The sequence below is a fragment of the Jaculus jaculus genome, chromosome 1 (genome assembly GCF_020740685.1).
Source record: "Jaculus jaculus isolate mJacJac1 chromosome 1, mJacJac1.mat.Y.cur, whole genome shotgun sequence".
Lineage (NCBI taxonomy): Eukaryota > Metazoa > Chordata > Mammalia > Rodentia > Dipodidae > Jaculus > Jaculus jaculus.
Window position 1 is genome coordinate 72,177,551 of NC_059102.1, and position 144,179 is coordinate 72,321,729.

At 40.8% G+C, this 144,179-nt stretch overlaps 1 protein-coding gene and 1 pseudogene across 7 annotated transcripts; one reads left to right on the forward strand and one right to left on the reverse strand.

Annotated features, from left to right (window-relative positions):
- Positions 1-5,359: 5,359 nt before the first annotated feature.
- Tle1 (TLE family member 1, transcriptional corepressor) lies at positions 5,360-113,920 on the reverse strand. 7 transcript variants are annotated; one of them, XM_004653078.2, is made up of 20 exons: positions 113,754-113,920; positions 112,925-113,025; positions 111,502-111,565; positions 111,349-111,393; positions 81,738-81,800; positions 80,231-80,305; positions 67,374-67,578; positions 66,592-66,608; positions 48,262-48,378; positions 43,991-44,044; positions 43,085-43,237; positions 41,253-41,397; positions 40,062-40,246; positions 38,516-38,592; positions 17,277-17,526; positions 14,277-14,524; positions 10,911-11,058; positions 8,438-8,588; positions 7,692-7,768; positions 5,360-7,542 (listed from the first exon to the last, which is right to left on the reverse strand). In XM_004653078.2, the coding sequence occupies exons 1-20, from the start codon at positions 113,775-113,777 to the stop codon at positions 7,435-7,437; spliced, it is 2,307 nt and encodes a 768-aa protein (XP_004653135.1). In that variant the 5' UTR covers positions 113,778-113,920; the 3' UTR covers positions 5,360-7,434. The 7 variants fall into 7 exon arrangements, with proteins under 7 accessions (XP_004653135.1, XP_004653132.1, XP_045008038.1 ...); XM_004653075.2 differs by having other exon boundaries at positions 40,062-40,249; XM_045152103.1 differs by having other exon boundaries at positions 80,201-80,305.
- An 18,907-nt stretch (positions 113,921-132,827) lies between these two features.
- On the forward strand, positions 132,828-133,909 carry LOC101598946 (annotated as a pseudogene).
- Positions 133,910-144,179: the final 10,270 nt, after the last annotated feature.

Below are 144,179 nucleotides of genomic sequence, written 5' to 3' on the forward strand. Positions count from 1 at the left end.
CATGTATTATAGGTGACTGCCACACTTGGCCAGTATTTTAGTGGATACTGGGGATTCCAAAGCCAGTCTTTATGCACTTTGTCCACTAAATCATCTCCTCAGCCCTCATCTATCGTTCTTTTTCACACAAATGCCTTTAACCTTTGAGCTATCTCCTCAGCCCCTATTGTTTTTTAAAAAAATATTTTATTTATGATAGAGAGAGAGAGAGAGGGAAGGAGAGAGGGAGGGAAAGAGAGAATGGACACACCAGGGCTTTGAGTGGTGCAAACAAACTCTGGATGCAGGAGCCACCTTGTGCATCTGGCTTTAAGTGGGTACTGGGCATCAAACCTGGATCTGTAGGCTTTCCAGGTAAGCACCTTAACTGCTGAACCATCGTTTCAGCCCCTTAGTGTTCTTTTTAAAAATATTTTAATTTATTTATTTTTAAGCAGAGAGCTAGACATGGGGTGGGGGAGAGCTAGGACTTCTTGCCACTGCAAATGAACTCTAAATACATGCAACACTTTGTACATCCAGCTTTAGATGAGAATTATGGAATCAAACCTGGGCCATTAAGCTTTACAAGCACCTGCTTTTAATCATTGACCCATCTTACCAGCCTCCTATTGTTCTTTATTTTTTTAAATATTTATTTATTTATTTGCAAAAAGAGAAAGAAAGAATGACAGAGAGAATGGGTACCTCTAGCAGATCAAACAAACTCCACATGCATGCACCATTTTGTCTGGCTTTATGTGGGTAGCAGGGAATTGAACTGGGGTCCTTAGGCTTCACAGGCAAGAGTCAACCAGCCCCTCCTATTGTTCCTTATATCCTACTGTGAAGCATAGTCAACCATTACCACTACCTTAACATCCTATTCCATGGACCACAACCATTATCTTTACATTCTATCCTATTTCTGGGCCCTGAGCTGGCCTACAGTGACCACTAGAACCTATTATTATTCTTTATGTTGTTTTAAGGGGCCCACTGTCAGTCTCCCCAGGAGCTAAACTGTTATCTTACAGAAACATAACCTTTATAGTAGGTCTGTATCAGCATTTCTCCAAGAGTAGTCCTTAGACCAGCACCTTCTAGACCACATGGTAACATGCTTTAAAATGCAAATCCTGCGTGGTGGTAGTGGCGCATGCCTTTAATCCCAGAGGCAGAGGTTCAAGGCCATCCTGAGACTACAGAGTTAATACCAGGTCAGCCTGGACCAGAGTGAGACCCTACTGCGAAAAACAAAAACAAAACAAAACAAACAAACAAAAAAAGCAAATCCCTAAGTCCCACCCAGATCCATCTACAGAAACAGCCACTTTGAGATGGGGCCTTAAAAGGTGAATTCTCAGTAGTACTCCAAAGCATTCTGATATAGACTAAAGTCTGACAAGTTCAATAGAAACCATGTCCTCATATTTAACTATAAACATTTAACTGTTCATAAAAGTGGTAGGATAAAACATGTTGGCAAAGAATCCTTGAATATCTTGCTAAAATTTTCTAGGGCAGAATATGACCCTTATATAAATCTCTTGTTCAAGAGAAACAGAAACAGTAATCTGATGGTTTCAGACATCACTGATAAATACCCAAGGGTGAACCACAGCAGAGTGGATGGTTGAAGTGGCAGGAACCACAACACAACATGGAAGTCTACATGATGAAATAAAGACTGATTGCACTCTCTTCTCTGTTAGAAGGCACTGTGGGCATTACAGTTACCAGGATTTCTTTCTGGCTTCCCTGGTCCTTATGATCTCTGTCAAAAAAAATTCAGTGGAAACTTGTAGAAAACAGTATAGAAGACATGCATGGTTTACTACAGAGTAATATGAAACACACCCAAGGATGAGTGGACAATGGCCAAAGAGTACACTGTACTGATCTACATTGTGAGGCAAAATTTATATCATTTAAGGTTTTTTTTTTTTTTTTTTTAAGTTTGCTTTTGGTTTTTCAAGATAGGGTTTTACTCCAGCTCAGGTTGACCTGGAATTCACTATGTAGTCTCATGGTGGCCTCGAACTCATGGCAATACTCCTACCTCTGCCTTTCGAGTGCTGGGATTAAAGGTGTACGCCACCATGTCCGGCTTTGGGACAGCTTTGCTGAGGGTTGTTAACCTGTCCAAATGATTGGCTGTCTGGATTAACTCTTAAAGGAAGGGATGATGGTATGTCTCTATTCTTTACCTGAAGTCCTCAGATACATTAGTAATCCTGGAGTTTTATATTTTCCAAGATAAGAATGCCTAGGGACTGGAGAGATGGCTTAGGCATTAAGGCTCTTTTCTGTGAAGCCTGAGGATCCAGATTCAGTTTTGCAGTACTAGCTAGGCATGTGCTCCATGCCTTTAGTTTCAGTACTTAGGAGGCAAAGGTAGGAGAATAGCTGTGAGTTTGAGGCCACTCTGAAACTACATAGTGAGTTCCAGGTCAGCTTTGGCTAGAGTGAGATGCTACCTCACCAAAAAAAAAAAAAAAAAAAAAATTCTACTCAGTTCTCCAGTACCCATGTAAGCACAATGTGACACACATGACTGGCATTTATTTGCAGTAGCTGGAGGCCCTGGTGTACCCATTCTATCTCTATCTGCTCCCCTCTCACTCTAACAAATAACAAAGCCCAGCTCCTCTACCTTTCTTCCTCTTGTCTTATCTACAGCTATCCTTTCATATGGTATTTTAAGTAAGGAGGGCAAAGGTGTGTCTAACCTCCCTTCTTTAACAAAGCATTTCAAATCCCCTTTCTTAAAGTTAGTATTAGAAGAAACACAAAGGTGTGCATGGAACTTATTATGAAGGAGAGGTTCATCCTCGATGACTATCAAGCTGTTAATTTCAAACTAGCTCTACAACATAATCATAAGGGAAAATACATTTAAAAATTTATATGATATTTAAAAATATACATATAGCCTGGACGTGGTGGCCCACTTTGATCCCAGCACTCAGGAGGCAGAGGGAAGAGGATCGCCATGAGTTGGAGGCCACTAATTCCAGGTCAGTCTGGGCCAGAGTAATACCCTACCTCAAAAAAAAAAAAAAATAAAATAAAATAAAAAACACCACACATACACCATAGTTCAGATCAGCCTTGAACTTGTCACCATCTAGTGTATAGGAATTCCAAGTGAGCACACGTGCAATGATTAATATCATTTTGGAATACTCTTCAGCTACATGCTACCATGGCATCTAAAGAGTTAACCTCTAAAATATCCCACATGTAGCCACCAAGAGGTATCTGTTCTAGTGCTTTACAAATCACAGAAACCATTGATTACCATACCAACTTAATATCAAAGTAGGCATGGAAAAAAGTATTATAAACCAATCTCATGGAGACTTCTGATGGCTTTAACTGATTCTACAGCATAACTACATGGTAGGAACCTATACATAAGATAAGAAAACAAATTGGGAGTAGTTAAAATAAAACAAGATTAAACATATGGAGGACTTGATATCAGATAAAAATGGGAAAAAAATTTTCATAGATAACCAATCGATGGGCACAAACTTGTCTATGTACTTACAGTACTGCACAGAGCTCAAGGAAACAGCCCAACATGAATACTCAGACGAAGACATAATCTGAAGAACAAGAAAAACAAACAACAACAACAAAACCTATCACAGCTAACTATTTTGAGGTTCAAAAGAACACCAAGTAGAACCTGAACTTAGTTCTATGACCTCTGTGGCCATGGGGACACAATCCATGAGCCTTGGTTAGTTAAGTAGCAATGACAACCATTTCCTGGTATTTTTATGAGTGAAACTGCCTGGCATGGCTCTTGGCACATGGAAGCTATTAATGTTTACTTGAATTCGAATTGCTGAACTCTATTTGTAATCCATCTTGAAGGCATGCATGTAGCTTACTGGGTATGAACAGTAACAAAATCCCTATGTGCTAGGGTAAAGAAGTGTGTAACAACCTAATTGGAAGAAATCCTTTTGCCATTTGTGTTCCACTGGTGAGACAGGCCATCCTGCCAATATACCCACTTATCATCCCCTAGATGTTGAAGGTAAGCACAAGGAATTTTATTCCTGTTACACACATGGGAGACCAGGCCTGGGCTGTTTTCCTAAAATTCAAACTCCCATCCAGATCCCCTACTCTATACTATGAAGACATAGCAAGACAGAATCATCTCCATCACTTTTTTGGCCTGATATACCATGTGATTTGGTCTCAGCTAATGGACTAGAATGGAATAAATTCTATGCATATGCATAAATGCATATCCATTGCCCTGGACTTCTACTCCTTCCCCACTGCAACCTGGAAGTGACCTAGCAAGCCCTGAGTTAACACTGCTGGCCTGAGCTCCAGGGATGAGGTGTTCTTTAACAACTGTATTGTTGGGTGTCTGTCATGGTAATTGAACCTTTATCCTAATATTAAAACAGGAAGACAGAGGAGAACACAGAAGAGGTACACACCACACTAATGAACTATTAGAGCCTGCAGCACACAAACCTTCAATAGAAGTTAGAGATGAAAAAGAAATAGGCTTTAGTAATTAGATTACCATCCATCTGATGAGAAATGGAATATTTAAAAAACTTTGTAAACAGGTTTTTTTGTTTTTTCTTGGTCAAAAAGCAAACCAAAGTAATGTTTTAAAGATCTAAAAAGGATTGATGAGGGCTAGAGAGATGGCTTAGCAGTTAAGGCATTTGCCTGCAAAGCTTAAGGACCCATGTTGTACTCTCCAGGCCCCACATAAGCCACATGCACAAGGTGACACAAGTGTGCAAGGTTGCACATACACACAAGGTGGCACATGTGTCTGGAGTTCGATTACAGTGGCTGGAGGCACCGGCATGCTAATTCTTTCTCTCTCATCAAATGAATAAATAAAAAAAAATTTTTAAATGGTTTTAGGGTCTAGAGGGATGGCTTAGTGGTTAAGGAATTTGCCTGCAAAGCCATAGGACCCAGGTTTGATTCCCCAGGACCCATGTAAGCCAGATGCACAAGGTGACACATGTGTTAGGAGTTCATTTGCAATGGCTGGGGGTCCTGATGTCCCCATCCCCCCCCCACTGCTGTCTGTCAAATAAATAAATAAATAAAATATTTTAAAAGGTTTGATAAGAAACAAAAAATATTGAGAAAAACTGCTAACACACTGAATTATATAAAAACAAAAGCTTTAAAATTTCCTTAAGTGATGTTTTTAAGTGGCTAGGAAAATTGGCTTAAATTTACCACCCATTCTTTCCTTATAACAATAAGTAACAGGTATATAAAGAATAAGTCATACAGCTTCTTCAAATGGAAACATGCCTGGTAACATATTAAAAGCCCAGGGTTACATATTTCATTTAATCAAACTAGTATAAGCTTGTCGAAGAAAAAAGACAAAATTTTAATGAGAGCTTGCAATGGTGGGGGCTGCAAAGATAGCATTCATGAGAAGAGTGGGGAAAGGAGTACTGGGGTAAGCAAATGAACATAATAAATCAAGCGTTAATGAAGACAAAAATTATGTGACTTTCCACCTCACTCCTATAAGGAAGTGACCTCTATAACTTCCTGGGCATCATAAATTCTAACACAAAAGCCAAGTCATCTACATTTCCTAAAACACATAAGTTGTGAAGAAAAAGAAAACACATTTGAAAACTGGACTTTCCTAGAAAAAAAGAGATTCCCTCTTCCAGTGATTTATCAGGAATGGATTATCAGCTTTAACTTGTGATCCTGAAGAAAAAAAATCATCACTTTATATTTTCTCTCCTATGTGGAATTTCGATTTAACTACACACAGGCACATACATATATGTGACAGAAAGCAGGGGGCAAGATTTGGGGGGGTGGTATGAAGAAAGCGGAGGGCAGGAGAAAATACCAAATGAGGCAAATATAAGCAAAGTACAATCTGTATGTATGAAAATGGGTTTCGTTATTTTGTATGCTAATGAAATAAATAAACAACAAAAGAAAAAAATTGGGCATAGTGGCGCACACTTGTAATCATAGCACTTGAGAGAGTAAGGCAGAAGGACTGCAACAAGGAGTTTGAGTTCAATCTGGGCTACTTACGAGATTTCTGGGCCACTCTGTGCTATGGAGTTAAACCCCATTTCTAAAAATGAAACAAAATAGAAACAATAGCAATTTGTGATCTTTAATCACAAAACTCTCATAATAAAGGATGCGTCCTGAAATAATCTTAGCTTCCTAAATTAAAACTGTCATTTATAAACTTTACTTATAATTCTTAGTCTTGAGTTTCTGATAACTCAGAAGTACTCAATAGGTATAGTTTTAATACAGCAGATATCCATGGCCAAATGTATTTGTTAAATAAGAAGTACATATAAAAATATCTCCAGTGGGGAGATGGTTCCGTGGATAAAATGTTTGCTGTGCAAGCATAAAAACCTAAGTTTGAAATACCAACAACCATGTAAAAGCTTGGCATGGTGATGTATGCCTGTGATCCCAGGAGAAAGAGGCAGGCAGATACCTCAGGCTTGCTGGCTAGCCAGCCTAGCAGAACTGGTGAGCTCCAGGTTCAGGGAAAGACAGTCTCAAAAATTGAAGTGGAGCCGGGCGTGGTGGCGCACGCCTTTAATCCCAGCACTAGGGAGGCAGAGGTAGGAGGATCGCCATGAATTCGAGGCCACCCTGTGACTACAGAGTGAATTCAAGGTCAGCCTGGACTAGAGTGAGACCCTACCTGGAAACGCCCCCACCCCCCAAAAAATCAAAGTGGATAGTGATTGAAGAACACACCCAACATTGACCTCTGGCTTCCATGTGTACCCACACATGTCTATACATATACAAAACCACATATGCACACCACATACATATTTACATGCCAATGTTTTTTTAAAAAGTTATTTCCACCAATGTGTGTTTGGACTTTACTTATAAACCCCAACCCATAATCCCAAAGCTCTGATAGAACAATCCAGAAGGAGAGCCACTTCCTGGTACTAAAGGCTTTACTGTAATAAACCAGATGTATTTACAATTTATACAAATGTTTAACTCCCAACAAAAATACAAAAAAAAAATATTTCACAAGATGTAAAACCAGGAAACAAGTTCATTGGAGACACCACTGCTCTACGAAGGATGCAACGCTGGGTGAACCGCAAGGGAAAGACGGTAAGCTCACACTTGGGCACGGAGTGAACGACAAAGCCACTAGGAGCTGACTCCATTCCTCACTCATACCGCTGGTGCCTCTGTCCATGATCATGGTGCTCCATTTGGTCTTGGTGGGTAGACAGATGACTGTTTGCTTGTTGCTTCCTCTTTGGAGAAACCAAGTAGTTCGGTGTCAAGGTTTGAAAACAGGTTTCTTCAGGTTTTTCTTTTAAAGTTACAACTTCTCTATTTCTACAAATTCAAACATTTTGGCCCAATTCAACTATAAATGTTAAACCAAATCACATGATGTTTTCAGTAGATGACTTCATAAACTGTAGCCTTTTTGTCTCCTGAGCCAGTGACTATGTATTTATCATCCACAGAGATGTCACAGCTAAGCACTGATGAGGACTCTTTGGACTGTAAGAGAAAACAATAGGCACAGAGTACTTAATGTGGAACAAGAGTACACAGGGACCCTGCTCTCTCTCAGGCACCTTTGCTTCTGGTTTCATGGGCAACATCTTGGGTATATCAAATTGCTATGCTAGGTAAGAACACTTTCATACCTGGAATATGCTGGCTCCATATGGGGTCCGCCACGCATTGAGGAGGTTGTCTTTTCCAGTACTTACAAACCACTTACCTAGAATTAGCAAAGGCATTTGTAGTTTGAGCAAGGTTAAAATTCCTTCTGTATTTTTACCAACTTGAACTTAAATCAGACAATCATTGTTAATGCATGAACTACAAGGCCCATCTGGACTCTCTGGTGATCCAGAGTGTAATCAAAGAGGCTGTGACTCCTGTGAGTCACTGGATACATGACTGAGAATTACAGGTGAGTTTAGTCAGTCTCCTTATAAAGTGAACAAATATGTGACCATCTACAATGCATAAAGACCTTCTTTACATGAACTGATCCCTACAAATCTAGGTATTGCTAAGTATCCCCCTTTCTGACCTTGGCTCCTCATCTAGCCACTGCATGGTGACTTCTACTGTTCTTGTCCCAGTCTTCTAAAAATTCTCATCTTCCCCTCTTCAGAGTGGCAAAATTTTTTTCCTACCCCACAAAAAGTAAATACATGTCCAAACCTTCTATTAGGCAATTTCATTGCATGCTGACTTTTGTCAAATTAGCAAAACAAGCTCAAACAGACATTACTATGCTCTGGGGACATAAGAAAACAACAGAATAATTACATCCAGCTGCTTGGATAAAAACCTTTTTTCCAGATACGATCACTGTATTTTTAAAAGTATTTTTCATTTAGGTCATCAACAGCTTCCTGTTTTCTTTCAGTTAACTCACCACAATAAGCAAATTTTAGGGACAGCACACAGCTCTCATGGAGATGCAGCTGGTACTTGTCAGGTTTGTTTACATGCAGGACTTCCACATTGCTGCTCTCCATGCCCACAGCCAGCCACTCCCCTGTTGGGCAGTATCCCAGAGAGAAGATCTGTCAGGAGAAGAACAAGACCACTGATGATATTGCTTAATAAATTAAGGAAGTAAAAAGGCAGTAAGAATGGATGGGGCAATGGCAGGAATAGGGTAAAATCAGACAAATCCAGACTGAAAATGTGTACACGGCAACAGCCCTGCCCAGAAACTTCAGCAAACAATTGTGAGAATGATCACTTCCATATATGTCAGGAAACTAAAGAACTATTAGTGTATGTGTGTGTGTGTGTGTGTGTGTGTGTGTGTGTGTGAGAGAGAGAGAGGGGGGGGGGGACATGCGGGAATGCAACTGCTGTGGTATGGCATAGTTGTGGAGGTTAGAGGAACACCTCATTTGAGGCAGGGTTGGCTTCTCTCTCTTCATCTTGTTCTGATGTTGATATTTTGCCCTGCTATTGTTCTCTTGTTTCTGCCACCAATCTTGTCATGTCATGTGGAAATATTACAGAAGCCTGACATGACTTCTGATACTATATCTGGAGTCTGAGGAGGACTGACCTTGGACACTCAGGCTTGAGTGGTAAGCTCTTTGTCATCTGCTCAACCCAGAAATTATTTTTAAAATATTTTTATTTATTATTTATTTTCAAGGGGAGAGAGAGAAACAAAGAAAGAAAAAGAAGTGGGTACCAGGAATAGATGGTAAGACCCTATTGCTGAAGACTCCACATACTTGGGCTGCAAGGCCACAGACAAATCCTGCTGAAACTGAGCTGATAACCTCCTCCATGTAGACCAGCTGACAGAAAGCTGGAAGAAGCCATTCTGCATGCAGTTCAATGGGAGAACGAGAAATCACCAGTGAAAATACTCAACAGTGAACACTGCAAGCCTTATTTTTGGCCAGCCAGGTCAAATGAGCCAATGGGTGCAATAGTGGCATGTCTGTCATGGTGGAACCCAACTGCCCTCGAATAGGACTAGAGGCCTGCTCCATGGGAGGGAATATATCCCTGATACTGAAAACTTAAAACAGGGGTAGTCATGAGCCCTGAGGGTGTAACATCTGCTGCTTTCTGGCTAAATGTATATAGTATGCTTATCAAACTGCTCTGTAAGCACTTCTCTTAATGTTCATACCCTTCTATTAATGCTACTTTCACTTTTGGTAGAGAATCTTCTCTTTTCAGATAGCAGTGACCTTGGGATGACTCAGAAGGCATCATGGTGCTGGAAAGAGGTGACAGGAGTGCTCAGTACTGCAATATCTCTATCCCACCTTCCAAGGCTCAGGATCTATTGTGGAAGAGGTGGCGGAAAGAATGTAAGAGCCAAAGGAAAGGTAAGATTCCTTACAACATGCTCCCCCCCAGACACAAAATGGCCTGGATATCCATGACCTCACAGTGCCTACACAAGACCATCATAATAGGAGGAAAAGATCATGATATCAAAATAAAAGAGAGACTGATTGAGAGGGGGAGGGGATATGATGGAGAATTGAGTATAAAGGGGAAAGTAGGAGGAAGGGAGAGCATTACCATGGGATATTGTTTGTAATCATGGAAGTTGTTAAAAAAAAATTGTAAAGAGAAAAGAAAGAAAAAGAAGTAGGCAGACTAGGGCCTCCAGTCACTACAACCAAAGTCCAGATGCATGTATCAGTCTGAGCATTTGGCTTTACATGGGTCCTAGGGAACTGAAGTCAGGCCTTGTAAACAAGGCCTTTAACTACTGAGCCATCTCTGTAGTCCCACACACATTGTTTGTCAAAGGAGTCCTTAAAGTTTAGAGATACCTAAAATACTTATGCATGAAAGACATAACATTCATCATGTGTAGTGCTCCACTGTGAAGTACTCTAGTGCTTGGGGCAGGGCTGGTAAAACAGATGAAGCTGACTGGGCAGTGATTAACTGGGCCAGTTGGGAAATGTATAGGTATAATTCTCTTTACTTCAAGATAGGCTTGTACATTTTTTGACATTCATGTACATTTGAGAATTTCTGTAAGTTTAAGGGAAGTAAAAATAACATCCTATAGATTTTATAAATGACAAAGACTTATGAAGAAAATCCATAAGATATTTAATAGGCAACTAAAATTTATTAGTATATATAGTTGTTTTCTGTTTTGCCTTATTGAGCAGTTATTTTATTGCAAAAAAAGATAAGTACATGTTCATACACACACATCTTAAATGTTATTACACACACACACGTTTTAAATGCTATCACAGGCATTCATACACAGATTTTAAATGTTATTACACACACATCCATGCACATATTTAGTGTTATTCTAAATTCAGCAGTAAGCTAATCCTGCTGTGGGAGATGACACTAGAGCCATCATAGACTCTGTAGCAGGCAATCACCTGTGAGGTGAAGTCATGCTGTTGCAGCTGCCGCCCTTCGCGCAGGTCCCAGGACCTGACTGTGTTGTCTAAACCACCCGTCCAGAGCTTGGTGCCATCATTAGAAATGTCAATACAGCTGGCTCCATCTGTGTGGCCCTGGAATTGCCTGATAAAACAAACCAGATTGAATAATGATTTCCTGCCAGAACTCAAGGTAAACACTGTTGTGTTGTTAGTTTTGGGATCGCTGTGTATCATCTCATCAGTGTCTGCTGCTGAGCTCCATCCACCTAACCTCCCCAGGAGAACAGGAAATAGCACCTGTAAATTCGTTTTTGTGATCAAGGCCTAAAAGAAACAGAATGTCATTGAAGGTTGCTACCTAGAAGTCAAACATGCTACCAGAGCTTCCCTGACAAATTAACGTGGTAAAACTCCTCCCAGGCAGGCTAGGAACAATGTTTAAATGCTGAAAAATAATGAAGTTAAACACACAAAATCCAAGTGGTTTACTTAAGGAAAGATAAAGCCCTGAGCTTCAATGGCCAAGGCTTGAATCCACAAGAAAGAAGATAAATTACAAAGGACAGAAGTGTTCTCATTCCAAGAGGAATCAATCGGCGATGCCCTTCATGTCAACACAGAATGAGCTCACCTGTTTACTCAGCCTTGCTTTCTGAGTCAGAAATGACCCTGCATTGGGAAATGTGGACTCCTGATGACCAAGGGTCAGGCAGGGCCCTGACCTCAGAGATGTCAGGTAGAGCCAAAGCTGAGGGCTGAGGCTGACCTTGACACTCTGCCAGACCCTACACCCAGCTACACATAGGGTTTTCTTTACAGAAGACCCTCCTGTAGTAGGATTCAAAGAATATCATCCAAAACACTCAAGTGTCAGAGCCTTCAAAAGCCCATGTACTATCCAAGATAGTAGGTGTGTTTGGTGGTAAAGGCGGCAACATGACCACCGAGAGGCTGGGGTTTGCTAGAGACTGTCACAAACTTGACTGTTCATGAGTGTAGAATTCATGTTCAGAACTCAGCAAGGCTCAACTAAGAACTACTCAGCAATTTCAATGCCTAAAAGAAAGTTTGGGAGTCTTTCTTCCTTTAGGATCCTCCACACCTTCTTCCCACAGAGCTCAAACCTTTTAAGTTTAGCTTAAAACTTAAAAGTGAAAGAGAAGGAAAATTAGCACTGTTGCCTTGAGTTCTGAGCCTTCACTTCAAAAACATATAAGCTGGGCTGGAGAGATGGCTTAGCGGTTAAGCACTTGCCTGCGAAGCCTAAGGACCCCAGCTCCAGGCTTGATTCCCCAGGACCCACGTTAGCCAGATGCACAAGGGGGCGCACGCGTCTGGAGTTCGTTTGCAGTGGCTAGAAGCCCTGGCGCGCCCATTCTCTTTCTCTGCCTCTTTCTCTCTCTGTCTCTCTCAAATAACAAACAAACAAAATTTTAAAAAAACAAATAATCTATCCTAAAGGTCCCTAATTTAGATTCTGTCTCAGTTAGTCCTGTCTTCTTGTCTTTTCTCACTGTGGCCACGCATGTAGATACCAAGAGTGACAACAGGCTTCTCTAGGAGCACTCATGGTTAAACAAGTCCCTGTAACCTTTACTTCTTTACTTCAAACAAATCTAATGCCCTCTTCCCTTTACTGACTTTATTGCCCCCTCTTTAATACTTCAGTTCTTCAGTCAAGCATCTTTTCTTGCTATATGATAGCACTGGATGGGTGGTCCTGTAGCCTCCCTCCCCACCTTCCATGAACATCTGTGTTGCTGCCAGGAGGCAGAGTCCATGACTGTTCCGAATGTGCTGTGTCACTGGAGATACAGGCACGGTCCTACAGTGCAACCACTAGTCAAAACTACAAAAGTTCTGTAAAGCACGGGCTCTTATACCTGATATATATACTCCAGGGAGATGGCCCAAAGTGGGTGGGCACAGACTTAGAGAGCAGAATGCCTGGACTCTGATCCCAATGTACGCATGTCTGAGTATGTGACAGGAGCAAGTAACTTCTTTGTGTCTCAGACTCCTTACCTATGAAGAGAATAGCAGCACAGAAAGCCTTGAACTTGCAATACTCTTGCTGCTACCTCCTAAATGCTGGAATTTCCTCCCACACTTGACTTAAGTGCTTACCACATATATGTTATTTAAAAAAGTTATTTAATTGAGAGCAGGAAGGAAGGGGGGAAAAGGGAGACAAAGAGAGAGAGAGGGGGGGGGAGAGGGAGAGAAAGATAGAAAGAAAGAAAGAAAGAAAGAAAGAAAGAAAGAAAGAAAGAAAGAAAGAAAGAAAGAAAGAAAGGAAGGAAGGAGGGAGAGAGGGAGGGAGGGAAGGAAAGAAAGAGATACAGAATGTGTGTAGGTGTACTAAGGCCTCCTGCCACTGAAAACAAACTCCAGACACATGCACCACTTTGTACATATGGCTCATACTGGGGAATCAAACAAGTCTGTCCCTAGAAGCTAGCATTTTTTTTTTTTTTAATCATATGGGCTCTCTTCCAGCCCAAGTGCTTATTTATTAAATTACTTCTCTATAACATTTATGGCATGAGCACTGCATGAGGTCACAGCAGTTGTTAAGGGCAGAAGGACAGGTTCAAGGAAGCAAGGCAGAGGCCCACGTGTACCCACATGCAATGATCCCTCAGCAAATTTCTTAGTTAGCTATTGGGAAACAAAGATATTTTAAATCATGTGTGGTTACAATTCATAGAAACTCATTTCTAATGTCCTTTAGTCATTTAGTATCAGTAGTCTTCTGTTCACATAAACAAGGCTCTAGCCAGACTGAAAACATCTAGAATTGAGGCCATTTGAACTGCCATGTAATTCACCTATGTCACCCCTTAGAAAGCCAGGTCAAGCATCTGAATTTAGGCCTAAAAGTAGGAAGAGAGCTGGAGGGATGGCTCTGAGGTTAAAGTGCCTGCTGGCAAAGCTAAAGGACCCAAATTTGATTGCCCAGTACCCACATACAGCCAGATGCACAAAGTGGCAAATATATCAGGAATTCCTTTGCAGTGGCTGGAGGCCCTGGCATGCCCATTCTGACTATCTCTCTCTCTTTTTGCTTGCAAATAAATAAAAACATGCGAAGAACTATGAAAAATAGTTTTAACAAAATTTCAACATGAAGAAGGTAAGGTTGTGGTGACAATGGTTCATAGCAAGACTGTACACCTCATCTCCCAGATAACCACAGTTGTCTTGTATTCCCAGAAGGAGTTCCACACCTGATAAACAGTAAGTTCTTAATGGATGGTTTGGGAGTCTGGCAGCAGACTCAAAACCAAAAGTGACAAGAAGCCTTTCTCAAAGTGTGGCAATTCAAGGAAATCTCTCAAGAAATGGCCCTGTACTCACCTCACCAGGGTCTGGTTGTGCAGGTCCCATACGGCAATGTTTCCATCACTGCAGCATGAGAAGCAGACCTTGGAGTCAGGACTGATGGCCAGGGCGTAGCAGGCGGGGGCTGAGGAAGTCAGCTCCGCCTTGATGCGAGGGGTGGGAGCAGCCAGGTCCCAGATGGACAGAGTACTTGCTTCCCCTCCCACTATGAGAGTACAACCATCAGGTAGCAATTTACAGGAACGGATATAGTTATCTCTATTCTGTAAAATAAACAGAATTCAACTATTATGATATATTACCAATAGGTAACAGTGCCTACCATGAACTGCTGCCCTGGTCTGGACTTCAGAGCAGCAGCTCATGGACACTCTGCCCTAGAGGCACGATTAATGTTCAGCTGTAATTATATTTTTTCAAACTAGTAAGTAAAACAAACTCACAAGACTAAGCCCTGCATAGAAATTTAGGTGAAAAATCTCAACTTCTAGCTATAAACACATATGAAAGCATACAGGTAAAAGGCAAGTGTGGGTGTATTCATTTGTAAGGAACCACATTGGAATGTCAATTGTAAGTCCTTTGGTTTCTTCCCTCTCCATTATTTATATTATTATATGGACACTGCAAACACACCAGGTATGATTTGGTTTTCATTGCTCATAACATGGCCCAGTGTATTGTGTTTTCACTAATCAGGAGTCTCAACTAAGGATTTCACAGAGCTAAAACTTGCTCAGCCTTTAGTATGGCTGCTGTCCTCTCTACAAACTCTCATTGCAAAGGCCAAAGAAATTGAAAAAGGGAGGTGTCTCTCCCTCCATCAAAAGCAACATAGATAGAAAGTGGGAGAGAGCAAGACCTATTATGAGCCACCTTTGAATAAAATAATAACTCTTTCTACTCATGCTCCAACACATACCTCTCTGAAAGGGGCCTGTAAAAAATTAGAGAAATTTTCAAGTATGTAACTTCAAAGAAATGTATTTCTACAGAAGACTGGACTACCCTGGAGTGTCATTTTCACTCAAGCAACTTTATTTATTGTTTATTCATTCATCCATTTAATTTTGAGATGAGGTCTCAATGTATATTCAAGTTTGGCCTCAAACTAGCAATGTTCCTTCTCTTGCCTTTCTAGTGCTGGTATTACAAGTGTGTACAACCATGTCACACCTTATTTTTAAGTTATTTGGTCTAAAACACACACATATACACACACACTCAAAATACTAACCACTACCTATCCCCCAACCCAAAACTGTGCATCTAAAAGTACTGTCCACCTTGACTTTGGGAAAAGTCCGTCTGGGATCTTTACACCTTCTGCTCTTGTAACTTCTTGAAACTGTAAGCTGGAAATAAACCCTTTCTTTTCATAAGCTATTTCTAATCAGGTATTTTATTGTAGCAATAAGAAAGCAACTGCTATAAAAATTGGTACCACAAGCGGGGTCACTACTGTGACCATGTAGTTCATGGTCTTTTGAAACTGGTTTGAAGGTACAATATGAAAGGATTTGAAATTTTGGTTCAGTGAAGCCTTGCTGTGGCAGAGCTTAATGGATGACTGGGGAGAGTTTGAAAGACTGAAATGCAAGGGCTGGAGGGATGGCTTAGTGGTTACGGTATTTGTCTGCAAAGCCAAAGGACCTCAGTTCGATCCCACAGTACCCACATAAGCTGGATGCACAAGGTAGTTCATGCATTTGGAGTTCATTTGCAGTGACTGGAAGCCCTGGCACACCCATTCTCTCTCTCTCTCCCTCTTTCAAATAAATCAATAAAAATAAAATATTGAAAATAAAGACTAAAATACAACCAGAAGTGTGGACTGTGGGGGCTTGACCTATGCACTTTTAGAAGGGAAAAGGGAATATATTAGGAACTGGTCTAGAGGCTATGTCCAAGTCCTGAGAACTCGAGGAATGTTAAATTTACAAGTAGTGGAAAGGTGTTTGATGGCAGAAAATACAGAATGAAAGGATATAAAAAAGATAAAAGTTTGGCACAGGAAGAAAAGTGAACCCAGCTTCAGGTCCCAGGCACAGAGACATCAACTCTTCCAGTTACATTTGTTTAAGCAATTCCCACAACTGAGGATGGACCAGGTGCTCTGAATTTCATTACAAGTCATAGATGCTGGAGATGGAGGCTTTGATGTTTGCCCTGCTGTTCCCAATCATTCACTGGTTTAATTTTTCCTTGCTATACCTCAATTTCTCCATTTGGGAATGGGAATGTTTACTCTGTGCCATTATGTGTAGGAAGTAAGTATCTAGCTAACCTATAAGCTGATTTTATATGATTCACAGTTAAGAGACTGCCTTGGGTCTCAGATGAGATGGGACTTTGAACAGTGTTAGGACTAGTAAACACTATGAAGAATTTTAAAGTTAGACATTGCATTTTGTATCATGAAATGGCCAAGAGTCTATAGGGGCCAGGGATGGAATGTGGCAGTCTGAATACAAAACGTACCCCACAGACTGACATGTTTATGAATGAGACTCACATTTGGTTGCTAACTAGTGGGAGCTTTGGAAGTGGAAAAGGTATGTCACTGGGGCAGATCACAAGGTTCAACCCCATTGGGCATTCATAGCAAGCTTATACCCCCTGCTTCTGCCCAACTGTCTGCTCTTATGCTTTCCACACCATGATGAAATGTCTTCAGACTGTAATCTAGAAATGAAACCTTTCCTTCCATAAGCTGTTTCTGGTCAGGTATTTTGTGCCAGCTATAATGCCTATTTCTATTTTCTTTTACTGCATGAAATACCTCCTTATATAATACATGTCTGGATAGTGAAACATTATATAAATTTTCTGAAAATAAATCCATCAACAATTAGATTTAACCACTGTAGTAGCAGTAACTAAATTTGGCTCATTTTAGGGAAAAGAATAACACAGCAAATACATGAAGCTTTCATTTGCTCCTACTGGAAATGAAGGCTAGGCCCACAGAGCAAGCAAGAAATGACCCTCATGTACTAGTCCCTGCTCACTGACCAGACAGTCCAGCTGAGAGACGGGGCTCTTGTTGCCAGGGTGGCTGATGTCCCAGACCTTGACGCAGCCCTTGCCTCCTGTGTACACGTGCCTCGTGGGGTTGCTGATGGTCACTGCACACACCACTTCCCCGTGGTTGAGAGTGTTGATCTGCCGAGCATGTCGGGGAATTCCAGGTCCAATGAGGGCATCCGGGGGAAAGGGGACAGGTTGCATCTGGCCGTCTGCAGTAACATGGAAGGAATATGCACTTTGGGAGAGAAGAGAAAAAAACATATGAAAAAGGGATCATTCATGATCTCAACTCTGCCCTAGAAGATGATAAAAGGTTGTTACCTTGAGGTGGTTTCCCTTATGAAATCAATATCGGTGCAAATATTTACTGATGGAAAGATATAAGATCTATACTTAACCTACTATTTTAGCAACAAATCTCATCTAGATGAAACTATTATTAGTATTTTAAACCTGTGCTTACGTATTTTGTATGAGCATTCTCTCAAAACCCATTATAAAACAAAACAATGTGCTTCTAAATTAAATAACATGCCTCTTTTTATTTATGTTATGGTTCTAGTTCCTTGGTGTGAAAAATGCATCAATAAACATGGATGTGTAAAATCTCTGTGGTACAATAGAGTCCTTTGGGTATGTGCCCAGAAATGGTATGGCTGGATCATATTCCAATTTTTGGAGTATCCGCCATAATGATTACTGGTTTCTATGGTGGCTGTACCTCTTGCACCCCCACCAATAATGAAAAGGGTTCTTTTGTCCTCACATCCTCACCAGCATCTATATTCTTGATAATAGTCATTTTTTTTGGGGGGGGGAGGAGCAAGGATTTTTATTATCAATTCAAGAGATATAACAAATAATTTTTGACAATTCTACCCACCAGTAATTTTTTTTTAAATTTTTATTTATTTATTTGAGAGCGACAGACACAGAGAGAAAGACAGATAGAGGGAGAGAGAGAGAATGGGTGCACCAGGGCTTCCAGCCACTGCAAACGAACTCCAGACGCGTGCGCCCCCTAGTGCATCTGGCTAACGTGGGTCCTGGGGAATTCAGCCTCGAACTGGGTCCTTAGGCTTCACAGGCAAGCGCTTAACCGCTAAGCCATCTCTCCAGACCCCCACCAGTAATTTTTAAAAAATATTTTATTTTTATTTACTTATATGACAGAGAAAGAGGGACACACAGAGAGAGAATGGGCACACTAGGGCCTCCAGCCACTGCAAATGAACTCCAGATGTGTGTGCCTCTTGTGCATCTGGCTAAGATGGGTCCTGGGGAATTGAACCGGGGTACTTTGGCTTTGCAGGCAAATGCCTTAACCACTATGCCATCCCTCCAGCCTGACACCAGTCAATTTTAATTTGCATTTCCCTAATGGCCAAGTATGTTAACAATTAAAAAAAAATACTTATTGGTAATTTATGCATTTTCTTTTGAAAATTGTTCATTTCGTTAGACTAATTTATGCATGGCAATATTTTTCCTGCTGTTTAAGTTTTACAGTTCATTATATACTGTACATTAGTTCCCTCTATCTGAAATATAGTTGGCAAAGATGCTCTCCCAGTCTTAGGTGATCTGTTTGCTGCTGTTTTCCTTGTTGTGCAGAAACTTTTTCATATCATATAGTCTCATTTGTTAATTCTTAGAGCTACTTCCTATATTATTGCAGTACTGTTTAGTATTCCCTATGTTTATCTCTAGCAGACTCAGCACTTCTGCTTTTCAGTCAAGGTTTTTGATCCACTTCAAATTGACTTTTGGGGCTGGAGAGATGGCTTAGCGGTTAAGCACTTGCTGTGAAGCCTAAGGACTCTGGTTCGAGGCTTGATTCCCCAGGACCCACGTTAGCCAGATTTGCAAGGGGGCGCATGCGTCTGGAGTTTGTTTGCAGTGGCTGGAGGCCCTGGTGCACCCATTCTCCCTTTCTCCGACTCTTTCTCTCTCTATCACTCTCAACAAAATAAATAAAAATTAACAAATTTTAAATTGAATTTTGTTCCAGAGACATAAGCATCTAATTTCATTCTTCTGCATGTGGATCTCCAGTTTTGTCAGTACTATTTGTTGATTAGACTACCTTTATTAGAGTATGTTTTTGACAACTTTGTTAAAAACTGGATAGCCATAGTTTTGTGGGATTATTTCCAGGTACTGTATTGTGGTTTTCTGGCCTACATGCCTTTTCTTCTTTTTCTTTATCTTTCTCTTTTCTCTCCTTTCCTCTTCTTTTTTTTTTCTTCTAGTGGGGTCTTGCTCTAGCCCAGGGTGGACTGGAATTTACTATGTTGTCTCAGGTTGGCCTCCAACTTACAGCTTCCATAAATTGTTTCTGGTCAGGTGTTTTGTCCCAGCAATGAGAAAGTAACTGCTACAATGCCTATTTGTATCTTCTTGTATTACATGAAATGCTTCCTTATTATACACATCTGCACAGTGAGCCATTATAAAAATTCTCCAAATTTTTTTTTAAATATTTTTTATTTATTTATTATTTGAGAGCGACAGACACAGAGAGAAAGACAGATAGAGGGGGAGAGAGAGAATGGGCGCGCCAGGGCTTCCAGCCTCTGCAAACGGACTCCAGACGCGTGCGCCCCCTTGTGCATCTGGCTAACGTGGGCCCTGGGGATCCGAGCCTCGAACCGCAGTCCTTAGGCTTCACAGGCAAGCGCTTAACCGCTAAGCCATCTCTCCAGCCCTCTCCAAATTTTTATAGTGCTCCGCCTACCTCTGCCTTCTGAGTGTTGGGATTAAAGGACCCATGCCCACCTAGCATGCCTGTTTGTGTGCCAGTACCAACCTGTCTTTGTCATTATGACTCTGTGGTCTAATCTGAAGTTAGGTAATCTCAGAAAGTGGTTTGTCTACGAGTGCTTTGGCTATTTGTGCTTTGTGTTTATGCAGTTTTGGATCTTTTCTCCAGTTTTGTTAGTTCTGTTAAGAATAGCAGTAGAATTTTGATGGGGATTGCACTGACTCTATGGATTGCTTTTGGTCATGTAATCATCTTCACAATATTAATTCTGCCACTCCTGGAGCATAAAAGCTCTTTCCATCATTTATTGTCTTCTTAATTTCTTTTTTCATTATCTTAAACTTTTTCATTGTAGATACCTTCCAGCTCCTTGGTCAGGTTTATCCTTGGGTATTTCATTTTATTTATTTCTGTGCTATTATAAAGGGGATGTTTTCCCTATTTCTTTCTTAGAAAATTAGTTATTTTATATATGAAAACTACTGCCAGATCCTGTGCTCAGAAGGGGTTGCACACAGAGTGAGTAGGCTAGAGCTCCTGGTTCCTTCCCCATCTCCCAGTTCCCTGATCCCAGTATCCCCTGCTGCTGGCTTGGGGCTGTCTGGACCTGGAGGGCATGCTGCTAAAGCAGGCCTGTAGCTCTTCCTGATTAACTAACCCATTGATTCCTAACTCCTGAATCCCCTGCTCAGGAGAGTGCACAGAGTAAGTAGACCACAGCTCCCAGTTCCCCAGGTAACTACGATGTATTTGCATTCTCCACAGTCTGAACAACCATGGTTATAACCCCATCGTACACCAATCTGGTTCACATTTAAAACAACATTCTGTAGTCATGATGGTGCACACCTTTAATCCGAGCACTTGGGAGGCAGAGGCAGAAGTATCACTGTGAATTTGAGGCCATATTGCAACTACAGAGTGAATTCCAGGTCACCCTGGGCTAGAATGTGAGACCCTACCTTGAAAAATAAACAAACAGAAAGATCCTACAAGGACAAATACTTGCTTCCTCTCCAATAAAATAAGACATTTAGCCCAAGATGGATAGACCACAATGCAAACAAACCAAAGAAAGCAGGATTCATTCCAGGGATGCAGGGATGATTCAACATATGGAAATCTGTCAGCATAATACACCAAATAAATAAACTAAGTAATATAAACCACATGATCAATTCAATAGATGGAGAGAAGGCCTCTGACAAAATCCAACATCACTTCATGATCAAAACACTGGAGAGAATGGGCATGGACAGTTTATATCTCAACACAATAAAAGCTAAATATAAAGCACCTAAAGCCCAAATAATACTTAATGGGAAAGACTCGAGAAGTTTCCACTGTGATGGGGAACAAGACAGGGGTGTCCACTCTCACCACTGCTCTTCAACATAGTACTAGAAGTACTAGCCCAAGAAACAAGTCAGGAGAAAAATATAAATGGGATACAAATTAGAAGGAAAGATGTCAAATTAGCACTATTTGCATATGACATGATCCTATATGTAAGTTACCTGAAAGTCTCCATCTCAAAACTTCTAAAGGTGATTAATTTCCTCATTAAAGTGGCAGGATACAAAATCAACACACAAAAATGAGTAGTCTTTCTTCATGCAAAGAAAAAATATACAAAGAAAGAAATCAGTGAGACTGTTCCATTTTCAATTGCCACACACACAAAAAAATCAAATACCTTACAATAACACTAACCAAAGATGTGATGAAATATATATAATGAAAATATAAAAAACACTCAAGAAAGAAATACAGGAGGACTTGAGAAGATGGAAAAGACTTCCCATGCTCCTGGATAGGTAGAATTAATATTGTGAAATGGCAATTCTACCAAAAGCAATATACAGATTTAATGCGATACCAATAAAAATTCCAGCATTATTCACAGAAATAGAAAAAAATGATCTCAAAATTCATATGAAATGACAGCAGACCTCAGATATCCAAATATAACCTCAGCAAAAGAAACACCTCTGGAGGTATCACCATACGTGATCTAAAGCTATACTACAAAGCCACAGTAACAAAAACAGCATAGTACTGGCATAGAAACAGAAATATAAATCAACATAAGAGAACTGAAGACCTGGAACTTAGGGCAAGTAGGTACAGCTACTTGATCTTTGACAAAGATATCAATAACATAGACTGGAGAAAAGACAGCATTTTCAACGTGCTAGACAAAGTGGATAACCATATGTAGAAAAATGAAATTAGACCCACACACACACAAAAAAAATCAACTCCAAATGGATTAAAGACCTCAATATAAGACCTGAAGCTCTTCATCTACTGGAAGACAAAATAGGATGAACTCTCCATGATACTGGAGTTGGGAAGGACTTCCTGTAAAATAACTCAGTAGGCCAGGAAATTGGGATCTCATGAAGCTAAACATTTTTTGCACAGGCAAATATACCATAAGCAAAGCCAATAGATTGCTCACAGAATGGGAGAAAATACACCACGGACAGAGGCCTAATATCCAGAATCTAGAAAGAACCCAAAAAACTAAACAATAAAGAAAATCAAACAACTCCCTGAAAAAATGGGTAGAGAACTGAATAGTGAGTTCTCAGAGGAAAAAATAAATTGGCTAACACACAGTTAAGAAAATGTTCAACATCTCTAACCATCAGTAAAATGCAAATTAAAACAACTATGAGATTCAGCCTTACTCCTGTCAGGATGGCAATCATGGGGAAAAAAAAAAAAAAACGATAACAAATGTTGGTGAGGATGTAGGGAAAGAGGAATACTCATTCACTGTTGGTGGAGATGCAAACTTATATAACCAATATGGAAATAAATATGGAGATTCCTCAAAAAGATGAATATAGTACTACCAACAGGCCCAGTTATTCCCTTACTGGGCATTTATCCTAAATGTTCCATACTTCAATACAGAGATATTTGCTCAACCATGTTTATAGTTGCTCAATTCATAATAGGTAAGAACTGGAATCAACACAGATGCCCATAAACTGGACAAAGTTGTGGTACATGTACACAATGTAATTCTACTCAGCAGTAAGAAGAAACAATACAATGAAATTTGCAGGAAAATGGATGGGCTTAGAATGGATCAAAATCAGTGAACACACACAATCACAGAAAGACAAACACTACATGTTCTTACTCATCTGTGGTTCCTAACCTGGATTGGCTTGAAATGCTGGCATACTGGTTAGGCAACTTGAGGCCCAGACAATAGGGATGGAAGGATTTTTTTGAGGGGGAGAGGAGGGTTGGGGAATAAACACAAAAGTAAACCCAAAATGAACTGGTACCATGGAAACCTTCCTCCTTGAAAGGAGATAAAAGATACAACCTTCAACAGGAGTAGAAGGGAAGCACATGAAAAGAAGGGCCTTGGAGAGGGTAGGATGAAGCCAAAGATTCAAAAACTTTGGCTCTGACCTGTAACTCAACACTACCAGAAATAGGTGCTACCCACATAGAGCTGTTGATGAGAGACCTATGTGGTCTCCAGAGCAAGACAGGCTTCTGTCAAAGTACTTGATTACCTGCCTGAGGTAAAAGGTAAAACCCTACTGCTGAAAGTAGCATATGCTGCCTACACAGAACAGGGAGAGATCTGGCTAGGATTCGGAAGACAGCCAGTTCCCAGTTAGCCCGTATAATGCCAGAAAGTGCTACATGAACAACTGGGGGAAAGTGGCCAACAATAGCATGAACAAGCAGAGGTCTCAGCTACTCAGAAAACACAGACTGACAAGAAGTACAAACCAGTGCAATGGTGACACACAACCTTGGTAACTAACGGCTTTCTGATTGGCTAAAAGATCTGCTCAGTGGAAAGAAACTCAAATCTGGAACTGGGAACCAAGTCTAAATCCTATGTAGGCAAAGATTATACTCTCCAATGTCAGGCTCCCACTAGTCTTTGGCTAAAAGAGGGGCTACATCCATCTAACTCTCCCCAGATTAATAAAGCTTTTCCAATTTAACCAATGTTCATTTTACCCTCTGTCGGAGAATCTGTTTTTCTTTTTCAGAAGGTAGCTAGATCCAAGGAGATAAACCACCCCTCACTTCTCAGTCAAGACCCAGGTGAAACCACAGAGGAAGTGGGGAGATGAGCCAGAGTGCTACTTCCATGGTGAGCCTGACGATCAGCACGAGGGTTAAGGAGACAGATGCTGAGGATACTTACCATATACAAAGCAGAAATCCAGAGGCTCCTAAGAGCTCTTTACTGAAGTAGACTTGAAACATACCTACCAAAGGCTCAGAGAATTTTGTGGAAGAGGGGGCAGAAAGATTGTAAGATTCACCAGTTGGGATGTCAAGTCCAGAGGCACTATCCAAGAAGTGACTGCTCCCACAACGCATAACCTACAATCCTATGAGGAATACCAGTAACCCCACCTGTGGAATGGGAGCAGGGAGAGGGAAAAGACAGTCCCAACACATGATGTTTCCATGCAAAATATGTTCTTAATAATAATAAAAAAGTGAAAGAAATAGAAAAGTACTGGCTTTTCATAAGATTTATATCTTGCAACTTCATTGAAAGTATCTTAGACACTTTAGACATTCCTCAGGGGCTTTGTATAAAATCATGGTATCAGTGAATAGGGATAATTTAACTTCTTTTTTTCTTATTTTTACCCTTTTACATCACTCTCCTGTTTTACTGCTCTACTTAAGACTTCAAGAATTATATTGAAAATGAGTGAAAAGAATATGGACCTTGCCCCAATCTAGAGTTTGAAGGAAATCTTAATTTTTCCCCATTTAGTATAATGTTGGCTACACTAGGAAAAAAATAAAAATCCTGGAGAAATTAGATGAGTTTACCACAGCATAATAAATGTACTTTTAAAATACAAGAGTTTAAGTTTTGGATTCAAATACTCCTTTTGAATAATAATGAAAAAATAAGATCAAAGTGCTTTATAACAGGAATCTCCTCAACAATTTCCCATAACTACCTCAACCCCAATTTATCAGAGACAAAATATCCAGTTTTTAAAAGACTTGTCTTCAAATCTTTGCCTTATACAGGGGCACCTAGATACTGGCCAATGAGAGGCAGGCAGAAGCTGTTGTATAACACTTTGAAGTTAATTTTCTCCACATAACAGAATTGTACACATTTCGCAGGTGGCTGCAGAAAGAATATAGTGCTGCTCTTACTGCTAGCCAAAGAACTCTATGGAGATGGAGGTAGAATCCCAAGGAGACCCAAAACTCATCAAAGTAGAAAATAAGAGGCTACCAAGAACTCAGAATTAAAGGCAATTTCTATTATGCTCTCCAAAGCTCAGGGAACATTGCAGAAGAGGAGGTGTAAGAGCCACGGGGTGCACAAGTGTCCTACTTTGAGGTACTGTCCTTCTGACATCAACTGATTGGTGCATGCAGGATCCTATCATAGTTACTTATACCACAACAAGTCCAGAGCTCTGAGCCCATCAACATCTTGACATGGAAAACAGAAAAGGACAAAAGGAAGGAGGCAACAAAGCAGAGGGTCCTCAGGAGGATAAGTGACATGTGTGTTTCTGCATGTCCTGCATGTGTGGGTACATGTGCACACATGTGGATGTGCAACATGAGCATGTGTGGGTGCATGTGCTCACAAATGGATATGTAAGATGAGCATGTGTGTGTTAGCATGTGCTGCATGTGTGGGTGCATGTGCTCACACGTGGATATGTAATATAAGCGTGTGTGTTCGCATGCCCTGCATATATGGGTGCATCTGCTCACAAGTGGATATGTAATATGAGCATGTGTGTTCAAATGTCCTGCATATGGGCGTCCATGTGCACATATGTGGATACCACAGGTTGACATCTGGTGTCTTCCTTGATCACTCTCCAATTTATTTACTGAGGCAGGGTCTCTTACTTGAGCCTAGGGCTGACCTATTAGCCTAGTCTACTCTGTTAGCTTACACTGGAGGATCTGCCTGGGATTGTATGCAGTACATCACACATATTCTACATTTACATGGATACTGGGCAGCTGAATTCTCATCCTCACACTTGTGTAGCAAGCATTTTATCCACTGAGTCATTTCTTCAGCCTCATGCTCATGCTTGAACTAACAGGGTCCTTTGTGTTCTTAGCAATACATAAACATGTATGCATATTACAAATGCATGAAAAGGGACTCAAACTACACAGTATGGGGGAGTCTCTGGACTTTCAATCCAAATAGTAGTTTGCTATGCTTAAAGACAAGACCACTGAAGCACAGATGTTTCTATCAGTTCCTGTGTATAAGAATTCTAGATTTGAAATAACAGATAGGAAAAATCCAGTAGGAAGTTAGGTGACCCAAATATTGGGCACCATGACCTAAAGTGACAAAGGAGTATCTAGGGTGTTGAAGAAATGATTACCCTATTTCCATAAAATAATACTAGGTTGCTCAACTATAAGAACAGTAGTTTAGGGGCTGGAGAGATGGCTTAGCGGTTAAGTGCTTGCCTGTGAAGCCTAAGGACACCGGTTCGAGGCTCGGTTCCCCAGGTCCCACCTTAGCCAGATGCACAAGGGGGCGCATGCATCTGGAGTTTGTTTGCAGAGGCTAGAAGCCCTGACACGCCCATTCTCTCTCTCCCTCTATCTGTCTTTCTTTCTGTGTCTGTCACTCTCAAATAAATAAATAAATTTTAAAAAATAAAAAAATTTTAAAAAAAGAACAGTAGTTTAGGTGGGGAGGCAAACTGCCTCTCAAAGCCCTCTTGCAATGGCACAAGAAGAAAGGACTTCATCTCATCATTCAACGTGGGTGCCTCCAGAAGAGGCAAATTTTCCATCAGGTGCCCTTCTAGCAATTTTAGAATTCCTGCAGTAAGATAACTTACCTTGCTTCAACTAAGACCTGCTTATTATAGAGATAAATGTTCCAGATTAAAATAGATGTACGAGATGCACGTGGGAGAGCTATATGTTAGCGTTTGGGAGAACCCATCTCCCTATTGTGCTTTTCCTACAATTACACAGGAGATCCAAAAGCATCACACCAGAGCAATTTAACACAGACTCACAGTGCAGTGAGCTGCAGCCAGAGCTGAGAACACACATCAGTCTTGAGGGAAACCCATATTGATGCTAAGACATCAGTCCCTGGGGGGCCTCAGAGGAACCAGATGCTGCCCACCACACTGGAGAGCCACACCAAATGAATAAACCAGAAAACCCAAGAGCTGTGAAGTCTCCTCTAGGAACCCACAGGGAAGAAAAACAAGAGGATCACTTGAGGCCATTTGGAATTGCTTACTCACCCACAAAAATAATGGGAACTTCAGCACCCCATCATGACAATGATAAAGATCCCAAAGGGAGCTTATCTTGTCCACTGGTTGAGGAAGGCAGAATATTAACACCCAAGAAGGGGAATTTATAAACAGATAATGAGGACAACTGTTCCATCTTCTCCACAGATACATTTCAGGTAAGATACCGGAAACAACTGAGAGCACAGAACTCTATGCACCATGCAGTTGCCCCATTCAAACACACAAACAACAACAACAAAAACACATTTATGGTAAAGCTTAACTTAAACATGACATGGACCATAACAACTGATCTGATGGTGGAGATGACATAATTCGAAGACTGAGGGGACAGATGCAGAAGCATCCTGTGTTTGAGGCCAGTTTGGGTTTTATAGTAAGGCTGTGCTGGGGCAGTAGTGTACAAAGAGGGGATGCAGTGGACAAGGGACTGATTCATCTCCCACATGAAATGGACCAGGAGAGTGAGATTTAATTCTGCTACTTAGAATTGTATATAATTTAGATGTATTGTTTATTAATGGAATTAAAAAAAATTTTTTGTTCTTATTTTTGTTTGTTTATTTGAGAGCAATAGACAGAGAGAGAAAGAGGCAGATAGAGAGAGAGGGAGAATGGGTGCGCCAGGGCCTCCAGCCACTGCAAACGAACTCCAAACGCATGTGCCCCCTTGTGCATCTGGCTAATGTGGGTCCTGGGGAATTGAGCCTCGAACCAGGGTCCTTAGGCTTCACAGGCAAACGCTTAACTGCTAAGCCATCTCTCCAGCCCATTTAACGGAATTTTTAATTTAGCATTTTCAGATTGCACTTGATCAAGGTAAATGAAAGTGTGGGTAAGGGGGAATATTTATAAGTATTCTTCAAACCTACATTCAAGATGAGTCAAAACAAAAGAATGTACATGGTCTAACTGTACTTACACAAGATCAATGACAGGTAGACTTCATCCATCAGGGCAGTAGTTATTCTTGGTGGCTAAAGGGAGTATAGGAGCTCTTTTAGAGTGAATGATCTACTCTGATCTTAATTCAAGGGCTGTTGATAGAAATCAGTGCCCTTGATGAGAAGCGAATGAGTACATACACATGATGTATGTACTATTTTGTTCATGTTCCACACCTCTATTTTTAAAACTTACATAATTTATTCAAAAAAGAAAGTCTCAGCTAGGTGTGGTGGCACATGCCTTTAATCCCAGCACTTGGGAGGCAGAGGCAAGAGGACCGCCTTGAGTTCAAGGCTACTCTGAGACTACATAGTGAATTCAAGTCAGCCTGGGATAGAGTAAGACCCTACAAGAAAGAAAGAAAGAGAGAGAGAGAGAGAGAGAGAGAGAGAGAGAGAGAGAGAGAGAGAGAGAGAGAGAGAGGGAGAGAGAGAGAAAGAAAGAAAGAAAGAAAGAAAGAAAGAAGGAAGGAAGGAAGGAAGGAAGGAAGGAAGGAAGGAAGGAAGGAAGGAAGGAAGGAAGGGAATGGAAAGGAAGGAAGGAAGGAAAGAAGGAAGGAAAGGAAGGAAGGAAGGAAGGAAGGAAGGGAATGGAAAGGAAGGAAGGAAGGAAGGAAGGAAGGGAATGGAAAGGAAGGAAGGAAGGAAAGAAGGAAGGAAAGGAAGGAAGGAAGGAAGGAAGGAAGAAACAAAGAAACAAAGAAACAAAGAAAGGAAGAAAGGAAGAAAGAAAGAAAGTCTCCTAACCAACTAATCCATTAAATTAGGTCCACAATGTGATTGAGAGCCCAGACTTTGGTATTAGATGGATCTCAGACACAACTTGGCTTGCCAGCTGCACCAAATGTGCTGGACCTGTTTCCTCATCCACATGACGGCAATAATAATGAAGTAAGAGCTACCTTCTACTAAAGCATTAGGTCATTGTGAGGATTAAGAGAGAAACCTAAAAAACACAGCATGCACACTGCAGCGGGACTTCAGAAAAGAGTTTTACTGATAAACCACCACAAATCCAACAGCTAGTGAGGCACCACTAAATTAGGGCCCTTATTCCACTAATGGGTAAGTGTGAGTATCAAAGGATGTGGAAAAGGAGGAAGATGCAAGTGGAAACAATCAGGCAAACAAGAAATGACAGAGGAGGTATGGAAAATCACAGATCACAAGAGGCAAGCATAGGTGACATGTCCCTTGGCAGACTTAAAACAGACATCAACACAAAAAAGGACACTATTCTCTGATGGTAAATCATGAGGCAGAAGTTGAGAATTCCCGGACTCCCTGTGAGGGAGCATCAGGCTTGACTAAGGCGATCACATCTAGAGATCTTTGCCTGTAAGCCCAGACACAAAGCCTTCTGATCTGACAACTAGATACTTTGTTTCTAATTCTAAAGTCAGGTAGCAGCACTGGAGAACCAAGAAGAAACCTTACTGGATTCCACATATATTTAAAAGCAAATAAAAATAAACACCAGTTTAGATAAAGGGACTTAAAATTTACTGGGTACATTATGGAGGTGAAGGGCTAAAAGAAAAGCATCCCCTATGGAGACTTTCCAGAAGAAGGAACAAGATTGCATTTTTAGCAAGCAGATTGTTTTCCTGAGCATACTGGCCCCTGTTACTATAACTGCTGTGTCTTGTGGTCAAAAGAAAGCAGGTGTTCAAGGGGCAATTGGTTAGCTGGAAATGGATCGAACTACAGTGGCAGAATCCAGTAAACAGTAATGAATACACAGAGACCCAGAGATGAGGGCTGTGTCCAAGTCCCTGATGCCAAGGACACGGCACTGCTGATGTGGAAGTTTTTGCTATATGAACAGGCATCACAAATTCAATCATGTTAAAAACCTTCACCCAGTCTTCAAGCTCTTTCTTTAGGGATCCTGAGGCCATTTACAATCTAAGTGCCAACTATTCCCACTTCATGGGATCCTACACCTATACCTACATGACCGCAGGCCAGTTCCTTAAATGCCATGCACAGTCACATCTCCAAATCCTATATAACTGTTCCCTCTGCCTGGAGCAGCATCCCCTCCTATCCTCCAACCCCGTATCTATCATTCCTGTTCTAGATAGGAAGATTCCTCTTCAGGTTTCTGCTTCTCCTATGAATTTCTACTATAGAATCTATCACACTGGACATTTTTGTCCTTATAAATGTAGAATTCTGCATGGAAAAGTGGAATGCCTTTGCCAGCCTTCAGGGATCTAGAAGTTAATCCGTAAATCAGTACAAGTTATGGACTACTGCCTATCATAAACTGAGTCATGAAAAACACTACTGATAAGGAAAATAGGCTGAAACAAGGAGGTAGGCAGCCATCCTCTTACCACCTGGGTCACAACATCCAATTTCTCTGGACTATTATCTAGCACATGCGGTGGAGATGGCTCTCTTATACCCTGGAAATATAATCTGCCACAATAATTGAAACAACCAGTCTAATAATTTTTCCTCGTGTCAGATATATCCAGTGGATACTGGGCCCCTCACTGCAACGTAGGACAGAAGAAACTACAGTGCCGCCTACACCCAGGACTTGGAGAGCACAGCCCATGTAGTAAAGTACAAGCAGAGAGGTTATTCCCCATTGAGATGTGGGGATCTTATTTCTCCACAGTCAGGTGCTTTTATACCTGACAAACTCTAGACTATGAATAGGACTTTTGAGGTCTAGAATACACAAAGCTACAGTGGAAAGGACTCCCAAGAGAAGTCACAACAATTCTACCCAACCTGGTTTCCCTAAGAAGGTAACAGAGTCCCTTATAATTTAGAGATGAAAGAAAGTAATCCAGGAGAAACTACCCAGGTTCTAGATGCATAGGCAATATTCAAGTACAGAGTAAATCAAGTACAAATGAACTTCCTAAGTTTTGCCTTAGTGATCACAACAGTATCCCTCACAGGAAGAATGTAGGACCTACCATAATAGAAGCACCTACATTAAACACAAGTCACCATGATCAATGTGCTTCAAATACAGACTTCAGAGACAAGAAATCTGGAGGCAGGAGGCTGGGGGCTAGGGACAACTGGCTACTAAAAAGGATGAGAAGAACAATAAATAAATAAATAAATAAATAAGATGAGAAGATACAATTTGTACAATTTATGATTTTGGAGATTACTCTTAGCTTAAAAACCAATGAAAGTAGAAGAACTGGGGGTGGAGTAGTGGTATAGAAGTATAAGAATATCAGAGCATTATTTGAAGATTTTAGAGCATAAAATGGGTCCTTAGGGATATAATAACCCAGCTAATGGGGGGGAAATCTGCCAATACAAGAAAATTTATTTTGAGAAATCTTCAATGTCTGTATTAGTCACTTTTTTTTTTTTTTTTGGTCATAACAGAATACCCCACAGATGCAACTCACAGGAAGAGAGCTTGATTTTGGCTCACAGCTTTGGAGGACATAGTCCATCACAGCAGGGAAGCACAGTGACTAGAATGGCTTGTTTCATGGACAGTAGCTTGTGACATAACTTGTTAACATGTTGGCAGAACAGTAAGCAGAAACCTTGGGCTAGAACCGGAGATGGATGTAACCTTTAACAACTCTGCTACCCCCCAAGACCCACTTCTGCTAATTAGGACACAGTTTTCAAAAGTTCTACAATCTCCCTAAATTACACCATCATCTGGAGAGCGAGTGCTGAAAACATTAACCTTTGGGCAAAAACTCATATTTAAATTCTAACCAGGCCTACATATCTAACTCATATCTCAAAAAAGCCTCTATCTACTTTACGCAAGCTTGTTTGTTTTAAGTTTGGCATCCTGTCATCCTCCCAAATAGTAATATGCATATCAGGGTACAATCCTTAACTCATTTGGAAGGTGGCAGGTATACAGCACTGAAGTGCTATAATAGATTGTAAGTAGAGGACTTCAAGCATTACGATAGGAGACTAGTTAGTTGAATATATTATTTCTTTCTTTGTTCTTAATAGGACACTTGCAAAAATAACATGAAAAAAATTTACTAGCAGTGGAAATAAGAATGTGAAGGTTCTCCAGGCAAAGTGAGCATTAAAAGTCCAAGTGCTAAGGGGCTGAAGGATGGTATAGCAGTTAAGGTGTTTGCCTGCAAAGCCAAAAGGCCCAGTTTCAATTCCCCAGGACCCAGTTTAGCCAGATGCACAAGGGGCCATATGTGTCTGGAGTTCATTTGCAGTGATTGGACGCCCTGGTGCGCCTACTCTCTCTCTCTGTCAAATAAATAAACAAGAGTCCAAGTTCTAGGATCCACTTTCATCAATCAAACATTTCCAGACCTCTAGATGTGCAAGGACAGGAACAAAGCTGCTCTGCAAAATCAAGACAGACACTAAGAGATTCCTGGAGGATGCCCAAGGCAGCTATTTTGAAAGCTGAGTTTAGAAATCCTAGCACAGAAAACACTTCTATAGACAAACAAGATTGAGAAATACAGGGAATTACATTTATACCTTATAAACTGAAAATCATCTCTGAAAAGGCAAAGGGGAGAGGTTTTGGGACATTCATATTAAGCTAATTGAACAATACTAATTAAATATAGTCATGAGGGTATGGAAATAAAGTTAGGATTTTCTCTTATAAATCAATTTCACTTTATTCCGAAGTGTAAAAATCATGAATCTCTCCTTCATGAAGGAAGAATCTCAGGGTATTGTAGAATCCTGAGCTCATTTTACTCTTACTCAAAGCAATAAACATTTGTTTACTCTGTATCTCTGCAAATATGACAATTTCTGGCACTTTACTTCCACTGGGAAGAAGTAGATAGAAACATGACTTGTACACATGACTCTAATCCAAGGTCAAGGTGTATGTCATAAGATGTAACAAGGTACTACCTAAGAGACATCATGTGCAGAAAGGCATGCAGAAAGACTTGTGAATTAAACAGCAAGTGAGGTGGCATCTAATGGGCTGAAAATATTTTAACAGTGTTAAAATATCTTCCAAAGTCTTGGCAGCCCCTAGCTTTTGGTACTATGGGGAGATGGTGGAATCTTTAGAGGTGGAGCCTAATGGAAGGAAGTGAGGACACTAGGGTTGTGTCCTTGAAAGGGGTACGGAGCCCCTCACTGGCATCTTTGCTTCCTGCTGGCCATAAGGTAAGCAGCATGCTCTACCACATGGTACTACCCATGATGTGCTGTCTCAACCACAGGCCCACACCAACAGATCCAAGTATGCGAAGACTATACCCTCTCAAACTGGGAGTCAAATGAAACCTTCCTCTTGATAATCTCAAGTATTTTGTGACAGCAATGGAAAGCTGAGTAACACAGCCAGGAAAAGGTAAAGACTAGTGAGAAGAAAGGTACACACCAATTAGAATGAGATGGAGGTTATCCTATCTGGTCAGAACAAGATGCAAAGAAGACAGGACATGAGGCTGGAAAAAACAGTCTAGTAATATCTGTGAGGTGTCTGTTGACCATCACACATCACATCAGCTTCTATTCAACACAGAAGCTCTCTGTGCAAGAAACAGATGAATGGTTTATGGTAAGAATAATCTGATGGCCATCTGACCAAGATAAGAACAAAGATTAACCTCATCTAAGTCCTTAGTGACAGATGGGGGGTTATGAAAAAGCAAAAGATTTGGACAAAGAATAAGTCTCAGTTAAAAAAAAAAAAAAGCAGGTTAAGTAAGTTCCTAAGGCTACATTTTGGGCCTAGATGTCAGAGAGAAAAGACTCATCTTTAACAAAGAAAAAAAAAATTAGGAGATGCTAGAGTGAGCAGGAGATAGGGAGGGAAAATGAACAGACTGGTTGGAAAGCTATAGGAAATCTTAGGTAGGTTACTATAACACCAGAAATAAGTATGAAATGGTGCAGTGCTAGGTCCCATTCTGATAAAAGCAGGCCTTTGGGCTGTTATGCACTCTGGACCCTGTACCTAAAGATTCACTTCCTAAGTGTGCTCATGTAGCTCTAAAACCTCTTCCTTAGAGGAATTCCTTCTTGACCCTCCCCAATTACATCAGAACCTCAGCACTACCTTTTGCTTTTTGGAGATAGGGTCTCACTCTGCAGTCCAGGCTAGTCTGGAACTCATTATATAGCATAGGCTCTCCTCAAATTCATGGCAATCCTTTCTCAGCCTCTTAAGTGCTTTTACAGCTAGTCACTCCCATGCCTAACTGAGCCCCCACCTTATGCTTCATACAAGTGTCCTTCTCTACTGTAATTCTACATATTGTGATCTGTACTCCCTGCTTTGGCTAACTCATGTATACACACAATTTCAAAACAACATAAATGGCATCTTCCTTTAATTTATCTGAGGTCGGTTTAATTGCTAAGCCTATGTGGGAACTCTAAGAAGCCAGAGAAGAAATGTTTCTTCACACCAATTCCCTGAGGTGTGAGCTTCTATCTGAATGCCAACTAGCAAGGCAGGTCAGGCAGTAGGTCTCAACAAAATTTTTGAAAGATGTATGGGAGGGAGATGACAGTGCTTAGAACTTGGTGAGCAGAGGACATTGCAACTTAAAATCATACCTCACAAGACAAAGGAAATTCAGGCTGAAGAAAGCAATGTGGCTTCTGAACATCTGAAGAGGCATCAAGAGGATGTTAGATTAGCAGTATCTGGTGGCTTGAGGCATTAGGAATGACAAGGACTGAAGAGTTAAAATCTGGGGAGATGCTCAGCTCAAGGGCTATAGGAGTTTTCACACTGTAATGAACCCTGTCCTAGGCATGTAGAGGCTATTGTAGCTGACTTGAAGGGCACAGAAACATTCATATTATCAGGTCCCTCTAGCCAACCTGAACATGGTTCAACTCCGGTGGCATCACAAGTCTCTCATCCTCACTCTGTGCATGAACTAGGTTGTCCCTACCTCAGAGCCCTGGAAGACCTATTCCTTCCTGTGTTTTGGCTTCATATATACCTCATTCCAAAGAGGTCTTTCCATCTTAATTTTATCTATTTGCCTATCAACCACTGCTCTACCTTCATAGCATTTGTATTACAAGTTTAACTCCTCCCAGAACATGTTTTTGTTGTTGTTGTTTTGGTTTTTTTTTTGAGGTAGAGTCTCGCTCTAGCCCAGACTCACCTGGAATTCACTATGTAGTCTCAGGCTAGCCTCAATCATGATCACAACACCAGGCCCCTAAAGCAGAGAAGACAGGGAAAGGCCTTGTGTCTGGAACATACTGAAGGATGGTGCACAAAGCTTCATACAGAGGTTATACAGCAATTAAAGCCATGAATAACCATCCTACCTCCAGCTGCCCTACCCACTTTCAACTTCTCATCCTCAGAGAATTGTTTGCATAACTTTACACCTTGTGCATGCTACCCAGTGCAAGTGCCTTTAGCCACTGAGCCATCTCCCCAGCCCCAATTATGATTCTCTTTAGAAAGAGCAGTGACCACTCATATCCAGAGACCAGTGGCCATTCTGACCAGACAAGAAAAGCACCCTGATACACTGAGTTGTACACCTTGCTACTGTGTTTCTATGTACATGCTAATTGTAGCTTACAGCACTGTTATTTTATTATGAAACAAGGTTGCTGTGATGGTAAATACCTATTGCCAACTTAATTAGATCAGGAAATAAGTAAGAGACCTCTTGAGCAGATCTCTGAGGGTATTTCTAGGAAGGATTAACTGAGGGGAAGGGAGAGATCTCCAAGAACTCAGCCTTTTTGGTGACAGCCTATATATAACAGGTTCTAAGGAAAAAGCAGGCCTTTTGCCTGGCTGCCCTAGCAACATTCTGATGAGTATATCTACCCTGTTGCTACCCTCCTTAGTAGAACTTTGAAAAACAGTTTTTTCAGCCTTCCAATATAGACCCAGGATAAGCAGCTTTCCAGGAATTCCCCAGGCCTTCAGTGAAAGATTGAGACTACTGAGGTATCCAGCCCTGTGAATTGAGAAGCTACCAGGTTCTCAGACTAGCTAATGTACAGACAACCATAGTTGGCCTGCCAAGCACATATTGGTTAAGTATATCTAATAAATCCTCTGATTCTGTTCTTCTAGAGAACCTTGCCTATTATGTGTCAGGCTAACCTCAAAATTGTGAGGTACTTGCCTCTGTCTGCTAAGTGCTGCGATGATGACAGGCATGTACTATCAAGCCTGGTGCTTACACAGCTTTGAACACAAAGAACAACCAGGTACTCCAAGGCAAGGAAAGACTAAGAGGCTCTGATTCGCATATCATTATCTTCTGTTTCAAATCAGGCATGTGCATACACACCTGTATGTGACAGTTAAGGAAAAACGTCCACATTAAGCATGCCCTGAACCCCCCAGTCTTCTACACCAGCACTGAAAATTATTGCTTTCCTACTACTGCTACCTGTCCATCACATTGACCTCAAAATGGGGTCTTAACTACTGAATGTAGCAGACAGCTTCAGGTGAACTGAGATGAACTTCCAGACCAGGCAGTTATGGAGGAAGGGATTTATTGAAGCTTACAGACCCAGGGGAAGTTCCATAATGGCAGAGGAAGCTGGCCTGCCTTCACAGGATCAAACAGAGAGCACAAGTCTAAAGGTCAAAAGACAGAGCACACTTCAGGAACTCCAGCTAGGTACACTTTGCCTATCTTTAGACTGAAATCTGAAACCCACCACCACACCCTAAGATCCACCCTGTGATACTGCCTCCAGCCAGGTGGCTGCACATGCAAACTACAAACAATAAAGATCTAAATATATTGGGGGCCATCTATTCAAACCACCACACTGAATCAAACCACCACAGTGAACAAGCCCACACAGTTCTGACTTTGGATGATACTTTTCCTAAGCCAATTCTAGAGTTTCTTGCCTCATAATTACCAAAGATTCCTCACCTGGTACTACTATTCCTTAGGGTAATATTCCTCACTTTATCTATTCTCTACTGCAATTTATCCAGACGGAGCAGTGGGTCCAAGAAACACCCAAGCCCATAGTATATAGGTAATCAACTGGAAACGACCTACCAGCTGTGTGAGCATTTAGCATGATTGACCTTTACTTCTAGGCTTGTTCTATACTGTACCTATAGATACTGCCTTAAATTCTTAACCCTTCTACCAATTCCTAATGTAGATAAAAGCCTCATTTCACTATTAATCAATTACCATGAAGTAGATATTGTCATCATGAATAGCAGCTAATAGAGAGCTACCATCCTATAAAGCATGAGGTGGACTCGTTAAGGAGTGCATTTTTCCTCCTGTTAGCATCTTATGTGAAACAAGATCCCAGTCAGAAGCACACTAGGATGACTGGTAACACAGCACAATGTGATATGTTAAGAGAAGCACAGATAAAAGGCCAAGCAACAACCAAAGACAAGGGAGTGACAAAGATTAATGGAAATCTTGAGGCATGTAACTTTAAGAACCTCTCATTTTAAAGTGAACATTTCACAAGGCCTTCTTGCTCTTTCTACAACAAAAGACGACAAGAGCATTTGTGGAAGTAAACAGATTCTCACATTTCAATTTTGCTTTGTATTAAATGAGAAATTTGTCAATTCTTTAAAACCATACTTCTTATAAATAACACATGGAAAGCAAGTGACATTTTAGAATAACTGAGGTTTTTTTTTTCACATTCTGAATGGTCTTGTATCCTTTAATTATTAGCTCTTGCTTCCCCATAAAGCCATTTTTCTTTTTATAGGTATAACCTCACAGATCAAGGCTCAGGTCAAAATTGAAATTGGTGGCTTGGTGGTCAATCTGCAATGCTGACATCCCATAAGGTCTAACTATCAAATAACTCGTTTCCACCAAAACAGGGAAAGGGTTGCACTGCCTTGGGTAAGGAGATAACACATTCCAAGCCTTTAAGATTTCAAGAGTTCTGACAGCTTACTGCCCACAGTAGAGCACTAGCAAAAATTCTCTCGCAGCTGCCCTAAAATCAAACGTCAAGTCAGAGCAGCTTTCTTCAGAAAGGTCAAGCAGAGAGGGCCAACTACCTCCAGCTCTTTCCTCCTATTTCAGCCTCATCTCACCAACAGCTCAGCTCCAAAAATAACAACACATGAGCTCACCCACAGGGAGAAGCCAGAGGCATGACACCTACAAGGTACCTATTTATAGAAAAGCGCTAACACTCCTCAGAAGTCGCCTTGGAAACGCCCAAGCCTATTCTCCCTTGGGAATTCCAGCCTGTTGAGAACACCACCTTTGAAACCAACCAAAACCAAGGCACAGATGTACTTACGGTTTTCCCCCAGGGATTCCTGCCAGATTTGGGGGAATGGAAGGTACTCTCATGTGGGGAGGAGGGTCAAAACCAACCTGAAAATAAAAATAAAGTGCAGTAGACTCAGTTTATGCAAGGAAGGCATTTTGTGGACATTAACTTCCTATTAAAAATTTGTCTATCCTTGATACAAGTGAGTATATATACAAGTGAGCATAGCATGAGTAAAAGTGGCTAGCATGTACCAAAGAAAAACGTACAAGCTGGCAAGTCAAAGAACCACCTCTAAACACTACAAAATAAACTTCCTTTTTAAGGAACTGGAGAAGAAGGTATAATCTCTTTGAGTATCAAGAACCAGCTTTCCAGGGAACAAAACTTCTCATAGATAGTGGAGGGCCTGCCTCATCCCAGCAAGTACAGGGAGTGGCACACAGACCAGATGCAGCCCTATGGAAGCTGTGAGCTAGCTCATTCTCTTCTTCCTTCTGGGTTGTCCTGGCATTTTGGGGTACTATATAACATCCTGAGACTCCATACTCAAGAGCTAATAGCACCTCTCTGAGCTGATATAATAAAACATGTGTCTAGTGGCCACACATCTATTGTTATATGCCACTTGTCAGGATCAGTGGGTAAAGACTCATATGAGGGGTCCATATTTTGTGCACCATAATGACAGAATAATTGTCCCTTGCCATTCAAGGAGACATGGGTACTTTTCTATGCATGGTATCTTATTCACTTCTCTGGCATGCTCAAGGGTGACACAAATTCACCCTTCAATGTAATTTTGTGTTTGTTTTGTTTGAAGCAGGGTTTCACTCTAGCCCAGGATGGCCTAGAACTTGTTCTGTAACACAAGACGGCCTCAAAATCATTGTAATCTGCCTACTTCTAGTTTTTTATCTTAGTCAAAAACTGGGTCCCTTGTATGGTAGCAAAAGGCCCAGTAAGAAGACATGGAAAAACTGGCCCTATGGTTTCATAATCTGCCCATGTGATACACAAATCACTTCTTATACATAGGATTTAAAGAAAAAGGTACAGAAAAAGAAGGCCATGGTTTCTCAAATATTTTTTCCTCAGATTTAAAGAAAAGAAAAAAAAAATCTTAAAAATCAAGAAAAGGTTTCTGTAAAGCCACTGGAATCACTTCATTGTCTTCAAATTAAGTCTTTGCTTGGTGGGAGAAAACCAGATGTTCCTGGACCACTAACCACTTTCTTTCATCTAGAGAAATAGTAAAACCAAAGGCATTTGGCTCTAATGTACTGAACCTGCCTACTGATGGAAAGAAAGTTAAGTGTGTGGCTGGAACAGTGGACATCTTTGGTCTTTGTTTCTGCAGTTTATGGTTGCTGACAGCTCCATTTGAAGGGCAGTGAGGCCATGCACACTGAGGTCTATGCCCCAGTGTCCATCATTCCAGATGGTATACCCCAAGGCTCCCTCACTCTAGCCCTACATCTTGGGGCTCTGCCCCTTCAGGCACATGCACCCCAAGATCTGAACACCTTGGGCAATGGGCACATCCTGCAGCATACCAAAGCCCATAACCTACCATTGGGGAGCGCCCATAGGCTACAACAGCAGCAGCAGCGGCAGCACTCATCTGTGGAGACATGCTGTGCAGACCAGCATAGGCAGTGCCTGGGCTAGTCAATTCACCGTTCATGCCCGCATGGGGCACCATCCCAAAGGGGGCAGGGTATGGGCCAGGCACTGCTAGGGGTGTCCTCAGGCCAGCTGCTGCAAGAAAACACATGCCACCCATGACTTGACTATCAAGTCAAATCTGACCCACAAAGTCAAATCTAACCAATGATTCTTGTCATTGGAGATGGTGAGGAGGCGAAGACTTCCAGGGAAGAAGGGATCATCACCAATTTATACATAACATCTATTCCTCTCCAGAGCTGAATTCTTTTCTGGGATAGAAAGCACAGCTCCTCACTTCCTCACTGGCAAATATAGCAATAGTAGGAAGCTGAGGGATTAATCAACTTCTTCACAAGCAATTCATAAAGAGCAAACCAACGCATAGATACTGTATGTTTACCTGAATTAAAGTCAAAAGGTTTTCTTTGATAAAATTGATAATTTTTCCTTCAGTCTGAACTGTCCATTCTCTGACGCCAATTACAAATGAAAGCCAAATCCTAGGTTCATGTAAACTAGAGCAGGGTTTTAGATATCCTGATGCCTAGTTTCCTTTGGACACGGATTGTAACATTTTAGTTTGTCAAGTGACAAATATCACATTGAAAGTTATGAGTAACCTCATGGGCTGGAGTATTAATGAAACTGCCCCAACTTCTTCTGAAGGAGGGCCTACTGATTCCTGAAAGATGTATCAACAGGCAACTATGGGCAAGGTCACACTGTAACTGAAAAACCAGCTATTTTGGCAACATTAGGGAAATCAGACAGACAATGACAGTTTGGTTAAGATATTATGTTTGGAATAATTAAACAATAATTAAAAGATTATGTTTGGAAACTTCAATTACTAAAATCCCTAGGAATTGGATTATTTAAAAAGAAAAAAGGAAAGAAAAGCTGAATATAAACAGTTGGAGAAAAAACAGTGCAGCTGCTAAAACCCAAACATCAGGGTTTTGCCATGCCTTTTTCAGAGATAGGAAGGAGGTCACTATGTTGCAATCATGGGGAAATTGTGTCACAAGATTAACACAACACATTGAGCTGGAGATGGGAGAAATAAAACACAGCATAACAGGGGATGCTGTACCTGCTTGGTTGACAAGGGGTTCCATGGCTGGAGGCTTGCCAAGGCCTGGACGGAGGCCTGGAGTAGCACTGGTGCCCGGTGTTGGCATGTCACTACGAGGTGTTGGTGTGCTGGATTTCAGAACAGGCGTGCTGGCTTTTTCATGCTAGTATCATTAAACAAATTAAATGAGTATTACTTTTAATCCAAGCCATATTACACAATTTATCACAATAGCAGCTGGGACACTGGGCACCTTCTCCTTCTTCCCCAGCCAATTTTCTTAAATCCACACAATGTTGACAGCATTAACTTGTGAGCGAGAATGTTGACCTTTCGTCTTCCTGCCAGATTAAAACTTGAGCTGGAGACACGGAACATGATCGCACTTCTTCCTCCACAGATTTTATTTTAGAAAGAATTTTATATCAGGCTTATGGACTTTGGCTTAGTGCCAAATTAGAATGATAACCAAACACAAAATTATTCCTAGTCATTTAGAAATGCATACCTGGATACTGAGTAAGACCCTTATCCCAGCATGGCCTGTGCAGCCCAGAGATTGAGACTGGCAGGGAGACAGCAGGGGGCATCAATTATTTCAGAAACAAACCAGTACTTTAGATGCAGCAACTCAAGAACCACCCTTGCCAATATTCTTGAGAGACATGCCTAGAAAGAATACCCTGCATAGGTAAACATGGCTACTCATGTGGCTGTCTAGCCAGTGAGAACCCTCCAGTGCAGATGGAAGACTTAACACCTAACAGAGACCTTTACAACTTGAGGTATCAACAAGGTTACACAAGGGCATCTTCTTTTGCCTTACAAGTCTGCTAGAATACAGCACAGCCCAAGAAGCAAGATAATACAGAAATGAGCATAACCCAGAAACCCCAACTTTTTCTGGCCTGGGACTTAGTGGACTGAGGAGTTTCAGCCAACTACTCAGTCTTTGCTATCCATAGGTGAAAGGAGAAGTGAAGAAAATCTTGGGGTCACCATGTAAAGATTAACTTCAAGGTAGTTAGGGGGTTATTTCCCATAAAAGTGAAGAAATTAGATACAATTCAAACTGTTTTTTCTCTCTTCTCCCATTCTCTCTCTCTGAGACATTGTCTAACGATGTAAGAGCCTCCTGTCTCAGCTTCCCAAGTACTGGAGTTACAATTGTATTGTAACATACTCACTATAGTTTTCTCAGTGAATAAATGCCCACATGAAAGGATTGTGATGCACCCACACCACCAGTCCCAGGCCTCCTGTGAATCCGCAGTGCTGAAGCACATCTGTGACATGCTCAGTCATGACCACTCAGTCTACTAAATAAATGCCAGCTTAGTAGATCAACATGTCTTAAGACCTAACAGAAGACAATTATTTGCTTATAGGCAAGTTTCACAGAACATATCTGAGGACAGAAATAACAGCCCACTTTAATCATTTCCCAAGAGAAATGTATGTTAGAGAAACATAAACAATGAATGGGGCACAGGGAGTTTCACTTTTTAATGTTAAAACACACACCCAGGGGCTAGAGAGATGGCTTAGCAGTTAAGGCGCTTGTCTGCAAAGCCAAAGGACCTTGGTTCGGTTCTCCAGTAACCACGTAAGTCAGATGCACAAGGTGGCACATGCAACTAGAGTTTGTTTGCAGTGGCTGGAAGCCCTGGCACGCCCATTCTCATTCTCTCTCTCTCTCTCTCGCTCTCTGCCTCTTTCCCTCTCTCAAATGAATAAATAAAATATTAAAAAAAAAAAACACCCAAAAACCTAGCTTACACACTTCAGTGTCATATGGTCAACAAAGAAAAAAAGCACTGCTAGCCAGCAAAGGTCAATTATTTACCTACCAAGCTCAGTTCTTTGGATTTCAGTGATGAGGAGCTTCCTGAGGAGGCCGTGGATGCTGGGCTGCCTGAAGCATCTTTCTTCAGCAGGCGGTTTTTGTCAATCCCATTTTCTCGGGGTGAGTGGGCAGGACTTGCATGTGGAGAAGAAGGGTCCTCAACAAACATAATGAAAGGTTTTTGTTTTAGCTCATAATGGACAGTCTTTTCCATACTCTCTAAATTAAAGTATAATACTCAGAATCTTTTAGACTGGGAATGGGAAGTGTTATACTTAAGGTCACTAAAGTGAGCGAGACAGCATTTGTTATATACCCAGAAACATACTAAAAAAGGAAACAATCATATTGCTCCTGGTGTCCAAGTACTTCCCCTAGCCTGGAAACCAACTTAGAATCAAAAGTGAATTGGGAATTTTCAAACAAGGCTGCCTGTGAGAATGTTAGAAAAATACTCTTCATGCTGGAGAGATGGTTTAGCAGTTACGGCACTTGCCTGTGAAGCCTAAAGACCCAGATTCAATTCTCCAGGTTCCACGTAAAGTCAGATACCATGGTGGCGCATGTGTCTGGAGTTCATTTGCAGTGGCTGGAAGCCCTGGCATGCCCATTTTCTCTATCTCTCTCTCTCTCTCTCTCTCTCTCTCTCAAATAAATAAATAAATAAAAATAAATTTTAAAAAAATTTAAGGAAAAAAATACTCCTCAAATCAGTTGCATCCCCAGCCTAGAAATTTTGTTGAGTAATTATGGTTTGAGTAAGATAGTCTAATTGCCTCATCCATAAAAAATCATTAAGTTCTTGATATAAAAAGGTATAAAAAGACAGAACTGCAGCTCTACTTCATTCATTCATAATTCGATTTTTCTTACATTATTCAAGATAAACTTTGAAAAAATCCGCAGTTACCTCATTAGACACATCCACAACTAAATTGTCATCACTTTTGTCACCATCACTGTCCTGGAAAAAAAGAAATTTTAATTCTTTAGTAAAGGTCAAGAATGGACTTTGGACAGTTAAATTTCTTTCTGTAGCTTTTGGTAGTAAGAAACCTAATTAGACAACTACTCAAGTCATGCAATGTGGGCTTCCTTCCAGACTGCCAGCCCTTGCAATTAGCCTGAAGTTATGCAAAATTCCAGACAGGAATTCTGCTGCAATAGGAAGCCAGCTATACAATCTCCATTTGCTTATAGGAAGAGTGTAAATTGAGAAAACCTAGGACATTGTAGGGGGTTAATAAATGTTTGCAATAGCTAAATCTATTTTGTATTCTAAAATCTGCATATCCTTATGTCAGAATCCTTTTCCCATTTGATTTCAAAGTACACAAAATCATTGACAATATCACTGGCTTTGTATGTATCACCTAAGCACATTCTAACAGTCAATCTGGCACTCACAGACATTTCATAGAGGCAAATTTACTCAAACCATTTTCCCATGGCACTAGTTATAGCAGAAAATAAACCTCTTGGACCTGGGAGATGGCTTAGTTCGTAAAGTACTTGCAAAAAGGCCTGAGTTTGATCCCTAGTACTCACATTAATGCTAGGCATGACAGCATGCACACAAAATTCCAGCTCTGAGAAGGCAGAGAGGCAGATATCTGAGGCTTGCTAGGCAGCTTGTTTAGCCTAATAGGCTCCAGGTCAATGGAAGACCCTGTCTTAAAGGAGATAAATGGTGGCTCCCCTTGTTGTCTTCTGACCAGCATGCAGTTTTGTACACAAATACATATGCATGCCAAAGGGAAAAAAAAAGAATAAACTTCCTGGGGCTGAAGATGTGGCAGAGGGAATAACATGTACCATGCACAAAGCCCTAGGCTTAGTTCCCAGCACCACACAAAACTGGGTCTGATGGTGCATGCCTGTAATCTGGGTTCTCATGAGGTGGAGGCAGAAGGATCATAAGTTCATGGTCATCCTGGATACATGAAGTTTTGAGACCAGTATGGGCTGAGACCCCATCTCAAACAAAATACAAATCAAAAACAACAAAAACTATCAGAAAAACAAACAACAAAAAAGTCTCCAGCCTAAATTATTTTTGGAGCGAGGGAAGGCAAGCAGGCAGCAGTATTTGTAGGTTATTACCATCCTACAAAATAGCCTTATTGTCTCTTTGCAGATCAGAGGAATACCCAAGTTTCAAAACATTCAGGAAAACCGCTGTATTTAAGATGCAGTCATTCTTACAGTAAAGTTTAAGACTGAAAAACAAGGAAATCTATTTTCTTAGTCAAAAGCTTTATGCATAGCTTTTACTATAGTGAAAAGTATTGAGTATATGGGAGAAGTAGGAACACTCACTGGACTCCAGTAGCTACAGGAAATAGACCTCAATTTATGATCTAAGTAGCTACAAAATTATACAAAACAACATTTGAGAATATTAGTGCATACATTATCCTCAATAGCCTTCTGCAGGCCCATATCCCATGCTGTAAACTTTACCTTTATTTCTAAATATAGGTCTTAAATAATTTGTATTTCTTTTTCCACCTATATTCTTACATATTTGACTACATTTCAGAGACATGGGTTACTCTTATCAATCATATGTTACAAGATAGGCCATAATCACTGTTATAAAACAGCAGGCTTTTCACTGTAACAACCAAACAAGAAGCCAGGGTAATCCAAAAATATAATTTACTGAAATGCTTTCATGAAAAAAAAAAGGTAAAATCATACTAAAATAAGTTGTTTTTCTCGGTAAAACCCACATAAAAGCACAAAAGCTGGTAAGGTTAATAGTGATGAAATAAGCATAAACTAAATGGGCTCCCTTTTTAGAGAAAAGAATTATAGAAACATAGTGCATGTGGTAAATTGGCTAAAAGTAGCAAACAATTACTTTATTACTATGAAACTCTTTCTTTGTTGTTTGTTTGTTTTGGCTTTTCAAGGTAGGGTTTCACTCTAGTCCAGGCTGACCTGGAATTTACTATGTAGTTGAGGGTGGCCTTGAACTCATCAGTGATCTTCCTACCACCTCCCGAGTGCTAGGATGAAAGCATGTGCCATCACACCTGGCTGAAGTTAATAAGTATTTTCATGTCCTTATTATTTGTGGTTGGGATCTCAAACTACTGTCTTTTACTGTCATAAAACATATAACAAGTGGTTGTAAACTTCACTCCTATTTTGCTACAGAACTCTAGAGATTCTTCATTCTATTTTTTACCCGTCAGCTAGTCTTTCTCCATTCCAACACCCTCTATCTTCTAACAGAGCTCTGGCATGAGTCAATCTTCTATACTTTAAATCTTAGCTTTGTACTCGGTCCTGCTACAAATATAAATCTAGTATAGCAAACGCCTATGATCAAAAATCTCTGCTCTGAGGCCTCATTCCCCACATTCTCCAACATAATATATCACTCCCTAACCCCACCTTTCTAACCAGATATAACAAGTACAAGTAACTACAAAACTGTTATGTCAAGCTACTGATTCGAGGTCCCATAATGCTGAATTAAAACTTAAATACACAAGGCCTATAGAAAGCAACAATTTCCCAGTTTCTGCATGCCATGGACCACCAACTTCACTGTTAGCATTTAATGTCAAAATAAAAGTGCAGCTCTGGGCAACAGATAAAGGAAGAAGGTTAAGCACTAAACACAGAAAGGCTTGGTTTGGGTTGGCATTAAACTATAAACACACTGTTATCTGATATGATGACCTCTGGAGAAATACTAACTCCAAGAATGAATGTGAATTTGGACTGTGACATAGGCCAGACTTTGGAGTCAAGCAGGCTCTAGACTTTGTACTAACCATGACCTTTGGCAAAACCCTTAAACACTGTGAGCCACAGCTTCTTACTCTACAAAATGAAGGTGATACCCAACTCAGTGGCTTGTAGTAAAAATTAAATGAAATAATCCATGTCAGAGGACAGGGCACTTGGCACTAACCTGAGTTGGTATTCACAAAATATTGCCTCTTGTTAGCTGAAGGCTTGAATAAGCCAGCAGGAAACAAAACACCACTTAGCTGCACAGGAGATACCTCTTCCTCCAAAGCCAAGAGGCAAACAGCCTAGTTCAGCTTTCTATAACTAAGTTCCTGAGAACACATCCACATGTGGCCTGAAGCACTAGGCATTTTCAAGTTATTTGCAAGCTTCAATGTTTATGGCTCCTCCATTGAGCTAATGGCCACTTGGGCTGGCTTGATCTTCTTTGAATATGGTTGAAGCTATATCTGTACCTACAATTCTCACTCTATCACATAGTCAGTGATCTCATTTGAATATGGTTCATGCTATATCTGTACCTACAATTCTCACTCTATCACACAGTCAGTGATCTCATTCACAAAAATGAACTGATATTTGATGCTGTTCTTGTAACCACAGACTAGGATCATTCCCTGAAGATGATGGTAATCTTTACCCTTAAACTTACAAGGAACAGAATTTGCTTAGAAAAGTATCCAAAAGGCATATAGTGATACCAACATTTTTACTTTTTGAGTAAGAGTAGTTACTAAATTTGCAAGGTCCAAGATGAAATGAAAATACAGAACTTTCAAATTCAGAGATTTGGGGCTGGGATCTTACAATGGTGACAGAGCACTGATCTATTATATGAGTCACTGGGTTTGATTCCCAGTACCACAAGGAGCTAAGGAGGGGATACATTTAAGATGAAATCAAATAAAAAGCTAAGATTCTTGAAGATGATGAGGGAGAGTACTTCTAGCATAGAGCCCTATACAGCAGCCACATAGTCCATGAAGCCAGCCCCTCCCCCTTTCTTTGGTCATGCTGGGGATTGAACCTAGGGCCTGGCACAAGCTTTGAAAGTACCTCACTAATGGACTATATCCACAGTCCTTGATTTTTTGAGACATGCTGTCACTATGTAGTCCAGGCTGGCTTCACCTTTGTAATCCTCTTGCTTCAGCCTACAGAGTTTTGGGATTACAGGCCTGCGTAAGCAACCCTTGCATGAGCAACACAGGTAAAAGTTCAATATACTAAAACTAGTTACACAAAAACTGTAATTTATTGCTCTCAAAGGTAACTAATATCCTGGAATTTAAGAACTTACTCACTTTATAGTATACTTTCAGTAATGTGGAATTATCTAAGACTTCAGAGTATACTCAGAAGTAAGCATTAAGTAAACAATGATTACTTTGAATTCCTTTATTCACTTACATAGTGGCTAGAATCCTTATCATCCACCTTTCTTTTTTTGATGTCACTGGAAAACTCCGGGCCATTTCTGCGTTTATCTGTGCCTCTTAGAGTGTCTGGGGCCAAGAGGGAATTACTCTGTAAGACAAGAAAATACTAATCAAAGATTTCTTCCCAAACCTCTTGTATACATGAAAACCCAACCTGGAAGTGATAATTATTTGAGAAACATGACAATGATGGTCTTTTATTTCCTGTAAGGTACATGTGTGTCTAAAGACTGAAGGTAACCACTGACAGAGCTTTCTGAACTTAAAAGAAGCCTGATGTTACCATCAAACCCTTCATGGATCCTTCAGGTCCTACTACTTCAAAATGTGCTTCTGTTCTACTTAGTGCTAGAAAAATGGGTGCTTGCTGCTTGTGTGTGCTATGATATGAGAGAATTTAATTTTTCCTTCTGCTACTTCCTGGTGAGGACCAGAGGACCATCAGTACCCACCCCACTACGGGGCTGGGGGGGGGGGGGGAATTCTGAGGGATAGTCTTTAACTGGATGCTGCTGTGCATAAACATAGCAGAGACAGATGGGATTAACAACATGCTTTCCTAAAAGGCAAATCACCATTTTCATAACAACAAAGAAAGATTTTGAATTCTTTAACTTATTATTGAAAGTAAGATTGGGTGTTGCTACCCAACAGCATTGAAATTTGAGCGAGTGCATCTTCAATGACAAGAACAGGTCCTGCACACAAAAGCAGGAACAAGGACTAAGCTTTTCCACAAACCACACAGGACACTTGCATTGGCATATGCTGAGTATGGAACTGCTGACCCAAAGAAAATAGGCATTTTAGCTATTTAGGGGTCACATGACATGATCTGACAAGACTTCAACTCCCATCTCTCCTCAGGCTATAGCAGACATGTTACAAAGAGTTCTTTTAAGCTCAGGATTAGCATATGCAAGGGAGCAATTTGTTCACTGATGTGTTACTGCCTTTAACAAAGCTGAATGAGCTGTGCCAAAACTGCTTTTCACAAGGCAGATCCCCAACTTCAAGAGGTTAGAAAACTAAGAGGTGGGGATAAGCCAGGGCAAGTAATTATGTCACTTTTCTCAACCCCAAATTAAAATGAAGGGGATGGAGAGACCTTAATAAGCAGGACCACATCCATCACAACAATATGCACAAAGAGCAAATATTTTATGGTATGTGTTTTTTGTTGTTGGCGTACAGACATGTAGATATCATTTTAAGGTCATGGATTTTTATTCCTTAACAGCCAGAAGTAATTAGCCAGGTGGCTGGTTTTCCAAGCTCCCCTGGGGAACCCAGACTTTACCATGACAATCTTCCCAGCTCCACGACCCACAAGAAGAAACCAAAACTGGAAATAAGCATGCAATCTGAATCCTCCTATATTCTACTTCAGGGGCCAGTTCTAAAGCAAGCTGAGCTCTTTTATTCATGACTGTTCAAGCACCACAAATGCCAGGAGTATTAGATAAAAGGTGGAGGGACTCACACAATTCAATATAAAGAAACTAAAGTAATGTCTTTACCACAGTGGCTGGGGCTGAAAGGTGAACAGGCTGGATCCCTGAACTAATTATCCTTTTTTTTTTCTCAATTTTTATTAACATTTTCCATGATTATAAAAAGCCTGAACTAATTATCTTAATAAATGTCTGCTAAGAACTCCAGCCTGGCCCCAGTGTTTGACTAAGATGTAGGCAAATTAGTATAATTCCTGCAAAGAGCTAACCCTCTCTTGAGAAAGTGCTTAAACACCTGCATGATCTAGAGTAGTTAAGCCCTGTGACTACCTCCAGGCTCTAAGCAGAATCATCAGGCTGTTTCTTACTCAACTTTACATCAGCACAAGTGCCCAGCAAAACAGGACAGAGTCCAGGTCTGGGGCAAATTGAAAGTCTCTCCTGAGTAATAAGAACTAGAGGTCCAGACCACTCAGCAATTCCAAAAGTGTTTAATGTCTTGTTTTTAAAATGACATCAAGTAGAATTGTGAACCTAAAAGTAACATTGCCTCTTACACATAACTGATGGCTAACCCCACTATGCATGAGCCACATTCCCCAACGAGGAGGGTCCCTGTGGAGGGGGGAGTACAGGGAGGAGGTTAACAATGGTACCAACATGACCGTATACACACTATGTATATAACTAATAAAAATAAAATAAAATAAAATAAAATTGAAAATTTTAAAAATAAAGGAAACTACACAACTGTTAGAAACAACATAATTTCTTCCAGAAAGTAAATTTCCACGGTAGACCTTTAAGGCTATCACATTTGAGGTTTCCCCTTTCACTAATATAATTTCTTCTTTAATAGCTTAAATGAGACCTATAGTCTGAACAGATTTTGAAAAACTCTGAAAGTTCCTCCAAATTTGAACTGGGCTAGTAATTAGCATCCCTACATAGGTCCCCGTTAACTGGCAGACTGCAGCAAATTACAAAACAAGATGTCACCTCATTCATACCTTTGGTGCTATATAGCTGATTCAAATCAAGGCAAAAAAAAAAAAAAAATGTAGGACAGAAAGATGTGGAGTGACAGTCATTCAGGGGACTTCTGGCTCATGTTGTTACTTGATTCCTGCCAGGCTTTCTTGTCAAAGTTTGCCAAAAATATCTTTGAGGGGCTGGAGAGATACTCAGCAATTAAGGAGCTTGCCTGCAAAACCTAAGGACCTGGGTTCAATTCCCCAGTACCCACGTAAAGCTAGATGCACAAGGTGGTTCATGTGTCTGGAGTTCTTTTGCAGTAGCTAGAAGCCCTGATATGCCCATTTTCTCTTTCTCTGGCTATAGGCCCAGATGCACCCATTTTCTCTCTCTCTCTCCCTCCATCCTTCTCCCTCTCTCTAAACTAAATAAAGAAAATATAAAGAAAAATATCTTCATACCTTTGGTCTTCAAGACAAGTCTTCTGGATAAAAGTATCTAGCCCTGGTACTACATGGGCTGCTGTTCTTGATATATGAAAATAGCTCCATCCTCAAGAGCTGCACTGATATTAACAGCCAGTGCTTCAGATTTTCAAGTACTTCCCGGGGGACCCCTAGCTTTGCAGCTCCCTCCTTTGCTATCCTGCAACCCCAAATGACTTCCTAGGTATCACTGTAATTCTTGAGATACTCAGTATATATAAATACAACTCTTATACCCCAGCTGTTTAAACTGTGGTGGTAAATATCCAAACATGACATACCAATGCCAAATGCATGCATTCTCTGATCCTCCCCCTAACCGACAGACACATACAAAGTCCCCTGATCTATGTGGCTTATAGGCATACCACATAAATATGAACATACAATTAGGACCTGCCTGAGAAACATTGTGATACCCTGTTTCTAAAATAATAACAACAGTAATAGCAAAATAACCAATAGTTTACTTCCTGCCTTTTCACTTAAATCCTTCTACTCATGAGCCACGACAAGCCTGGCAAAACTCTCAGGAGAGTGGCTCCCATGGACAAGAGTTCCACAGACCTGTGGGGCCACCACGCAGGGCTTTTCCAAGGGACCATATTTTAAGTATTTTCAGCTATCAGATAGCACCTATGAAATAGAATTCATTTTTCAAATATTTATATCCAGATATTTAATCATGAATTAGTTTTGTGACAGACAGCAGAACCAGGGTTGTCACACTGACAGGGTCTCATCCCAATATTTAAAACTTAAGTAACTGCCAGAATTATTCAAACATTATCCATACTGAACAGACTTCTATTACAAATGTCTTGAAGACTGGGATCTCAGACTGCACACATGTTGCTCTTTGTTCTAAACTTTTTGTTAAAACATAAAATCTTATTGTCTTATGTGTTTGCAGGAACTCAAGCTAGATCTATGTAGCCCTCAATATATGATAACCCTGAGCAAAGCAAGACCTGAAAACAGTGTTTTCAAAGCAAACTGAAAATTCTGAAACCACACCTTATATGTCACCCATGCTTAAGGGTATAGGTCCAATTTAGACACGTCACAAGAAAGTGAGAATATTCTAAAAACATACAGAATCTACACATTAGATGAGTGATGTGGCTAAGAACAGAAAAGGTATGCTCCACAACAGGTAAGGACCTTACCATCTGGATAACTTTGAGAACAGCAAACCTCAGGGTATCTCCACTGGCAGTAAGCAAAGTAACATAACTGACACTTCCCAAGATACCTATCTACTTGCACTAACAGTGCTGGCAGAACAATATGGCTATGGCCGCGCACACATCCCAAGAAGCCAGGTATAGTGACACATGCTGGTAATCGGGGTAGACGTAGGAGGACTGGGAGGGAGTTCAAAGTTAGCGTAGACTAGATGCAACCCTGTCTCCAAAAAAAAAAAAAGGAAGGTAGGTATGTAGGTAGGAAGAAAGACAAAAGAAAAAAAGAGGGTTTGAGGAGATGGCTGAGCAGTTAAAGGCACTTACTGGAAAAGCCTGCTAGTATGGATTCAATTCCCTAGCATCCATATAAAGCCAGATTCTACTTACAGGAGCAAGAGACCCTGCTATGTGTCCCCAATACACACAAACACACACACAAAAATAAGTAAAAATATTGAAAAAACAATCAAAAAATGGTTGTGCATTCCCTTGAGGAGCAAAATTACAGCACATTATAATGACTGTGGGAGCCCTGCTTCATACCAGAACCCTGTTGTGGGTATAACTTAATAGAAATGTCAGCAAAGCATTGAACCTAGTGGGTACTGGAATCCAGTAGCCTCTTTAAACCAAAAGCAGACAAAGCATCCCAATGCCATTATAAATCTGTACTTTTCTCTAAAAACTTATAATGTAGTCAAGTACCTCTACTAACATCAAGAACAACCAGCAGACTCAAAAGAAAATGTCCACATTTGGCTTTGCTGACCAAGACAGGTGGCAATGAGTCAGTTCATGTCTGAGCACCTACTTAACTAGAGTATCAAAGATCCAGGTACTCTGATAAAGATAAAAACCAATTTTTATGGTCTTGTCCCAAGGATTTTATTTTGAAGCAATTTAACTAAAATGGTTGCTCACTTCTACTGAGATAATTCTGGAAGATAACTTCAGTAACAATATTTTAAAAAAAAGAAAGAAACAAAAAGAAAAGCAAGTTTAATGAAATGCCAGTCACTGTCGACACTGTAATTCATTGAACACTAGTTTCACAAGTCTTCATGCACCTAGGGACATTTCAGCTTGAAACAACCAGCAACAAGCCTGAAAGGAAAAGCTGTTCATGGACAAACCGAATGCTAGACAGATTTTCCTAATCAAGCACATGATTCACATGGATTTCTTCAGATGTCTCAATGGCTCCCCACAGGAACTTTCTTTTCCCCACAGGAAAAGTGTGTCACAGGCAGACTGAGGACTCATGACACCTCATTTATCCTCAGTTACACTAAGACCCTGGGAACCTAATTTGCCAGTACACTCTATTCTGACAATTAACTTCTTGGGGAACATTAAAACAATTAAATAAGGATGCAGCCCATCACATCTGCGTGCCTTCTCCAGCTACACCTGGTACCCATTAAGCCATCACTGCACTGTGCTTTTTGCTGCAGTCCAATTGGTCACTCAGATGTTATGCCATGCATTTCAACCAATGTACTTTGAACCTATAACCAAGGAGATCACCCCTTTTTAAAAGCATTGAGAACTCTGAATACAGGGTCTGAAGAAAGCCTGTCCGGTTTGCAGTTTACAGGCAAAATATGGTTAAAAAAAACAAAAAACAAAAACATGTATTCTTATCCCTAGACCTAGGAACTAGGCTGTCAAAGGCAGGTGGGTGAATCAGAACCCACAGATTTGGGGCATGGCCTTGCAGGAGATGACATGTACAGCTAGTGAATATTGGTGTGGACATCACATTAAACCACATGTTTCTGTTACCACCTTCTCAGCCCCAGCTTGTCCTCTATCGTCCTTATCCAAGTAAATCACAAAAAAAAAGAAAGAAAAAAACCTTTGGAGAGAAAACAAACACTTCAAAGAACCTTTAAGAGACTATAATAATATTTCTCAACTCAGAACATAGACATTATAAAACCCAAATCTGTGCCAAGCCTTTGAAAGAGTTTCCTTCCTAAATGCTACTAGGATGCTGTGATGGTTAAGGTGTTATCAACCTGATCTGTTTAATAATCCACAGAAATCCCTTTCAGGTGGGTCCCTGAAGTTGCTTCCAAGAAGGATTAACTGAAGGAGGAAGTCCTCCCCCCAAAGTGAGCCCTTCCCCCAGAGTGGGCGACCCTCTCAGATGGGAACTTTAAGGAAGCTCTGGGTGAAGAGAGCCCTTTCCTTCTACTTGGCTACCAGAGCTGCTTGCTGCCTTCCAGCATGGACTGAAGACCTGTGCGGATTGAAGACTAGCGCCTCTTCAGGATGCCTATAGGCATTGGGACTGCTGAGGCAACTAGCCACATGGACTGAGCAGCTAGCTAGCTCCTTGATTTTCGGGCCTACAAATGCTACTGGACTACAGTAAACTAATCCAGTAAATTATTTTTTAATATAATTCATTCCAGTGGTTCTGTTCCTCTAGAGAACTCTGACTAATAGAGATGACTTGGTGCCTTTCAGTTTGTTGCATCCCTTATGAGGCAAGATGAAGTACCCCTAGTCTGAAATCCAAAGCCTCAAGCTTCAAACACCAACCTTTTTGGGCAACAGATTTGGGATTTCAGATAACTTTTGATTTTGCATTTTTGGACTAAGACTGTTCAATTATAAAAAGTCTATGCAAATACCCCAAACTCTGAGGAGCTCAGATATGAAACACTTTTTTTTTTTACACACAAGCATTTCAGGGAAGAAAAAAAGCTTATCTCTTAAGTAGGAAATAGCCCTAAAACTAGAAAATATTTCATCAGAATCTGAGTTATTTGCCTCCTTTTAATAGCACTTATGTGAACAGCTCATCTTATAGATGGAGAAAGTGTATTTGTTGCCTGTATTTCCAGACAGTAAATTACAATTACTATAGCAAAAGAGCAGGGTGGGAGAAAGGTGGGATTCAAAGTTTTCTAGTTAAAATACACAACAAAGTTGAAAAGTAGTTGGAGGATGGCTCAGTGGTTAAAGGTGCTGGCTTTCAAAACCTACTGGCCAGGGTTCGACTCTCAGGTACCCACAAAAAGTCAGATGCACAAACTGACACATGCCACTGGAAATTTGTTGCAGTGGCAAAAGGTTCTGGTGCACCCATTGATATTATCTGTCTACCATCTATTTATCTATCTATCATCTATATGTTTTTATTTTACAAGTAGCTATGAATGAAAGATGGCCAATTTCCACCATAATCACAATGCGATAAACCTGAACATGTTCCCACTTGGGTACACAACACAGCCCAGACCCACCTGGCAAGTCACTACCTCCACAGTAACCAGATAACCCCCTCGTATGTGAGCTTCACTATTCATAGCACAGTTGCCTGCTTTTGCAAAGAGGATCTTTTCACTCAGTCTTACATTTTGCTAAGGGAAATTTTCAGAGGCAACTGTTAAAAAAAAATGTTTTGGGGCTGGAGGGATGGCTTAGCAGTTAAGGTGTTTGCCTGCAAAAGCCAAAGGACTCAGGTTCAATTCCCCAGGACCCACATTAGCCAGAAGCACAAGGGGGCACATGCATCTGGAGCTCGTTTGCAGTAGCTGGAGGCTCAGGCGCACCCCTTCTCTCTCACTCTCCCTTTTTCTCTCTGTCAAATAAATAAATAAATGTTAAAAAAAAAACTTTAAAAAAAAGTATTTTGTTTTGCATCATGCCTAAAATTTGCAATTCTACATGACTCAAGTCAATTTTTGCCTTTAAATTCTTTAGTTAAATCTGCTGAAATTAAGTCATAAATACTTAGAGCAAATAGTTGTTAATCCTTATTTCCTTTCAACCAAGTTGAGTATACTGAGTATGACCAAAAACAGGATCATCTCCATGGTGTTACAATGGGAGTGTTACTAATGAATGTCACCTAGGTGGACAGAGTCTCACTTCCTCAACTGCTTCAAGCAACCTGTATTTTAAAGGAGAGAACCCCTTAGCAAATGGCAGTGAGAACAATTAATAATGCATTTATTGCCTTGCTCCTCTGGAAGGGAGGCCATTCCTAAAGCACCTACTATGCTTCCCAGTATCTTATCTTCCTGTTTGGACTTCTTTATGAGGCAGATACCACTGACATCAAGTAGAAAGTGCCTTGCCTATAAAATCAGAATTCTACTCAGATCTGCCTCTGTCCAAAACTGCTATTCTTTTACCACACCTCCCAATGCTACCATAGTCTAACAGTATTCTTACTCTCCCCCTTGCCCCTTATACTGTTTGTAGTGCTTTTGTTTTAAGAAAAAGAACTAATGTGTGATCCTGATCTAGGACCTGGTCTTACTTCATATTTGTCAAGGAGAACTGTTAGAGAAGAAAACTAGAGAAACCCTTCCTATGAAATACAGTGATAGTTGACACAATAACTTTTAAGTTCTAAATATTAATCTCCATTGATTTTAGAAATTAGTTTTGGAATGACAACACAAGCCTTTAGATTTGATTTAAACACTAACCCTCTGTCATTTCAGTGAATGAACATATGTACCCAGTCTCCTTGATAAAATGATGGTACTATGCTTTATGACTTATAAGGTAAGGGAATGATGTACTTAAAGACTTTTCTGGACCAGGGATTCCTTTTAAGAAATGCAGACTTAGGGATCTCTCTCAAATTATGCAACAGCTCTGACTTATACCACCACACAAACCTTAGAACCCAACTATGAACCCTTGAATCTACACATTCCCTGTTCTAAGACATCCCCCAGAATCCCCTTTTATTTCCAAATAGGTATCATATGAGTGAAGTATTTCAGCATTACTATATTCAGCACATGTTTATGTGTGATATCAAGAGAGGATGAGAACATGGTATACAGTGCCTCAAACACTTGACTCTATAAATACTCAACAAACATTGCTTAAATAAGTCAAACTATTTAAACATATGCTTTTTGGTTATGTGTTTAGTATTTTGTTTTGTTTCTCCTTTTTTACAGATAACGACTTGCTATGCAGCCTAGGCAGGACTCGAACACAAAACTTGAAATCTTTCTTCCTCAACCCCTAAGAGTGGTGGGATTATAGGTGTATGTACCACATCCAGACTGTTCTATTATATGGTTTCTTCCTCTCTCTTTTCTTTTTTAATTCCTGAGACAGTCATGTAGTTAAGGCTGGCCTCAAACTCCTGATCCTCCCTTCTGCCTCTACCGCCCAAGTACTGGGATTATAAGCATGTGCTACTGCCCTTGTTTTATGTAGTGCTAAAATATAACCTAGGCTTCATGCATATGAGGAAGTATTCTACCAAATGAGCTACAACTCCAGCCCAATAATGTGTTTTTAAGTGATGTGACTACTTGTCAATTCTCTAATTCTAGTCATTCAAGGGGGAAGGGGAAGGGGGAAGGGGAAGGGGAAATGGAAGGGGAAGGGGAAGTGGAAGGGGAAGGGGAAGGGGAGGGGAGGAGAGGAGAGGGGAGGGGAGGGAAGGGAAAGGAAGGGAAAGGGGAAAGGAAAGGACAAGAGAAGAAATCCACAATGGTGGCTTATGTCTTTAATCCCGGCACTTGGGAGACTAAGGTAGGAAGGCTGTCATGAGTTCAAGGTCAGCCTAGGATACAGAGACCCTGCATCAAAAACAAAAATAAGAGAGACTTCCGGTTAAGATGGCAGCGTAGGTACCACGCCAAAGCAGCCTAGGGGGGAAAAAGACCAAAAAAACTCAGCAAAATACACACTTTTACTAAAAAGTGAGGTGTATAGGAAATTGAGGCGGCAGCGGAGAAGTAGAAGAGTTATAGAGCATCCAGAGCCTGCACAGGCGGAAAAGCAGCTCCAGCAGCTCGGCGGCGGCGCAGCAGAAAGCCGCCAGACTCTCAGCTCGAGCGGCAGGACAAGCCAGGTGCGGGATTTTCCCCTCACACCGCGCTCTCCGCAACTCGGGAAACGTGAGGGGAGAGCGGCAGCGAGCAGCGGAGGAGAAGACCGCGAGGTAGAAAAACACGTGGAGCAGTGAGAGCTCCAGAGCAGCCGCGGCTCCCTCCCCTCCCCCAACGCCTGAACCCAGCTCCAGCGAACACAGCAGCGGCCCGGGACCCGGCCACGCCAACTTGGGCTGACAGCGGGACCCAAGCAGGAGCAGAGTTCGGCAGCAACTTCAGCGGCTCCAGCACCGGTACCAGCGGCCCCAGCAGCAGCGGACCCAGGAGCGGCAGCGGCGGCAGATCCCGCAGCAGCGGCTTCGGGGGGGAGCAGTGGCGGTGGACACGGCAGTGGCAGCTTCAGCAGCGGTGGTGGCTCCGGTGGTGGCAACTACAGCAGCAGCAGAGGCAGCAGTAGCGACTCGCTTTGCCCGTAGGAAAAGCAAGTGCCCAGCTCCAGAAATCAGAACAGCAGCCCGACGACCCAGGCAGCAACTTGACTGAGACCAAAATCATCCAAGGTAACTGGGATTGCACCAGGGAAGGGTCTCACTTGGTCACAAGCTGACTTGGATCCCTCAACAGACCAGAAATCTAAACCTCTTTGTTGATAGAGGATCTGGTCATTATAACTACTCTTGCATACATACTCGGGGCTGTTTTTGATTGAATGTGTACAGTGTTTAGTTAAATTTTAGAATCTACCTGTATTTTATTCCACTCAGCCTGCTTGAATACTCCTAAAGCAGGGAAACTCAACCCCTAAGAACATCTTTGTAGATACTCTGAGACTCTTAAGAGCCACACCTAATACCTTAAGGTCCTACCCTGAAAATATATTACATCAAATCAATTGATACAGCTAAGAATACACAGCTAGCTAGAAAATCCAACCATTAACTTAATCCAAGATGCAAAAATATATACATTATAACACAAGAAACACTAAAAAGCAAGACGATATAAATCCACCTAAAAGTATTAATGCATCAGAAATGTCCTCCAGTGAGAAAGAGTTAGAGGAAATGCCTGAGAAAGAGTTCAAAAGAATAATTATAAATATGTTCAAAGAGGTCAAAGAACACATGAAAACAATCAAAGAAGAAATCAAAGAGGAAATCAAAGGAATCAAAGAAGAGGCAGGACACCAATTTAATGAAATAAAGAAGGCAATACAAGACATAAATAGGGAAATAGAAATAATAAAAAAAAAAACCAGTCAGAATTACTAGCAATGAAGAACACAGTTAATGAAATAAAAAACTCTGTAGAAAATCTCACCAGTAGGATGGATGAGGGAGAGGACAGAATATCTAAGCTAGAAGACCAGGTGGCAGACCTAATGCAGTCCAACAAAGAGAAAGACAAACTTACAGAAAAGTATGAGTGGGAATTTCAAGATATTCGGGACACTATGAAAAGATCCAATATAAGAATTCAGGGGATAGTAGAAGGAGAAGAACTCCACTCCAGAGGCATAGTAGGCATCTTCAACAAAATCATAGAGGAAAATTTCCCCCAAATTGGGAAAGAGGTGCCAATACAGATACAGGAAGCCTTTAGAACCCCAGCCAGACAAAACCCAGAAAGAACCTCTCCTCGCCATATTATAATCAAACTTCCAAACACACAAACCAAAGAAAAAATATTGAAAGCAGTTAAAGAGAAAAATCAAGTTACCTACAAAAGCAAGCCCATCAGGATTACAGCAGATTATTCAACACAAACTTTTAAAGCCAGAAGGGCTTGGAGTGATATATTCCAAGTTCTGAAAGATAACAACTGTCAACCAAGGTTACTTTATCCTGCAAAGTTATCCATTCAAATAGATGGAGAAATAAAGACATTCCATGACAAAAGCAGGTTAAAGGAGTATTTGAAGACAAAACCAGCTCTACAGAAAATACTTGATAGAATCCTCCATGCTGAACAAAAGGAAAAGCACACATATAAGGAACCTAGAAAAAACAAGCTATACTCAAATACCACTTAACAGAAGAGAGCACAGGTAGAACCAGTAACACACACACACACACACACCACACACACACACAAAAATGGCAAACAAAGAAGCAATCCCAGGCCTGAACTCCAGCAGATCTTCCTGCCTGGACACGCTCTGGTCTTCCTCATTGTGGGGCCAGCCCTCTCCTTTCCCAGTGATGATCCCCTTCATTTTCAGCCTACCGACTGCTGTCCTTTCTCGTGGGGTCTACGGCGTCAGTGTGGATGACCCAGGCTGAAGGCCTTCCCCCTCCCTTCCCCACGCTAACTCCTCAATCTTAGAGACCTTTACCTTGGATTTTAAGCAAGCAACCCTTTGCGGCAGCTTCCTTGGCACCTCGCTGGGCTAACCTTCTGTGTTTTGCCCTATGGGCTGCGCATGCCTCTGTCAAAGCTGAAAAGCAGAAATCCAGTTTGACCGAAATTTAATTTGACTTTATTTGAAACTCTGGACTGCAGTAATTGTTCAGAAAAACCTGTGCGGGTTATATTTCCAGCCCAGTGGCATCGTTGTCTTTGTATTGCTGGCACAAAGCACCCGATCAGAGGAAGGTTGTGGGAGGAAACCTGGGGAAAGCTCAGCGATGTCAAGGGAGAGCACGGCATGAACAGAGGCTGGACGTCATCTCTGCCATAGCAGGTGGAAAACCACAACGTGAGCGTAAGCTAAATACTGGCAAGGGGAGCTGGCTAGAATGCCCATGAGCCTGACATCATCTCCAGCAAGGCTCCACTTCCCAAATTGCCACCAGCTGGGGATGGAACATTCAGGACACATGAGTGTATGAGGGATGGCTGATTCAAGCCAAGGAATAATATACTGAAGTAACATATGGAAAATGAAAGTGATGAGGCTGGAGAGATGGCTTAGTGGTTAAACGTTTGCCTGTAAAGCCAAAAATCCCAGTTCGAGGCTCAATTCCCCAGGACCCACGTAAGGCAGATGCGCAAGGTGGCACATGCATCTGGGGTTTGTTTGCAGGGGCTGGAGGCCCTGATGCGCCCATTCTCTCTCTTTGCCTCTTTGTCTGTCACTCTCAAATAAATAATAATTTAAAAAAACCTTTAAAAAAATGAAAAAAAAAATAACAAAAGCTACTAAGTACATGCATTTGAGAAACAGAAAGTATACTATTTTCAGTCTGTTCTTAGTACTTCTACTTTTTTGTTTTTACTTTAAAACAAATTGGTTATATTAAGGCTCATTTATTTTTCTGTCATAAAAGTATAAAATTACAAATTGAATAATTCTGTCATTAAAAAATAAACATGAACTGGCTATGGGTTCTTATTAAAAACCCAAGACACTCACATCCTCTCTGTGGCCTTACAGTTTTTGTACTAGTTTTAAACAATAAATCTATGCTACAAAGAGCAGGGACAAACAAGGAATTAGTGCTAGTGATGGTTGAAGTTCTCAAGAGTTTGGCTCACGGACTGTAAAGGAGGACTTTTAAAATTCTCTCTGAGAACAGATTTTCCTCCAAAATGACAACCAAAATAACTATCTTATCAGACTAAATATAGACACTGATCAGAAATTAGTTACTTTCTTTTAAGCAAGCATTAAAGATTCATTCCACCAAATTATTATTGTTTTAACAGTGATGTTTTCACTACTGTTAAAATGTTAACATAACTGAGAGCTGGAGAGATGGCTCAACGAATAAAGGTGCTTGCTTGCAAAGCCTAATGGCCTGGTTTTGATTTCCCAGTACCCACATAAAGCCAGATGCAAAAACGTGGCCCATGTATCTGGAGTTCAATTGCAGTGGCAAGAGTCCTTGGCACACCCATTCACATTCTCTCTCTGCTACCAAATAAATCAAGACATTTAAAAATAATGTTAGCATAATTAATGAGCTTGTAAAGTGATTTTATGTTTTATTCTTAAACCTGTAAATATAGAACTATGTAACCAAGACAGTGTTCAGGGAATCCTTAACTGTTTAATTCTAAAGGATAAGCAAAGGCCCTCAAACTATACATGTGGAAGCCTATGATCCCAAGCAATGACCTTTAACCTCTGGTAGATGAAAACAGAAGTAGAGCAGAGCAACTGGTTTATCTGCCAAGTAAAATATTTGTTTTTGCATGTGTGTTCCCTGCATACTTGTCTATTGCGTGCATATATATATGTGCTCATCATGTGTGGGTGCAAGTGTATGTGTGTATGTAGGCCAGACGTCAAGGGGGAGGGTTGTCCTAATTATTTATTTGATAGAGCGAGAGAGGGAAAGAGGCAGACACACGGGGGGGGGGGGGAAGGAAAGAAAAAATGGACGTGCCAGGGCTTCCAGCCACTGCAAACAAACTCCAGACGCATGTGTCACCTCATGCATCTAACTTACATGGGTCCCAGGGAATTTGAACTGAGATCCTTTGGCTTTGCAGGCAAAAATGCCTTAACTGCTAAGCCTCTCAACCTTATTTTTTTTTTTAAATATATTTTATCTATTTACGAGAAAGAGGCAGAGGGAGGAAGGGAGAGAATGGGTACGACAGGGCCTCCAGCCACTGCATATGAACTCCAGATAAATGCACCACTTTGTGCATCTGGCTTACTGGGTCCTGGAGAGTCAAAGGAAAGAGAGAGAATGGGCATGCCAGGGCCTCCAGCCACTGCAATTCCAGATACATGTGCTACCTTGTGCATCTGGCTATTTATGTGGGTACTGGGGAATCGTACCCCAGGTCCTTAGGCTTTGCAGGCAAGCACCTTAATGGCTGAGCCATCTCTCCAGCCCTCAACCTTATTTTGAGACAAGGTCTCTCACTGCATTCATAGCTCACCAATTCAGCTAGACAAGATTCTTAGTAAGCTCTGAGGATCCTACTGTTTTTGCCTCCCCAGAGTCAGGATTACAAGGGTGTACCGTATCGCCCAACATTATGTGTGGGTGCTAGGGATCCTTATAATTGTGTAACAAGTACTTCACCAAATGAGCCATCTCCTCAGCCCTACATCATATTTCACAAGTATAATATTTTAGGTACTAATGATATATACATCATCTCATTGCTACTGCTTCTCATGTACAATTTTATTCCAAGTTTTAAGAGCTGCTTAATTTTATACAACTTCAGCAAAGTCCTTACTATGTGAACAGTGAACATTCAAATTTCTCCACAGAACACATTAAATGCTGGCCCATACTCTTATCGCCATCCAAGATTTTGTACTAATTAGGCAAGAAAAATAGTACAAACATAGCTTACAACTTTGTCAAAAATCCTGGCAAATATAAGCCAGTAATCGAGCCCTTCCTATTATATTTAGACTGGTTTATGTAATATACCTGCAACATTTTCACAGAAAATTATGTTTACTGCTAACTCTAACAGGTACACCTAGAAACAATCCACAACTGCCTAAAATTCAAGGACTGTTTTTTTATTTATTGAAGGATGCAACTGGGGAACTATATAAAAGGAACAAAGAGAACTGCTACCAGCCCAAGGAAAGTAGAAGCATAATGGGTGTGGAGTAAATATGAGCAAAGTATAATACACAGGTATGAAAGTGTCACAACAAAACCCATTACTTTGTGTGCTAACGAAAACCTAAACAAAGGCGGATGCAAAGCCAGGTGTGCTGGCACACGACTTTAATCCCAGCACTCAGAAGAAGTATGAGGATTGCCATGAGTTCAAGGCTACCCTGAGACTGCATAGTGAAATCCAGGTCAGCCTGGGGTACGAGATCCTACCTAAAAAAAAAAGGGGGGGGGAGAATACAACTAATTCCCACCTTTTACTCTCCTCTCACTCATCCTCAAAGATTAAGTACTTACAAACTTTTTCATGCTACTCTCTCCAACTCTAATCACTAAGTACTTGTATATATTTCCACCCTACTCTCACCCCTCCACTGACGAAGTACTTCTATACATTTTTGGTCCCACTCTCACCCCTCCAATGATAAAATACTTGTATACAGTTTTCAGCCCAAAATATAAACAAGTAGTCACTGGACACAAAGAGAACTGAGAAACTCGAGCAGTTCCACACACAAACTCTATTCCTGTCCCAAACATTTCTGAGCCATCTACTATATGGAAACCTTGCATAATTGTGATGCCAGTATGGTAGCAGAAATTTTGCTGAAACTGTGTTATTTATGTCTTTAGTACTTTTGTCACCTATCCTTGGTTTTCTGAATGGCCTTTGCTGCATACCTACATACTTCACCTGTAACAAATTGTCTTACATGTAGTGAGTCCCCAATGATTAGACTCATGGGGAAAGAGTAGTACTCAAGGAGAAATGTTAGATAAGTCCCAAGACTGAAATAAATTCAAAAGATTAGAAACAGGCAGCATAGACTTTTCAAACCATGTAGCTTCTGCTGTGTTTTCCAGTCCACAGCTAGGTCTGTATAATTTTTGGTACTCTGGCAAAACAACATGGCAGAAAAGATGATCATCTATTAAAAAAACCAAATTAGCAAAACGGAAAGATCACTGTCATAAATCAAAGTCAATTCATTTAAATTTCTACCCTGCCTGTAGGATAGTTATTTTTTAACTACAAATTTTTGTTTATCTTTTTCCCTTCTCCCAACACCTCCTAGAAAAAAAACTTTTTAAGAATTTAAAAGCTACCTATAACTTCCATAAACTCTTAACTCATACCTCCAAACACAACTCAATACAGGAAATACACAAAAATTACTCAAAAAGTGGGGGCAGGAGGGTGGCTGAGGAGATGGTTCAGTGGACAAAGTACTTGCCATGTACTCACATACCACCCTGGGCTGGACAGCAGCCCACCAACAACAAGTACGCAGGAGTCAGAGACAGGATCCCTGAAGTAAGTAAATTGGTTGGCTAGACTAGCCAAATTATGGCTATAGGTTCAAGTGAGACACTGCCTCAGCAAATACGATAGCTCTAAGACACCCTAAATTAACCTCTAGCCTCCACATGCATGCACAAACATGTTCATGTACACATGTGTATGCACACTTTCAAACACACACACACACACACATACACACACACACACCACAAACACATATGCGAAAAAGGGAGGATCTTAAATGTTTTAAACTGCAAAGTTTTGGTTTTTTTTTTTTTTAAATCTTCCCCCAAACTCCTAACAAAAATGTATTGCACACCTGTAATCCCAGCACTTGGAAGCCTGGGCTACACAATGATAGCCTGCCTGAAAAGAGGAAAAAAAAAAAGCATCAGAATTGGGCTTGGTGTGTGCTTCCATGGTAAAGCTGGCCATTTACCCACCATGAACAAGGCCCAGCACTGCAAGAAAGAGAGGAAGGGAGGGAAGAGAGAAGAAATAATTTAAAGTTCAGTGTCCTATTTTTTTCAACTGGGTTTAAAAGATGGTCAAAATCTTGTTAGGCTCAGAAATAAGGGTAAATAAAACTCTGCAACCTGCCCTGATAAAACAGGCTAGATTCTCACTCCAGATCCAATATTTGAGAGATGCGTCTTTGATACCTGTCTCCCCATGGCTAAGTGACACATGCATGTACAGTCCAAGTTGAAGCACATAAAACAGGTTTAATACAGGCTTGTGCAGAGATGAATTGTCTGAACACGCTGTCCTGTCTCTGAAGCTTCTTGCTTTTGAGTGTTTACTACTATCCTTAGTCCTAGATCTGAAGCACATTTACAATTAAGTTCATACTCCAACAATTATGCTTAAAAAAAGCAGATATGGAAACCTAGCAACTAAGATGCATTGAGAGAATAATGACTGACTTAAATGGAAATGACACATTACAAACCAACTTAATTTATTGGTGGTAACCCCTTGCCTATAAGGCTGATGTAAGATAAAAATGAATCTTCTTTTAGACTACATGCTCTTGAGATTCAGAATGTTAACATACTTTTCCAGTGGGTCTGGGCACAAACAAGTCATTTTATTTCCATGTAAGAATTTACTGCAATCTGTTTCACCTCTACATAAAGCACCTCTTGTGAAACACCAGGTTTTGCCAGGCATGGTGGTGCACATCTTTAACCCGAGGACTTAGGGAGGCTGAGGAAGGAGGATCACTGTGAATTTGAGGCCAGCCTGAAACTACATAGTAAATTCAAGGTCAGCCTGAGCTAGAATGAGATATTACTTCAAAAATGAACAAACAAACAAACAAACAAAACCCCCCACCAGTTTGTAAAAAAGATGAGAGGTTAAGTAGTCACGAAACTTTTCTTTTTTTAAAATAAGAAATAAAAAAAAGGAGAAACCCAGGTTACTGAGAGGCACAGGGTTCTGTGTGTCTATTCATGTTTGTGTTGGAAAAAGGGCAGCTGGGCAAGGCATTGGGAGTGTTCGTGTGCAGCAGGTGCTGGGGTACTTACCGTGCCCGGCTCTCTGTCTGCTCCAGAGGTTACCAAGAAACGCACAGACACGCCCGTTCAGACACAGAGGCAAGAACAGAAATAAAAAAAGGGGGGAATAATTAGAACACAGCCCCAGACAGTTTTAAAAATGGCTTTTATTTATATAAGTCATTGCACATTCCTAATACAGTGATTTCCTGAAAATTACAGTATTTTGTAAACATTAAGATTTACAGTTTAACCAAACACAAAGCCTATTTTTAATTTCTTGACAGAATAAATTACTTTTCTTCAAAAAATTAGTCAAGTGCAATTTTGCCCAATATTTAATGCATATTAGAATTAAAACCTATAAAGCTAAGTAGTAACAGATGCAATTATCAAACCTTTCATTTGAACACATTCACTTTCAAATTTAACTTCTTATTTCGCCCCATTTAACAACATTACTTTCTTTGAAAATTACCCAATTAAGCAGTTAACAGTATTCCATAATATGGTACAGGCCACTGGCATTAACAAGGCAGTTTTCCATAATATGGTGCAGACCACTGGCATTAACAAAGCAGCTGCCAAGATGTCAAGATGCCTGCAGTCTAGCAAGATCGAGAAATCCACAGATGCCCACGGCAAACCCTGCACACGTGCAGAGTGAACTGTGTGTTAGTGGAAAGCTTTGAGAACACTCCTCTTATCTCACTGTTTGCTGTGAGGGCTGGGGCTTTTGACAGCGAGGCACAACTCTGCAGCACTGTCTGAGTATGAGGGCAAAGCCTAATCTGGCTTGCCTGGCCTCTCACCTCTGTGGCGCTCTGCATCGTGGTGCTTCTTGTCATCTTTTATTGCCAAGTGAGACTGCCCACTCAGAGCACTAGACAGTGCTAGAAGGCTAGCACTGCCTCCGAGGGGTGGGATGCCAGGAGGCTGGAGTCCAGAAGGGTGAGGCGTTAGAGGTACTGGGGGTCCATGGCCGTGAGAGAGATGCTGAGCTTGCAACTGCTGCTGCTGTTGGCGGTAGTTGAGAAAAGAAAGAAGAGGAAGAAAAAAGAAGAGTGGAAATGGGGGAAGAAGATGATGATGAGAGATAGCAAAGGAAAGCATGCATGAGATACAAGAAACAGAACCAGAAGTAGGGCATAGACAAAAAGAGAGAAACAGGAAGAAAAATGGGAAAATGTGATTAATGCTTTCAGCTCATCAAAACTCCTTACCTCCTCAGTGCTCCTCCCCATTCCCCATCCCCCAAATCTAGCCCTCAGATCTACTGTGTACTTTCTGCTATACATAACCCTGAGAGGGATAGCTTTATCATTAGACAAATCTGCCAAATTACTAAGGTTCCTATGTAGATATCTAGATCTAAATTTCTCTGGTGAGGAAGCAGCATGTCATGGAATCTAAGATGACCTACCCTGACTTCACTGCACTTAAGTTAGGGGATGTGATGTGGTGGGTGCATTTCACCTATCCCATGGCATTAACTTCCAGTGATATGTTAAGATGAAACCAGACAATTTACCTTAAGGAATAGAACTCAGAAAGCAGGGAGAACTGGGATTTGGAAGATTCTCTTTACCACCTGGCACTTGTGTGCTCTTATTTCCTCACGCTGTCTTAGAACATTTCTCTTTCTCAGAAGTCACCAAGGCTCCAAGGCACTGGAAAGCTTACTGAGGTTCTCCCATTAGGCTGAGGGGAGTAAGTCAGTGGCTACCCCCAGCTGCGTCAGACTACCCTATAAGCTATAAATATGTCCACATGAAATAGCACTGTTGCCCTCACATATTGAATTTAAAAGTACGTTATACAAAATGATGGTTAAAAAAAGCCCTCTACCATAAATCTGGATGTTTCAGCTGTCCAACATGAAAATTATATTTTATTGTTTGTTTCAATTTCTGAGGCAGGGTCTCACTCCAGTCTAGGCTAACCGAGAACTAGCTCAGGCTAGCTTCAAACTCATGATAATCCCCCTACCTCAGCCTCTTAAGTACTGGGATTATAGACAGCCTATCACCAGGACTGGATTGAAATGCATTTCTGATCAGAAAGTAAAAATGATTCAGTTTCTACAGTGATAAAATCAGAAAGTTCTTCAGACTGAGGTTGGTGATCAAGCCTGAGACTCAACGACTAGTTTGATTTATCACCCTAATGGGTGAAAAGACTACATTAAATCTTCACAGCAGAGCTTTAGTCTTCTCCAGTCACACCACTAATTTTTCCTTTTCTTTTTTTTTTTTTTGTGTGTGCACAGTGAGAGGTGTGAGTGTGTGTGTGTATAGTCCAGATGTGAATGCTACCTGTTATTTATTACTCTTCATCTTTTCTTCTCTGAAATATGAGTCCATTTTTTCATTGAAACTGGTGCTCACTAATTCTGCTAGACAAGCTAGCCAGCAAGCCCCTGCAATCCACTAATCTCTACCTCCCTAGCACTTGAAACAATTACAGGCACATGCCACCACCTTTTATTTCACATGGGTGCTGGGGATCCAAACACAGGATTCATGCTTGCACAGCAAGTGCATTTATCCCCTGAGCCATCTCTCCAGCTGATTAATTCAATTTCAGACATCTTTACCACCCTCAAGAGAAAAATAGCATCTTAAAAACTGGAAGTCAGTGCCTGCGGTCATTTTTACAGTGACTTTCCAACCAGCCCCTTGCACCTTCCAAAAATCCTTTCAGGAGGCCACTTTCTTTTTAAACTTTCATCCTTTCCAAAGAGAACATAATTTTAATTACAGGAAAAATGAAAAGGGTGGTAAAGTCAAAACAAGCAGTATTATAAACCATTCACCATATGAGATCACAGTAACAATTTCTTCACATGTAAAATCACCTTCCTGTCAACCCAAAGACACTAATTCTTGCTCTGTCACCTTTTAAGAGCTCAGAATGGCAGGACATAAAACTAAAGAAGTTGGCAGCAGCACCACGGTCCACTAGGCATGCTCATTAGCACTTAATTAGGAAGGAGACACCTGCCATAAGAAATGTGCTTGAAGAAGGATGAGGAACAGGTCTGCCCTACCAGCAATTACTATCATTACTTGGTGAGCACAAGCCACGTCCGGCTTCGGGGGATGCAGTGATGCATATACAAGCATGCAGTGGGTCATTAGGCACAGCACTAATTAAAGGAAGATGCAGGAGGCACAAAGGGGAAAGGACTTAACCATAGGGTGGAGGACACTCCCTTGTCCCTCCCCAAAGCATGCAGAATGCATAGTTTCCAGTGGGAGGGAACAAATGTGTGCTTAACAACATCTGTATACATCAACAGATTGGCCCTCCCCTCTCAATTCCAAGCTAGTTCAGAGAGAAACTGGAAAGCAGATTGATATGCTATTGAAAAGAGGGTCTAGGTTACATAACCATGGGGTTTGTTACAGTTGTGAAGTGGCTATATGATTAAACACAACAGTTAGGCTAATGATTATTGACAGGGACATTAAACAACCTAACAGGCCTCAGGAACTTCCCACTTCTACCATGCCCTGGCTTGCCAGTCCAGGAAGAAACAGCTGTCTGTTACTAGAGGTAAAATGCTCTTCCATCCTGAGCTCAAAAGTCTTGAAAGCCATTTTTTCTCTGAAAAGGAAGGAATTGGAGGGGAAGAAAAAATTCTTATCAAACTAGAAGTAGAATTAAGTAGCAATCAGGTCACACCTTTTATATATACTATGGTTCCATCCTATCTCTTGACCTGACTGGGTGGCCCCCAGCATACTGTAGTACACTTATATCTACCATCCTGCCTGAGCACAGAACACACCTGAGACAGAAAGCATAGGTAGTGGGGCTCCTAGTTCAGTTGACACTGGCTCAAGTGAAGAGACTTACCACAGTGCTCAGAGCCAAAATGAACAGCGCTATAACCCTTTTTACTTCCTAGAAACAAGACCATAAGAAAGAGGACAATCACCTCCAAATAACACTTCCATTCTTCTCCCACCCTGGCAAGGAAGGAAGGAGGAAGGGAAGGGAAGGAAGTGAACTGACACCGTACATCAAATGGTGGGAAGGGATGGCCGGCAGCAGTGACATCAAGGACACTATAGGAGTTGTCTGAAAACTACCAATTATGTGAATAGCCTCTCTCCAGAAGAGGAGCAAGGGTGATGAACAGGGGAAAACTGCTTACTGTGGCCAAGAATTCTTCAGCCACTTGAAAACAATAATAAAAAAATGAAGTAACAATGCCCTCAAAGGCCCCATCAGAAAATGACACACAGGGCAATGCCAGGAATAGGAGAAAATACATAGAAACCCTATCTGAACCCAAATGACTCATTAGGAAATTAACAAAGGATGTCATAGTATATATGTGCTGAGGAGATGCTCCGTGGATAAAGTACTTACAGCACAAGCATGAGGATGGGTGTTCAGATCCTCAGCACCCACATAAAAGCCAGGCAAGCATGCAGCCACCTGTAATCCTAGTACTTGGGTGACAGTGTCTGGAGATCCCCAGGTCAAGCTGGCTGGCTGGAGGATCCACATCACTCTTTACTCAGTAGGTAAGCTGGAAAAACGGAGAGTGTCTAATGACACCCAATGCCAACCTCTTGCCACCATAGGCACACATGTGAAGAAAATACATACATGGCCACTGAGTGCATGTAAAACTGCTCAGCGTCAGTAGTCACCACAGAAATGCACGTGAAAACCGCTTTTGACCTGCTAGCACGACTATTGTAAAGGGAGACAAGAATAAGAACCCTCCTGGATAGTGTTGCTGGAAATTTAAACTGGTAACTTTATTATAGAAAACACATGAAGTGCCCCAAGAAAGCATGATATATATGCATAACAACATATGATTCAGTCTTTAAAAAGCAGAAATCAAGCTAGGCGTTATAATCTTAGCACTCAAGGGGCTAAAACAGGAGAATCACAAGTTCTAAACCAGCCTAGGCTACACAGCAAGATTTTGTGTACGACAAGTATACAACAGGAAATTTTTACCATTTGTGACAACATGGACACACTTAGAAGACATCTCACTGAAATAACCCAGGCTTAGAGTGAGAAAATTTCTAAGATTTTTTTAGACAGAGTCTTATGCAGCCCAAGCTGGCTTTGAACTTATTATGTAGTCAAGGATGACGTTGGATTTCTGATCCCTCTGCCTCCAATCCTTTTTTTTTTTTTCTTTTTTATTTGACAGAGAAAGAGGGGGAGAGAAGGAGAGGGAGAATGGGTAGGCCAGCCACTGCAAACAAACTCCAGATATGTGTACCCTCTTGTGCATCTGGCTAAGATAGGTGCAGGGGAATCAAACCTAAATCCTTTGCCTTTGGAGGCAAATGCCTTAACTGCTAAGCCATCCCTCCAGCCCTGCCTCCATTTCTTGAGTGCTTAATTATAGGTGTGTGCCACTAACACCCAGTTTATGCAGTGCTAGGGATCACACTCAAGGCCTCATTCGTGCTAGGAAAGTACTCTGCCAACTGAGCTACAACTCCCAAGTAAGAAAAGCAGAGACCAGAATGGTGGTTGCCGTGAGTTGGGGCAAAGTGGGTGGCTCAAGGAGTACAAAGTTTCACCTATGCAACGTGACTTACTGTGAAAATTAATGTGCAGCATAGTTCCTATAGCCAATAATGCCATATTGTGTACTTGAAATGTGCTATCAGAATAAATCTTAAGCGTTACACATGCATGTGTGCATGCATATACACTCAGAGTACTATGAGGTAGTAACTAGCTTATGGCAGTCATTTTACAATGACACATAATTAAAACATCAAGTTATACCCCTTAAAACTATGTAGTTTCTATTTGTTAAACGTATTCTACAAAGGCTGACAAGTGGGAAAATCTCATACAAGGACAGAACAAATGCCATGTGTTCAGGTAAGCACAAGGAGAGATTGGCCACATCTCAGAAAACTGGTGAATATCTGGACTTTTCCAGAATTTCAGCTAATCTACCCAAACCTAGCTATATTGTATGACTACCACCCACCTTGCTTATCTCCCCTTCTCTGCTGGACTCTTGTCATAGTGAGAAAGATTCCTAGGATTTATAGGTCTGAATTAGAATACATTTTAAAAAGCTATGTTTAGGTAGACCCACGGCTGGAGAGATGACTGAGTAATTAAGGTACTTGTCTGCAAAGTCTAAAGGGCCAAGTGTGACTTCAAATTTCTCAGTACCTACATAAAGCCAGATACACAAGGTGGTACATGCTTCTGGAATACAACTGCAGTGGCTAGAGGCCCTGAAGTCCCCAATCAATCTACCTTTCTCTCTCAAGTAAATAAAATATATTTTAAAAAGCTACATTTGGGTAGATCCACTTCAAATACTATACAGCCATGAAAAGACATTCATTAGTCAGAAAGGACATGCAAATGAAAATCACAAGGAAATACTACTTCATACTGAACAGGATGGCTATCATCTACAAACTGAGCAACGAAGTGCTAAAAAAGTAGGAAGTTGGAATAGTAGAGATGTAAAATGGTACAGCTACTTCTGAAAATAGACTGGCCTTGGGAGATGACTCAGTGATTAAAGGTGTTTACTTGCCAGAGCAAGTTTGACTCCCCAGCAAATATGTAAATCAAGATGCAAAAAATGGCACAACCATCTGGTGATATTCTTTTGCAGTGGCAAAAGACCCTGCCCCTCCTGCCCCTAAGCAAACAAATAAATAAGTATTTTAAAAAGAAAGTAGACTTGCAGTTGTTTAGCAAAGTTATATATAAAATTAATTATGGCCTTCCAATTATACTCCCAGGCATAGTTTTCTAAGAGGTAAACAATGTCTACATAAAAACTAATAGATGTTCACATATGTATCATTCATAATTGCCAACAGGTGGAAACAACCTGAATGTCCACCAACTTAGAGGATATGATGGAGTACCATTTGTTTGTGTAAGGAGTGAAGTACTGGTCCATACTTTAACATAAAATCCTTGAAGTCAGCATGTTAAAGTACCTAAACACAAAAAGTAAAATATTATGTATTTACTTAAATAAAATATTCAGAACAAATAAAACCATGGCCACAGAAAGCCACTGGTGCCTGCTAAGGGTTAGGGAAAGGGACATGAGGAGTCAATGCTAATGAATATAGGGTATCTTTTAGTGGTAGTAAAATATATCCTAAAACGATATGGTAATGGCTGCACAACTTTGTGACTACATTAAAAACTACTTCTTTAGGTTTGATTTGATATAAACTATATCTCAATAATAATCAATCACACACACAGGCTTATTTTCTAAAACGGAGTATACTCCACTTTTTACTACGGAGCTGTTTACTGCAACTGAAAAGGGAAGACACCTCAGAGATAAATATAACATGTATACACCAAGAATCAACTAAAATTCATATGACAGTACCTGGTAGGGAAATTAAAAATAAAGAATATATCAGTACATTTTAAAATTTATTTGTATGGGTGTGCCAAGACCTCTTGCCACAGCAAACAAATGACAGATACTTGCATCACATTTTTGCATCTGGCTTATGTGGGTGTTGGGGAATTGAAACTAGGCCTACACACTCTGGAAGTAAGTACCTTTAGCCACTGAGCCATCTCCCAGCCCCATCAGCAACCTCTCTAATAATTAAAAGGCACACAGGCTACATAAAAATCCAGACATTGTGGCCAAGCTCCACATTTCTCAGAGATGCCTTACTGTACCCTTGAACATAAAAACCCTAAGTCAAGAGAAATGGGATGCAGAGAATGGCTTTCTACCCGACCATGGTGTTACACGCCTGTAATTCCAATACTAGGGACGCTAAGAGTGGGAATGTTTTGAGTTTTACCCTGCCTAGGCCTACACATTGAGTAGTTAAGGTACTTGTTACAAAGTCTACTTTAAGAGACAGTGGAGTGGGCTGGAGAGATGTCTGAGCAGTTAAGCACTTGCCTGTGAAGCCTAAGGACCCCAGTTGGAGGCTTGATCCCCAGGACCCACGTTAGCCTGATACACAAGGGGGTGCATGCATCTGGAGTTCATTTGCAGTGGCTAGAGGCCCCGGCACTCCCATTCTTTCTCTCTCTCTCTCTCTCTGTCACTCTCAAATAAATCAATAAAAAGAGACAGTGACAGGAAATGGAGGGAAAAGAAGGAGAGGAGTGGAGGGTAGGGAGGGGCTTTAATATAATACAGCTTACTCCATTTTCAAATAAGGTTAAATGGTAAGGTTTGTCACTAAATCTAAGTTCTTGAATCTAGAAGACCCATGTTTATTGTAGCTGTTTAGTCTTCTCTTGGTAACAGGATATGCATGCTTCTCCTAGACACCTATAGCTGGTATGCACTTTTCCAGAGATTAGCTGCAATCAAAATAAGCAGCAGCTAGGCTATCCTCTTTAACTTTATTTACTACAATCCTACAGAGAGCTGATAGCCAAAGTAAAATAATCCAAGTTTACTAAATCCTCATCCCAATCATCTCTTGCCACAGTGGAGAGCCCTTTAGGCCTACAACTCTTTACCTTGGGGACAGTCTCCAAGAGATACAAACACATGCCATATGGTCATTGGGCACCCAATACCCTAAGCTCCTTTTCTTTCATACTAAGTTGTTTTAAAGTACAGATTTTAGTTTGTCTATGAAGTAGGAATATAAAAGTCTGACAAGTAAGTGAAAGCCATTAATTATGGCCAGTCATAAAAAACACGTTACACTATATCCAAGTAAACTGAAAGAAAAACAAGACTGGCTAGATTAACCTCAAATTTCTTGAGTTCCCAATGCTTAGACATTGCTATGAGAATCTGCTTAAATTTTCCCATACCCAGGAGGCACTTTATAGACAGGAGAGACAATCACCACTTGTCCTCTGGTTACCTCCCTCTCTCTGCTTCCAAATCCACCACAGTGGTCTCTGTAACTCTGAAAAGTCAGCAAAGGCATTGATTGCACTCCTTCCTTATATTGCACAAGGAAGCCAGCACTGTTTGATCATAACATTCTTGACCTGTCTCTACCTGTCCTTAAGTTTGAACTTACAAGTTTGTTCATTCCAAGCTGAAAGCATTAACGGCAATTGTACACCACTGCTTCATGGCAGAAGTAGTCACCTACGTAGTCAAATCTCACCCACAAGGCCACACACAAAGGCATGGCTATATTCAGAAAAACTAGGCAAACAAAACTGCAATTCAAGGAGTCAGGAGAACATGCTGGGTAAAGTCTGCCAGCCAAAGTTCTAGCCCCACAAAAGCCATGCAGGTAGATGTATTATCCATCTCAAACACCAAGAAGTTAACCAACAGGAGGCCAAAAGTAAATACACAAATAACCAACAGTTTTCTTTAAAAATGAAAGTCACAGTCAGTTTTCCTTATGACCTTACTTTTTACTCAAAAATGAACCATCTTCTTTCAAAAGAAACCTGACTAAGAACCATAAGAACCATTCAGAGCTACAGAAATCAATTGTGGGTAGTTGGATGCATGCAAGTGTTACATTTTGGATCTACAATTTCATTACACAGAAAACATACATTAACCAAAAAAGATCCATGCTTATGAATATCTATGTAGCTCTGTATCAAGTGATGTTTTTGTGATGTAAACCTGAGAGTATTGTTATCTGAAATCCCAACTGCTAATAGTCTCCATGCTGTCTCTATCCATCCCCTCCCGACCAGGCCCTAAGGACCAACTAACACACAAGGCTCCTCCCCACCATAGAGGACAAGATGCCTGCTTCAAAGGCGCCGACATAAAGCTGCAGGTGCTCCTCTTTCTAGTTCTTTTCTGACCTTCTTTTCTCAAGTAAAGTGATGTTCTCTGTTCTAGATCTCACTCCCTCCTTCAACCTCCCAAGTATTTCCTTTCTACACATGCACTTCTCTCCCCTCCCTCCCCTAGCTTCCAGCTCACACTTGACTTCGCTCCCCGTGCTAATCCCACCATCAATTCTCTGGGTTCCTAACCGCTCCCCCTTTGCTGAGTTGCTATAAACTCCTTATTCCCAGAACAGGTGAGGTCTAAGTCCTCTAATTTGAAAAAACAAAAAACAAAACAAAACAAAAAAAACCTCTGACATCAATCAATTAAAATTATTTCAGAGAAGATACAGAGCCTTTAGTGCCAATCTCTTCAAAGTGTGAAGATATCTTTTAAGTCTTTTAAATTCCTGGGTTTCAAGTAGCCATTAGCCATTCCACTGAGATGCTAGAGCATGGAATAGCCATTTTTGTTTTCATAATTCTTAACAAATCCCAAATTTAAAAAAAAAAAATGAAGAATGTTCCTTTAAGTAAGGATAACCCTACCTAAAAACATTTCAGGGCTGGAGAGATGGCTTAGTGGTTAAGCGCTTGCCTGTGAAGCCTAAGGACTCTGGCTTGAGGCTCGATTCCCCAGGACCCACGTTAGACAGATGCACAAGGGGGTACACGCGTCTGGAATTTGTCTGCAGTGACTGTAAGCCCTGGCACGTCCATTCTCTCTCTCTGCCTCTTTCCCTCTCTGTCTGTCACTCTCAAATAAATAAATAAAAATAAACAAAAAAATTTTTTAAACATTTCAAATGCATGAATTCCTTTTCCCACAATGCAACTTGTTTTCCCACAGTGGTTGTGTGTGAAACCACATAAGCCCTATGTCTATTAAGACCTCTGCATTACTAAAATTTCTTTCTATCACTTCAAGAACAGAAGACATTAACAGCAAGTACTTTAAGAATTCAAAAAGCTGCACTATCATTCTGCCAGTCATCAAATTTGCTATAACAGCTATTTTTAAAAGTCAACAAAAATATTTCAGTATTTTATCCAAATAACTATCTGAAAGCTCTGTTTTAAATATCAGCACTCAATATTAAAGTTGAAGGGAGGTAGAATTTAAATTCATATTTCTGCCAGGCATGAGAACTAACATTTCCATGCTGTTGATAACAAGACATCATCGTTCATCACTCAACAAGGACAGAAAAAAGCATTACCCCTCTCTTCCTCTGTTAACTCCATGAGCACCCAGAGGCCAAAGACACAAGCAGAGTTCACCTTATGCTTGCAGTCCTTGAGAAGCCCTAACTTCTTCCAAATTTGCTAAAGAGAATTATCTTTAGCCCTGTCAAGCAAGCAGTAAAGACCTTGATTGTACCTTAAAGGGAATGAGAATGTTTCGGTTCATCTGCATTTTAAAGAGTACTCTTTCATGACCTTTCACATTTGTAATAGATGTCTAAACCTTAAATTACTATTTCTTTTTCTAGCCTGCAAGTCAATGAAGACTAAGAGCTTGGCCTCTTCCATTGTTCTTTACACAAGTCCTCCCTTAACAATACTGACAGCTGCTATCAGACCAGGCTGCATTTACTCTGTGCACAGCTGCTGCTTGTAGGAACAATGTTCTAGTGCCTCCTCCCCTTTGGAGAGACAAGCTAGCACACTGCATGTTCAACGAAGGGGTACAAAAGTCCACTGAATTGTTAGCCCAATTTTATGCTACTTCGATTTTCCAGGATGCACACAATTCCTTTCCAGCAAAACACAAGCATATGCCAGAGCAGAAAACTTATGGTGGGGTATAATTATTGATCCCTGCATACTTTCAAAGAGCCTCTGACATAAATTAATACACCGATTTCAACATTTCAATGATAAAAACTACACAAACCAGGATGCATGAAGCAAAGCCCTTGGGCTGTATCCAACTCAGCACCCTGAGGTATTACTGAATGCTCTCAGAACTAATCTGTGTTCATAATCTCAAGCACATTTTTCCTGAAGTAAAGCCATTCATAAAATTAGCAATTGATCTGCCCTTCTAAAGAGACCGATTTTAATTTTCCAATTCTACTTAAAATGGGTATTAAGCATGTGGCTAGTACAATTTCCTTCGTTCTAAAGTATAGGTCTGAAGGAGATGCTCAAAGGCTAGCAGTTAATTTAAATACAAGACTTTTCTCTTTGACAAATTACATGCAGCTGGTACTATAGCTCATTAGGTCACTGGTAGAGTGCTTGCCTAACATATGTGAGGCCCTGGGTTCAATCCCTAGCACTGACACAGGAAAAAAAGAAAAATGCCATGTGAAAACATACTGCTTGTAAGAAAACAAATATACTCAACAAAGCCAAGATGGTACTTGAGAACTGCTTTGCATGTTTTCCTTTAATCAGAATAGACTTTCCCACCTTCATTCACTTGGGCTAACAAACTGCTAAATCTACAAGTACAATTTGCTATTAGTCTCTGCTAATCAAACAAGGTACATGCAAAACTACCAGTGAATATTTGATTTGATCTCTGAAATAAAGCAATTCATTGCACAAGAAAAGGATACAGAAAGCAGAAGACAAATGCAGATGTAATTGTGTTTTATGCTAAACGTGATTAAAGCCCACTAAATAACAGTCAAAAATGTGATCCTAAAGGGGAAGAAAGGCAGAGCCCAGATCTGGGAGGAAAGGAAGATTGTTTATGCAGAGCTAAGCTGTCAAGTGTAATAAAGAGGCTTGAGTAAAATTTAAGCTGAAAATCCACCGAAGCTCCCCATTTCAAGGCAGAAAAATCTATTAAAAGGAAATGAAGGTCACCCTCCTAGGTTATTTCATCTAATTGACTGCAAATAGCTTACCAAAGGCACCCACCCCAACTGCAGATCTGCAATTGAAAAACTGGTGAAAAGAGAGTTTTCAGGCTGAGACTCATTCTTTAATCCTAGGCTCTTGTGTTTTTCCTATCTCCAGTGGGGATGTAATTTTAAGCTCTGATAGATTAACTGGTTCTATTGTCTGTAGCCACACTGGATTAAGACCCTCCTAATCTGTACAGCAGCATGTCTAATTATCATTACAAAGTGTCTGAGGGAACTATAAAGACCAGCAGGGCATCTTCTCACAAGCAATTAACATAAATTGATAAATGAATGACTTTGAATCTGCTCAAGGAACTCACATGCATAAAATTTAAAGGACCCTCCCTTGTTTCAGCTAATTCTTTCACTTAGAACATATCAGAACCATTCCAGGTCTTGCAGTGGGTAGGGTTTAAACTCAAGCAGCAAACTGGGACAAAATGTATGGTTCACCACAGGCCCCTTAATAGGGAGCAAATGACTTGTGATTGACAACAGTTACTAGCCTCACTAGCAAAATGTGCTAGCTAAACTAGCAAAGGGAACTATGAAGACAATCAATGCTTCTGCCCTAGTGGGGAAGCTTTTCAGTGGTGAGCCACATAAAAATTCATGAAAGCACAGGAGTAATCAGTAACATAGACTTGAATACACTAAAAAAACAAAAGGCAAAAAACAATGACAACTCCTTGGCAAGAATGATAATTCAGAGACTGGTCTTGACATCATTGTGGTCAATCAGACAGAAGCAACAAAAGTAAACCTCTATTCTAAGAGCTTTCACTCAATTAACGAAGCAGGGTGATTTTAAGTGTCACAGGATAAACTAATGTGTTTTCCCACATAAAAGAAGTTCCTTTTCTTCCTCTCCTCATACCTCTCCCATCATTTACTTATTCTAAGCCTTCTTTTTCCCTGCACACCTCAGCACACACCCAAATTCCCTTCTTCCCCACTTCAAATAAGTCAACATTAACCTAAGCAAAATTATATATGTATATATTAGGCCATCAAACTATTAAGAAATGAAAGCTGGTTATACACACTGTAGGAGGTAGACCTGGTAGGCCACGTACCCCGATGATGGCATTCAGCTCTGCCATGGTCACTTGTTTGGCTCGTTCAACAGCCTGGGCCACCTGTTGTTGATGCTTTGAAAACAAGGACAAGAGAATGTGTTAGCAGCAGCCAAGAGCTTCCCTGTGCATTCTAGTAAAGATAATTCCAACATGCATAGCAGGTTGAAACACAGAGTTTGAACAGGAAGTTAGCTCCTCAGGCACACACTTCACAAAGGAAAACAATGGTGCATCTCTTTATTTCTGAAGGAAAATCACTTTCACTCCTGATGGTGACTTGGGGCTTGAAATGGCAGAAGGCCACAGAATGGACATTAAGGATGTGGTGGCACATGCTTATACCTTTTAATCCCAGCACTGAGGAGGCTGAGGTAGGAGGACTGCCCTGAGTTCAAGGCCAATCTTGGGCTACAGAGATAGTACCTGGTCAGCCTGGGTTACAGTGAGCCCCTGACTGGAAAATAAATAAATAAGTCCTTAGGTAACAAAGAGAACTCGGTCTCAAAGGTGGACTTGGCTTACAGAAAGGATGTCTAGTGCTACATTTGGGCAAAGGAAGTTCAAAACTAAAACAAACATGGAGTCTGTGATCATTGCTCTGATGAACAAATCTAAACTTGTGGGCAATTTGTGAAAAGCCTGTAAGAAAAAAAGCCTGTCCTCAATTCAGAGAATGAGAATTCACCCTGCACACTCCCCAACTCTGCATACAAATGAAAGTGCAACCACAGTCAGCTTGAGGAGGCCTGAGTCTAGTACAGACCAAAGTCATTAAAATCTACTATCTAGAGACTCACAGCAACACAGCACAGAGCAGTAGGTGCCAGCTACAACCAAGCCCCAGAACTCCAACTCCCAGGACACTGAGCTTTTTCACCCTGCCTCATAATGCATTCATCCTGCACACTGAAAACACAGAAGTAAACCTTTCAAAGCAAAACTGAGATGGATACAGAACTGAGTCATTTTAGATTACAGCTGTGGAGAACTCCCTTCTCAAAATGTTATGGTAAACTTAAACAAAATGGTTTATTTGTACCTGATTTCATGGGTTGACATGGTGCAAATACTTAAGTTTGTCCTTATGACTTGTATCATCTACTCTATCCATGCACAGTCAACAGACTTGAGACACAACTTGATGAAGTGTCTACTTCTACAGACAAACCCTGATGGAGCCAGTTTCAAGTCAGCAGAAGACAAAAGGACCCCTGAATCATAAGGATTGATGGAACTTATATTGCTCAAAGAAAACAAAAGCTTTATATTTGATAGTCACTTCACAGTTTTCCACAGGAAAAAATTAATATGGAGTTGTGCTATTGTCACCACTTCTGCAATGTGCCCTCAGACATGTTAGAATAACAGAGGACTTACACACTTCAACTGTAACAAATGTTCTTCACACTTGTTCCTTGTGATAAAACTGACATCTAAAGACTAGCTAATTTGCAAACAGGGAAGCAACATAATTGCACTTTAATAGCTCAACAGTTTTACTTACTTCCTGAGACAGAAATGGGATGACTTGTGCACAAATGGTATTCAATCTCTTGGCGATTTCAGTCTACAAAGACAAAGTCATACAAATGTTTAGAACACCTCACAATCTGTTCAGCAAGGTGAAACTTCAAACCAGTAACAAGCACATGGGTACTCAACTCTGGAAGACAGAAAACTCTTTTCTCAGGTCATGTTATTATTCAACTTGATATAAACAGTAGGTATTAGTCGCGCTTGCAAAGTAAGGCAAAATTGCAGGTGTTACTGGTGACTTGATAAACGATAATGAATAGTGTAAGTCATAAAAATCAATGTAGCTTAAGGCTGATTGCTTCAGCCTAGAGATAATAAGCCCAACAAAGTATTTTTCATTGATGGTATACCATGGCACATTTATGCAGTTAGAGCAAATTTACTCTTAGTAGTGTTTTCAGTCATTCTGTCAAAGAAGTTTGAGTCTCAAAGATGCCAGGAGAGAAAGGGATCCACTGATCCTCCCTCATCCCATTCCTATATACTGCTAGCACAAATGTAAAATGATGAGCTCCTGGGTCAAGATGAGGCTGAGGTTCCTCAAAAAAGCTAAAAATAGAACCTTCTATGTTCCAGCTATAGCACTCCTGGATACATATATAAAATCTCCAAGGCTTTACATTTTCATACCACAGAGATACTTGCACATCGATGTTTATAGGTGCACTACTCACAACAGGCAGAGAATAGAACCAGCCTAAATGATCACCAACAAATGACTAGATAAAGAAAACATGGTACATCTCCACCAGATACAGCGTTGGTTTCTATCTGACACATACTGGGTCACTGTGAGCAAAGAAGTAGACTGCAGATTAGAAAATAACCTGCTAAGAGCAGCAGTCATAGCAGAGAAGGAGGTTTGGGAAAGTGCAAAAAACCAAGACCTATCAGGATTCAGCTTTCAAAACTGAGAAATTTCTACTCAAAAGACATTCCCCTGTCTGGCCAGTCAAATCTAGAAGAGCAGTTCTCAGGAATTCTTGTTGGGCATGATGGAGCATGCCTGTAGTCCCAGCTACTCAGGAGACGAAGGCAGGAGGATCACTTGAGTCCATAAGTTCCAGGCTATCTAGTGCGTTATGCTGATGAGGTGTCTGTACCAAGTTCAGCATCAGTATGGTGGTCTCCTAAGGAGCAGGAGGCCATCAGATGGCTAAGGGCGGAGGGGGGGGAGGAATAAACTGGCCCAGGTCAGAAGTGGAGATCAAACTCTCATACTAAGCAAAAGGTATTTCTTAAGTTTATGAACACAACATTACATAGTGTAATGGGGGGGTGTCTTCTTAAGATGAAGTCGTAAGTTCCAATACCTCAGAATATGATTGATAGTATTTGAAGATAGGGCTTTATTTTTATCTATTAGTTGACAGAGAAAGCAGGAGAGAGAATGGATGCAACAGGACCTCCTGCAAACAAACTTTGAACACCTGCGCCACCTTGTGCCTCTGGATAACGTGGGTCCTGCAGAATGGAACTTGTGTCCTTTGGCTTTGCAGACAAATGCCTTAATGGCTAAGCCATTCCTCTAGCCCTGAAGACAGGGCTTTAATTATATAGGTGCTAATGTAGGCCCTAATGTAATCTAACTGAAGTCCTTTAAAAGAGGAAATGTGTAGGCTGGCAGTATTCTTACTCAGCTGCTACCTCTTGCAGTATACTCAATAATCCTGTTTAAAGAGTAATAAAATGAAAATGTGGACCACCAATGAGAACAAGGATGCATGTGTGATAGGAGAGATGAGCATCTGTCAGCCAAAGAAGAGAAGTCAGAGAAATCAATCCTCTGGCAGCCTAATCTTGAACATCCTAGTCTCTGGAACCCAGAGATAATAAATTTCTAGAAAGGCTCAGGAATGGGAGAAGAGAGGGGAAAAGAAAAAGAAAGGGAGGGAGGCAGTTAGCGATGGAAAGAGGGGGATATATGTACAACAGAATCTTACATGGCCATAACCAAAAATGAAATCCCAACACTTGCATGTCTGTCTATGTGTGTATGAAAGTAAAAAGGGAATGGTCAGAGGGGAGGAAAAAGTCTTAGGTACCAGCCAGGGGAGGAATGGGGAAAAAAGAGAATGAGTAACAGAATGTATATGACATTAATATGAAGGGAGAACTTTGAAGGTCAGAAGTAAGAACAAGATATAATAATCTACACTGACGAAAATACCATAATGTTAAACCTACTACTTTGTACACTAGCCTAAAATTTTTTAAAGTAATAATAATTCCTAATTTGGAAGTATATTACAGCAGAAACTGCTCAATGGTACAGATGGTGTAGCTGTATCAGGTACAAATAAAAAAATGGGTGACCCCACCCAGTTTATTTAATCACTGCAACCCATTCACTGGAGTAACCCAAGATCATGACTTGCCTAAGAAGCATGAATAAGCTTTGCTTTCCTAGAGGTAGGGTTAAGCACTATACACATACTCTCTCTTATGTGGGCACACATAGGGGAATAGAGATGCCCTTTGTGGCCTCCTAGCTAAGTACCTACTCCTCACTTTCCAAACATTCCAACAACATTCTGTACTTTCCTTTCTTCAACATGCACTTGAGCTAGAGAGATGGCTTATCTATTAAGGCATTTGCCTGTGAAGCCAAAGGACCCAGGTTTGATTCCCCAGAAGCCACATAAACCAGATGCAAAAGGTGGTGCATGCATCTAGAGTCCATTTGTAATGGCTAAGGGCCTTGGAGCACCCATTTTCTTTCTCTACCTCTTTCTCTCTCAAAATAAATAAATGTATATATTTATATTTATATGTAGTATATAACAGATATGTACTATATAAATATTTATATATAATGCATATATGTGTGTGTGTATGTATACACACACACACACACACGTATATTTTTTAAGGCTGCACCTAAGGTTTTCCAATGATATATGCTTAGCTGGAGATATATCAGAGGTAGAATAGTTGCTTGCCTAGCACGTCTAAGGCCCTGGGTTTGATCCCTACGCTAGCAAACAATAAAAATGAAATCCAAAAGTAATATACGCTCACATGGAATACACACTACACACCAGATATATGTGGATACAGAAACATGAGAAAAGTTAAAACAACTCTAAATGCATCCTCCAGGGATAAGCACACATCATGTTAAATGATCCTGGGACACCATCATTTCAGGCATATAGAAGCCCAAAGCAGGAGGACATCTTTTAATGCCAAGGGTTCCCATGAGATAATCCCCTTTCCCTCATATGCTTTCCACTCAGAAATGTGTAGGAGCAATTTGCCAGTCAACAAACACAGACTGAAATAAACACATTCCACTATGTAAGCATCATACCAACATTTTAAGCACCAGTGCTAGTTATGGTTCATCCAGTTTTCCACAATCACAAGCTCTGTGTCAAATAATGCTAAAGGAATCACTAAATGTGAGCTCAGAGGTCAAAGTGTGTGTATAATTTATATTGTGAAGCATGCTGTCAAACTCCCCATTAGGAAAGCTGTAAGAAAGCCAGATGTGGTCATGTATGTCTCAGCACTTGGGAGACAGAGGCCTACCTCTTAGGATTACTGAGTTTGAGACCAGCTTGGAACCTCAAAAAGAGTTCCAGGTCAGCCTGGACTAGAATGAGACCCTACGTTAAAAAAAAAAAAAAAAAAAAAGATAGCTGTAAGAATCCACATTATTGCCTTCCCATTAAAATGCTTGCTCTCTACCTAATGTCAATATTGGATTTTGCTGACCTTTTAAAATCTTTATCCATCTAAAAGATTAAAAACTGACCTCATTTTTATTTGCATTACTTATATTCTTCTAGACAGTCAACATGCTTTCATGTTTATTGGGTCACTGTACTTTTCCTGCCTTCTGTTTTTGCTTGGGTTTAACCCCTTTTCAGTAGTTCCATTTTATTGGGGGGGGGGTGCACACATTTTCATGTGTGAAGGTAGGTACATGTGGAGGTCTGAAGTTAACCTCACTATTGGTCCTCGCATGCCACCTTTCACTGAGGCCAGGTTCTTCCTTTTTCCTCACTGCATTCACCAGGCTAGATAGCCCATGAACTTCCAGATGTTCCTCTTGCCTTTACCTCCCTTGTCATTGGTTGCTACTTTGAGATTACAAACACACTATAGAATCTGGCTTGTTAAAAAAAAAATTATGTGTGTGTGTGTGCGCGTGCGTGCGTGTGTATGACAAAGACAGGGAGACAGAAAGAGTGAGAGAGAATGGGCACGTCAGGGCCTCTAGTCATTGCAAATGAACTCCAGATGCATGCACCATCTTGTGCTTCTGGCTTTTGTGGGATCTGAAGAGTTGAAGTGGGTACTCAGGCTTCACAGGCAAGCAAGCACCTTAACTGCTAAGTCATCTTTCCAGCCCTACAATCCAGCTTTTTATGTGGGTTCTGGGGAATTTGAACTCAGGTACTCACATCAAAGTGCTTTTTCTCTCCAACCCTGAAGTCATTCCTTATCTGAGATAAGTCCCTTCATCAGTTTGTCCAGCTTGCTTTGCCACTTGCCTAGGATGGATTTTTTTTATGTGTAGAATGTTCAGTGGACAAACTGAAGAGTTTTCTTCTGATGCTTCTGGCTTTTAGCTTAAGGATGAGAATACAACAAGATGGCATGAGCTATGCTCACTTTCCTTCTGCTGTCAATTTCTTTTCTTTTCTTTTCTTTTTTCTTTTTTCTTTTTTTTTTTGGTTTTTCGAGAGAGGGTCTCACTCTAGCCCAGGCTGACCTGGAATTCACTATGGAGTTTCAGGGTGGCCTCGAACTCACTGTGATCCTCCTACCTCTGCCTCCCGAGTGCTGGGATTAAAGGAGTGCACCACCACACCTTGCCTGCTGTCAATTCTTTTTATATTCACTTGATCTACCTGGAATTTATTTTGGTTTATGAAGAAGAAAAGATGTCCACATTTTAATTAATAACAGTAACTTATCACAGAAAAAGGCTTCAAGGCAAATTTGAATAGGGTCAGAGCACTGTTAAGACTCATTCTGAGCAGACATGGTGTCAGATCTATTCCTATAATCCCAGAATTCAGCAGGAAGATGATGCATGAGGCCAGCTTTCCAGTTTGGAGAGAATGTGCTGTGCCTCAAAAAAATAAAAAAAAAAAGAAACAAACAAAAAAAAACAATGAAATAGGATCCATTTGAAAGAAATGCACTTATATTGTAAACCTTCAGTAATATTAAGGAGACTAATAAGCAAACAGAGGTACAGCTTATAAAGCAAAGACAAACTGGATTACAGTAGGTAAAACTGAGTTAGCATCAAAGTTCAAAATGATGAGAAACAATCAGATGCCATGTCATATGTTCTGAAAATTCTAAATCAATTCTGGTAAAGAAATGGATAAAGGAGTAAGAGGGTTGAGGAATTTACTAAAGCTGTCTCCTCCTTCATCTTCAGCTATTCTTTTGGGTGAACATGATTATTTAAACCAGAACAACTCAATTCAAGTCTCATGTCTTTGACTTACAAGCAGTTTTACCCTGGACAGGGCACTGAAAGCTGAGTTATGATGGCTTTGTCACCTGTGTAGGACATCTACAGAGCCACCTTTCTCCTGGAAGTGAGGATATAACATGAAACTGCAGTACTCTGTGGGTTCTAAAAACAACACTTCTACATGCCAGGGCAACTTCTTAGCACAAATCAACAAGCAGTAATGTACTCATGCTTCTATCACAGAGCCTGCAAGCAGATTAACCTGGAATATTATACTCTGTTGTAAGTCAATAGTGAGAGTTACAGAATCTTTTCATATTGCCTTTCACCTCTCCTGAAAACTGGACAATCTCCATGAAAACCCTGTAGGCTAGCTGTATTTCCACCTACAAATAACTATCCTCTTGATCAAAGCAGAAAATATTAGTGACTGCTAAACCAGTTTCTCACTAGCTTGCCCCTATACCTGTCCCTTTGACTCTGTAAGGCAACAACAATAAATCAACATCCAGAGTTATTTCTAAGTAAGATCCGTAAGAAGCAGCTGAGTCGAGGCCCAAACATGAAACCTACTACCTGGACAACCTGCACCCAACCAAGGCAGCAGGAGGTAGGAAAATTACCTATCAAGAACAATCTTTTATGCTCCTTGTCCATGTCAGCTCCTCTTACTGATTTGTCATTAAGAGAGTTGGCCCCAGGTCCAAAAATTTTAAGGTTTGGTCTCAACAAACTAGGATCAGATGTCTCCAAGTTGAGTCATTTCAACTGCAAGGTCACAGGTCTCCTGTCTGAGTAACAGAAACATCACTAACCTATCTGTTTCATCTAAGTCAAGTGAGGTAACAAAAGCTATGAGTGTACAATTCCCAAGTGCTATACAAACTTGAGAATGCTTCAAAATCCTTCATAACCTCCCTCAAATCCCTTCAGAAGCTGCCTTTGCCCATAATACCAATTAAACACATTCTTCTCTGGACTGTTCCAGATCCTCCACAACACTCATTGTCATTTGATAAACTAATTTCCATGCTGAAAAGTCACATGCTTTGTAAAGCATCTTCACAGGTTCTTAACATTATCCTCTAATAAGCCATCACTACGCAACATGATGGGTACGTAAAGACAAACTCCCCTGCTCCAGGCGCAGTGGCACACGCCTTTAATCCCAGCACATGGGAGGCAGAGGTAGGATTGCCGTGAGTTCGAGGCCACCCTGAGACTCCATAGTGAATTCCAGGTCAGCCTGGGCTAGAGTGAGACCCTACCTCAAAAACCAAAAATAAATAAATAAATAAACAAATAAATGTTCTGACATGTCTTCACCAAATCTCCACCTCTAAAACTGATTACTAGTCTATGTACAATATTTCAAAGTCAAGCTTGACTGAAGTACAAAGATGATTCTCCCCGCAGCCCTAAACTCAATGGCCAAGATGCCATCAGATAAACTATCACTACAAAATGGTACAATGATACTGTTTACAAGAAAGTCATGATAATGGGTTTAACAGTTGGATATTAGCTGGGTATCATGGCACATGCTTTATAAGCCCAACAATCAGGAGCTGACTTAGCAAGACTGTCTCAAAACAGTAACAAGAAAAAATGCAGGTACCTAGGGTTTGAGGATGTAGGTGAGTAGTAGAGTACATGCTTAGTATGTACAAGGTTTAATCCCCAGAATCACCAAAAAAACCACATAGCAATATTCACATAAATGTCTATTTTAAATAAGCTAAAACACAACCAACTATATCTAAACACCAGCCATGAATGAAAACTGGTCTATTTTGCAGGGTCAAAATATATCTGGGCACCTGAACTTGATAGTTTTTGGATTCTGGTTCCTAAAAGCTCAGTTTGTCATCTTTTCATATGCCTTACACTTTGTCCAATTATAAGACTGAAGAATCCACTCCTTGGTGCCCACACAGTTCCCTCCCACACACAGAGTTAATGTACAATGAGTGCTGTTTAATGTTAAGAACAGGATGAGGACTACAGAGGAACAATTTCCATGGGTCTCAAAGCAGGTCTACGGCATTCTGCCCAAAGCCAGCTGAGGAAGGGGAAACTCCACCAGGTTTAAGTCACAAACTGATGAAGCCTAGAAAATGGTGCTTACGCTAAGACTGGTAAAGAAATCTTTTAGTTTCCTCAAACCGAGCTGAAAATCTAGAGAAATACAATGCAATGGTGACTGCTAGTAAGTGTATGGCAGCAGACAAAACAGGCAAAAACATGAAAACAAAGCACAAAGGAAGTAAGTGGATAACTTCTAAATCCTTACTGATTAAGACTGTAAAATTGGGGAGTTAGGGTGGCTGAGCCCCTGAAAGTAAAGGTAGGAATGAATATCCTTAAGTCTGTCCTTGCAATCTCCAAATTGCTTGAGATCAAAGGATAATGTGACTTCTAATCTCTTCCCTAAAGGAGTTCCCTGATCTGTTTTTCTACAAACACTCTAAGCCCCTCCTTGGAGGAAGGTCCCCTTTCCTAGAATTTAAATGTAATCCTGACATTGTGGTTGGTCCAGTCCCCAAAACTCTGGGTCATGGTGTGTATCTTCCTAAGCCATCCTCTAGCCCAGACCAATCAATCAGCTGTCTCTCAGGCTCACCTGTGCTTGAAGGTAAAACCTACCACAACAAGGTTATATATATACAGATGTATACCGGGGACAAGCTCTCTTGGCTTGCTCCTGAACTTCCAGGTTTTGGTAAGCTTCCCAGCTGAGATGAGGAGAGACCTCCACCCTTACTCCTACATGATCTACCCTCTCTTGCCTTCCACATGGCAGAAGCTCTCTGTACTTTGTCTTTCCTAATCTTTCTTAATCTAATAAAGTCTCTCTAAATCTGACCCTCTGGTCTATTAATTATTTAAATTCATAAGACAAGAATCCAGATACCTCTAAATTTATTGGTATATTGGCAGATCGGTGTATTGGCAAGGAATAAATTCACGTTTCACATTGAACCACCATTAAACGCAGAAAAAAATGTTGAACTTCACCTGCAACCATACAAACTAAAAATTCTGTGTAAGTATGGTGAATGAGTGGAACCAGGTAATATGGCTATAAATTAATAAAATTCAATGAGTCCTCAGGCAATTGGGAACTGATCATATGTAACTGAGGAAAGTAACTGTACAGTAGTCTTTTTTTTATTTTTATTTTTGCCAGTACTGGAGATTGAGCCTAGGACCTCACTGTACCTCAGCTAGGCAAGCACTCTACCACTGAGTTACAGCCCACCCCCAGTAGAATCACAGATCCTGTGTACTGGAAAGCAGCTGGACAACATGTTTAAAAGTATGAAACCTGGGGTAAGGATCCCCACAATGAAGAATTTATCCAAAGGATAAACTGAAAAGCATCCCAAGCATGAAACTGTTCATTCAACACGCAGTTTCAAAAAGGGGGAAAGGCCTGATAAAGGCAGGATGGTTAGTCCCACATGTCACAACCACCCAAGGAGTTTTTGATAAGTTTGACAACTGCCTCCTGATAGATCAGTTGTGTAATACTAGAATAGTTAAGTACATTTTTCTAACCCACAGAAGGAATGCCAAATAATCATAAGCCATAGGATAATAATGCTAAAATGGTCAGCATATTTACAAGATGGAAAGGAGACAAAAACTTTGTGGTAGCACACACATGCTTTAAATGCATGCAGAGGCCAAGTACTGTAAACTGATACTCAAATGATGATTGTGATGGAGTAGTAGGGGTAATTTGCGACTCTCTCAACTCAATGACCTTGCGAATGCTGCTTTAATTTATTGCTTAAATTTATTATTAAATGGAAAAGGGAAATAAGAGTAGTTAGCCTACAACCCAGAGGCAACAATGCTGACAATCCCTGAAACTATCTGCATACCTGACTCCCACAATCCTCAAATTACATATGGAGAAAGCAACACTTAAGGATCATAAAATGAGATTAGAAGTCAAATATACAGAACAGAGTAACTGAGACTTGTTTGTACAGCAATACAGTTGGACAACCATATACTCCAAACAGGACTGCAACAGCACAAGGCCAAGGACATGTCAACACTCAGTTTTCAATGACACCACAGAAGTGGTCCCACTGCCTGTCAAGGCATGATCACTGTACATTCTTGATGCTTTGGCAGAATGATGCCACATGGCAGAACATGTATTTATAAGCAACTTCAACCCAAGTACACAATCAAAGCCAGTGTTCCTCACCATCAAAGAGAATCATCAACACTAACATCCTCTATTCTTACCCACCTGTGGAGCAAAATCCACTAAAACATTTTGAGTTACTGAAGATGATTCCAATATACTTTAAGTAAATTCAGGCTTTATGTATAAAAACTGTGTTTGTGCCAAACTGGTATGTGCAGAACACTGCAAATAATCACTCCGTGTTTCCTGCCTCTTCATATGAGATGAAAGGGTCCTTTGATAGAGGGTAGCTTTCAGAACTTTTACCACTCTGTGGCTCCATATTGCATGTGACATCTCATTTCATCAATAAGCTCATGAAAAGGTAAAGTTATCTACAATTCAAATGTACTGAGTTGATTTCTTAATCATGTACAATTATGATAAAATCACTAATCACATTTTGGAAAAATCTAAATTAAAAGAATATAGAATGGTTCTGTTATGTTGTTCCCAGCGCTAAGGATGGAACCTGGGGCCTGGCACATATTAAACACATGCTATACCAGTATGCAACAGCCCTAGCCAGTATGCATCTTTAAATTGGAGTTACAATGGTAAATGGGGTTATCATTGGCTTTTTATTTATTTTTTATGAGAGGGAGAAAGAAAGAATTGGTACACCAGGGCTTCCAGCCACTGAAATCGAATTCCAAACATGTGCGCCACCTAGTGCATGGCACAACCTTGTGCACTTGCGTCACCTTGTGTGCCTGACTTACATGGGAACTGGAGAGCTAAACATGGGTCCTTAGGCTTTGCAGGCAAGCACCTTAACTGCTAAGCCATCTCTCCAGCCCTCTATTTAAAACAATATATATTCATTTATTTGCAAGCAGAAAGAGATAAAAGAAAGACCGGCAGAGAAAACAGGCCTTCAGCCACTGCAAACAAACTCCAGGTGCATGCACCACTTACTTTGTGCATCTGGCTTTATGTGGGCACTGGGGAATTAAACTTGGGTTGTTAGACTTTGCAGGCAAGCACCTTAACCAATGAGCCAACCCTCCAGTCCCCTTTATTATTTAAATATTTACTTATTTTCAAGGAGAAGGAGAAGAAAGATATAGAGAATGGGCATGCAAACAAACTCCAGACTCATGCACCACTTTGTGCTTCAGGCTTTAAGAGGATAATGGGGAATTGAACCCAGGACATCAAACTTTGTAAGCAAGTACCTCAACCACTATGCCATCTTTCCAGCCCCTTTAGTGGCTTCTCAACTCAGTGAGTAAACCAGGTTCACCAGAGTAACTCCCCAGGCCCTTAGAGCTCCTAATTGAGGAGATATGGGCCTGATAACCTGCATTTAACCTGTATTTCTTTCTAATGAGTTCCCAGCTGATCCTGCAGCTGCAAAGACTAGGGAATCACAGTTTGAGATCCACTACTATCATTATTACCACACACAACAATATAGCTGTAACTGTCAGACTCTCAGATATCTCTCTAATCTTCACACCAAGTCTCCTGTGAGAATGAACTGAAGGGTTAAAATAACTAGTCTAAGTTCAGAACAACCTAATGGACAGGTCAAGACTGCCTCTTTCCAAAGCCTTGCTACAATACCAGGGTGGCCTTCGGTAATACAAAACAAGACTGAGGTAAGAATATAAACCCAGAGTGAGGGATCATGGCATCACATTTGCCTCCTGTGGATTAACCTCAAGCACTAAATTACTCCATACATGGCAAGGTAAACTGGTCCCTTTTTTTTTTTGGTTTTTCGAGGTAGGGTTTCACTCTAGCTCAGGCTCTCCTGGAGTTCACTATGTAGTCTCAGGGTGGGCGATCCTCCTAACCTCTGCCTGCCTCCCGAGTGCTGGGATTAAAGGCGTGCGCCACCATGCCCGGCTGGTCCCTTCTTTAAAATCTACAATTAAAATAAAACAAAGTATACTAGCTGCTAGAAATCTTTTGTGGCTTTACAAACAGAACAAGTCACCAGTTACTGGTAGATGATAACTTCTATGCTCCTTCTCCCACTCATTTGGCAGTTCCTACAGCACTCTGAGTCTTTTTCTAACCTCACTGCTCATCTTTACACTTACAGCTTCTCCAAAAACAAGGAAGAGTTCAAAGAAAGGGAGAGAGAAAGGGGGTGGAGGGGTAAGGCATGGTGTTGAAGGCTGCCAATAGAGCTGAGATATCAACACTAATTGCTCCCATTCTCCAGCTCTGGAAGCAGATTGCAGGGCCAGCAACTCCTATCTCTGGAGAAAGCTCTCCTGTCTTAGCAGCAGCTCTCAGCAGAGCAGCTCAAGTGCTGTTAATTGTTTATGTTCTTAATGCAGAGCCTCTTGAATACATTCATTTTTAATAGCAGACTTGAGTGTGGGGCCCATCAACGAATGACAAAGCAACTCTATTCATTGGTTCTCCTTCCTGCAATGATGGTCTTTTGATTTATTTGCAAATGACAAGCTTGTCAGGCCTCACTTGAGGGCTGCCCTCATTTTCCCCCCAAAGAATTCAGCTGCATTTTGCAAACTGAAGTTGAGTCTGCAATGCTGTGTATTTTTTGTAAACCACTCCCCCATTTAGTTCCTTCTGATTAATGACTTAAATGTTTTGACCCAACTGTTGCCAAGCGGAGCATTTGGGTTTTAATTTGTTATTTTGGTAAAAATGCATCTTTGACAAAAGCATCACAGTTGTTCCAGTTATTAACAAACACATTTCCATTATTCAAAAACAAACGTTATAGAGTTCAGACAGGGCCTGTTCACAGAAAATTATATTGACTTGTCCCAGGATAGAAAAAAAGGACAAGGCTTTGGGTGGTCTTAAAGGAAAATGCCTCTAGGACTCCACAGACGGCTATCAATACAAACTGCACTAAACAACGACTAAACATGGCCATGAGGTCGTAACGTACAGCTCAGCTCTGGAAAGTGAGCTAGTCCCCACCCATACCCTCTAACACCTTCAACTTTCCTAACAGATCCCACTCATTAGGTAGCTCAAGGAAAAAAAAAAAAAAAGATGTAATAGCAGGGCTAGTGGGAGGAAAAGTCAATTTCATCATAGTCGAAAGAAGATTAAAACTACAACTTTGGCTGGAGGTGTTGGCACATGCCTTTAATCCCAGCATTTGGGAGGCAGAGGTAGGAGGATCACAGTGAGTTCCAGGCCAGCCTGAGACTACATAGTGAATTTCACATCAGCCTGGGCTAGAGCAAGACCTAACCTTGAAAATCAAACAACAACAAAAATAACAAAACACCTGAAAGTTCAAAATTAAAACACATTCCACATAAAGACAAACCCTACTCAAGAATAGGCAGAACATGTGGTTTAAAAGCACACTAAGGGCTGGTACCTAAAACATTCCCTTTCAACTACAGCTACTATTAAGGCCTATGTAAATTGTCTATAGATGATTCTATTCTCTAGTCATCTGTGATCACAATTTCCGCACCATCCATCAGGACAAAGAAAAGGCCAGTCCACCTACCAATGAAGGCTGGTTTATTATTAGCTTCAGTGTGTACCATCACTGCTCCCTCATCTTGTTGGATGATCACTGGAGAAGCAGCTGTACATGACTATTTTCCTGCCATACTAGAATCTGGATGCATGTGGCAACCATGTGAATGACCCCCACACACAGGGTAGCTGCTACTTTCTACTTCTCAAATGCCTTCACAAGGAAAGCTGCCACTCTACCTACTAGGCAGGACCCAGGCTGTAGAAACCATGGCACAACTGCAGAATGACTGCCACATGTGATGTGTACAAGTGTGGGTAAGCTTGGGTGGGGGGGAGCCATCGCAGAATCTGACCTTCTGAGCTACCCTTCCCACCCCCTGGGCTGGGCTGAGCTGAGCAGTAAACCAAAGATGGTTCTTCAGGAAGGAAGGCAGCTACTGGCTTTCCTAGGTGGAAATGTGAAATTCTCCTTTCAAACAGCATCACATGCCAAGAAGCAGGAAACATGGCCAGAAAAAGAAACTGTAAGGGGAGGTGAACTATTTCCAAATTGGTGCCCAAGTCCACCTAAGGAAAAATGTAGTGTTACACCCAGAAAGCTCAAAGAGAGAAGTGGGGATGGGGTGGAGTAAAGTTGGGAGCCACTATAGATAGCTAACAGTCAAGAAAACATTTTCTCAAAAGCATTTTAGAGCAAACCTGAGATGCTAACTAAAATTTTCAAAGCTTAACCTCTGGGAAAGCTTTACTACTTGGAATATAGTTTGCAAAAGAATACTAAGTGTGGTGACTTGAATGTAAAATGATACTCACAGGCTCATATGTTTGAGTATATCATCCCCAGCTTGAGGAAGTGTATCACTGGAGGCAGGCCATGAGTGTTGTAGCCCAACTCTGCTGGGCTGTGAAGTGCTCTTTCTACTTCCTGGCTACCAGCACTGGCTTCCTACTCCTACCATACTTTCACCACCATGGCTCTCTACCTTCTGAAAACGTAAGCAAAATTAGACCTGTTTTCTTCCGTAAGTTGTGTCTAGTCAGGTATTTTGTCTCAGCAATGAGAAAGTCTCTTAAACATTAAATTAACAGATTCAGAGTATACAGACTCAGTGGATATTGACTCAGCTATGCATGTAATGAGGACACAAAAATTACACTTTAAATAACAAAAGACTGCCTTTTAAAAAAAATGGAATAAAATACAACTACAGAGAAATTCAACCAATGGAAAATTACCATGATACCAACCAGCCTACTTTCAGTAGAAAAAAATATGTTGCATGAATCTTGGCTACACAGATTGACCAAAATATATATAATTAAAAGTGCTGAAGAAATTTTGCAAGTTCCAGTCATGTCAATTTATAGTTGTAGAATACATGGCTTACAATGTTGTCTTAAGACACACTAGAGAAGTAGTAAGTATAAAAGGAAAAACAACTAAGGGTTATGGAAGTGAGAACAATTTATAAACCAAGTCCCACCAGAAGTTACCACAAATTATTTTACAAGTGGACAAATCAATTTATGCACTTACATGTTTTTAGAAAACATCCTAGATATTCCTCCACTAATTGTGTGGGTTCCAGGACATGTCAATTCTCATTTCCCAAGGCACCAGAAACCAAATTTAAACCATGTATTCTATTACACTGGTCTGCACTTGTATGGTTCCCACAGGACCGGGATGGCTCAATAATGCTGCACTCCTCTTGGAAGAACAGAATAGACTTCCTGCCATTTGGACTGTGAAACACAGTAATTCACCAGGGAATAAAGGTCAGTGTTGCACTTTCAGTCATTACTGAATCATTTGAGATGATCTGTGGTGAGGATGAGAGGAAAATCGAAGGCTGTGAGAATGCTGCAAATGGGTTGACCTCAGACCAATTTTCATCTCCATCTATCTAACAGACATATGGAGAAACAGCCCTCCCTCCTTTCTTCTGAGCGCTGGGCTGTATTCAAATCCAAGGTACAAACTAGGATCCAGTTAAACAATATATGAATAAGGGTTAATAACCTTCTGAACCTCAAACCAATGCTTATTTAGGTTTTAGATTATCAGCAAAAATTTAAAATACAATTTTCCACTCTTCAAGCAGCACTGCACAGTGGCAATTTTAACTATAGAGAATTATCTACAATGCAGGGGCAGGTACCAAAATCTCCTGAGTTCTACATGAGAATACTTAGACCTCCACCTCCTCCGCTAAAAGACTTCCACAGTATTTCTACTAGATCTAATAACACACACAAAGAACAGTTTCAAACACTGCTTGTTGGTGCTAAACATATCTTTCTTTAAATGTCCAATTAAAGCTGCTTCCATCGTTTAAGCCATCTCAATACATGCAAAACATTCTTGGGAACCCAGGACCAAATTATCATTTAAGTCATAGATAAATGCTAATGCCTTTGATTTTATACCAATATTCTCCTCCACATTGGCTAAGCTATTTTTTTTTTAAAGATAATATTGTGCCACATATAATTTTAGGCCCCCACAGTACATCAATGTCAAACAACATCGTGTCAAGCTAAGATTCAATTCAGGTAAGTACCACCGCCAAATTTTCTTGTTCCCAGACGGGCTTTAAGATTATTTTATTGCTTAAAATTTAATTTGTTCCAACTCATGTCGCCATGACAACGTTGGCTAACCCTGCAAATCATTTGGGTAATTGGATATCTTATCTTTCTATTGCTCTCAAATCGAATGATTCTGCTAGAATTGTAACAGCCAATCAAATTTACAGTCCTCCTGAGTAATAGACTTGGAAAAGTAGCCACATTCATCTCCTCTCTATAGCCACATTAACTAGTAAGGGACCAACAACAGAATCTGGTCTTCCAACTATACTGCAAATTATAAATGGTGTCAATATCAATATTCTCACAATGCAAAGTCTACTCAAAAGGCCCTTCCTTTTTATGCTGCTTCAAATCAAGACAACAACTGATACTCCAAACAAACTTTGAACAATGCCTTATCAGCATGCTGACATGGGAATCTGACAACAGCAATCCCAGAAGCTGATCAAAAAGAATTTAAAAAAATCATTTTAAGGCATTTTTTGATATTTGACCTTTTAATCAATGTAACTAAAACAATGGCTACTCAATGAGGTTTTAAGACAGTTCAGGGCTCTTCAAAGGAACTAAGCTGTACTAATACATTAAGTCAAAAAATAGGAATGAAGCCGGGCGTGGTGGCGCACGCCTTTAATCCCAGCACTCGGGAGGCAGAGGTAGGAGGATCGCCAAGAGTTCGAGGCCACCCTGAGGCTACATAGTGAATTCCAGGTCAGCCTGAGCCAGAGTGAGACCCTACCTCGAAAAACCAAAAAAAAAAAAAAAAAAAAAAAGGAATGAATACAAATTTAACACCCAACCTAAAAATCTTTATGCCCTCAAAAAAAAAAAAAAAAAAAAACCCTCAACATAGTAAAAATCTACTCCTCATGCTCCATTTCCTTCAACATTGTCCCAACATAAAAGGTAGTCAATTATGAAATACAGCTTTCTGACAAGATTTTAAAAAGTCAGCAGTTCCTTGCTTCAGTGAGTGCTATTTCAACATTTTGGCCAGCTAAAAAGTATAGAAGCTGAATGCATTTCAGTAGTCCCAATGCAGTCTTCCTCTGGAACTGTGTAGACACTAGCTTACAGGAAACTTATGGCCCAGTCCCTGTCAAAGAGCCAGTGTGTTTACAAATGGAAAAGGCTCTAGAAGCCAGGCCAACTGGCAGACTCAAGCAGTTGTCAACAACCATGCTTCCCCTACAGACAGACAGGACTGACAGCAGAGCTGCTAACAAAGCTAGTAGGGAGCCTCTCAACACACTGTCAGAAGGCTGCGGCACTTAGTAAGCTCCTAAGTAGAGGTACTGGCTAAACCAGACAGTCCTTTCATCCCCATCACAAGACACAAAGAAGTTTCTCCTGCACTGTAAACCTCAGCTTCTAATATGTCAGTAGTTAACAGTGGCTCATGCCAATAGCCAGAAGATGGTGGAACTCAGGAGTTCTAGACCAGCCTGGGCAGCAGAGCAAAACTCCACCTCAAAATAAATTGACAATAGACTTCCAGTATGAACTTATCTCAAAGGCTCTACTTGACTCTTGTGTTTTGCTTGCTTAAATACTAGCACTAAGCATCAGCTACAAATGTGATAGTCAATAAAACCTCAAACCCAGGCAACAGATGGAGAAATATAATTGTACAGCACTCTACAGGAAGCTTCACACACTTTAGAGTTCTATAGAAAAAACAAGACTATATATCCACAGACATGCAGGCCAGTCCTCAGTCAATACATGTTATGCTTCAAGGCTTGGAATTTTTTTCTTTCTCTAACCACACAATGTGATCTAGCAACTCCATAATTCCCTTATGTTCAGGATGACAATTTCTTCAAATTCAGAGTCAGTTTTCCATGCTATATTAAAAAGAATCTAAGCTGGATATGGTGACGCACACCTTTAATCCTAGCACTCAGGAGGCAGAGGTAGGAGGATCGCGTGAGTTCGAGGCTACCCTGAGAATACGGAGTGAATTCTAGGTCAGCCTGAACTAGAGTAAGACCCTACCTTGAAAAACCAAAAAGAAAAAAAATCTGAAATACTTCTGCTACCATTTCTCCTGCCAAAGCTCACTTCAATAAATGAAACAAATTTTTGTTGTTCATCTACCCCTTTAATTGAAAAAAAAAAAAAAAATCAACACAACCTCACTGGTAATGATATTATTTCAAGTTGCTCCCTTCCAGGGACACATTTTACTGGTTGGCCTGAGTAAGACATTTTAATTCTTTACATTCCCCAGACAGTAGAGATTATCAACAGTACTATATTCTTGATTTGTTTTCTTTTGAACCTAAAGATAAATGTTTATGATCTTAGAAGAAACCAAAAAAAAAAAAAAACTTTTTTACAATATAAGAAGAGAAGTGAAAAGTGACTTTAGAAGTAAAGAGAAGGAAGCTGGGCTTGGTACAGACCTTCTAGAAGGAAGTACAGCTGGTGCAAGGCCAATAAAGTCCAGTAACAGTGTGGAGTCTTCAATGGGCAGTGAAGACACTCAGATAATGGATGCCTCTCCACCACAAACCACCTATGTAGTACTGCCCTATGTAATATATACTCCTGCCATCCCCTAACCCTTTGCTAGTTACTTTCACATTGCTAGACGAATATCTGACCAGAATCAACTTATGGGAGGCAAGGGTATTATTTCAGGTTTACAGAATCCAGGGGAAACACCATCAACAGTGGAAGCTGGCTCATTTCCATATTCAGAGCAGAAAGACATCACCAAGAGAGCAAATCACAACAGCCAGAGCTCAAACTGCTCTGAACACACCCTAAGGCCCCCAGTGACCTCACCAGCAGGCTGGTATATACTAAATTGCAAGCTTAATCAAAAATACCTCAGGCTATGGGGGACATACATTCACATCCAAACTACCACACCCTACTTCTCTGTTTACCATCTTATATGAAGTAAATAATATCCAGAGAAAGGAAGGGGGGTGGGTGACAGAGAGCTCCTGAAGAATAATGAATAATTCCCAGGAGGTCCAAAGCTCAGGATTGGGACTATTCATTCTAAGGCACTAATAAAGCCCACACCACCATAATAAAATGACTTGTGAAAACCAAACTGCTGAAATAGTCAGCCAGATGAATTGGGCATGATTATCCATGCCTGTAATCCCTGTATGGATGAAGCTGAGGCAAGAAGATTTCAAATTTGAAACTAGCCTGAGCTACAATAACAATGCTCCTCTTAAAAAAAGAAAAAAGAGGGCTAGGGAAATTGCTAAGCAGTTAAAAGCAAGTATTTATGAAGCCTGAAGGCCCAAGGTCTGTTCCTCAATTCTCACGTAAAGCCAGATGCACAAAGTTGTACAAACATCTGGACTTCTTTTACAGAGGCAAGAGGTACTGGAACACCCATATTTGTATTCTCTCATTCACTGTCTCTCTCTTTCAGTCTCTGTGAATAAATAAATAAAAATATTAAAAAATAGAAGGGTAATAACAAAGAATGGTCCCTCCCACATGCCTACAATCCTAATCATTGGAAGGTAGAGGCAGGAGTCTGACCAAAGAGAAGAGGAGAAGAGGGAAGGGAAGGGAAGTGAAGGGAGTGGGGAGAGTGAGGGAGACAACTCTGAGAATAGAGCAAGCACCTGTAGGAGCAGGGTGCGTGGGGACAGAATGCCTTCCTCCACTCTGTAGTCTAGCCTTTATTTTCTCTACCCCAGACACAGATGCAGATTCAAGTTAAAACAATCTTTCCTAAACCTAAAGTGACCTTTTTATTTTCACTCACAAATTCACAGAAGCCTTTCAAATGACTCAAATAAAGGCAGCTGCATTTTCTTCTCTAAATCAATTTTCTCCCCAGACATCAACTAGATGTTCCTGCCCACAGAAAGAACAGCCCTTCCCTTCTAATTCAAAAATCCATACAGCCATTGCCCTTGCAAACTGCTAAACAAGCAGTATTGACAAGTCACTTGTGTTCTGTAATATATTTACTGCAAATCCCAAAGGCTCACCTCCTCTTGCAGTTTTCTTCTGTGTCTGAGCATGTCAATACAGCAGCTGGTCACTGTGCTTGTAAGTGGCTCTGACTTGTTGTTTGCTCAAGGCATCAAACAGGTACTAGGAAGGAACAAAGGGTATGTGCTCCTCAAGAGCCAACCTGGAGGCCACAGCCTTGGAGAAACTCCTCTGCTCTGCTGTGTTCCGTATACAGGGGACCTCTGGGGGTTTTGTTTCCTGGCATTTCACCCTCCTCTACAACAGAAATTTCTTTCAGTTTCAATGTACACAAAGCTCACAATCAGCTTCCTTTTGTAAAGCTTTTCCTGGGTTCCTTCCCATGAAATGCTAAAAATGCTAAAGCTATTTCCCTTAACAGACACACTGGTCACATCTCCAAGGTGTCTTACAATGCAAATTTCATTAAAGGACAAAAAGGAATGTGGAGGGAGGGCACAAGTCCAGCATTTCTCAGTGTAAGTGTAAATTATGCCTTCATGTGATAGGATAGTAAATCCCTAATTCAACCACACTGAACACACAGTCTAGTTGAAAAACATGCTGTTAAGACAGAACTCCTGAGGCGGGCATGGTGGCGCACACCTTTAATCCCAGCACTCAGGGAGGCAGAGGTAGGAGGATTGCCATGAGTTCAAGGCCACCCTGAGATGACAGAGTTAATTCCAGGTCAGCCTGGACCAGAGTGAGACCCTACCTCGAAAAACCAAAAAAGACAGAACTCCTAAGATTCACATGAAAACCTGTTCCTAACATCAAGTCTGAACTTTCAGCAACTGGAAAAGGAATGCCAGGTACTCTTCTAAGCCTATCCATTCTCGATATTGATTTTTTTTTCAGATATGCAAAAAGCAGGTAATACCAGCCCTAGGGAGGTGTAGATACAGCAAGTTCAAGGCTAGCCTGGGCTAGGTGAAACTGTGTCCAAATAAAACAAAAACAAACAAACAAACAAACAAACAAAAGCACCTACGGTTGGAGAAATGGCTCAGTAGGAAAGATCACTTGCCCCATAGGCATGAGGTCCTGAGTTTGATCCCTTAAACCATGTAAAAACCTAGGAATTGGCCAGGCATGCCTGTGACCCCAGTCCTTTGAGGGGCAGAACAGGTTCAGTAAGATTCCTTCAAGAAAATAAAGCATGAGAATAAAGGGTATCCTGCATTCTCCATAGGCCTCCACACATATGCACATGGGGCAAATGTATCTGCATATACATATACATACACCACAAACTACACACATAATGCCTCCTCTTTCTACTAATTTATATACATATGTGTGTGTGTGTGTATGTGTGTGTGTGCACGCGCGCACGTACATGTGCGTGTGTATAGATATATGCCAAAATTTTAAAAAATTGCTAAGCAACCACTTTAAATAAAATGTTATAATTCAGACTTCAGACATAATATAAAATTGCCCTTCAATGTGTATTTTTCCTTCTGCATATTTAATTTTTTCATAAAAATGAGTAGGGGAAATATGAAAGTATAAAGTGAATAATATGGCTATAATCATTATGAAGAAATCGGATTGGCTGGAGATGTAGCTGACTGGGAGAGAACCTGTCCAGTATACATGAAACCCTCAACTTGATCACCAAAACTGCAAACCTGAGGTAGCAACAGACATCTGTAATCTCAGTACTTGAGTAGGTAGAACTGAATAAAGGTCACCCTTAGCTCCTTAGAAGTTCAAGGTTCACCTAGGCTACATGAGGCCCCACAGAAAGCAAAGGGGGGAAAGGAAAAGAAAGAAAACTGTCAACGAAATCATGTGCCTTGATAATGCCTTGACCAAAGCATGTAGTCCACTTTATTCACAACTCTATTGGCAGTTTGGTCATCCCTATGCAATAATCTATGGTTACAGGGACAGAAATATATTCAGCTTCTCAATTTGCACTGAAATGCTAGCCTCAGCAACATGTTAATGTTACTGTTTTTTAACTTAAGCCCCAACTCAAACACATTATTCTAATAAAACTCCTAATGAGAAGAAGCCTCGGTGCATAGTGGTACATGTCTGTAATCACAGCACTTGAGAGGTGGAGGTAGGATCAGAAACTCAAAATCATCCTCAACTACATAGTAAGTTCAAGGCCAATCTGAGCTACAGAAGACCCTATAACAACAACAAGCCTAGTTATGATAGCCCATGCTTGGGGCTCGGAATCTCAGCCCCAGCACGTGGAAAATTCAGGGCAACACTGCAAGTTCAAGGCCAGCCTGGGCTATACAGCAAGACTCTATCTCCAAAAAACTAAAAAGTCTTGGTGGACCATATCAGGTGGTTGTATATTCCAGAAGCCTCAGTAGACAATGACTGTAAATCATTTGCCAAAAGAAAAAATGAATTAAGTCATAAGACTGTTGGCACTAAACCAATTTCATTTTAGCTACAAGGACTTTTACTGGTATTCTTGATTTTTGTTTGCTTGTTTTTAATATGGCTTCCATGGATTTGCTGATCTGAGGCACGCCCAAGTAAAACTGTTGGACAGAGGTATCTATTTGGATGTAAAAATGCATACAATTGTTTTGGTTATTTTCAGCAAAGTAGCTTTTACCTACTTTTCAAACATTCAGCACCTGAAATAGTTATAACCACCATTGTACACAGGAAAATATTAACCATCCCTAAATGCTTATGCTGTATAACTCATTGGCAAGGCAGATAAACATTTCACACTCAAGCATCCAGCAGACTTCAACTTAGCTACTGAGACCTTGTCTCCCCAAAACTAACAGCAACAACTACCACCTCCCCGTGCACAAAAATACCAATGGCTGTGGACATCATTTAGAGGTTGGAGGAGCTTGTTTGTAAAGCCTCTAGGCCTAGGTTCAATTCCCCAGTAACCACTTTAAAAAGCCAGATGTACAGAGTAGAACATGTGTCTGGAGTTTGTCTGCAGTGGCAAGAGGTCCTGGCATGCCAATATAAATTCACTCTCTCTCACTTCTCAAACAAATAAAAATATTTTAAAAACCAAGTTTACAGATACATGACAGAACAAAGTAAGTAGTGAGGCCTACTGCTGGCACACTCACAGAAGGCCCTGAAGTACACTGGTGGTGTATTTGAACTGGTTCTTGAAGGGGGCTGAGGAAAGCAATGTAATATTTGACAAAAAGGCCTTTTTGTAAAGAAACTGGAAAACACATTTTTTTTAACATGGAGAAACTCATTCGATTAGATTAAAAGGACTGCAAGATGGAGAAAAAGGCAGTGTACCAAGTAAGAATGAAGGGGAAAGTACTCAGAGACACAGAATGTCAGACAAAGTGGAAGAATTAGAGAGGCCAACCTCTGAAGACATCCTGCATTCATACCTGAAAGCTACTCCCTTCCCTTTCTTTTTCAGAGCTAGAGTTACAAGTATGCTGAAAACTTTGAGTCACTGGCTAGTGATCTCTGACACAGCTAGTGGGTACACCCTGCACAAGCCAAGAGAATGTACTGATATATGAGCATTTCCTTATAATCTCTTCCTTAAAATGTGCATCTATTAGAATGAACACAATTTATGAATAGTACATTATACAGATTGCCAATAGGTAAGCAAACAATTCCTGTGATATGTGCTCAAACTTCTTCCTGAACAGGCTCATAGAGTACCAGAGACTAAGGATTCTGGCTGGACTTTAGCAGTTTAACAAAATAGCATAACCTGGACATAGAAGTTTTTAAATCAGCCCACATTCCCAAAGGTGACTTCATCCTCAACTAAAAGATATTGAGTATCTAGTGGTGCCTTTGGAAGAGCTTTCAGAAATGCTCAGCAACATCCTACCTATGTGTCCATGGATGCATTATTTACCACATGAAATTTTCTATTTGATAAGATGAAAAACATCCACCACTAGAATTTCCAGGATTTGTTCTTTTCTTCTACTTCTCCCTTATATCAAAAATTATCTATAGTACCTTTTTTCTGTGAGACTGTTTCGTGGATCAAAAAATTATGAAACCGCATAAAATATTGCACTGAACTTAAGAAAACTGTTTTCACACCTAATATGGAAGTTATGATTCTAAATTATTTCACAGCAGTTCACTAGAATGAATTCAATACATCATTAGCTGCCACTCAAGGTGATTTAAACATTCACGAAAGGGCTAAAGAGATTGTTCAGTGGTTATGGTGCTTGTCTCCAAAGCCAACAGACCAGAGTTCGATTTCCCAGTACCCATGTAAAGCCAGATAGTTGCACAAGGTGGTGCATGTCTCTGGAGTTCATTTGCAATGGCTAGAGGCCCTGGCATGCCCAATCTCTCTCTCTCAAATAAATAAATATATTTAAAAGAAAAATAAATATTTACTGAACAGATTTTTCTGTGCTTTCTGGTGTCTATATGTATATCACTGAATGTGCATGTGTGTACAAATCCACACATCTCATGCATATATACAGGAGAGGTCAGAGTAGAATGTTGGCTTTTCTGCCTTGTTTTCTGAAGACTGTCTCTCACTGTACCTGGAGCTCTCCCTGTGATCCTCCTGTTCCCCAGCCTTAGCACTGGAGTTACAGGCATACAATGACAGCCATGCTCAGCTTAAAAAAAAAAAAAAAAAAAAAAAAAAAAAACTGTTATTTTTATTTGAGAGAGGGAAAGAGGCAGAGTGTGTGTGTGTGTGTGTGAGAGAGAGAGAGAGAGAGAGAGAGAGAGAGAGAGAGAATGAGTACACCATACACCAGGGCCTCTAGCCAATGTAGATGAACTCCAGCTGCATGTGCCACCTTGTATATCTGCCTTACATAGGTACTGAGGAATGGAACTGAGGTCCTTTGGCTTTACAGGCAAACACCTCAACCTCTAAGCCATCTTCCCAGCCCCATGCTCAGCTTTCTAGGTGAGTTCCAGGGCCTGAACTACAGGCCTCATGCCTGCATAGCATGCCTCCTACTGGCTTGGCCATCTCCATAGATCCCCATGTTTCTCCCTCTCCCTGTCTGTCTGTCTGTCTCCCCCCCCCCCCGCCCCCCCGCCCCCCCCCCATGTGTGTGCGCACGCGCACTTGAGAGCATGTGTGGGGAAGCACTCCCTTTTTCTTGCCAGTGTTTTCTGTGGTGTTCTAGCTTCTGAGAACTACTCCTGTGTCCACCTTCTATTACCAGTCAGTGTCCTGGGATTATACAAACCTGCCATAGCTTCTAGCCTCTATCAGCGATCTGGAGATGAAACTCAGACTTGAACTTTATCCACTCAGTCACCTCTGAATTCCCACATAGTATTTCTTAATACACACGATTTTGGACATCATCTTAAGTCCTCTAGTGAAGTACTCCCCTTAATTTGCATATATAAGATGTTGCTTAAATGTATTCTCACTCCTCATTTTAGACAAAAAACAAAACAAAAAACTACTAAGAATTGGTTCATGGCATGCTTAACTAAGTGGCCTCAATAAACTACACGGGACCAAAGGAAAATCTACAGACTAATGACTCCAGGCAGGGCATTAAAGAGGGAAGTGAGAGTAGCATTCCGAGTTGCAATACAACCTATCCTGAAGGAATCTATAGTTACATAAAATTTTGATCATCTGTTCTGGGTGGATATGGGCAATATTTAGTTTTTACAATATTATCCATCATGCACTGGGCATGGTGCTATGCTGCATGCCTGCAATCCTAGCTCTTGGGAGACAAAGCAGGAAGATTTACTTTGAAGCCAGTCTGGGAGCACAGAGAAACCCTATCTCAAAGCACACACACACTAGTTTGGCATGTGTATGGCGACAGGTTTGATCTCTAGAAATACGTATGTGCACAGGTACACACACCCCAAATATGTGCACAGATGTGTACACACACATCCCAGTAGTGATTGCAATGTTTTCTGATGCCTACTTCAATTTCAAACTATCCACTCTCTTTGCCTCGGTGCTGGCCACCAACAGAAACTGGCCACCAGCCAACTAATGAAAAGAGTTGGGAAAGCAAGTGTTACACTGAGAAATCAGCCCAACTTGTTGATTTAAAAAGAAAAAAATAAAATAAATAAAAAACTAATCTTGCACCTCAGAAACTAGGCTTTAAATACACCAGCTTTATCTCTGAAATTATGCTTGCAAAGGACAAGTGTGGCTGATGAAAATGAAGCTGGGGACCACTCCAATCTTGATGACAGCTACCCTCTTCAAACTACAAGGTGATTAACACCTGGTAGAGCTTAACTCTAAAGAGCCTACACTCCAGCAGTCATTTCTGGGTCTGATATTCTTCTGACTTGGAGTAGGGATCTCAGGTCCTAAGGGAGGTAACGAACCTCAGCAGTACATGATGTGCCTGCTATGTGTGAGTTTGAAGACAACCTCAGACACATGACACTCTGCCTCAAAAAAATCAAAAAAGAAAAAAAAGCAAAAGTAAAACTTATATAGGAAAACAGTAAATGTCTGATATAAGTATTTAATACTCAGAAGACTCTCTACCAGCTTCTACCTAAATAGTTTAAACACCAATATATAAACACACAAACATATACGCGAAAGTTTACTAAAAATTAACTTGTTTTCTAAGAAAAACTTAAAACACCCATTCAAATTGTGAAAACTGTTTCACTCCATAATTTATATGGTCTTAGACAACTGTACTTCCTTGAAATATCATGTGGTGCTTTGAAATGTTAAGCTGCTTCTCCTTACTTAGCCAAAACAATAATGTCTCTATCATCAAAAATGTATCATCCTGGGCTAGAGGGATGGCTTGGCAGTTAAGGCGCTTGCCTGCAAAGCCAATGGACCCAGGTTTGATTCCCGAAGACCCACATTAGCCAAATGCACAAGGGGGCGGACACATCTGGAGTTCATTTACAGTGGTTGGAGGCCCTGGTGCGCCCACTCTCCCCCCTTTTCTGTCAAATAAATAAAAATTAATTTTTTAAAAAAATATGTATCATCCTTCCTTTCAGTGCTAGATCTGTAACTTAACTTTAAATAAACATGGAAAATTCATGTACTCATTCTACCTACTCTTTATAGGTGTGTCTTATTCTTGAGGTACTGTCTCATTCTAGCCCAGGTGGACCTGAAAGTCACTGTGTTACCCTAGGCTAGCCTCAAACTCATAGTGATCCTACCTCTCCTGAATGCTGAGATTAAAGGTATGTGCCACCACACCTGATTCCACCTCTCTATTACTCAGAAATAGCTAGATTTATTGCCCACCTGGAAAAAGATGGGACAGACAGGGATCTAGTAAAATGTCCTAAGGGAAAATTGTCTTCCTTTTCCTTATCCAGCTAATGCTGAGCAGAGAAAGTAAAGGGAAAGCTTTATGAGGAAGTGTTGATAGGACACAAAACATGGTCTGAAGGCACCATGCTAAATAAGGAAACCACAATTATACCACTCTTGATTTGGACATGCTTCTACTTTAAAACCTCCCAACAGAAAAGTCAGTGGTGAGATTTGACATTGAGCTCTGTAAAACGCATTCCTCCTGACAAATCATTGAAAGGTGGGAAGGGAGGGCAGTTGTCACACTGGAGACTATCTTAGCTGCATTAAAGCTCTCTGCATGGAGAGTTTCCCCATCACTGCATTTTTTTTCAGTAACAAAGATGTTGTCAGAAATGACAATTTTTTGTGTCCCCTGATGAGGCCTAGCTAGCATTTGGTTATAAGCCATAAAGCGGGAATAATTTCAGCCTGTCAGGAGTCTCGCTAATGCCCAGTTTCCCCCTAGAGAGAACTCCTGTCAAATCTAATGAGAGCTCCAAAGGCCCTCTCTACAATATAATGAGCACTTAGGCCTTGCTGGTGATCAGGCAGCAAAAAGCATCAATTTGAGCATGGCTACACCCTGGGGGCCAGACGTCACCAGTTTTTAATAAGAATTATGATTACTAGCAGTACCAAATGCCTCCTCAGAACTTATTATTAATGTGTGACATTCAGAAGGATGTTTTTCAAATGTAAGAACACTTTAAAATGAATTACAGCATGACTATGCACAGCACTTCAGTTAAGGGTCCTGTCAGCATTTACAATATAAACTAACTTTCAGGGACTTAATAGTCTACTATGAAGAATGTGGTATCTCTCAGCTTTTCACATTTTTCAAATTACTGGCTCTTCATGCACAGCACTGGATATTAATGCATAAATATCGGTGGACTGTATTTACTCACTAATGCTCAACACAGCATAGTACAGAAACTCTAAGAAAACAGGTTCATTAACCCTCCTGGACTCTTTATCTTGCCTGATTATCCCACCATGTACTTTATAGGTACCCATATGAATTACACACCTCTTTTTTGCTTTCCTCAAAAAACTAGCAGAAGCATATATAGCATCACACCATCACACCCAGGCAGTATGAGGCGGTGTTCCCTTGTAAAAGTTTATGGGTTTAAGCAAAAGCTCAGTCTCCTCTTACTCTTTCAAAATACTTGTTAGAAAGGAAAAGAAAAAAGTGTCTTAGGAATTAACTGAAAAGAAACAGATTAGAACCCCTAGGCCAAGTTTACTTACATAATTAACTTAAACAGATCTAAAGACCACAGCCATAAATCTTTTATCTTACTTACTATCAACAAGTTCAAATGCCTCAATATGGCACTAACTATGGAAACACACAAAAACAAAGGCACAACCCTAACATAAACTACCAACTTTGTAAACCAGAGTAAAGCCAGCACTTTTAAAGACCCCAATTTTATTACTAATGAACTTAGCTCTCTACAAACACAGATTTGAGGACAAATCTAATATACACACAGAATAACTTAACACTATGAAATCTATGATGAATTAAAAATCAAAGAGCACAGAGTTACAAAAGCAGAATTCACTCTGAAACATACTTGCTTAATGAAAAGTGTTTGAATATAAGGAAGATCTGAAGGCTGAACTAATCAATTTCTCCACTGTGCCCAGCCGGTCAGCCATGCTCTTTAATTTAATGAAACAAGGGTTTGAGATGAAATAGCACATATACATCAAATAAGAATTGTATTGTTGCACTTTGAAATGTGTCCAACTGTGCAACTCCATCTGATGATAATTTTTTAAGAGGCAATCGATTTTTAAAAGACTTATTGTACCAGCATCTTGATGAAAAAGTGAACGTCAGCATATCTCCAGAATACTTATACCCCACCATTAATGCTTTTTTTGGCAGACAATGACTACTCAATTGAGGGTCCTTTGGAATGAGCAATCATTTAGCTTTTCTTCTCTTATGAGGTCCTTAGTGTCTTGTTCCAGCTCAATACTCTTTTTATACACCATTATTGTGGCTGTAAGTGTGAATTTTATGGGAACTTACAAACTCAATAGTCATAGCTGGAGCTTTCCAGTCACTAATCTCTTCATGCTTTTAAAACCACTAGGACCCAAAGCAACTCCCAACATACTCTGTGGCCATAACACAATGCTTTTTTCACCTCCAAACCTTCATCAACTCAGAATTTTTTCAAAAAAGATGTTTGCTAATAAGCCATTAATCTTGTGTCACTTTGTGCTGCCATAAAGCAGAAAGAACATCAACATAGTAGCACATCTTGTTTAATCTGACCAGAGAGTCTTCTAAGTACACTTCTTTGCCCCTAAAAATTCAATTTCTTTCCCAAAACACGCAAAACTTCTCTGAACTACAGCAGCTCCACATGATACACCATAGCTTTAAAGAGAACAAATCTACTAGGAGGCCGAAGAGCAAAGTGAGCCTCAGTTCCTGTCTGCCTACAAAAAGGCTAGTTTACATTTCCAAAGCACCTCTTGCGTGGTTTCAGTAACTGTTGAGAAGTGATCCTTGTTGCACAGAACTACCACCAACTCACAGGAGGGTAAAAAACTGGCCTGCAATGCCTAATCCCATAGGCCATGACTGAAGGAAGACAAAGCCAGTATTGTAAAATCCTATGAACTGATTTATTTCAACTTGAGATTGAACTAAAGCTTACCTGTTTATGCATTTCAATGTTTAATCCATATGACATTTCATAATACTGCAAAGAGAAGAATCAAGCATTTCATTAACTCACATTTTTGCAATATTAGTACATATTTGCTATTGTATGAGAAGGAAAAAAAAAGGCCCAGTCTTTGATACCTACCATCACATAGTGTCTCTGCATTTCTGTCTTTTCACTTGCCAATTTCTCACATTCCAATTTAAGGCTATGAAAACAAAATAGGCAACTTAAGGTAAACATTGTGTCACTTGTTTAACATCTGCCTCATCTATTTTTTGCAGTTCAAGTAAAAATAAAAACCCATTCGGAGAAGTCATAAGCTTATGTAGGTAAATGCCCCAAAGCTCTACCCTTGTACTTAACAAGGGAAAGAATAAGGTGAACAATACAAGACAGCAATTCAAGCTCCAGTCTTTTTCTCCTGGTGCATACCTGGTGAGATAGCAAGAATGAAAAGCCCTGTCACAACAGATTCCTCCTTGTGGTCATCTGTCCCCTACTTCCAGTGCATCAGAGTTCACTGCACCAAAATCTGACCTTAACACAATCTTCATCCAATATAGGATGCACCATCTTTGCCAAAGTAAACAGTTGCCAGATTTGAAAATCTCATCGGTAAAGTCACTTCTGTATGGCTGATCCCTTTAAAAATCTTTGCTTGTTAAATTCCTGCTAAAATATGACAAGTAGCTACTGTAATGAAGTTCTCCTTGTTCAGTAAATACAGTGTGTGCAAGTATGCCCCAAACACTGGAGACATTTCCTACAAACAGACTAAAGGTTAAAAATCAGGAAGCCCCTGACAAAATAAGAAAATTCACTTCTAAGAAACAAAGCTTTAGTTTATTTTTTTTCAATCATTAATGTAAAAAGTGTCTTTATATAAATTTCTTAGTTCCAATGAGCCAAAACCCCATAGAAGCAAGGTAAATAACCTTTCGGGAACATTCACTATGGATTTGTACCTTACAAAAATTTTCCGTTTATTAATCTTTTGAAGAAGTATCATTACATAAAGCAAGCATGCCTGAGATAAATACAAATGTGATTCTACATCCTACACTGTCTATTCAAAGAAACCCAGAAACAAGACCGAAGCACATTAGAACCCCCCCCCCCAACATAATCGCCAAAGATGGGCACAACTAAATATATATAGCCTTCCCTAATGGACTTTCAAACAGCGATTCCTACATGGCTTTGCTTCTCTGGGCCTGAACTCCACAACTAAGGCTTCGATTGAACCAATGTTTCAGCTCAGACTGTTGCAAAACAAATAAATGAAGTGCAAATATTGACCGTTCTCACGCAATTCCGAAACACAAGAAAAGGTACTCCCTGAAACAGCCGCAAACAAGCAAAAGGGAAACAATGAGAGGAGACAAGAGAAAAGACCGCCAGGAAGAGCCCAGAAAGAGTCTGAGTGACATGTCCTAACTGTGACTTCACACGCCACCGCCTGGACTCCAGTACTAAGTACAGCCGACCTAATAGCCACCAGACTGGAGAGGCACAGGGCCCCCCTCAAGTGACCACTCGCCGCCGAGAGCGGCCAAGCACGCACCTGTGATACTGCGCCTGCAGGAACTGGAATTCCTCTTTAATCCGGTCCAGGGACTCGGGGATTGTGAACTTGAAGGGCTGGCCTGCAGCCTGGTGCGGCGTCTGGTGTGGCCAGCGAAAGGGACCGAGGAGAGAGAAATGTGGGCGGATGGAGAAAGCAGAAAGTCAGCGAATGGAGAAATGGATGGGACATAAACAAAAAGTTGGAAAACGGAGACCCAAACTGTTTACGGCTCACTTTGGAGTGGGGAAGTGTGGACCTTCTAAGGAGGCTCAGAAGCAAATCCGGCCTCCAGAGTGGATGGTAAAAGCCAAGTGCGCTGGAAGGCTGGAAGGGAGCGGGGCTGATCCAAGCCTGGGGAGGACCCCCGAGGCCAGATCATCGTCGTCGTCGTCGCTACTCCTTCCCACAAAGGAGAGAAAAAGACTACCCCCGCCCCTCCAGGGACCCCCCAGAGAAAAACAACTCCCTTTAAACTCCCCATTCCCGGAGTGACAGGGCCACCTCGAGGGGCACCAGAACAGGGTCCGTACAGACGGGTAAACAGGCGACAAGAGAAACAAAGGGGGGCGCTACCCTTCCAGGTCTTCGCTACAGAAACCCAACCTCCCACCCCCACGCCCGCCCAGTAGGAGGGGACCCCGAAGGAGGGAGAAACTGAGTTTCAGGTCACCCCCCACCCCAGGATGGGAGGCCCCGGACCTCCCCGCCTGGCGCCGCCGGCCGAGGGGCTTCATCCCGCTATGGCAACCTCGCGTCTCCCCGGCGCGCGGGAGAAGCCCTTCCTCAATCCGCCGCCTCCCCACCACCCACGCAGCCCGCGACTCACAGGGTGCCGGCTCTGCGGGAACATCGCTCTGGAGACAGCCGCGGCTTGGTTTGCGAACTCTCTCCTCGGCTTGATTTCCAACTTTAATCCCGCCAAGGAAAATTAAGCAAGGAAGCCAGACAGACGCGCGGGGCGCTGAGGCGCGCTGGCCACGCACGCAGGCGCGCTCCGTGGGCGCACGGGCGACTCCGCGCCGGCCGCGTCTCCAGCTCCTGCCGGTGAGGGCTCCCGTCCTCAGGGCCACATCGCGGGGCCTCCAGGAATATGCGCGGCGAGCGGCAACCACGGGGCAGCCGGCAGGCCTCGGGGCCGCAGGCCGCGGCAGCTCTCACCTCCCGGCACCCGTCCCAGGCTAATAAATCTCGGCAGGCTGTTCCCGCAACCGCGGCGGCGGGAGCCGTACAGGTGGCGCGGCGCCGCCAGCTACAGCCAACCCAGCGGCGTTCCGGACCACGTCTTCGGTTCCAGGGAGGTGGCGAGGTCGAGGTCGAATTAGAGGCTCCGCGCCCGCCGCTCCAGAAGCACAGGATCGGCCGGGGACCTCGTGATGACTAGGAGGGGAAAGTGCGGAGGGCGCGCCGGGAGGCAGGCTGCTTCGCCCGCCCCGGGAGTCAGGCTGCTCGGCACGCGGTGTCCTCCGCGCTGGCACCGACGCTCCCGGGCTGGCCTGGCTCCTACTCCAAGTGCAGTCCCGCCGCCGCCTGCTGCTGCTCCCCGCGCACCGGGTGCATCAGGACGCTGCGCCACCCTTCCCCCGGGCTCCTTCCCCGGCCGTCCTAGGGGCCAGGAGCGCTCCCGCCGGCGGCAAAGTTCCTCACAACCCGGGGGACGACATTGACTTGAGTGCGCTCGGCCTCCCCACCCTTCGACGGGCCAGCTCCGTGGGCGAGTCCGGAGGGTTCACGGCCGCAGGGTGGATGGGAGGTGGGAGTTCGGTGTCCGCAGAGGTCTCCGCTCAGGGCGCAAGTCCCGCCCTGCGGTACGAGCGTGCGGGGTGATACAGCCAGCTGCCTCCAGGACGGGGCTTACTCGCCGCAGCTCCCGCCGCTCCGCCGCCGCCTCTCGCGCCGGTTACATTAACACGCGGTTTCACACTCCGAGCTAACCAGGGCCGGCCCCGCCCAAACCCGCGCGGGCGGCGGCGGCGGCGAGCGCATCGCGGCGGCCCACAGGCCCCGGGGACGGGGGAGCGAGGCCGTGTCAGCCAATCGTGTGCGTCGCGCCCAACGTGGGGCGCTGACGTATCGCTTCCCCGGAGCCTATGGGAGCGCCGGGCCGGAAGGTCGGCTCCCGAGAACCCGCCTTCCCACCCTCACTCGCTCCCATCTCCGCTGTCTCCCGGGTCTCTCCTCCCACCCAGCCCCGCCCCTCCCTCGCTGCAGAGTCCTCCCGGAGAGGAACTGTGCGGAGCCGCGGGACGCCGAGAGCAGCCAATGGGAAGCGGCGAGACGCTGAGACTGGCACGGAGGATTGGAAGGTCGGCGCAAGGGAGCGGTGTGGGCCGGCTTGTCAATCAAAGTAACGTGGGGCCGGGCGGGGAGCGCGTCGGTGAGCGAGAGCCGGAGCGACCCACCGGCTTACGGCGGCGGAAGCTGGGGGCTCCAGGTTGCAGAAATCCTGCCAGTTGTTAACTTTCTCCCTTTAATGAAGATCCTCAGATCTTAGTGACTAAGTAACTCTGAGACCAGCTACGTGGCTTCTCGTTGGGGGAAATGTGGGGACACTTTTGGGAATAAAAGCGAAATGAGGTTTTCGGGGTGGCTCCCTTTGTTTGTTGCTACACGGAAAGTGAGGTAACAGAAATTGCTCCTCCTCGGTTTGTTTTTTCCTTGAGCTGCCTTTTCACGGATGCTCGAAACATGGACCTTGCACTGTACGGAAAATGCGTGAGTGAGCAAAACCTTGGCTGACGAGAAGACTTGACTCCTGCGCGCTTCCCCCTTCACGCCCAGGGTAGCAGGGCTCAAGCGAGTTGGTGGGTTTCAAAATCACTTTGCGAAAAGGTCGGCCTGTCTTCGTGTGGTAGGCAAGATCCCCTAGGTGCCACCAGTGTGTTAGTAAGCGTATCCCGCCTAGGAGATGCCTTGCCTGCGCTTGGTGAGAAATCCTAAATTTTGAAATGGGGAAAAGGGAGGTGATAGGTGGCTGAGAGTTTGAGGAGCTTCTCAGCTAAAACCAAGAGTCAGCTTTCAATTCATGAGAGCAAAGAGAGACAATGGAATAAACCAGCCTTGAGACCTGAAAAACCTGTCCCGCCCACCCCATCCCCATAGTTTTGCTTGTACCCCTGTCCTAATATGTGTAAGCAGCACCTGAGTGGGAAGAGTTGGTAAGTGGCATCATGGCTGAGGTTCTTGTTTAATGAGACTTGAGTTAAAAGAGATTTTGAAATTTTAAAAGAGATATGTTGTATAACTGAAATTCAAACTGCAGTTTTTGCCTGTTTCTCTAAGTACACTCCACAGCAGAAAACTTTCAGTATTGCCACATGCATAATTTAAAGAACAGTTGTTGGTAGAGCTATTTTTATGTGAGCAACGAGTGAAAGATGCTGTTTTAGTTAAATGGTAGTAACTTCTTCCATAAGAAAGACACACTTTTGACAAGCACTGAACCTAGTGAACAAAATTTTGGTATTAATAACTTCCTTCCATTCCTATTGTTTTTAGCTTCAGACTTGAGTGTAGGAACTGATTTAAGTTTATGTAGGTGTGGAATTCATTTGAGAGATCTTTTTCTTTAAATTTTTAAGTGTTAGATAATTTCACTGTTGGATCTGTCTTTAAATATGTTTGTTATTGATTTGTTTATAATTGCATCAATTCCAAATGTCAATTATAAATGAAAAGAGAGAACAGTGTTAGCACATTGGTAGGCCACAGTAAATGTTTAAACAAGTTCAGTGTGGTAACATCAGGCTATTCTCATTAAGTGGAATTGGAAAGGTATTTATTTATGTTACTCATTTTCCTAACATGGAGAATGAAAAAGAAGTTCTTCTTGTGGTTATGTTTGGTGATAAGAATGGAATTCTTCCACATTCAAAACTTTTTGAAATCATATCTGTGGGTGACTAATGTGTGCATTGGTTGAACTACATGTGCCAATCTAAAGTGGATTTATGTCATAATCAGCTACCAGGCTGGCAAGGAAGTGCTTGGACTGCCACAGGTATGCTGTTTTCCACTCCGACTTCTCCTTGGCTTCCCTGAGCTTTACTTGGTAGATGTGCCTTTGTAAACTGCCATATACTAGTAAATGGGCTTAAATGTATGCTTGAGAACATGAACAAAGGTGTTGCTCATATGCCCCTACCCTTCATCTAACGTCAGTTCTAAATCTTGAATACTCTCTAATAACTGTTCACAGAAAGTGTGTTCCCACATACCATAGTTCCCAGTTTGCTGTGAGTTAAAAAAAAAAATGGAGCCGGGCGTGGTGGCGCATGCCTTTAATCCCAGCACTCGGGAGGCAGAGGTAGGAGGATTGCCATGAGTTCAAGGCCACCCTGAGACTACAGAGTTAATTCCAGGTCAGCCTGGACCAGAGTGAGACCCTACCTCGAAAAACCAAAAAAAAAAAAATGGACATGGAAACTTTTTTTTTCTCCTTCTTCTTCTTTATAACTAGTGCTTCCTTAAAAGTACAGTTTAAAACCAGGCCAATCCTTCTGATTTCCTTAAAATGCAATGTGTTGGAAAAAGAAAAAGAATGCATAATGATTTTAAAATTGGAAAGCTTTTGATTGCATGTATAAAGATGATTGGTTTTTGAAGGCTTCCTTCCATTCAGAGTATCTTCTTGGGAGTAGAAGGCTATGTCCCTTTTTCTTTTCAAGGTCATATTTTCTCCATGATTGTCATGCTGTAATAATTATACTACAAGACTCTCATCAAACTACATTACAAATGATAGTGTTTAAACAATCAAGTAGCTTTAATCTTGTGTTTTAAATAAATATGTGCAGATTGCCTATGGCTTATTTAAAAGAAAATGGTCTCACTGATGAAATATATAATTTTGATATTTTACTTCAATTTTCTTCCCTTTTTTAAAATTTTAAAGACATATTCTTCTTTTGCATAGCCTAGGCTGGTCTGGAACTCACTACGCAGGACACACTGGCCCCAAACTTGAATAATCCTCCTACCTCTGCCTCCCAAGTTCTGGGATTGATTACAGGCATGTGGCACCATGCCCATTTTTATGTGGTGCTGGGGATCAAATCCAGTACTTCATGCATGCTAGGTAAGTACTCTACCAGTCGAGCTACATGTTTGTCTGTCTGGTTGTTCGCTTGTTTGTTTGAGCTAGGTTACTATGTAGCCCAGGCTAAACTGAACTTCGCAGTAAGTCTCTATCTCTGCTTCTTCCTGAATGCTGAGGTTACAGGCATGAGCCACAACGTGTGTGTGTGTGTGTGTGTGTGTGTGTGTGTGTGTGTGTGTGTGTTCGTTCTTAAACCTAACCGTAGAGTACAGAAGGAATTTTCCCAGCAATTCTTTTTGACAATTTCCCCCACCTCATTCCTAAAGCATCATGGTAGAGGGGAGAAGGCAGAAATTGAAGGGGGGGAAAAAGTCAGTAGCAGATTCATGCAGCAGTAAAACCTCAAATAAAATTACATCCAAAGAATCTCTTGTGGTTTTACACAATATGATAAAATTAGAGATTGCAGGAAACCAACTAAATTAAACTGGGAGCATTTGAAGAGAAATGAGCAGATGTTATGAAAATGACACATTGACTGACCAGTATGCTTTCTTTTTTTTTTATCAACAATTTCTTTGTTAAGACACAGATCAAAGGAACCTGCATATGTTTTCATTTTGCTCTAACTAGAAAATTGCATCCAGATGTTTAATAGGCATTTGGTTGGTTTTTCAGCATTGATTAGATATGTTGGTTCTGTTTGCTTACAAGTGTAGTGGGATCATTAGCTAATGCAAAGAAATGTTTGCTGTGAGTTGCTAATTAGGGCTTTTGGAAAGTCTCCATGCTCAAGAACAATTTGTACAGTGGCCAGAAGAACATGAGGGACTTGGAGAAGTTGTTTTCCCTTCACTGGCAGGGTGGGCAAAAGCAGGCAGTCCCATTTCCTAATCTCTTTTGCCTAGAGGGATTGCAGTGGATCCCAAAGGACTGGAGAACAAATAAATTAGGAGGAGACCACACAGGCACTCCCAAACATACAGATAAATGTGTTCTTTCTGGAACCACCTCTGAGCTGTTGGGGGTTGCAGAGGATGAAGACAACAGGAACATTTAAAACACTGAACATTAACATGTGGAAGATGCTTGGTGCTAATGTTATCAAATACACAGCATTTTTAAGTATGCTTTAGAGACAGATGGGAAAGCCCTTTATGATAAATGAGTGTACTTGAATTCATTACTGTAGTAGTTGTAATTAAAAAGGTCTCTTTTGCAATTTCAGTTCTTTTACAGGGTACAGGAGACCAAGCTTGGGAAGGCAGAGGAATACTGAAAATTAGGATAAGCCTGGGAGGAAGTAAGATGTTTACTTTCACAGTCAACCCTTCTGTTTACCTTCTTAAAGCCCCCAAACTTGTTGGAGATTAGCTATTCACTCAGTATTCAAATAAACTGAGACTTTTAGGCACTGTGCATTGAACTTTATAGCCAATTAATCATGTTTGTATAGATGCTAATGTCTGTAATTCACATCACCCAAAGCTAAACTTTTATTTGTTCAAATCTGCATTTCAAGAGAGTTTTCAATCCAAAATAGTTTGTCACCTCTCTGCAGAGATAGACATGCCATTGTACCATATTCTTGCATATTAATGTTCCTTCTTAGCCCTTTTCCATCTAATACACAAGGATGCCACACTTCTATGTGTTAATGTAATGTGTAATTTGAGATTTTGGGGGCAGGAAATGTAGTCATTTGGTAGAACACTTGTGAGGCATGCACAAAGCCTAGATTAGACCCCCAGCACCCTATAAATCAGGTTTGGTGGCACACACCGACCTCAGCACTTGGAAGTAGCAGGGAAAAAAAAAAAATTGGAAGACTGTTCTCCCTAGCTAGTGAATTTGAGGTCAGTTTGGGCTACCTGAGACCCTGACTCAAAAAAAATTTTTTTAAGTGGGATTTTTCGCCTCAATAAACCAGATGAAAATTAAATACTTTGAAGCAATTGAGAATGGGTTTTCCTGTCAGAGTTTCCCATGTCCACCAGCAAGATGCCCAGAAAAAGCGAAGCCAGCATTTAGGGACCTGATCAAATATTACCTGGAGTTGGGATCACCATAATGGGTTTGAGTGAAGTTGGCATCACTCCTCATCCCCAACCCCTAATTTTAACCCATCGTGAAGTCTGATCAAAGTTAAAATAATGCACTTTTTAAAATTTCTGCAGTTTAGCAGTTGGCAGGACAGACATTAAAGGACATTTGGCAGACAAAAGACAAGTAATTCAAGAAAGCATTTTTGCTGCTGCTTCCTACAAATTCACATAACAAGAGGGAATTGTGAACCCTTGAGTTTCTCCTAATGACCTGCCTTTGCTGCAGGCCCAGGAGTTAGTAGGAAATCAGCATACCACTGAGACACCATTTACTTTGATAGTATCCTTAAATAATGTTTCTTCAGGAAGCTAACAAAGTCTTTGACTGGTTTAGGGTTGAATTTAAAAGGTTATAATTTTAAGGGTGGGAAAAGAACTTGAAGACCAGAGTAACTTCATGTTTCTAAAATGGAAAATCTGGGCCTATATGAGCAAAACAAATGTTGGAATATTCTACCAAAGAGGCCTTTTAAAAGCCAATGTCATGAGACATGGTGGTGATGTAGGATTTGGGATCTAGGGAGGAAGTATGAAGGAGATCCTAGGCTTGTGAGCCCCAATCTTTAGATCCTTTTCAGATTTTAACAAAAATTTGATAAAACAGACTCCAAGAAGGGTAAATTATAAATTATAAGGTTCATTTTAGGGAGAATTTGCATCCAGATGAAAGCTACAAATACTCAAACCAGAAAGGAATTCTCCTAGCCCAGCTGGAAAGAGAGATGAAGAAAATCTCCTTCACAAAGAAATCTCCTGGAAAAGCCTCTGGAGCACAAACACACACACGCACGCACACACGCACATGCACTGTTGCAGTCCGGTTCGCATTGCTGGTAGAAATCACCCAACCAAGAGCAACTTCTGGAAAAAAGAGGTTTATTTTGGCTTACAGGCTCGAGGGGAAAGCTCCACAATGGCAGGGGAAAACAATGGCATGAGCAGAGGGTGGACATCACCCCCTGGCCAACATAAAGTGGACCACAGCAACAAGAGGGTGTGCCAAACACTGGCAAGAGGAAACTGGCTATAACACCCATAAGCCTGCCCCCAACAATACACTCTCTCCAGGAGGCGGTAATTCCCAAATCTCCATCAGCTGGGAACCTAGCATTCAGAACACCTAAGTTTATGAGAGACACCTGAATCAAACCACCACATGCACACGAGCACAAACACACACAGCAAAACATGAAAGTGCAAGCCAAAAGATTCAGAAGATGTAAATGCATACATGTGGGAAGCAAAGCTTGAGAGTGCAAGCCATTGATCTTCATGTAGAAGAAAGCTCAGAAATTAAGAAAAGGCTTAGAGTTTAGAGAAAAATTATACATGTAACAAAGGGAGAAATAAAACCAAGGCAGGAAATGCTCCCACAAGAACAAATGCACCCCATTTGCCAATCAGGGGTAGACTTTACCAAAGCATGGACCAGGAGATTCATGTGCTGTGGTGGTTTGTTTGATTCAGGTGTCCCTTATAAACTGTTCTGAATGCTAGGTTCCCAGTTGATGGAGATACGGCAATTAATACCTCCTGGAGGCAGTGTATTGTTGAGGCGGGCTTATGGGTGTTGTGGCCGGTTTCCCCATGCCAGTGTTTGGCATACTCTCATGTTGCTATTGTCCACCTTTTGTTGGCCAGGGGGTGATGTCCACCCTCTGCTCATGCCATTGTTTTCTCCTGCCATTGTGGAGCTTCCCCTTGAGTCTGTAAGCCAAAATAAACCTCTTTTTCTCACAAACTCCTCTTAGTTGGGTGATTTCTACCAGCAATGTGAACCTGACTGCAACAGTAAAGTACCGAGGAATGGGATTGCTGCTAGACACCTAACTGTGTGGCCTCGGCCTTTTGGAGATGATTTTCAAAAGGAATGTGGAAGGATTTGAAACCTTGGCCTAAGAGATGTTTTGCGATGCTGTAAGTACAGCTTGATCAACTATTCTGGTCAGAGTTTAAAGACCTGAATGCAGTAAGAAGTATGGACTGTGAGGTTTGGTTTATGAAGGTGAGAAAGAGCTTTGCTTGGACAGGACTAGAGGCAGTTTGTATGAAAAGCTTGAAGTTATGCCTGTGTCCTGAGAAGTTATGCAGGGTTGCTTTGCATAGAAATGAACTGGTGTGTATAGAGGGATATGGCACAGAAAAAAAAAAAATGTTTGGGTGAACTTTCACCCATTCAGCTGCAATTGAGAGATTACAACCTTTGAGACTGGGCTAGCTGACCTGCACTGGGGCAACAGGGAGAATGTAGACGCTTTTGGAGAGGCCTGAGTGCTCAAGAAGTGTCCTGTTCTTCAAAGCCTGCTTTATTCCCCCCTTGATTAAAAAATTTGCACACTACCAGGTACTGTGGAGTATGAAAAATGCAGGAAAGAGAGGGCCTTTGAGTTTGCAACACGGTCTTGTGTTTTGGAAATGGCGATGGGCAGTGTGAAGCGTGTTTGCTGGATGGCTATATGGAGACCCCATGGGGCCATGAGGATGAACCATGGGTTGCAGTGGAGACCCAGTGGAGATACCAGGGCCATGGGATGGCCCAAGAAGAACTGGCAGGACGAGAATCCATGTCTGATTCAGTCTTGTCCAAGAGAGCTCTAAGCAATTCCTCAGCAATGACACTTCCTGCTTTTCCTCAGTTTAGCACACTACTAAGGGTAGACTGGCTCTTCAGTCCCTTGGGTCCACCAACCAATCAGGGCTCTCCCTTGCCCACCTGAGTCTGATGACAAGGATTATCCTAATTGGATGTCTGGCCCATATAAAAAAGCCGAATCACATGTGTAAATCGCTGGGCTATTCATTTCCCCAGAACCCAACAGTCGCATTCCTTGGAAAGGGGGGATTTCTCTTTGCTCATGTGCTGGCCTGTCTTGGTTTTGGAAGCTTTCCTGTTTTGCTACATGTATGATTTTTCTATAATCTCTGAGTCCTTTAGTATCCTATTTCTTGGTCTTTTCTGACCCCCTATGTGAATGTGAAGATTAATTGGATCTCTTGGCTTGGATTCTCATACTTTGCTTTCCACACGTATGCCAGGCCTTTGCTGACGGCATTTCCCTAGAGATTTCTCTACAAAGGAGATTCTCTATTCTACCCCCATGCTTTCCAGCCATGGAAAGAATTTCTTTCTAACTTTAGTCTTTCAGCTGGACTTAACCACTAGATCATACCTATCTCTAAAATAAACCTCATAGTTCATAATTTACTCTTGTCAGGGTCCATTTTTTCAGTTATTTGCTAATTCAGATAAAAACCCCAAAGTTGAAGTCCACAGACCTAGGATCTCCTGTGTCTTTATGGAACATAATCCCTCCCTGAACCCAAAAATCCAGCATCAGTAGAATCTCCTGGGAAGGATTATATTGATTAGGTTAATTGAGGTGGAAAGACTTACCTCAAGTATGGGCAGCAAAATTTCATGCCTGGAACCCTGAACTGTATGAAAAAGAGCTGGCTGAGCACCTGCATTGATTAATATCTGTCCTGACCCCTCACTGTGGACTGAATGTGACCAGCTGCCTCAAGCTACTGCCTCCATGCCTTCCCTTCCACCACCATGGACTATCTTTTGGAACTGAAAGCCAAAATAAGCCCTTCCTTCTTTAAACTGATTTTTGTCATTTATTTGGTCCCAGAAACAAGAACTTGACTAATATACAATGTTGCTAATAAATAAAAAGTATAAACAATTTTTTTATTTTTTTAAAATTTTTTATTTATTTATTTGAGAGCAACAGACATAGAGAGAAAGACAGATAAAGGGAGAGAGAGAGAGAATGGGCGTGCCAGGGCTTCCAGCCTCTGCAAACGAACGCCAGACACGTGCACCCCCTTGTGTATCTGGCTAACATGGGACCTGGGGACCCAAGCCTCGAACTGGGGTCCTTAGGCTTCACAGGCAAGCGCTTAACCACTAAGCCATCTCTCCAGCCCAATTTTTTGCTTGATTATGGAACATGAATAAAGTATTACCCAATGCTATTATGCTGGATCTCTGAGTATTTTAACTTTGTTATAAATTCTATTTATTTGGGTTTTCATCTAAATGTTTTCTAATTTTCAATTAATATACAATAGAAATCTTTAAAAATATTATGGCATTGCATTAGTAATACTCTAATGTATGTTTTCATGGACTATAAAATTATCGCTAGAAAATCTATGAAATAAGCACCAAAACTGTTTACATATTAAGAAACAAAGCAGTAGCAAGTAAATTTTAATTTAAGAGTAGTGGTTTTGCTAGCATTTTTTATTACCGTAACCCAGCCATGAAACTTATAAATTATTAGGTAGATTTTTTTTCTTACATTTTTGAAGTATGATGCTCTGGGGTTATGAATGCAACAGTTGGTTTATGCTGGGAGGTCAATACCCCAGAGAACTCCTTTCTACCCTGTGGCTCTTACATTCTTTCTGCTCCCTCTTCCTCAATATTCCCTGGGCATTGGAGAGTATAATAGAAATCTCATTTAGTGGTGAGCTCTCAACAACCTCTTATTTTCTGCTTTGGTAAGTTTTGAGTCTCCTTAGTGTCTACTACCATCTCCAGAGAAGCTTATCTAGCTAGCTGTGAGAGTAGAATGTGTATTAATTCTACCACTTCCTCTGCCATGTCCTTGAGCCCTAGGGGGTTTGATAGAGATAATGTTTTTAGTGCTATACACTGAACTTTTCTTTTTTTCATGTTGGGGAGTTTTGGGTCTCCCCTATATTCACTACCATCTGTACAAAAAAGCTTCTATAACCAAAACAGAACAGCATGAATCAAAGAACATAAACCCATAGAGTCAGAAGTTGTTTTTTTTGTTTGATTGTTTTTATGGGCATGATGTCTCCACTTAGTAAAAGAACAGTGGTAGTGGGCTGGAGAACTGGCTGAGTGGTTAAGGTACTTTCCTGCAAAGCCTAAGGGCTCAACTTTCCAGGTCCCACCTAAGCCAGATGCAAGGTGACACAAGTGTGCAAGGTCACACATGTGCCCTAGGTGGTGGATGTGTCTAGAGTTTGATTACAGTAACTGGAATCCCTTGCACACCAACCCTCTCTCTTTCTTCCTCTCTCTCACATTAAAAGAAAACAGGCCAATCTGTTGGGCTTGCCTCAAAAACACACACACACACACACACATACACACACACACACACACACACACACAAAAAAAAAAAAAAAAAAAAAACAGTGGTAGTGAAGGAGGAACAGGAGAAAGCTTATTTTATAGGCAGTCAGCCAGGGCAGAAGTCCAAAGAGAACATGAATGCCACCTGATCTGCTCTGGCAAGACTAGAACCCAAATCTGACCCAGTCTCATCCAAGATGGCTGCAAGCAACACTCCCTGGCAGTCACTTCCTGCTTCTTCCTCAGTTTAGCACACCTAGGTGTGCTGGCCCTTCCTGAGTCAGTTTCTTGAGTACACCAACCAATCAGATCTTGCCTTGCGCACCTGAGTCTGATGACAAGCCTCATCCTATTGGATGTTTGATCCATTTAAGGAAGCCTGACAATTTGTGTAATCTAATCTCTCTTTGCCTTGGCTCCCTACATCCTGTGGTTCCACGTGAACACCAGTGTGTAAGTCTCTCTCCCCCTTCCCAGCTTCCTGTTCACACTTCCTTTTACTTGGGTATTTTTCTGCTTGCTTCTTACGTGTATTTTTATTTCTGGATGCTTTTATGCTTTGTTACATGTAATGATCTCTCTTTAAGTCCTGAGGGCCTTTGCTATCCTACCTTTAATCATTTCTGATCCTTAAGGGCTTACACTCTTCATGCTGTGCTTCTGTGTGCATATGTGCGCACATACACCTTCTCTAGAGGCTCCCCCACCTCCTGCCCTTGGGAAATTTCTCTGTGAAGGCGATTTTCTCTATTTTCCCTCCCCATTTGTAGCTGGGCAAGAGGGAAATTCCCTTCTGGCTTGAGAATTCCATCTAGCCTTTTCCCTGGATCCCACTTCTCCTTAAAATAAACCTCATACTTCATAATTTGCCTTTCTCAGAGTCCTTTGTTCCCCCCACCCCAATTTTTTGTTAATTGGATAAGAACCCAAAAGTTGGCTTCCACACGCCCAGGATCTCCTGCCTCTTTATGGAATTTAATTCCTCCCTGGACAATCCTGTATCAGTAGCTTCTCTCTAAAGTAGTTAAAGTACAATTACCCAATACCCAAGTAAAGCCAAATGCACAAAGTGGCACATACATCTGGTGTTTGTTTGCAGTGGCAAGAGGCCCTGGCATGCCCGTTTTCTCTCTCTTTCCCTCTCCCTGCAGATAAAAATATTTTATTGTATTTTAAAAATATTTATTTGAGAGAGAAAGAGAAGAAGAGGAAGAAATAGATGGAGAGAAGGAATAGGTGCACCAGGGCCTCCAGCCACTGCAAACAAACTCAGAATCAGGCGCCACTTTGTGCATCTGGCCTTATATGGGTACTGGAGAATTGAACCTGGGTCCTTAGGCTTCACAAGCAAGTGCCTTAACCTCTAGTCCATAAAAATATTTTTAACAAGCAAGAGCAGCACTAATATATAGGGATAAACATAAGTACTTATGAGGCAACTGGTGGGCATAATACATCCATGTAGCCAAACAATAGTAATAACTTGCCCCTAGTGTCTTCCTAGGCTTTTGACTAGGTTTTCAGTATCAAGCATGGATTTCTTCTTATGGAGTGGGCTTTAAACCAGATCAGAGAACAATTGGATACCTCCATACCAGACATAACTATTATAGCATTAGTGAGTGCAACTTGCCTGGGTGGCCAGTGGTATAGCTTGCAAGGGTCCATTACTGTTCAGACTGTTGATGACTTTTTTCTTCTAGCAGGCTGCATAGCACTTTCTGGCACTGTAGCAGCTAGCCAGAAGGGAGAAAGCTTACAGCTCAGTTCTTCTAGCTTGATTTCTCAGTGTCCTTCAACCAAAGCATGTGGTGTCTTCACATAAGATCTTGCCATCTAGTTCCTGAGGGCAACCAAAAGCAGATAAAGACACAATTAAAAGAGAGAGAGAGAGAGAGAGAGAGAGAGAAAGAAAGAAAGAAAGAAAGAAAGAAAGAAAGAAAGAAAGAAAGAAAGAAAGAAAGCTGACTAGCTAGCTGGCTAGAGCCGGGAGTGGTAGCATACTCCTTTAATCCCAGCACTCAGGAGGCAGAGGTAGGAGTGTGAGGTATGAGTTTGAGGCCACCCTGAGACTGCATAGAGAATTCCAGGTCACCCTGAGCTAGAGTGAGACCCTACCTTGAAAAACCAGACCAAAATAAAAAGCTCTAGGCCAATATCAAGATGAGTTTAGATGCACAAAATACTTGCAAACCAAATACAGGAACTCATCAAAAGGGTCTTTCACTATGATCAACTTGTCTTTACTCCAGAAATGCAGGGATGTTTCAACATATGCAAATCAACAGATGTAATATACCATGTAAATGGACTGAAGGACAAGACATGCCTGACCTCTTAATAGATTCAGGAAAGACATTTGGAAAAATTCAGCATCCTTTCATGATAAATGTCCTGAAGAAACTGGAAATAAATGAAACATAACTCAACATAACAAAGGCTATATCTGACAGATCTATAGACATTATACTAAATGTGGAAAATTTTAAAAACAATCCCAAGGAAATCAGTGACAAAAAGGTGTCCAATTTCTCCATTGTTATTAAATATAACACCATAAATCTTAGAGCAATAACAGATGTGGAGCAAATAAAAGGGATATAATAGAAAATGTGGAAGTCAAAGTATCCTCATTTACAAATGTTGTGATTCTGTACATAGGCCCTAAAGACTCCACCATAAAATTATTTCAACCAATTACTAAAAATAATCAGCAAATTAGCAGGATACAAAATTAACACACAGAAATCAGTAGTAATCATATATATCAATAATAAACACTCAGAGGATGAAATCAGGGAAACAATCCTATTTACAGTTCCCTAAAGAAAGAAAGGAAGGGGAGGGGAAGGAAAAAAGAAAATAGAGCACCTAGGAATAAGCCTAACCAAGGAAATGAAAGACCTATATGATACAAACATTAAAGAGAGAAGTTGATGACACTAGGAAATTGAAATGGAAACATTCTATGTTCAGGGACTAGAATCAAAATTATGAAAATGATAGTATTACAAAAGCAATCTATTTAATGCAGGCCCCCATCAAAATTCCAATGTCATTCTTTTTAAAATTTTTATTTATTTATTTGAGGGAGATAGAGAAAGGGGAAGAAAGAATGGGTGCACCAGGGCCTCCAGCCATTGCAAACAAACTCCAGATGCATATATCACCTTGTGCATCTGGTTTATGTAAGTACTGGGGAACTGAGCCTCAAACTGGGATCCTTTGGCTTCACAGGCAAGTGCTTAACTACTAAGCCATCTCTCCAGACCCCAATGTCATTCTACACTAAAATAGAAAAGTCAATCTTAAAATTCATTTGAAAGCACAAAAAGATAGATAAAGGAATCCTCTGGGGGGGGGGGGGGCTAGGGAGATGTATCAATGGTAGTGCACACCTGTATTTCTCTTGAGACATGAAGATTGCAACTTCAAGTCCAGCCTGGGTTACCTGATGATATTGAAGCCAGCCTGGGTATATAGTGAGACTATTCTCAACAACTTTTTGGCTTCCCTTTCTCAAAGAAACCAAAACCAAACAAAATTCTATACATTTATTTAATTTGCTCTGGAGTTGGAGGAGAATGAGGTGGGAACACTTACTATTGTTAAATTTTGACAATAAATTACTTGGCCTAAAGGTTGTGAACCCCTAACGTTTTCTAAGCATAGTTTACAGGTTATTTGAAAATGGAAAAAATGGTCACAGGAGTAGTTTTAGGTACCCCAGCATCATAGTTATTCTCATCACTTTCAACATCTTTTATTCATAAACAATATGTTTATCTGTGCCCCATTTACTTCCATGTGTTACTACTGTTCATTCTAGTTTCTCATTTTGTGTCATGCTAATGGGCCAGAGTGGCCTTTTTCTTATATTTTCTGTTGATACTTGATCTAAGGACATCAACAGAGTAGAAAGCTTAACTTTGGAGTCCTAGCTTTAGCAAGATTTTGTACAAACTAACCAGAGAAGTATTAATTGAAGGAAAGGAAGAGGTGGGACTTAGGAGTGCACCTGTGCAGAACATGTTGCCCTCTCCTCCAATAAACAGGAGAGCTGGAGAGAGTGGTGAGAGCTGTATTGGAGAACTCTCCCTGAGTCTCTACTATTACAGCAATGTTAGAAAATACTACTCTTAGTGCTTGATACTACCTAGTAAGATTGGTGAGGCAAAGGTGTGTTGCTCTAAGAAAACCCAGTAATAAACTATTGTACCATTGTCAATATAAAATTTAGAAGCATAAAATATTTCATCTTTTCTAATCCAATAATCCACTATTGGAACTGTACCCAAAGAAAACATCCAAAGTTAAGATGATAAATTTTAACTGTACCTGGTGTCTAGTTTCAATTTAGATATGGAAATAAAGGGCTCTAAAACAGATAGTTTCTTAGTTTTAAAGACTATTGTGATGAGAGAAATGGAGAAAGGACAGAGAGAAAAGAGAGAAGAAGAGGAGGAGGAAGATGGTAGAAGGAAGAGGAGGAAGATAGGAGGAAGAAGATAGGAGAAGGAGGAGGAGGAGGAAGAGAATGGGAAAAGGAGGGGGAGGAGGAAGAGGAGGAGTAAAAAAGAAAGTAAGAGGGGCCAGAGAGAGGGTTTTATGGGAGGAGAGAAACTTTGCAGCGAGGGAATTTGAGGTGATGTGCCGAGGTAGGGAATAGGGCCAGGTGGAATTCATTGTCTCAGCCAGAAGGAGTCTTAAATACCACAACAGGAGGTGGTTCTAGAAGCCGATGCCTAGTTAGAGCATGGTCAGATGGAAGGGGGTTGAGATGGGGAAGGATAGAGAGCACTGGGATTCTTACTGTTGTGGTTACCTTCATGTTGCTGGGACAAAACACCCACTCAAAAGTAGCTAATGGGAGGAAAGGGGTTACTATGTCTTATAATTGAGGCAAAGCTTCATGATGGCAAGGAAAAAACACAAAACTGGGTATTACTTCTTTCACAGCAGGTGGAAAACAGCAGCAAGAAAGTGAGCTGTGTTCGGGCAAAAAGAAACTGGTTATAATACCCCATGGCCCACCCCCAACAGTGCCTCTCCTACAGCAAGGTTCCACTTCCAAAAATTGCCACCATCTGGGAACCATTCAAAATACATGAGTTCATGGGGACATCTGATTCAAATCGCCACACATTCTGGCACTTTGGTTACATTTAAAGAAAAGATCAGAGAGAATTTTTTGGAACGCTGAGGGATAAGCCTCCTGGGGTGATGGAAAGTGTATATCTCTAACTGCTTCAAGCTCAAATGGTGTGTTGTGCTGAGATGGAGGCATTCCCATTTAAGGGTCACTGAGTCAGGGCCCCATATCTGTACTCTTGCACCAGGAGGATAAGGAAGTCCATGTGACACGCTGTTGTAATCTAGATGAATCTAGTTAACAAAGGGTTTGAGGGGGGGTCTATGAATATAAGAATCAAAATGCTTATTGAAGAAGTATAAGATATTTTTTGAAACAATTTGGAATTGGATCTGCTGAAATGAATTGTATAAGTAAGAAAATACAAAACTGAATTGGCATCTACAGAGAAATATCTGTACTTATAACATCAGAAAGCAGAAAAATTATAGTAATTGTGAGAGGACCCTGGCATATAAACGAATGAGTTTTGCCTCCGAGGTAGGAATCAAGGCCTCATGTGTAGGTCTAGCTTAAAAGGAGTATGTGTAGAACTATAACACAAAACAAAGGATGTCTTCACTGGTCACTGAGCTATCAAGTCATACATAGTAAAAGAAAATAAGTTGACTATGTAAAAATGTTTGATTGGTTGATTGATTTGAGAGAAAGAGGGACAGAAGAAGGCAGATATATATATACATATACATATATATATATACATATATATATGTGTGTGTGAATATATATATATATATATATATATATATATATATATATATATATATATATATATATATGGAGAAAGAGAGAGAGAGAGGGAGGAAGGGAGAAAATGGGCTCACCGAGGCCTGTAGCCACTGCAAATGAACTCTAGACACATATGACACCTTATGCATCTGGTTATACATGGATATTAGGGAACTGAACCTGGGTTCTTTGGCTTTGCTGACAAGTGCCTTAACTGCTAAGCCATCTCTCCAGCCCCAAGTTGACTATTTTATTTTAAAAGGCTAATATAACCCACAATAATTTTGGCTCAAGACCTATATCATTTAATTCCTCACAATTGCTGGAATACATCATTGACAATCTAGTAAAATAGGTGTGACTTCTGGGAAAACTACCCTTTTGTTCTGTTTTAGCTGAGCATTACATCGCATTTTGTGTATCAAGCAGGCTGTGGTTGCCCTACACTGTTAGAAGACTTACTCTTAGGATCTTCCATATGAGGCCGAATAGGCAGGAAGGCAGCTCATCAGGAGAGAAATGATTAACAGAGCGATTAGGAAAGTAACTTCTGGAGCACATTAATCTATAGTCATTATCACCCTAACCCTTATTACACATATTTTTTTTCTGACATTTATATGTGATACATAATAAGAGTATTATATCTATGGTTAAAGTTACTAACATTGGTGGTAACTGAGGGAACAGGAAATATTATCTATAGAATAAAGATAAGGCATTTTTAAAATTTATATAATCTATATAAAGAGTTAGCTGAAATTATTTTTGTAAATATGAAGACTTGGCATGAGTAAGATAAGAAGTATAAGAAACTAATATTACTGGGCTGGAGAGATGGCTTAAAGGTAAAGGTGTTTGTCTGCAAAGCCAAAGGACCTTGGTTCAATTCCCCAGGACCCACGTAAGCCAGATGCACAAGGTGGCACATATATCTGGAGTTCGTTTACAGTATCTGGAGGCCCTGGAACACCTATTCTCTCTCTCTCTCTCTCTCTCTCTCTCTCTGTGTGTGTGTGTGTGTGTGTGTGTGTGTGTGTGTGTGTGCCTGCCTATTTCTTGCTCTCTCAAATAAATAAAATTTTAAAAACTAATATTACTAATATTATTCTTATTTATTTGCAAGCAGAGAGATAGTGAGTGCACCAGTGCCTCTAGCCACTGCAAATGAATTCTAGATGCATGCACCACTTTCTGCATCTGGCTTTACATGGATACTGGGGAATCACACCCAGGTCATTAGACTTTACAGGCAAGCACCTTAACCACTGAACCATCTCTCCAGCCCCCTAATTCTGTTATTTTTATTGGTGGTTTATTATAAAGACTTGGTTTAGGAAAGGTAAGAAATATAAGCTTATAGACCCCTTGGATAATTTAAAATCATATTTAAGCATTAATGGATTTAAGAAATTAACCAATTTTGATGTTAATTATCGGGCTTAAAAGTTCCTTATCATGGTTTTTAATAGAGATTGTTCAGTTATGGAACTTAATATAGAGATCACAGCCCTTAGATTTAGAAGAACTAATGAAAATGTGTCAGAATAAGAAAGCTAAAAGCTTTGATTAATCATAACAAATTATTATTAGTTGTTTAACTACCATCTTAGAGGATGAGAGATCATAGGCATAATGAATTTTATACAATTAGAACAAACTTACCTATTAGAATAAGTTTTCTTTTAAGCAAACAAAACTTATATCCAATGGGAAAACATATAAGAGTAGAACTTTATTTAAGAAAATCTTGAGGCAAGATGTCAGCAGCCAAGCGGAGGTGGCGTGGTGTCCCAGCCACAGTGGCCAAGAAGCTGAAAAGGATCCGCAAAGATGCCCGGCAGCCAGCTAAATCCCCCGTCGCAGCAGGAGATGTGGAAGAAGAAGAGAAAGACCGAATCCCAGGCCCCGTTTGCAAGGGCAAGTGGAAAAATAAGGAGCGAATCCTCATATTTTCTTCCAGAGGAATCAGTTTCAGAACAAGACATTTAATGCAAGACTTAAGAATGTTGGTGCCTCATTCTAAAGCAGGTGTGCGAAATGAAAAACTGCAACAAATGCATCTATTTTGAAGCTAAGAAAAAACAGGATCTCTATATGTGGCTTTCAAATTCACCTCATGGACCATCTGCCAAATTCCCTGTCCAAAATATTCACACCTTAGCTGAACTAACGATGACTGGAAACTGTTTGAAAGGTTCTCGTCCCCTTTTGTTGTTTGACCCTGCGTTTGATGAATTGCCACATTATACTTTGTTAAAAGAACTCTTAATTCAGATTTTTAGTACACCATGGTATCATCCCAAAAGCCAGCCATTTGTGGATCATGTCTTTACTTTCACCATTTTGGATAATAGGATATGGTTTTGGAACTTTCAGATCATAGAAGAAGATGCTGCTCTTGTAGAAATAGGACCTTGGTTTGTCTTAAATCTCATCAAGATTTTTCAGGGAAGTTTTGGAGGACCAACTTTATATGAAAATCCCCACTACCAGTCACCAAACGCGCATCGGCGCATCATAAGATCCATCACAGCTGCAAAATACAGAGAGAAACAGCAAGTGAAAGATGTTCAGAAACTGAGAAAGAAAGAACCAAAAACTATTCTTCCACATGATCCAACTGCTGATGTTTTCATTACACCAGCTGAGGAAAAGCCAGTAGAAATACAGTGGGTAAAACCAGAGCCAAAAGTAGATTTGAAAGCAAGAAAGAAAAGGATTTACAAAAGGCAAAGAAAAATAAAACAGAAGATGAACAGTGGGAATACAAAATGAATTATTGGATAACTAGTTTGTATTTTATACTGTATATTTATTTTGTATTCTGTGTGTAAATTCTTATAGTATCCAGGACCACCTTATGTTTAATTAGTATGTCATTAAAAAATCAAATTTTAAAATCAATGATTATCTTTTTCTAAATAAAATAACTCCAGAACCTAAAAAAAAAAATCTTATTTTTGTAAATGAGAATCAAGTGCTATATCAAACAACAAAGGATTTGCCGAACAATTTTAGAACTTGGATATAATTTAATTATAATTTTTAAAGGTCTCATTTAGTACAAAGATATAACACAAAATCTTTGTAAGCCATTTTACAAGCATTAGTAAGAATAGAACAATTTTTAAAATTCTTATTGTTGTAAACAGAGATTCAGATGTTATATCAAACAAATGAAGACTTTATCTAATAGGAAAACATGAAACATAAAATTCCTGTTTGTAAGCCATTTTTTGTAAACGTTAGTAAGAGTAGAGAAATATTTAAGAAAACTTGAAGTTTTTTTTTTTTTGGAGGGGGGTTTCAAGGTAGGGTCTCATTGTAGCCCAGGCTGACCTGGAAGTCACTATGTAATCTCAGGGTGACATCGAACTCACGGTGGTCCTCCTACCTCTGCCTTCAGGGTGCTGGGATTAAAGCAGTATGCCACTGTGTCCAACTCAGAAAACTTGACATTTTGACCTTAGATATTTGATCACTTTTAATACTATAACATTGCTGTCTTCTTTGGTTTAATTCTGAAATATACCTTAATTAGAAACTTAATAACCTTTAATATAATAATTTTTAAACATTCTGTGGTAGTTTGAATCAGGTTTTCCCATTAATTTACATGTACTGAATGCCTGCTCCCCAGCTGCTAGCAATTTGTGAGGTCGATTCTTTCTGGAGAAGGTGTGCTGCTGGGGGAAGGCCGTGAGGTTTATTAGCCCTAGCTTACCAGTGTTAGTTGATCACTCTCCTGCTGTTGTTTTCGACCTACTCCAGCAGAGGTGACATGCAGCCTCTGCTCAAGCCATGCTTTCTCCTGCCATCATGGAGCTTCCCCTCAAGTCCATAAGCCAAAATAAATACTTTTCTCACATCAGCTGCTTTTGGTTGTGTGCTACATCTCAGCAATGAGAAGGTAACTGCAACATTTTAAATTCAGAAATATAGAGATGTTTTATATGCTTTTTGAGTGAAAATTCAGCAAACTGTAATTTGAAACACTTTTCAAATGAAAACTTAGGAAAGACAGAATGTAAATATATTGTATATTAACAGTATACACTTAAATAAACATATAACAGCTTAGACTTTCTTATCAATAGATGTAAGTTAACCTAATAAAATAAGCACCTAGAAATTGTTTTGTTAAAAAATAAATAAATAAAAAGGCAACCAGGGCTGGAGAGATGGCTCAGAGATTAAAGGTGCTTGCTTACAAAGCCTGAAGGCCTGGTTTCGATTCCCCATTACCCATGTGAATCCCTATGCACAAAGTAACACTTGTGTCTGGAGTTTGTTTACAGTGACATTAGACTCTAGTGCGTCCATTCTTATTCTCTCTGATTGCAAATAAATAAGTAAAATTTCTAAAAGGTCAATCAAAGAAGTATAAAGTCTCTGTTTTAAAACATTTTTGGTTAACGTGCATATATCTGCAGGTAATCATATTAATTACTCAAGGAAAGCTGAGAGCAGGGGTAAATCATTGTGTTACCCACTGGACTATAGAACTAGTAAAACCAAGAGGACCTTCTCCTGGAGATGCAAACATTTGCCCATGAGGTAACAGCTGAGCCCCAAAGCAGGAAATATGTCCCATGAACCAATCAAGCAATGTGGGCTTCTTATGAAATCTGAAATAGAGGAATGACTGATCAAATAAAATACTAAGATTTTTTCCATTAAAAAAAAAAAGACTGGAAGCCGGGTGTGGTGGCGCACACCTTTAATCCCAGCACTCAGGAGGCAGAGGTAGGAGGATCACCATGAGTTCGAGGCCACACTGAGACTACATAGTGAATTCCAGGTCAGCCTGGGCCAGAGTGAGACCCAACCTCGAAAAAAAAAAAAAAAAAAACAATGATTGGGACTGGAGAGATAGCTTAGTGGTTAAGGCACTTGCTTGTGGAGCCTAAGGATCCAGGTACAATTCCCCAGTAACCATGTAAGAAACACAAGGTAGCACATACATCTGAAGTTTATAGTGGCTAGAGGCCCTGGCATACCCTTTCTTTATCTGTATATCTGCCCCCCCCCTCTTAAATAAATAAATGAAATATTTTTTAAAAGATTATTCAAATACCAATATTTAAAGACGTGACTCTCAATAGAAGTAACGCAGAACTTGGTTATTGAGCAATCATAAATTGGACAAGATATGAACCTTGATAAATTTATCTTGGAAGAGGAGAACACAGGTAAACAAGCAATAGTCTTTATATTTTAATGTCACAGTTGTAAATTAGAATTTATCTTAAGAATGTAAGTTATTAAGACTTAATAATATAGCCATTTTATTATATAATTATTGATAATATGTTATAAATGTGTATACAGAAATTGGACATGATCTTAAAATACATCTGTGTACATGTGCATATTTTAAAATCCAAATGATTGGCTGGTCATAACTTGAGTTATGTAATTTTTGAACATAAAAACACTTAGGGCTGGAGAGATAGTTCAGGAATTAAGGTACTTGCTTGCAAAGCTTAATGACCTAGGTTCTATTCCCCAGTACCCACATAAAGCCAGATGCACAAAGTAGCACATGCATCTGGAGTTCATTTGCAGCAGCTGAAGGCCCTGGCATGCCCATTCTGTCTTTCTCTTCTCTCTGGCTGTCTTTCTTTCTCTCTTCTCTATGTCTCTCTCTGCTTGCAGCTAAATAAATAAATTACAAAAGAAAACAACAATATTTAGACTACATAAAAACAACATGAACACATGGCAGTGGCTGGCCAGCCTTAGATATATGACAAAAAACATGTGATATGACTAAAGGGAAAAGACATTTTAAAATTCAAATTGCACTGTGGACTGAAATGGACTTGAGATAATTTAATAACATTTTAAACTTTTAATTGAATGCCTAAGGTAATTATAAAACAGGATTAAAGTTCAGCCTTCTTGTTTACCCTTAAAAATACTCGATCCACCATTGTAAAAAGCACAAACATTTTTCTTTTAAAGCCAAACTCATTGAGTGATCATTTTGGAAATTTTATTTGAGAGAGAAAGAAAAAGGTAGAGAGAGACAGAGAGAGAGGGAGAGAATAGACACTCCAATCCCCACAGCCACTGCAAATGAACTCCAGACACATGCACCACTTTGTGCACCTGGCTTACATGGGTATTGGGTGATTGAGCTTGGGTCCCTGGCTTCACAGGCAAGCACCTTAACTGCTAAGCAATCTGTCCAGCCCCAATTTTTCAAAACTATATCATTTTAAAGGAATTGTTGTAATGGAGAGAGGAGGAGAAAAGAAAGCAGGTGGGGGAAGTTTTAAGAGTTGGTTGAAAAAGGTGATATGTACCTCAGTGCCCTAAATTGAAAAATACATTTTTAGAAAAATATTTTTATTTATTTGCAAAGAGAAAGAGAAGTGGTAGGGAATGGGTTACCCAGGGCCACTTGCCACTACAAAGAACTCTAGATGCATGCACCCCTTTGTGCATCTGGCTTTACATAGGTACTAGGGAATGGAACTCAGGCCGCTTTGCAAGCAAGTGCCTTCAACTGCTTTAAAAGTGACGCCCCCCCCCCCACCTCAAGTCTGGTAGCAGGAAACTGTGACAGTAGGTTTACTTGGTTGTTCTTTTCTTTTCTTTTCTTTCTGCCTCCTCCCTCATCCACAGTTACATTAGTTTAAAAAAAAAAAAAATTTATGGCCTGGCATGGTGGCGCACACCTTTAATCCCAGCACTCAGGAGGCAGGGGTAGGAAGATCACCATGAATTCGAAGCCACCCTGAGACTACACAGTGAATTCTAGGTTAGCCTGAGCTAGAATGAAACCCTACCTCAAAAAAAATATATATTTATGTAAGAAATTCTGAAAATGTCAGGAGTATTTTTCCATGAAAAGTGGAGGCAATGTTGAGAAGCAAGAAGAGTAGAGGTAAATTATAGCACTTGGAGCTCCACAGCAAGGACCCAGAATCCCCTGCTCCACAGTGAGCCTGTGAGAGCTACCAAAAGGAAGAGGCTTCAGGAAGGAAGGAGAGGTTTCAGAAGCAGAAAGATGGAAAGGGAAGCCTTAGAACAACAACAACAACAAAAATCATGTCTTTTGGGGCTGGAGAGATGGCTGAGCGGTTAAGTGCTTGCCTGTGAAGCCTAAGAACCCCGGTTCGAGGCTCGGTTCCCCAGGTCCCACGTTAGCCAGATGCACAAGGGGGCGCACGCGTCTGGAGTTCGTTTGCAGAGGCTGGAAGCCCTGGCGCGCCCATTCTCTCTCTCTCCCTCTGTCTGTCTTTCTCTCTGTGTCTGTCACTCTCAAATAAATAAATTTTAAAAAAAATTTAAAAAAATCATGTCTTTTTTAAAAAATCTGTCTGATAGAGAACTTGATAAACCGCGTGCAAAGAAAAAAAAAAAAAACAATGTATCGGGGGCTGGAGGGATGGCTTAGCAATTAAGGTGTTTGCCTGCAGAGCCAAAGGACCTAGGTTCAATTCCCCAGGACCCACATTAGCCAGATGCACAAGGGGGAGCATGCATCTGGGGTTCGTTTGCAGTGGCTGGGGGCCCTTAGTGCCCATTCTCATTCTCTCTCTCCCTCCCTCCTTCTCGCCCTCCCTCTTTCTCTGTCAAATAAATAAAAATAAAATATTTTTTAAAAAACAACGTTTGTAGATAAATTCATGATTATATGAATATAGTTTTTCTAAAAACACATAAACTTAAATCGAGTAATACACATGATTAAGTAAAACAATATTATTAACATATAAAGTTTTTATATCCTTTCAAAAATTTACACCTATCACAGTTTAAAAAAAAATAGTAATGAAAGAGAAAAAAAGTAGAACAACATGACATAGTTCTGAAACAATATTCCCGATTGTCTGACTGTCAATATATATGATGAATTTCAATTTAAATATTGCAGGTGAATATGAAGTATTTGTTAAGATAAAGGCTAAATGTCAATTTAACTTTTCAAGTGAGTAATTATTTTATTTTGTTACCAAAAAATATAGTTACATTTTGAAGTAACTATACTCATTTGTTTTAAAGAAGCACAGAGCCAGGAAAATGATCACATCTACCCCTAGTAGAAACACATTTTGCCTTTGATAAAAACTTTAAACATTTTCCTGGCAGGAAAGATTTGCTTAGTTGTTAAGGCCCTTTCTTACAAAGCCAAAGGACCCAGGTTCAATTCCCTGGTACCCACAAGCCAGATACACAAAGTGTTTCATTTGTCTGGAGTTCGTTTGCAGTGCCTTCAAGCCCTGGTATGCCCATTCCCTCTCTTTTTCTCTTTCTCTTTCTCTTTCTCTCTCTCTTTCTCTCTGTCTCTCTCTGATAAATAAATAAATGAAAATTAAAACAAAAGGATTGAGTAAAAAATCTTTTGAAAGCCATTCTGTTTCTAGGAACTTACAACTGTTTTTTGTTTTCAGTGTTGGGGATATGAAACCTAGGCCACTGTGCATGCTGCACACGTGTTCACCACTGAATGTCACGTCTAGTTCTCTAATATTTTTAAGAGTTTCACTGGCTTATTTTCACTGCCAAGATATATATGTAAGTGCGGGTCAGCAAGAGTTTCCCTATTTTAATTTCTGAAAAAAAATGTTTTTCATCACTATAGATGTACCTAAAATCTAGACAAGTGTATTATCATATGACATTGACTACAGCAGGCACACAGATCCATCAGTTATATCTCGGTTTCGAAAATGTTTTGTGAAGGCAGGTATGAGAAAGCTCAGTTACATCATTGATCTTTTAAAAATAATTTTTAATTTGAGAACGGGAGAAAGAGAAAGAATTGAAAAGAAAGAAGGAGAATGGGCATACCAGTGCCTCCTGCCACTGCAAGAAAAAAAAAAATAAATAAAAACTGCCAGGTGCTTGTATCACTTTGCATCTGGTTTATGTGGGTACTACAGAATCAAACCCAGGCCAACAAGCTTTGCAAGCAAGTGCCTTTGGCCACTGAGCCATCTCCCCAGCTGTACTATTGATCTTAAACATTGATAAGTTGGTTGTTTTCCCCATACCTTGAAGAACAACTGCTTATTTACAGTTTGGAAGTTAGACTAGCATATTTCAGAATTCAAATAAAATCAGAAATTTGCCTGTCTCTCTCTCTCTCTCTCTCCCTCTTTCTCTCTCTGTCTGTTGCTCTCAAATAAATAAATTTAAAAAAATAAAAATAAATATTTTTTAAGCAATGGACTGGAGAGATGGTTTAGCGGTTAAGCGCTTGCCTGTGAAGCCTAAGGACTCCAGTTCGAGGCTCAGATTCCCCAGGACCCACATTAGCCATTTGCACAAGGGGGCACACACTTCTGGAGTTCCTTTGCAGTAGCTGGAGGCCCTGGCACGCCCATTCTCTCTCTCTCTTTCTCCCCTTCCCTCTTTCTCTCTCTGTCTGTTGCTCTCAAATAAAGAAATAAAAATTAAATATTTTAAAAAAGAGATTTGCATGCACTTTTATTCCCTTCATAGACTTGCAAGGACAAAAATAGGATGTGTTCACTTAGTGCGCCAGTGATTTGAGTATAGGGTGAATTTTTTTTTTTTAATGAAAAGTAGGATCTTGATGTTGAAGATTGGTTTAGGCAGCCTCTGAAAGCAACCCTTGTTTTTCAGATCTGTGATAGAAGGAACCATTGTTGACTGAATCTGAAGTTACCATTCTGTCCTTTATGCTTTCTTTAGGACCTTTTAACTGTTCGCTTAATCAGAATATTTTAATCTCCATGTGGTGACTTATGTAATTTATCTTATTAAGCCTCTCCTATTTTCTTCTGATTACATGACTAATATCATTGTATGTTACAGAGCTTATACCAACAAGCCATCCCTTTGTCCCATTGTTTCAGCACTAGGCTAAACATCAACAAATAAAGCTTTATCTTTCCAATCTTGGACCTCACCCACTTGCCATTCAGTTTGTGTAGACTCAATGAAGAGCTGAGAAAACAAAGCAAGGATTCATTTCTATGGTTTAAACCAATTACCTCTCAGGAAAGGTCCTAGTCATCTCCTTTTGAGTGTAGATGGGCAAAGACTCATTTTTGGAAGGGAAAAATGTATGCTTCCTTCTGGGCTCAAAGCCTAATCTGTGTGTCCCTGTCATCTAATTTATATCTCTTTAAATGCACATGAAAATTCTGAAAGCAGACACTTCCAGAACTGAGGTCACCTTCCATCTCCTGCCTCCCAGCAAAACCACACCCACGCCTGATAGTCAAAAATCAGCATTGTTTTGAAGCCTATACAAATCAGATTGCTCTTTTAAATTGTTATATCAGACAACCTTGTTAAAACTCCAACCTAATAAATGCTTTAATATCCACTCTATTACTGTTTTTCTCATTTTTTCTTCTTTCTTCCTCCTTTTTAAAATTTTCTCTTTTTAAGATTTTGTTTATTTGCTTACTGGCTTCCTTTTTTTTTTTTTTTTTTTTGAGTCAAGGTCTCCTGTATCCCAGAATGGTGTCAAACTAAGTACCTGAGACTGACTTGCACTTCTGATCCTCCTGAGTCTGCCTCCCAAGTGCTGGGATTACAGCTGTGCACCATGAAGCCTGTGTTTTTTATTTTTATTTTTTAATTTTACTTTCCCTACTCTTCATTTCTCCTCTTTCTCCTCTCCCTCTCTGACCCTCCCTTCCAACCTTCCCCTCCCTTTTCTATGTCACAGATCTTACTCAGGACTGGATGCATGCTAGGCAAGTACTGTACCACTGAGCTACATCCATAGACCAACAACTCTTTTTAATATTAAAAAAAAATCTTGTCAGGCCCCATGCACCACATCATACCTAGCACTGCATATGAGTCCATGTGCCATCTCTTGTCACACAAGCCCCTCTCCCACCTGCACTGCTGCCATTTGTGAGTATAGGTGTATTCAACCAATGCAGTCTCCAGATGGGCAAAATCTCAAGGCAATGAGTAACATGAAAAGCCAAGGCAATATTTCTCCTCCAAAATGCCCATTCCCATAGTAGAGACTTTCCATGAGAGCTACATAGAGGAAATTCTAACAGAGGATTCAATGGGCACTGAGGAGATGGCTCATTGGTAAAATTGGAAAGTCTGCCAGCCTTGGTTCAGTTGTCAAGCCACCCACATAAGCCAGTTGCAAAAGTGGCACTAATGTCTGGCATTCAAAATAAGAATTCAAAATCATAATTATAAAGAGGTAAAAAAAAATTAAATTGGACATGGCTGAAATCCAGGAAAGCACAAATGACTGAATTCCAATAGATAACTAAATAAAATCAAAGAGATCACCAAAAAAGTGAATGTATTCAGATAACTCAAGCAAACAGCTAAGTAAAATGAGAAACTCAAACCAAGATATGAAAACGGAATTCATTAAAGAGGCAGAAATGCTAAAGAAAATCAAACTGAAATGAAAAATTAAATAAATCACACAAAAAGCTTCCTGAATAGTCTCATTGAAAGAATAGACCATGTGGAGGACAGAATGTCAGGGTTTGAGGACAAGATAGAGGGATACATCAGTTAGCCAACTTCAGTAGTCAGTTAAAAATATAAGCATGAAAAGGGTGTGGTGGTGCATGCCTCTAATCCCAGCACTTGAGAGGCAGAGGTAGAAGGAGCGCCATGAGTTCAAGGCCACCCTGAGACTCCATAGCGAATTCCAGGTCAGCCTGGACTAGAGTCAGACCCTACCTTGCAAAACCAAAATGAAAACAAAACATATATATGTATACAAACATACATACATACCCATGACATGATAGACATTTGAGATACCATGGTCAAGTTTGCAAATAATGGGCATAGAAGGAGAAGAATGTCAAGCTAAAGGAATCATAAATACTTTTAAGAAAATTACCCAAGTTATAGGAAAAAAGCAGCCCTTCCATGTACAAGAAGCATGCAGAACACCAAATATATACGACTAGAAACGAAACACTGCACATAATATTATAGTCCAAACAAGTACACAGAACAAATAAAGAATGTATAAAGCTGCACGAGAGAAGCAAGTCATATGTAAAGACAGGTATATCAGAATAATATTTGGATTTTCAATTGAAGCACTAAAGGCTAAAAGGGCTTGGATCTATTTCAGGTATAGAAAAACCACACCTGCCAACCCAAATTCTCTCTAAAGGAAAAAGAAAAATTTTCCATAATAAAAGTAGGCTAAAGGAGTTTATGGCCACAAACCCAGCTCTATAGAGGATACCAGAAGGCATACATCAGAATGAAGAGAAGGATAAATTCAGAGGGAAAAATGATAATGCTAGATCAGTTGTCATGGTGTCAAAGGAAATATCAAACACCACAAAATCATCAATATGACAGGAATTACTTAAAATTTTTAGTAATAGCTCTGAATATTAATGATCTCAATTTCCCAACCAAAAGGCATAGACAAGTACAATAAATCAGAAAACATAATCCAATCATTTTTTTTTTTCAAAAAACTCATCTCACGAGCCAGGCGTGGTGGCGCATGCCTTTAATCCCAGCACTCAGGAGGCAGAGGTAGGAAGATCGCCGTGAGTTCGAGGCCACCCTGAGACTCCATGGTGAATTCCAGGTCAGCCTGGGCTAGAGTGAGACTCTACCTCAAAAACAACAACAACAACAACATAATAATAATAATAATAAGAAGAAGAAGAAGAAGAAGAAAAGTCATCTCACTTTTGAGGATAAAAAGATATAAAAAGGTATTCTTTTTGTTTTAATTTTTTTTCTTTATTTATGGGAGAGTGACAGAGAGAGAGAAAGAGGCAGAGGGAGAGAGAGAGAGAATGGGCACGCCAGGGCTTTCAGCCACTGCAAACGAACTCCAGACGCGTGAGCCCCCTTGTGCATCTGGCTAATGTGGGTCCTGGGGAATCGAGCCTTGAACCGGGGTCCTTAGGCTTCATAGGCAAGCGCTTAGCCGCTAAGCCATCTCTCCAGCCCTAAAAGATATAAAAAGGTATTCTAAGCAAATGGAGCCAAGGAAAAAGCAGGTCTTGACAATCTAAAATCTGACAAAATAGACTTCAAAGGAGAGGTAAAGACACTTACATTGATTAAGAGACAATCCATAAAGAGGATATAATCTAAATTCACCAAACACAAGGGCATCCACCTTCATAAAACACATAGTAATAGAC

Bases quoted from the DNA above. Each gene is read 5' to 3' on its own strand.
- Tle1 (XM_012947628.2), bottom strand. From the start codon at position 113,777: ATGTTCCCGCAGAGCCGGCACCCT. The intron at 17,527-38,515 runs GTAAGTACATCT...TCTCTCCCAAAG, and splicing joins GGAATCCCTGGGGGAAAACC to TGCATATTCCTTCCATGTTA. The intron at 11,059-14,276 runs GTGAGTACAGGG...TTGTTTTATCAG, and splicing joins CACAACCAGACCCTGGTGAG to GCAATTCCAGGGCCACACAG.